At 44.1% G+C, this 121,184-nt stretch overlaps 8 protein-coding genes across 13 annotated transcripts; 4 read left to right on the top strand and 4 right to left on the bottom strand.

Moving 5' to 3' along the window:
• The first annotated feature begins 9,715 nt into the window (after positions 1 to 9,715).
• Positions 9,716 to 12,426, top strand: LOC115142503 (rho-related GTP-binding protein RhoU-like). Of its 4 annotated transcripts, none has more exons than XM_029682023.2 (4): positions 9,716 to 10,299; positions 10,595 to 10,653; positions 10,788 to 10,817; positions 11,429 to 12,426. In XM_029682023.2, the coding sequence occupies exons 1-4, from the start codon at positions 10,038 to 10,040 to the stop codon at positions 11,924 to 11,926; spliced, it is 849 nt and encodes a 282-aa protein (XP_029537883.1). In that variant the 5' UTR covers positions 9,716 to 10,037; the 3' UTR covers positions 11,927 to 12,426. The 4 variants fall into 4 exon arrangements, with proteins under 4 accessions (XP_029537883.1, XP_029537884.1, XP_029537886.1 ...); XM_029682024.2 differs by having other exon boundaries at positions 9,717 to 10,290; XM_029682026.2 differs by lacking the exon at positions 10,788 to 10,817 and having other exon boundaries at positions 9,718 to 10,290.
• A 10,666-nt stretch (positions 12,427 to 23,092) lies between these two features.
• On the bottom strand, positions 23,093 to 27,098 carry LOC115142502 (centriole, cilia and spindle-associated protein-like). The gene is made up of 4 exons (XM_029682022.2): positions 26,943 to 27,098; positions 26,148 to 26,554; positions 24,862 to 25,217; positions 23,093 to 24,413 (listed from the first exon to the last, which is right to left on the bottom strand). The coding sequence occupies exons 2-4, from the start codon at positions 26,509 to 26,511 to the stop codon at positions 24,234 to 24,236; spliced, it is 900 nt and encodes a 299-aa protein (XP_029537882.1). The 5' UTR covers positions 26,512 to 26,554; positions 26,943 to 27,098; the 3' UTR covers positions 23,093 to 24,233.
• An 834-nt stretch (positions 27,099 to 27,932) lies between these two features.
• LOC115142495 (actin, alpha skeletal muscle 2-like) lies at positions 27,933 to 32,064 on the bottom strand. The gene is made up of 7 exons (XM_029682010.2): positions 31,956 to 32,064; positions 30,129 to 30,268; positions 29,496 to 29,820; positions 29,221 to 29,382; positions 28,897 to 29,088; positions 28,615 to 28,796; positions 27,933 to 28,469 (listed from the first exon to the last, which is right to left on the bottom strand). The coding sequence occupies exons 2-7, from the start codon at positions 30,255 to 30,257 to the stop codon at positions 28,326 to 28,328; spliced, it is 1,134 nt and encodes a 377-aa protein (XP_029537870.1). The 5' UTR covers positions 30,258 to 30,268; positions 31,956 to 32,064; the 3' UTR covers positions 27,933 to 28,325.
• A 2,232-nt stretch (positions 32,065 to 34,296) lies between these two features.
• LOC115142512 (nuclear pore complex protein Nup133-like) lies at positions 34,297 to 50,562 on the bottom strand. The gene is given in 27 exon segments (XM_029682034.2): positions 34,297 to 34,559; positions 34,817 to 34,905; positions 35,147 to 35,211; positions 35,305 to 35,385; positions 35,912 to 36,030; positions 36,208 to 36,343; positions 36,535 to 36,693; positions 37,210 to 37,343; positions 37,570 to 37,827; positions 38,015 to 38,114; positions 41,899 to 42,021; positions 42,226 to 42,450; positions 43,847 to 43,941; positions 44,078 to 44,201; positions 44,203 to 44,248; positions 44,716 to 44,807; positions 44,996 to 45,153; positions 45,504 to 45,651; positions 45,924 to 46,071; positions 46,196 to 46,266; positions 46,894 to 47,049; positions 47,148 to 47,318; positions 49,153 to 49,284; positions 49,572 to 49,676; positions 49,914 to 50,017; positions 50,135 to 50,250; positions 50,341 to 50,562. Coding segments are annotated over 27 exon segments (3,420 nt in total). The 5' UTR covers positions 50,469 to 50,562; the 3' UTR covers positions 34,297 to 34,422.
• A 183-nt stretch (positions 50,563 to 50,745) lies between these two features.
• On the top strand, positions 50,746 to 54,646 carry LOC115142486 (TAF5-like RNA polymerase II p300/CBP-associated factor-associated factor 65 kDa subunit 5L). 2 transcript variants are annotated; one of them, XM_029681993.2, is made up of 5 exons: positions 50,746 to 50,977; positions 51,495 to 51,636; positions 51,873 to 51,977; positions 52,154 to 52,935; positions 53,108 to 54,646. In XM_029681993.2, the coding sequence occupies exons 2-5, from the start codon at positions 51,498 to 51,500 to the stop codon at positions 53,903 to 53,905; spliced, it is 1,824 nt and encodes a 607-aa protein (XP_029537853.1). In that variant the 5' UTR covers positions 50,746 to 50,977; positions 51,495 to 51,497; the 3' UTR covers positions 53,906 to 54,646. The 2 variants fall into 2 exon arrangements, with proteins under 2 accessions (XP_029537853.1, XP_029537851.1); XM_029681991.2 differs by lacking the exon at positions 50,746 to 50,977 and having other exon boundaries at positions 50,985 to 51,636.
• Positions 54,647 to 55,143: 497 nt separating this feature from the next.
• Positions 55,144 to 65,459, top strand: LOC115142485 (calpain-9-like). Its single transcript, XM_029681989.2, has 19 exons — positions 55,144 to 55,501; positions 56,531 to 56,600; positions 56,867 to 56,985; positions 58,882 to 59,015; positions 59,284 to 59,452; positions 59,737 to 59,906; positions 60,020 to 60,097; positions 60,244 to 60,404; positions 60,705 to 60,862; positions 61,037 to 61,245; positions 61,436 to 61,472; positions 61,554 to 61,634; positions 62,360 to 62,417; positions 62,655 to 62,719; positions 64,027 to 64,095; positions 64,259 to 64,337; positions 64,564 to 64,680; positions 64,847 to 64,905; positions 65,046 to 65,459. The coding sequence occupies exons 1-19, from the start codon at positions 55,331 to 55,333 to the stop codon at positions 65,070 to 65,072; spliced, it is 2,031 nt and encodes a 676-aa protein (XP_029537849.1). The 5' UTR covers positions 55,144 to 55,330; the 3' UTR covers positions 65,073 to 65,459.
• A 1,976-nt stretch (positions 65,460 to 67,435) lies between these two features.
• Positions 67,436 to 86,252, top strand: LOC115142489 (protein LTV1 homolog). Of its 2 annotated transcripts, none has more exons than XM_029681998.2 (11): positions 67,436 to 67,631; positions 68,074 to 68,205; positions 79,603 to 79,800; positions 80,369 to 80,456; positions 81,774 to 81,906; positions 82,141 to 82,351; positions 84,295 to 84,422; positions 84,574 to 84,719; positions 84,920 to 84,972; positions 85,213 to 85,413; positions 85,713 to 86,252. In XM_029681998.2, the coding sequence occupies exons 1-11, from the start codon at positions 67,629 to 67,631 to the stop codon at positions 85,824 to 85,826; spliced, it is 1,407 nt and encodes a 468-aa protein (XP_029537858.1). In that variant the 5' UTR covers positions 67,436 to 67,628; the 3' UTR covers positions 85,827 to 86,252. The 2 variants fall into 2 exon arrangements, with proteins under 2 accessions (XP_029537858.1, XP_029537857.1); XM_029681997.2 differs by having other exon boundaries at positions 67,437 to 67,631; positions 80,366 to 80,456.
• Positions 86,226 to 94,940, bottom strand: LOC115142492 (interferon gamma receptor 1). The gene is made up of 7 exons (XM_029682005.2): positions 94,698 to 94,940; positions 91,654 to 91,771; positions 89,992 to 90,173; positions 88,199 to 88,350; positions 87,856 to 88,015; positions 87,505 to 87,647; positions 86,226 to 87,248 (listed from the first exon to the last, which is right to left on the bottom strand). Exons 1-7 carry the CDS (start codon positions 94,762 to 94,764, stop codon positions 86,826 to 86,828), a joined length of 1,245 nt encoding a protein of 414 aa, XP_029537865.2. The 5' UTR covers positions 94,765 to 94,940; the 3' UTR covers positions 86,226 to 86,825.
• Between the last annotated feature and the right edge of the window lie 26,244 nt (positions 94,941 to 121,184).

The raw sequence follows: 121,184 nt of genomic DNA, 5'->3' as shown, positions 1-121,184 counted from the left end.
TATGGGACTGTCTCAGCAACCTGTCCTGGAATGACTCACTTTCCACAACATTAGAGATTGAAAAATATAGCACATAATAACAAAACAGAATGGCCAATTTATTTATTCCAGTTTAAACCAGATTTCAGTTATAACTATATATCAGTATTTCACAGTAATGTATTGTACAGATCTGCCTACACTTGGTGTTTAAGCTTATTTATACATGTAGATGGGGTAGTTAACTTGTATATTTTTATGTTAGGAAAGAAAACAACATTTATGTTTTTCAAACATTTTCAGGGAGAGCTCTGAAAAAGCCAAAATATGTGGCGTGCCATGCGTAGTGTATTTGTCAAACCCTGACTCAGTTGATTGTGCAGCATAACTCCACCCTCTTCAAACATTTTGGCATTTCTAGTTGTGGGAAAATCGAATACTTTGAATTAAGGATTGAGTAATGAAAACATTCTCTGGCAAGGGTGTGTGGTGAAGTAAAGTAGAAAAAAAACATTTGTATGGGCACAGTTTTTCATTCGCTTTTCCTTTTTCATTCTGTGGAGTGAAGAAAATGTGTGTGTGTGTGCGTGCACGTGTGTGTATGTGAGTGTGTGCGAGAGAGAGAGGAGAGAGACATCCGCGTGGCCGCCCTGAGGGCACTTTGTTATTGTGTGCTGAAGGAATAAGTTTGCTCTCCCTCTCCCTCTCTGTGCGCTCAGCTGTATGGTAATTCCGCAGCACCTGCTCTCCCCTTAATATACAGTGAGTGAGCTTCCTTGGGCGCGCGGCGCTATCCGCACACAACTACAATGTACCCAACATTTAGAAGAACGAGCCCCCTCCTGAACAAAACTCAAACAGTAGGTCAAATATATAGTTGGGTTTTCCCTCTTTGCTCGCATATGCAATGAATACTCTATTTTTGTGTCCACGATGTGTTTATTTATTGAACCAAACTTAGGGCAGACTATTATTCAAGTAGGCCTACTTTTGTGTAACGGGAAGCAGAGTGGGGGTGGGGTATAGGGGTCTCTCTTAATTAGGTCGTTCATTATACGTGTGATTTTCTTTTGGATAATAGCCATGGCCTGAGGTCCATAGTTACCATACACAGATACATTGCGTCACTGCTAAGATATGCAAGTCGGGGTGGTTTAAATTCCCTTTTATCGAACAGACAGAGTTGTTGTTGTTGTTGTACCTGTTTTCTATCCCTATTGACAACACAAACAGCCTATAGACAGAACGAATACATCGGTGTTGTTTGTGATGTTTGTGATGTGACAGCTGTGCTGTGATTACGCAAATCATTCACATTTATTTCACAGTAGAAAGGGCGTTGTTTTTGCATTAAAGCCTCTGAATAACTTTTATAGTAGAGTTCATTCAGTTTGGGTTCGTCTTTTCTTCTCGGTGGCAATGACCCAGAAACAGCATGATGCGTCTAACCATTGCCCAACATTTTTCCATATGGAACACTTTGGGCAAATAAACTGCGCAGTAGTTATACATGAGAAACTGCTTTCTCCATTGCACAAAACCCACCCCTATAGGCACCCATAAGAACTTCCCTCTGCATACATATTCTTATTCGTGTGCTGCCAACCCACTCAGACTTGAGTTTGGCAAAATGCCCCCTTCTCTACGTTCCTACCTTCATTCCTTTCCAAAAATGATGGCTACGGGGGTGACTGTTTAACTAAAGTGCTACTGTAGGGGGCTGTTGTAGTTTAACTCCTGCCCACCAGTAGCTGCTGCTAACAAAAAGGGTGACTCGAGGTCTGACTATTCATCCATTCTCTGCGCTTCCATTTTCATTGATTCTGAATGCACGGGTAGCCCTTGGGGATTCTCCGTGAAGGGCCACGACACGCCTTCAGACGCCGCCAGACCCTTACAAGCCATCTGCCACTACCCAAACGTCGTTTTTTCCTCCTCCCCCTCCCTCCCTCCTCCCTAGCTTCCCTCAAGCGCACGGGTCTATATGCCACTGTCCACTGGCTGGCTCTGTCTACATTGAACTGGAAGCATGTTAAAGAACCTGTAACGGTATGGCTATGCTGGGCCATATGGCGAGGGGAAGCCAGAAGTTTTCGTCCCCGAAGAGTAGACACCACATGGTAGCTCATGGGAACGTAAACACGGCGCGCATCACACGATATCGATCATATGAAGTGGTGTGGAGAAGATGATTAGCTTGAATGGGGGGTTGGTAACTGTTACCAAGTGATCAATCGACATACTATTGATTCTTTCTGAGCATTCAGACTGTTGGCACGATTCACCTACTTATTGGTTCGACCAAAATCGTTAATTTTTTCCCCCAAACTCTCATCCAGGCTATAGCTTCTGTCTCATTAAATATAAACGTTGTGTGGTCATTTTTCGGCACAAAGAAGATTGGCGACTGAAGGGCAACTTTATATTTGTCTTATCAGGGCTGATATAGGCCTAATACCAGCAACTCATCTTCTCTGGTCGGGGTTCTCTCCATTTCCATAATTTCTGACCCGCCTGTTTACCTGCTGAAATCCTTGGACTCTGCAGGAGCAGCGCGGCCTTTGTGTCCAGATCAGATTACTATGGCCAGCTGCTTGAAGGGGGCACAGGCCAATCCATGGGTGCCCCCTAGTCGTGCTGCTGTCACATTTGCATATGTTGTGGCTGAGGACGTGCTGGGCTCTCTTTGGGGAAGAGTGCCGCGATAATTACGCGGTGGCCCCTGAAGACGCGCCCGCGCGTGTGTGTGGCGCGAGTGGGATGTGTGGGAGTGTGTGGGACAGAGGAGGGAGGGGGAGAGGGACAGAGGAGGGAGGGGGGAGGAGGAGAACGCGTCGAAGTTTTTCAAGGAGCAGTGGCCTGTCGCGTGCCAATGTTTATAAAAACACATCTGCCACGTTCCCCACGGGTAACGCCCATGCGTTGGCGCATCAGAGCATATGCGGTCCCTATGAATAAATCGATAATTCAACATCTGATCATTTGTATGACATATTTCCACATACAACAAATACTCATGGTGATATGTGATATAATCAGTGAATAATCAATGCAGATATAGTGAGGTGAAGTACATGGAGTAGAAAGAGGTTTTTGATACCCCCAACTCTTTAGTGTTGATAACTCCAACCATGACATGGAAATAGGGGCTGATTAATTATTGTATCATTCTAGTTTAGTTCTAATAGGAACTACCCCAGGCATGATCTTTATTGCTTATGAAAAACGATGTGGAAAGTATGGCGGTAGTTTTGTAAAGACGATCATTTGTAGTACCTCCGAGATTTTTTCAGTCTTTCTCATTTCTGAACCGGTGCAATCTGGATGAAATTGTCTGCCACAATCTATGAATAGAGAGACCTTGTGAATGGGAAAGTGACACCTCTCTCTCTCTCCCTCTCTCTCTCTCTCTCTCTCTCTCTCTCTCTCTCTCTATTTCTCCCGTCACTCTATATCTCTCTCCACGACATCTGCCCAGCCATGAACAGATGTAGGCACCTGCGTTGTCGGCCCACACATGTCCCTTTCAACCTCTCTGGGACTCGGACCAATCACAATGGGATAGACCAAGGGTGTGGTAACCAAATACTCCCTATCCCCTCAGGACACACGCTCTGTTAGAGGCATTGTCACAAGCAATATCATGTGGCCAGGCAATGCAATCTGTTCTAAGACTGTTCATTTGAGAGATGGGGTTTGTAGCTATGTAATAAAGGGGCTATATAAAGTCTCTTGTTGTTGTTGGAAGTTGAAGTAGTAACACCAAGGCGTTTTGATTTTCTCATGCTTTAGAGACTTGACTAGAAAAGCATAGAGAAGCAATGGAGCTGTATTCAGCCTAGCTTATCACGCTGATCTCCTAAGTGGCCGTTTGGGTAATTCTGGAGTGGCCAAGCCAGGAGCAGCAGCAGGCAGGTGTTAGTTGTGGTTCAGTAGAGGAGGCTGATGGGAACAACAAGGAACAGGGCGGGAGCAGGTTAAAGACAGAGGAGGGTTTTGTTCTATGAGGATGAGTGGGAAAAGTAGCCTGAAAGCCCACTGGCAGCCCTAGATAATAGCGATAATAGCCCTGTCCCTATCCCTCAGCTGCTACTGGACAGAGGATCCAAACACACCTGTTGTCTTGTCTTCCCCATTGTGTGTGGATAGCTAGCTAGCGTTAGCACTACACCTCAGGAATTCTCCAGCCCCTTCCCTGCTGCACCATGACCATTAGCCTCTGTCCCAAGAGGGAGGAGGGGAGCTTGGGTGGAAGGTGGAGGGGGGTGAGGGTAAGCTAGGCTACGTGGTGTGGAAACCAGCAGGGGGGTTATAGAAGGGTGTATGGTGAGGGGGCCGGTTTAGAAGCAGTGTCCTCTTCATAAGGGGTTCCCTCCAGGGTCTGTCCAGAGACCCCTGTCCTAAATCACTGCCCCTAGGGGGAAGGCCCTCCTTTGTGACGAGATGGGCCTGCAAGCTGGGATGCCAGCTGCCACCTCTGTAGCGTCACAGTCTCCACTATGACAATGCTTCTCTCTCTGGTCACACTGGCCAGGCCAGCAGAGCCCATTAAATAAAGGACTTGTAGGGACTCCTAGAAGGGCTGCAGGGCCACAACATGTTTTTTGGGCTAAATGTTAATGATGACAAACTACCATGTGGGATATGGTGTATGACATAATAACCTCTAGTGATATCGATTCTCTCTCTGTGGTGAATAAAATGGAGTGTCTGTAAAGACAGACGAGTCATGATTTGGATGTTATTACATCATGAGATAATCATTAAAACAATGCTATAACGTGGTTTCTGGAAGCTGTACTGAATAATAGGGCTGTATTGACTGTTGTCTTGTTTCTTTCATTGAATTGAATGGAGTTAAATGATAAAGGAAAACATTTAAGTTTGTAAAGTAACCATTACAACACATGAGAAAAGCACAGAACATTGCATCCACTAAATTATAAAATGACATTGAGTGTACCATATGTCTTCCTCACTGCAATATTAGAGGTTATATAACCTAAAAGTGAATGTAATATAAAGTACAGCAGATCTCCAATCATGCTCATATAAGCATTTAGGCATTTGTGTATGATATTCCCATCCATAGCTCAGGGAGTTTGTCCCCCCCATTGTATGGAGCTCTAATGGTGATTCTAATGATGCCTTGTCCATCTTTGATAAAAACCAGCACGCCCCTCATTAAAGACCCAGGGATGGTTCTCATGGCCCTCTCCCCCATCCCCAGAGCTGGGTGGACAGCAGGCGCGGGAGTTGAGACAACACCGTGGCACACGCCTGTTGACCGAGCCACAAAGCAAAAGCGTGTGACACTCACCGCCCCAACCCTCTCCCCAACCCCCGCCCTGGCCCCATTGTCCCCCAGGGTCCCCCAGCACAGGCACAGACAACCAACCCCCCACCTTACCCTCTATCTTAAACCCATACCCCCTCTTCCTTTAGAATCAATTTTACCAATCAGCTGATCCCTAGCTCTCACACCAGCAGGAATTTTAAGACACACCCTCCACCCATTTTAGTAGCCCACCCCACCAGACCCCACCCTACCCGTCCGACCCTGGGAACATCAGCTGCTAAGGTGGAAATCCATCATTGTGTGTAAGAAGGTGCCCCCTCTGCACATTGCACAGTCATTACCATACACCATACAGGGAGGAGGAGGGGTGGGGCTTTAATTCACTGATTCGCATGCAGACAGTATTTCTTGGGAGGGTGGGGCCGGGGCTGGGATAGCTGGCTGAGGATGGAGATGGGGCAGGTTGGTTTGATGGGGATGGAGATGGTGCTGGTGGGGGGGTACAGAGGGTTTTACGGCTGCCGGGGTCAGGCCTGTCCTGGGAAAGTTGGATTTTCCATTTAAATCAGCACATGTTGTGGCCTTCTGGTGGCTGCGTGAACGCCTCACGCTGACAGATGGCCGCGGCCCATAACTATAGAGTCCGAGCACCCGGTCCCCGAGGGATACAGAGAGAGATGGAGCGAAAAGGAGAGAGGGAGAGAATGCGTCGTTCAGCTGATCCCATCAAAAAGAGAGTGAGAGGGTAGAGCACGAGGGAGGGATAAAGATAGGGAATGAAGGCAGGAAGGAGGGAGGGAGGGTGTGGGGGGAAGAGCCCCAGAGCCCCTTAATCCCAATCGCTAAAATTGAGTAAATATATTTGCCAGCTCTGCAAACCTTAAAAGGGCGCCTGGCGCTCCCTAAAGGTTCTGATTAGGTGTCTAGTCTATCAGCTTGTGGGTCTTTGGGAAGATTGTTTGTCCAAGGGTGGAATAGTGGCTTTGAATGATGATGGTGTTCACAGAGGATATGTTTATAGTACCATCTAGTAGAAGTGGGGTGCTGGCTGGTCGTCAGTCCTCATTGTGTGATGCTACCTTTTGTCTTTTCACCATGACTCTTCGTTAATCCTATTAATGAAACAAAGTCATCGCCTGGTTAAAGATCCCACGTCTCTGATTTGCATATTTTAGGAATCTTCTTTGAATAAAAAGTTTAAATATCAGGGGCACTGGTAGACAATGAATCCCTGAGATGCCCATCACCATATACATATATTGTCACACCCTGACCATAGTTTGCTTTGTATGTTTCTATGTTTTGTTTGGTCAGGGTGTGATCTGAGTGGGCATTCTATGTTGTGTGTCTAGTTTGTCTGTTTCTGTGTTTGGCCTGATATGGTTCTCAATCAGAGGCAGGTGTTAGTCATTGTCTCTGATTGGGAACCATATTTAGGTAGCCTGTTTGGTGTTGGGTTTTGTGGGTGATTGTTTCCTGTGTTAGTGTTAGTGCCATACAGGACTGGTTTCGGGTTTTCACATTTATTATTTTGAAGTTTGTTCATGTATAGTTTTTCTTATAAAAAAAACCATGAACTTCAACCACGCTGCGTATTGGTCCGCCTCTCCTTCGACACAAGAAAACCGTAACAGAATCACCCACCACAACAGGACCAAGCGGCATGGTGACAGCGAAGTATGGACTATACTACTTGGGAGGAAATAGACAGGTGGGCGGTCGACCCAGGGAGAGTGCCGGAGCCCGCCTGGGATTCGCTGGAGCAGTGCGAGGAGGGTTATAGGAGAATGGAGTTGGAGAGACGAGCACGGCGACGCGGACGGAAGCCCGAGAGTCAGCCCCAAAAATGTCTTGGGGGGGAGGCACACAGGGAGTATGGCGAAGCCAGGTAGGAGACCTGCGCCAACTTCCTATGCTTACCTGGGGGCTAGAGAGACCGGGCAGGCACAGTGTTATGCTTTGGAGCGCACGGTGTCCCCAGTGCGGGTGCATAGCCCGGTGCGGTACATTCCAGCTCCGCGTATCGGCCGGGCTAGAGTGGGCATTGAGCCAAGTGCCATGAAGCCGGCTCTACGCATCTGGTCTCCAGTGCGTCTCCTTGGGCCGGCTTACATGGCACCAGCCTTGCGCATGGTGTCCCCGGTTCGCCTGCATAGCCCAGTGCGGGCTATTCCACCTCGCCGCACTGGCAGGGCGACCGGGAGCATTCAACCAGGTAAGGTTGGGCAGGCTCGGTGCTCAAGAGCTCCAGTGCGCCTGCACGGTCCGGTCTATCCAGTACCACCTCCACGCACCAGCCCTCCGGTGGCAGCTCCCCACACCAGGCTTCCTGTGCGTGTCCTCGGCCTAGTACCACCAGTGCCAGCACCACGCACAAGGCTTACAGTGCGCTTTGCCTGTCCAGCGCTGCCGGAGCCTTCCTCCTCTCCAGCGCTGCTAGAGTCTCCCGCCTGTCCAGCGCTGCCAGAGTCTTCCTACTCTACAGCGCTGCCGGAGTCTCCCGCCTGTCCAGCGCTGCCAGAGCTGCCAGTCTGCAAGGAGCTGCCAGTCTACAAGGAGCTGCCAGAGCTGCCAGTCTGCATGGAGCTGCCAGAGCTGCCAGTCTGCATGGAGCTGCCAGAGCCGCCAGTCTGCATGGAGCAGCCAGAGCAGCCAGTTTGCATGGAGCAGCCAGAGCCGCCAGTCTGCATGCAGCACGCAGAGCCGCCAGTCTGCATGGAGCAGCCAGAGCCGCCAGTCTGCATGGAGCAGCCAGAGCCGCCAGTCTGCATGGAGCCGCCAGTCTGCATGGAGCAGCCAGAGCCGCCAGTCTGCATGGAGCAGCCAGAGCCGCCAGTCTGCATGGAGCAGCCAGAGCCGCCAGTCAGCATGGAGCAGCCAGAACCGCCAGTCAGCATGGAGCAGCCAGAGCCGCCAGTCTGCATGGATCTGCCAGACCTGCCATTCAGCCAGGATCTGCCAGAGCCGCCATTCAGCCAGGATCTGCCAGAGCAGCCAGTCAGCCAGGTTCTGCCAGAACCGCCATTCAGCCAGGATCTGCCAGAGCAGCCAGTCAGCCAGGATCTGCCAGAGTCGTCAGCCAGTACGGAGCTGCCCCTCTGTCCCGAGCTGCCCCTCTGTCCCGAGCTGCCCCTCTGTCCCGAGCTGCCCCTCTGTCCTGAGCTGCCCCTCAGTTCTGTGGGGTCATTTAGAAGGGTCGCCGTGGTTAGGAGGCCACGGAAGCGGACAATGTGGCGGACTAAGACTATGGTGAAGTGGGGGCCACGTCCAGCACCAGAGCTGCCACCGCGGACAGATGCCCACCCAGACCCTCCCCAATAGGTTCAGGTTTTGCGGCCGGAGTCCGCACCTTGGGGGGGGGGGGTGTACTGTCACACCCTGACCATAGTTTGCTTTGTATGTTTCTATGTTTTGTTTGGTCAGGGTGTGATCTGAGTGGGCATTCTATGTTGTGTGTCTAGTTTGTCTGTTTCTGTGCTTGGCCTGATATGGTTCTCAATCAGAGGCAGGTGTTAGTCACTGTCTCTGATTGGGAACCATATTTAGGTAGCCTGTTTGGTGTTGGGTTTTGTGGGTGATTGTTTCCTGTGTTTGTGCCATACAGGACTGGTTTCAGGTTTTCACATTTATTGTTTTGTAGTTTGTTCATGTATAGTTTTTCTTATAAAAAAAAAACATGAACTTTAACCACGCTGCGTATTGGTCCGCCTCTCCTTCGACACAAGAAAACCGTAACATATATTGTGGAAATGAATAACAAGGGCTTCCTCTACAACTATAATATAATAGATTGAGAATGGATGTTCTATCTACTATAGTTCTTACGTTACAGGATTTTGTAAAGCAGTATATCATTCCCTGTACTCCCACTTGGTCTCACTCCTCACTGTACACCCTGTTTCACTGTTGCTCTGTGCATACTCTCACTCCCACTCACTTCTGCTGCATGCAGTTTTCTGTTAATTAAGAAATATGTTCAACTTTGAATAGCATATAAATAGTCTAGTGATAGAAATCCAATGTTTCTATCAATTCTACAGCTAATACTCCAGTCATGATTTCACATCCCTGCCATTCTGCTAGGCCCAAGGTCTACCAAGAGGCACTATGTTGTAGTATGCCTGTGTCAGGGTTAAAACTGATGTGGGAGTCCTCATTTACTCCATGTAAGGATAATGCAACTTTGTTAGACTGGGCTACAAATTCTTCTTATGTTGTTGCTAAAATTGAACGAAAAAATAAAACCAATTAATATTCAGTGTACCCTATCCTTAAAAAATAGATGACCAATGTAGGTCTACACGTTTGTTTTAGATATTCACCATATTTACTTGTGTAAATGACAAAGTGGATCACATTATTTACTACAGGGGATCAGAGTTTCAAAGGATCTTAATTTGTTTCACTTTGAAAGCCCTGGGACACGCACCGCACCTCATGTGGCGCGCAGTAATCCTCTTACAACCATTAACACACCAGATGCAGATGATGCCAATCAATAGACCATGCGGCGTGGAGAAATTTAACGGCAGTCTTGCGTTTACAGTATGCTTCACGAGTTCAGTTGTAGTTTACCTGGATTATTATTTATCTACATTTCTATGACTTACTGACAGAAACGGACAGTCAGGTGCGTGCTGGTTCTATCAACTTTGGGAAGGGAACCAACATATGGGATATCAAGGTGCAGAGACCCAGACGGCTCTGGTATTATTGAAGCGTTATTCCCCGTGGATTAGGCCAGTTATTCGACGGCAAAATGCTTCCTCAAGATATAAGAGTGCAGAAACCCCGTCGGATCTTGGATTCCGCTCCACCGGTACCACCACGGCGTGGCAAGAACAGAGACGTTCCTCTTTCAACGCGTGGGCGGTCGGGCTCCGTACCTGAGCGCAAGGTGAACTGCGTCCTCGTCGGAGATGGAGCGGTGGGGAAAACAAGTCTTATCGTCAGCTACACCACAAATGGTTATCCGACAGAATACATTCCAACAGCTTTCGACAACTTTGCAGGTCATTTATGTGAGAAATCAGAAAAATCACGTTGAGTTATTGTTAATTTGACTGCTTTTGTCACAGGTTTTACTCATGAATTGATTTATCCACATGTTGCATTTTATACATGTTTTCTTGTTTTTGTTTGTTGCTTTTGTGTGTTCTTTTAGATCTCTCTGAATCAATAACAGGTTACTATTTGATAAACTTTGATTGTGCAAAGTAAACGTCACCGATGCATAGTGCTATGACAGGTAGACATTGAACAAATTCTAAATGCTGTCACCATCAATAACAAATCTGTGTACCATCTTCTTCTCAGCTATGGTTGTGGTGGACGGAAAACCTGTGAGACTGCAACTCTGTGATATGGCTGGCCAGGTGAGTCAAAGTTGTTTTTGAATCCAACACTAAATGAGTGTTAGTAACCTATAGACACATTAACAAGGATATTCTATTGTAGTGGTAGAGCTAACACATTATTCTTTCTTCACATGCTCTGCTCAAAATGAGAGAAATGGGGGATGGAGGATGACACTATTAATGTAAGCCGTTCTCTATCAGTGGTCAGTAGTTTGTTTAGGTTCCACAGCTTCACTTATCCCAACATAGGTTGCCTCCACATTCTACCTGTGTCTTGGTATCCCCCTATAGGGATTCCCCTGCACTCCCTCCCCTCTCTGATCCTGTGTCAGTAGTTATCACCCCCTGGCAGAATATCTCTCATAGTCGTTGCCTCCCCCTTGATCCTCAGACTTATATCGCCCCCTGTAGGAGGTTCCTGTCCATGCCCCCAGAATCGATACCTTCTTTTGTCCCCTCTGGCTATCTGTGCTTTTGGACGACTCTCACAGACTCTCACAGACTTTGCTCTTCCTGACTCATGCCCAATTCCAAATCAACTCTTCCCCTACTCCTTACTAGGCACCTTTGTAGATCTGAAAGGATTGGATATGTGTAATAATCAAAATGCCCTGAACTCAGAGAGGGAAATGGAAGTATTAGTGGACCATATTGCTAACCATACAGTAGTTTTTTTCAGAATCAGATCTACATGGTATGCTGTAAGGTCAGGGCTAAGAATCAATTTGGGATTGGGTATTTCTGACCCTTCCACTTCCTCAACTTGAGACTTTTCCCTTCCTGTCTCCTATAGGACGAGCTGGACCGGATCCGCCCTCTATGCTACCACAATGCCGATGTCTTCCTGCTCTGCTACAGTGTGGTGCGCCCCTCCTCCTTCCGCAACGCCACCGACCGCTGGGCGCCCGAGATTCGCCATCACTGCCCCGGGGCACCCATGGTCCTGGTGGGGACCCAGCTGGACCTGAGGGAAGACGTCCAGGTGCTGGTCCAGCTGGCCAGGAATCAGGAGAGGCCTGTGAGCACCGAGGAGGCCCAGCAGCTGGCAAAGGATATCGGGGCCGTGTCCTTCGTAGAGTGCTCGGGTCTGACCCAGAAGAATCTGAAGGAGGTGTTTGACCAGGCCATCTTGACCAGCATCCAGCCAGTGGAGAACGTTCAGCAGCTCCAGCAGAGGCAGAGCCTGAGGAAGAAGACCCCGGATAAGATCAAGAGTCTCTCTGAGACTTGGTGGAAGAAGCTGAGCTGTGTTGTTGTGGCAGGAGAGTGTGTGGGAGGAGAGTTTGATTGAACCCCCAAGCAGCTGGATTTGACATTTTTCTAAGCTTGTGTTTAGTCTTTAGTTTTTTTCACTCCATATATAATATCACTCAGGAAAACAGACCTGGATCAATAATATGTTAGAAAATGTAAATGTATTATCCAAAGACTCACAGAATTATTTCATATCTAAATAGGAGAAGCACTAGAAAGAATGATCATTGCTGGCAAGATAATGAATGAAATGCAGAGTTTCAGCATTTGTGATACTTTGTTAACTACGGGTAGGACAAGATTTTGTGTTCCAAGGCCATGACGAGGGCACAACAAGTCTGAATTGATTTGAATGAGCAAATCCAGTAGCTGGGGAGACTACTAATGAAATGACTGACTTCACAATGATCTCTGTGTCATTCTGTGTAACCCCCATCAAGTGTCAAAGGTCACCATTGGAGAATGTTGTGGAGGATTACGAGAAACCAGCCAATAGCAACTGTAACGCCAAACCATAAACTTACTTTGTGTCCGCCATTTTGACAAAGTCTCTCAATGTTATTTATTAACCTATATCAGATCATGTATAGTGGGGCAAAAAAGTATTTAGTCAGCCACCAATTGTGCAAGTTCTCCCACTTAAAAAGATGAGAGAGGCCTGTAATTTTCATCATAGGTACACTTAAACTATGACAGACAAAATGAGAAAAAGAATCCAGAAAATCACATTGTAGGATTTTTAATGAATTTATTTGCAAATTATGGTGCAAAATAAGTATTTGGTCACCTACAAACAACAAGATTTCTGGCTCTCACAGACCTGTAACTTCTTCTTTAAGAGGCACCTGTTTAAACTTGTTATCAGTATAAAAGACACCTGTCCACAACCTCAAACAGTCACACTCCAAACTCCACTATGGCCAAGACCAAAGAGCTGTCAAAGGACACCAGAAACAAAATTGTAGACCTGCACCAGGCTGGGAAGACTGAATCTGCAATAGGTAAGCAGCTTGGTTTGAAGAAATCAACTGTGGGAGCAATTATTAGGAAATGGAAGACATACAAGACTACTGATAATCTCACTCGATCTGGGGCTCCACGCAAGATCTCACCCCGTGGGGTCAAAATGATCACAAGAACGGTGAGCAAAAATCCCAGAACCACACGGGGGGACCTAGTGAATGACCTGCAGAGAGCAGGGACCAAAGTAACAAAGCCTACCATCAGTATCACACTACGCCGCCAGGGACTCAAATCCTGCAGTGCCAGACGTGTCCCCCTGCTTAAGCCAGTACATGTCCAGGCCCGTCTGAAGTTTGCTAGAGAGCATTTGGATGATCCAGAAGAAGATTGGGAGAATGTCATATGGTCAGATGAAACCAAAATATAACTTTTTGGTAAAAACTCAACTCGTCGTGTTTGGAGGACAAAGAATGCTGAGTTGCATCCAAAGAACACCATACCTACTGTGAAGCATGGGAGTGGAAACATCATGCTTTGGGGCTGTTTTTCTGCAAAGGGACCAGGACGACTGATACATGTAAAGGAAAGAATGAATGGGGCCATGTATCGTGAGATTGAGTGAAAACCTCCTTCCATCAGCAAGGGCATTGAAGATGAAACGTAGCTGGGTCTTTCAGCATGACAATGATCCCAAACACACTTCCCGGGCAACGAAGGAGTAGCTTCGTAAGAAGCATTTCAAGGTCCTGGAGTGGCCTAGCCAGTCTCCAGATCTCAACCCCATAGAAAATCTTTGGAGGGAGTTGAAAGTCCGTGTTGCCCGGCAACAGCCCCAAAACATCACTGCTCTAGAGGAGATCTGCATGGAGGAATGGGCCAAAATACCAGCAACAGTGTGTGAAAACCTTGTGAAGACTTACAGAAAACATTTGACCTCTGTCATTGCCAACAAAGGGTATATAACAAAGTATTGAGATAAACTTTTGTTATTGACCAAATACTTATTTTCCACCATCATTTGCAAATCAATTCATTAAAAATCCTACAATGTGATTTTCTGGATTTTTTTCCCTCATTATGTCTGTCATAGTTGAAGTGTACCTATGATGAAAATTACAGGCCTCTCTCATATTTTTAAGTGGGAGAACTTGCACAATTGGTGGCTGACTAAATACTTTTTTGCCCCACTGTACAATGATCGCTCTTTCAAGTTCAAGTAGTTCCTGTATCAGTTGTTGACATTGCAGGACATCCCAACCAAACACAGCTAAAGGATACTGTAGTTTCCCAGTCAGATTGACTATAATCTGACTCTAATCTGCAGATCAATTGGTATGGCTTTCCTCCCTGATCCCTAGTCAGGTCTGTCGTGGTGATGAATCGTAGTGGTTCTCCGGTGGAGGCCGTACGCAGCTTTCTAATAGAACGAGACAGGACCACCTGGATTGGATTAGCTGGGCATATGGTGGCTGACCCAGTCCCCTGAGTGCCATCATACCTTCACCCTGCTCTGATGTCAACCAAGACCGTCTGCCTAGGAAGACTAAGCAAGACTCAGACCCTGTCCCCCTGCTGCTGGAGATTTACCATAAAGAGAACAGAGATCACTGGGGAACGGGGTTCATATCACTAGAGATGCATTCCAATGTTAATTGGCAAATACTATCTGCAAGTGGAGATATTTCTGAAGCACGCTGAAATAATTTAAAGGATTTCAAATAAAGTATGATAATGATAGAAAACATGAAAACTTTTACTGATTATTGACATAAAGTTAATGATAAGAACACTGATTTTGTCCGGCCCTAGTGATTGCTATCTTGTTTTTTTGTTATAAATTAAATGCTTATTTCTATTGTTTTACATAGTTAATGCCTCCAATATTCTGTAGTACTCTTGATGTTTTATTATTGTACTGTCCCTATTGACTTACTGGGGGAGGAGAGGACAGGTGCATGAACTCACTTAATCCTGTCACCAAGATTTGAACAGCTTGAGAAAGTTGACATGCTGGTGTGGTTAACTTGTGAGGCATTTGGCAGGGACAGCTGGCAGCTTCAAATTCCTATTCACTCATCCATTATTTGTCTATTCCAACGTGTACTCTGTTCCAAATATATCAAATATTCTTTGTTTTCAAAGTTATAAGAAAATCGTATATGTCCATAATGTAAAACCTGTTCAATTTTGAGGGAGTTTGTGGAGAGAACCCTGCCATCTTCTGTTGTCGTGACCGACATTCGCTGCCACTAGATGTCCCTAAAGCATTACAAATGCTGAGCTGCAGTTCATGCTCCACAAGCTGCCTAAGGTCAGCGCATCTCTATCACCTCACATATCTTATCAGTGGCAGAGATCTCTTTATTCTGTTTACAGGTCTGAGTTTAGAGAATACATTACATAGTGTCTCAGATCTTCATACTATCCGAATTTCAAGACATCATTCAGTTGCCTAATCCGTATAATATAGATATTTACTGCACTGTACTGTAGGTCGACACACCTATTCCTCAACTATGTAGCACAACTACATAGTGGCTCCAAACAGCAGACTTTATAGTATTCTAGATGTACTATTGAGTGCCTCTGCCTAGAAGCAACAGGTGGTTTTTAGAGGACCTGGCTGCTCTGGCACAGGGGGATATTTTCATCCCCCCTCTTAGCTGTGCTCGTCAACTTGGCATATTAGCTCTGACTAGCATTAAAGACCTAAGTCAAAGACCACAGCTCTGGCCCTGTTCTGACCTCCTGTGGCTCAGCGGCTCCACTCAAAGCAACCACTGCATTTATGGACAGACACAACTCACTGTTGTTGACGCAGCAATTCTCTCTCTTTACCCAGCTTCGACCATTCAAGCTATTTCATACTGCTGCACCACTCCCACTCCCCCATGCACACCCCTTTTCCCAAGACACGTTTTTCAAACACTGTCAATTAGGGAGGGGTCCTTCTCTGCTGGCAAAGGAATACGTGGGGGGGCTATATTTAACGCCCAAATCCCCCTCCCTTTCAGTCCCAGGCGGCTGGTGCTGTTCCTGAAGGCACCTATTTTGGCCCTATTGCTTTTTGAAATGCCAGGTGGCTTTAAATAGAGCGGGAAGATGTCTGGAGGGTGGAATTCTCAAGTAGAATGTGCTTGGCTTTGATTGAATGACTCACTGTATGCAGTTGCTTGTCACTATTACTTTGTAATTCATGTATTACTGTGTTAACGGGGATTTGATTGACTTCGGACACTCACACGCACATACAGGAAAAGATAGCCACATTCATAAAGATTTAAGGAAGTGTTTGTCTCTTTTAAACAATCAGAAGAGAACCATCACACTCTCCCAAAACCTGCAAATTCAATTTGTTTGTCTCTTTTAAACACCCATGTGCGAGCACACACATACACACCCTGTCGCTCTCCATCAGCTGCCGGAGGTGGGTATGTGACAGGTTGGTATTTATAGCCAGTGCTAAACCCTTTGTCAGGAGATCTGCATACTAAGAGGCCCTTTGTCTGAACCTGATGATGTATTATGTACCGGAATTCACTCATCATACATAACATCTGAAATGTCCTGTCTAGTCTGTCATTGTGTCAGGCTGACGACTTAATACAACAGCCTTGTAAGCGCTGTGGTGGTCACCTCACTGGGATCATACAGTACTCCGTATCTTACACTGGGACACATGGGTCATAGAGGACGATAACGTCAGAAGTATTCTAGAGGGAGAATATGATCTGGTATGTGATTCTAACGTTTCACTGAACCTTTCCATTACCATAGAGTGCAGATGACCTTACCGAACAAGAAGTCATTTAACTAAAAGAGAAAAGTGACATAAAGGAGTGTCTCCGAATATCACAATACCTCACTAACAAATCAATATGGTAGCAAATTTGAGTACTTGTTTTGACTAAAACAAGTAGTTATATATTTCTCACATTGATGGAGGTTGGTGGGACTATCCATAGATTATCCATAGCAGCAAGATACTATCCATAGATTATCCATAGCAGCAGGATACTATCCATATATTAATCATAGCAGCAGGATACTATCCATAGATTATCCATAGCAGCAGGATACTATCCATAGATTATCCATAGCAGCAGGATACTATCCATATATTAATCATAGCAGCAGGATACTATCCATATATTAATCATAGCAGCAGGATACTATCCATAGATTATCCATAGTAGCAGGATACTATCCATAGATTATCCATAGCAGCAGGATACTATCCATAGATTATCCATAGCAGCAGGATACTATCCATAGATTATCCATAGCAGCAGGATACTATCCATATATTATCCACAGTAGCAGGATACTATCCATAGATTACTGTACTCTACTCTTAACCCTGGTGCCAATGCAGGACAGTGACATCAGACAGACCTCAGAGCAGCAGTGTAGAAAGGGCTTTAGGTTGAAATATCCTAAATTGGGAGTGCAATCTAATTAAAACCAATCATGTATAATATCACTGGTATTAATTGATCAAATGGTGTCCTTATGGGTCATAGGGGTCATGCAAAAACAGAGTGTTGTTGTTTATTAAAATGCCCATATAAACATAAACAAAAGCATACAACTCAACTATGCAAATATGATTTTAATTCACAGTAATGTTTCAAAGTGGATGAAAATATATATCATTGTGCATGTTTTCAAATACAAATACAGTGAAAAAAAAATGTAAACATCTGTTGAAATAAAACACAAACATGGTTATATGTACTATGGTATGATACACATATCACTTTTGGTCAAATAATATCTTATGCAAATCAAATCCACACATAAAAATAACTCAAATCTTTGTTCAGAGAGCGCAAACAATTAATGTCCTATATAAAACAATCATTTTAGTTTTGAATCAGTGTGTTCCAAACCCCTGAAACAGTACATCACATTTAATCACATTGTAGTTACAGTAAGTCTATAGACAAATCATTAGTGTCTTATTCCTTCCTGAGAGATGGTTCTTGGAATGAACATTTTCATAAAGGAATGTTGTAGAGGACAATGAATACACAAACACTAGTCAAACCTGTCTATGATATAAGCAGCCACTTCAGTTTTCATGACATGGTCATAACCTGACATTAAATCCTATAACTTCTTATAAATAATGCAATGTTCAAGTAAAGAATGACTCGGTTGTTTTGCCAATCCATGATGACATAGGAGGGAAGTGTCACATGACCAGCAATGGATCTTTGACCACTCTGAATAAAGATGACCGTAAGATAATGCCAGTCCAATCTTCTTAACAGTGAGCTCTCTCTGCCCATACAACCACAACCAATCACACACACTAAAGACTCCCCTCTGGCAGACACAAGGGAAGTCTCATCAGATTGCACACGCATTAGTCAATTAAAGCCACACCCATTTCCCCACTCCAAAAAACTGCTGGGGTCCTACAATGTTCCCCATGAGACGGTCTGGAAACGTCATTCCAACGTTCTCTCAAGGAACCATTCCTAAGCTAAGATAGAGGTGAAAGTGAATGATTTGGTGAAAGTGAAATGTAAACGTATACATTATGAGTAAAAACATTCTGAGTGAATAGCACTATGAATAAGCATTGTAAAAAATAGGAAAAGTATGTAAACTGAGCATTATTCACAACCCACAACAACCAAGATTTCAAATACAACACTTAATTTCTGTCAAAATAGCCCTCCATTTAAATTACAGATACAGAACTTGGTACTGACGTCACAATTCAGTATGAATAACCATCAAATAAGTCAACCTACGAAACCCTGTCAAAGACAATGGTGATGGTGAGTGACATACTCTAAAAAGCGTATTTGGTAATGTAGGGCATTTCTTTACCACGTTACATTGCAATTTCATTCTGTCCACTACAATAATGATAAGAACTTTAATGTAAATATTAATAAAAACAATCCTCTGGAATGCATTTTAGATTTAAATTTGCAACATAATACAATAAAGCTAATGCAGGATATTAGCCCGCTAGCAGTTTCTTTCTCTGCAGCTCTATGCCACAACCCCTTGGCTATGGCTTTTAGTCATTTGAAAATACTGTAATATCTAAAACAATAATTGTTTGGTCCTTTCATCTAACTCAGGGGTTTTCAACCTTGCTCCCTGGTGGCGCAGCGGTCTAAGGCACTGCATCTCAGTGCAAGAGATCCCTGGTTTGAATCCAGGCTATATCACATCTGGCCATTGATGGGAGTCCCATAGGGCGGTGCACAATTGGCATAGCGTCGTCTGGGTTTGGCGGGGTAGGCCGTCATTGTAAATAAATAAGAATTTGTTCTTAACTAACTCTCAGATGATTTTAGTTGGAGCGAGCGGTCGCATCTGCACTCGGTCCGCAGGTAGTATTTTACATTTCATTATAGTACAACGGTTTGATTTGTCTAATCTTAGCAATGTTTCTTCTTAGCTAGCTACATAGTCGTCTTTGTATCATAGATAATTGCGTAATTATCGTATTTCGTCGTCCTAACGCAGTCTACACCGCCCTGCAGCTAGCTAGCTAGCTAACGTCTACCGTTAGCTAGTCCACCGTCTACCGATTAGCAGCACAACTTACACTCAACTGAACGACTTAATTAGTGTAGTGTTAGCTAGCTACATAGTTGTCTTTGCTGTCTTCGTATCCAAGATAATTGTGTAGTTTAGAGTGTGTAGTTTTAGAGTGATTATCTTAATTTACCGAGGTTAGCTAGCCAGCTATTCGTCGTCCTTAACGTAACAGAACTTCCGCACTCAACAATCCGGTCGCATTTCGCTTCGCTCCACAGGTAGTATCACATTTTTCATTTCATTACAGTACAGTACAACGGCTTGATTTGTTTGATCGTAGCTAGCTACATAGCTAGCTACATAGCCGTCTTTGTATCAAAGATAACTGTGTAGTCTTGAGCGATTTCCTAGGTTAGCTAGCCAGCTATTGTCGTTCTTTTAACGCAACGTAACGTAAATCAACACTGCTAGCTAGCCAGCTAGCCCCGAATAGCAGCACAGTAGCACAGTAGAAACCATTACACTCAACGGAACGACTTGATTAGTGTAGTGTCAACAACGCAGACACTGCCAGCTAGCCTACATAGTCAACAACGCAGCCTCTGCCAGCTAGCCTACTTCAGCAGTACTGTATCATTTTAATCATTTTAGTCAATAAGATTCTTGCTACGTAAGCTTAACTTTCTGAACACTCGAGACGTGTAGTCCACTTGTCATTCCAATCTCCTTTGCATTAGCGTAGCCTCTTGTGTAGCCTGTCAACTATGTGTCTGTCTATCCCTGTTCTCTCCTCTCTGCACAGACCATACAAACGCTCCACACCGCGTGGCCGCGGCCACCCTAATCTGGTGGTCCCAGCGCGCACGACCCACGTGGAGTTCCAGGTCTCCGGTAGCCTCTGGAACTGCCGATCTGCGGCCAACAAGGCAGAGTTCATCTCAGCCTATGCCTCCCTCCAGTCCCTCGACTTCTTGGCACTGACGGAAACATGGGTCACCACAGACAACACTGCTACTCCTACTGCTCTCTCTTCGTCTGCCCACGTGTTCTCGCACACCCCGAGAGCTTCTGGTCAGCGGGGTGGTGGCACCGGGATCCTCATCTCTCCCAAGTGGTCATTCTCTCTTTCTCCCCTTACCCATCTGTCTATCGCCTCCTTTGAATTCCATGCTGTCACAGTTACCAGCCCTTTCAAGCTTAACATCCTTATCATTTATCGCCCTCCAGGTTCCCTCGGAGAGTTCATCAATGAGCTTGATGCCTTGATAAGCTCCTTTCCTGAGGACGGCTCACCTCTCACAGTTCTGGGCGACTTTAACCTCCCCACGTCTACCTTTGACTCATTCCTCTCTGCCTCCTTCTTTCCACTCCTCTCCTCTTTTGACCTCACCCTCTCACCTTCCCCCTACTCACAAGGCAGGAAATACGCTCGACCTCATCTTTACTAGATGCTGTTCTTCCACTAACCTCATTGCAACTCCCCTCCAAGTCTCCGACCACTACCTTGTATCCTTCTCCCTCTCGCTCTCATCCAACACTTCCCACACTGCCCCTACTCGGATGGTATCGCGCCGTCCCAACCTTCGCTCTCTCTCCCCCGCTACTCTCTCCTCTTCCATCCTATCATCTCTTCCCTCTGCTCAAACCTTCTCCAACCTATCTCCTGATTCTGCCTCCTCAACCCTCCTCTCCTCCCTTTCTGCATCCTTTGACTCTCTATGTCCCCTATCCTCCAGGCCGGCTCGGTCCTCCCCTCCCGCTCCGTGGCTCAACGACTCATTGCGAGCTCACAGAACAGGGCTCCGGGCAGCCGAGCGGAAATGGAGGAAAACTCGCCTCCCTGCGGACCTGACATCCTTTCACTCCCTCCTCTCTACATTTTCCTCTTCTCTCTCTGCTGCTAAAGCCACTTTCTACCACTCTAAATTCCAAGCATCTGCCTCTAACCCTAGGAAGCTCTTTGCAACCTTCTCCTCCCTCCTGAATCCTCCTCCCCCTCCCCCCTCCTCCCTCTCTGCAGATGACTTTGTCAACCATTTTGAAAAGAAGGTCGACGACATCCGATCCTCGTTTGCTATGTCAAACGACACCGCTGGTTCTGCTCACACTGCCCTACCCTGTGCTCTGACCTCTTTCTCCCCCTCTCTCCAGATGAAATCTCGCGTCTTGTGACGGCCGGCCGCCCAACAACCTGCCCGCTTGACCCTATCCCCTCCTCTCTTCTCCAGACCATTTCCGGAGACCTTCTCCCTTACCTCACCTCGCTCATCAACTCATCCCTGACCGCTGGCTACGTCCCTTCCGTCTTCAAGAGAGCGAGAGTTGCACCCCTTCTGAAAAAACCTACACTCGATCCCTCCGATGTCAACAACTACAGACCAGTATCCCTTCTTTCTTTTCTCTCCAAAACTCTTGAACGTGCCGTCCTTGGCCAGCTCTCCCGCTATCTCTCTCAGAATGACCTTCTTGATCCAAATCAGTCAGGTTTCAAGACTAGTCATTCAACTGAGACTGCTCTTCTCTGTATCACGGAGGCGCTCCGCACTGCTAAAGCTAACTCTCTCTCCTCTGCTCTCATCCTTCTAGACCTATCGGCTGCCTTCGATACTGTGAACCATCAGATCCTCCTCTCCACCCTCTCCGAGTTGGGCATCTCCGGCGCGGCCCACGCTTGGATTGCGTCCTACCTGACAGGTCGCTCCTACCAGGTGGCGTGGCGAGAATCCGTCTCCACACCACGTGCTCTCACCACTGGTGTCCCCCAGGGCTCTGTTCTAGGCCCTCTCCTATTCTCGCTATACACCAAGTCACTTGGCTCTGTCATAACCTCACATGGTCTCTCCTATCATTGCTATGCAGACGACACACAATTAATCTTCTCCTTTCCCCCTTCTGATGATCAGGTGGCGAATCGCATCTCTGCATGTCTGGCAGACATATCAGTGTGGATGACGGATCACCACCTCAAGCTGAACCTCGGCAAGACGGAGCTGCTCTTCCTCCCGGGGAAGGACTGCCCGTTCCATGATCTTGCCATCACGGTTGACAACTCCATTGTGTCCTCCTCCCAGAGCGCTAAGAACCTTGGCGTGATCCTGGACAACACCCTGTCGTTCTCAACTAACATCAAGGCGGTGGCCCGTTCCTGTAGGTTCATGCTCTACAACATCCGCAGAGTACGACCCTGCCTCACACAGGAAGCGGCGCAGGTCCTAATCCAGGCACTCGTCATCTCCCGTCTGGATTACTGCAACTCGCTGTTGGCTGGGCTCCCTGCCTGTGCCATTAAACCCCTACAACTCATCCAGAACGCCGCAGCCCGTCTGGTGTTCAACCTTCCCAAGTTCTCCCACGTCACCCCGCTCCTCCGCTCTCTCCACTGGCTTCCAGTTGAAGCTCGCATCCGCTACAAGACCATGGTGCTTGCCTACGGAGCTGTGAGGGGAACGGCACCTCAGTACCTCCAGGCTCTGATCAGGCCCTACACCCAAACAAGGGCACTGCGTTCATCCACCTCTGGCCTGCTCGCCTCCCTACCACTGAGGAAGTACAGTTCCCGCTCAGCCCAGTCAAAACTGTTCGCTGCTCTGGCCCCCCAATGGTGGAACAAACTCCCTCACGACGCCAGGACAGCGGAGTCAATCACCACCTTCCGGAGACACCTGAAACCCCACCTCTTTAAGGAATACCTAGGATAGGATAAAGTAATCCCTCTCACCCCCCTTAAAAGATTTAGATGCACTACTGTTCCACTGGATGTCATAAGGTGAATGCACCAATTTGTAAGTCGCTCTGGATAAGAGCGTCTGCTAAATGACTTAAATGTAAATGTAAATGTAACTGACTTGCCTAGTTAAATAAAAAATGTCAATTCTTCCCCAGGAACCCCGGCCGTAAACCGGCGACCCCCATCATACGCTTGCTTTTTCCTCCGCATGTCTTGTCTTATCATCAGGTGAATGGCAAGGAGAATTCATCAACATTTTTAAATTAATAGATTTGGTAGATAGTTTTTCATTATATTGACCTCCCCCATTATAATTGGAAGGGGAAGTGTAACCTATTAGCTAGAAAGGTAACTCCAAATGTTTGGGGGATGAATGTGTTCACAAAAATGAATATGCAAGACAAGACAGTTTACCAGCGGGTGCTTTGTCAAAGCCTACAGTATGTCAGATACTCCAGTGAGTGTAATTAGCTCCAATGAGTGTAATTAGCTTCAATGAGTGTAATTAGCTCCAATGAGTGTAACTAGCTCTAATGAGTGTAACTTGCTCAATATTAGGAATAGAGAAATAAAGTTGCAAATAAAAACATTCTCCTATTTTCTACTGTAGCTTTTAGTATATATATTATTGCGGACCCCCTGCAGTACTCCCGGTTGAATACCCCTGAACTAACTTTTGGATTTTATGCAGCTGCCTTTGTGATATAGCCTGAAATGACATAAGCAACACAGAATGTAAAAAATGCCACCAAACTAAAGCGAAGTGTAAAGACCATCATCATGCTTGGAATGTCTAATAATACAGTATAAATCATACTCTGTAGTCAGCAGCATAAACATGTACAAACCAGTCCAATTTCTAGAAGCATAACTACATATCTTGCAATATTCTACTATGATTGTGTCATCCCTTGTGGAAGAAAAGTGGCATATCGCCAAATCAGCGATCAACTTAACAAATCAACCATACATTATGATTAGGGACCTGAGTTCTTCCTAGTCAGGTTACGTGGCCTCAGGGCCCTAATTGGTATCTAAACCAATCCAATAATTTTGTTCTGTTAACCAATCCTCAATAAGGAAACATGGTGTTAAAAATAGAATGGTCGACGGGTGGTGGTGGAATACCCATGATCCTTGTGCTCTACCTCAACCGGGCAGAGAAGCAGCGCATGTACTCGGTCATCCAACGGTCATCCACCACGGCCAACTCCGACCGCCGTATCTTCTCCAGGTCGGCGGACCGTGCCCTCCTGCGGTCCACGTTCCAACAGCGTTTATCCGACTCCCGTCTGGTCTGGACGCATGCGTCGGATGTGCGACTCTGTGGAGAGCGAGAGGTGCCCGGGAGGTTAGGGCAATGAGATAGGATAGGGGTTCCGCGCTCACTTCCGAAATACATACCACTCTTCTTTTATAGATAGTTTCTGGGGGGAGTGTTGGATGATGAGATACGTTTCTCTGGTATCCTTTCCATGAAGATGTGCCAAAAGACTCAAAATGCCCTCCTATCTATTATCCCTGAAATAACTCAATCTTATTTGCAGAATAGATGTTTGACGCACAGTAAGCATGCATTACATAAGCAACACAGCTTTCATCCAGTATTCCTATAATGTTAGCCTGTTTTGATCATTATAGTCTTAGTCTGGCCTAAGAAACCAACTGCAAGTCTGGTACTGAAATAACATCAAATGGAATGAATATCAAACATTTTCCTAACCTCACATATGCCCAGCCTCTCTCACACACACAGTCACACACACTCCTACCTCATTTGTAGACCTCCTAGCAGATGACGCGTGTCTCTCTGCCCAGTCGAGCTGGGACGAAGGTTGTCTGTTCTCCTTCTCTGTGGTGATGGCTGGGGGCTGGCTCTTTGCTCTGGAGGGCTTCCTGACAGGCGCAGGCTTGATGTCGTCACAGGAACAGTCCCTTTGACATGGTTCTGAGTGAGGGACGCGGTGGCGACGTTTAGGCTCAGTCTTCATCGGCTCCTCGTCTGATGACACCTTGTCTGCTGGTCCCTCATCTGTTGGCGTTTCAGCCACTGGACCATGTTGTACTACTGACCCGTTAACTGTCCCCTCATCTGGTTCGTTTAGGCCCCCGTTCTCTATTACAGACTCTTTGAATGGGCAGAAAGTGATGTAGTTTTATTATACACTATACTGAGAAAAAAAGAAGAAACCCACACACTGCTCTTGATAGTATCACTGCTTAGTATCACTGCTCTTTAATAAGCTTAACGTATTGGCCTCACGGCCTTCATCTAAGCTTTTATCAAAAGCGCTGACAAAATTCAAAAGGCACTCGCACATCTGAGCTATCTTTTTTGCAGGTGCATGGTAACAGTTGAATAAAATGAGAAAAAGAAGAAACCCATACACTGCTCTTGATAGTATCACTGCTCTTTTGTCAAAAGCTCTGACGAAGGCCGTGAGGCCAATACGTAAAGCTTAATAAAGAGCAGTGATACTATCAAGAACAGTGTGCGGGTTTCTTATTTTTTCTCATTTTATTCAACTGTTACCTGCAAAAAAAGATATCTCAGATGTGCGAGTGCCTTTTGAATTTTGAATTATACACAATACCAAACATTAGGAACACCTTCCTAATATTGAGTTGCACCCCTTTTGCCCTCAGAACAGCCTCAAATCATCGGGGCATGGACTTTACAAGGTGTCGAAAGCGTTCACAGGGATGCTGGCCCGTTCAAAGGCACTTAAATCTTTTGTCTTGCCCTTTCACCCTCTGAATGGCACACACACAATCCATGGCTCAATTATCTCAAAACTTAAAATCCTTCTTTAACCTGTCTTCATCTACACTGATTGAAGTGGATTGAACAAGTGACATCAATAAGGGATCCTACTGTAGCTTTCACCTCATCTGGTCAGTATGTCATGGAAAGAGCAGTTGTTCTGAACACTCAGTGTATAGACCTAACAAATTAAGACCTTTTAACTTTATGTTTGTTGCTCAAAAGCATAGTCTTATTACAATAGGATCAACATGCAGGTGTATAAAATTATTTGCAGTGGTAGAAGATAGATACCTGTGGGTGGTAGTGCATCCAAGAGGGTAAACTCCTTGGCCTCCAATTCTGGTTCCCCATTCACAGAAGGAGGCTTCGGTTTCGGGCTCTCCCTTGATTCTGACTTCACTGGTGGTGTCTGAAGTTTGATGTCTACAGGCGCGACTTTATTCCTCACCTTGGGGGTGGACCGCCCACTGGCGCTGGAGTCTGACCAGGTCGAGGTATCCCACCCCTCCCAGAACCACAGAGGTTTGTGAGCGTGCTCCATCACCCGCCTAGTCAACCTGTACTTCACTGAGTCCTCGTAGCACTTGGAAAACGTCTCCCATTTCGGCTCTTTGAATTTCTTCATGTACTCCGTACGGATTTTCTTCGTCACCATGATTCCTGTTATTGCTTAGGTACAATTTTGATTAGCTCACAAACTATGGAGGAGAGGAGAAAAGAGAAGTGTTATTACATACATAGCCCTACAATGCAACAGTAACTTGTTGTTGTTTCCACGACAAAAATCACTTTATCTGCTGTTTCTGTTGCCCAAATGTGGAGCAGCAGAGCCTGCTGTTTGATTGAGGCAGACATTGCTGACGCCAATACGGCCGTCTTTATCACAACACTGTGCACGGGTCTATCGCTACAGAAATGTTATTGTTAGTCCACATACCAAAAGTAATTTATTACATGTAAATACTTAAAGGCAATAGGGTGACGAAAACATGCACATCTGGTGGCGTCGACGTTTTCTTCTACTTGCGCACTATAGTGGTTGTAAACACGACCAGAACAGGTTATTACCGGTGCACATAAGCTTACCCCTCACCCGGACTTCATTATGGAGAATTACAGAACAACATCATTTTCACTTCAAGTATTCCTCCATTATAACAGTCTGTTGTTGCGCATATCTTGGCATTGAATCGTCGTCAGAATATAGCCCTCTCAACCCTGGCGTTAAAGATATTTCTCCATTAAAAGCTATAGGAAGTGCAATGCGCATGCCCAGAACTGCATGGTACTGGCGCGCGTCTCTTCCTAGGATGTATTTTATTCTACAGCGTGTGCAATTTTTTTTGTTGATAAACGAGTACACATGGTAATGCGAATTCTGTGTGTGTGTGGGGGGGGGGGGGGCCTCAATGGTATTATTTTCAGTTGTGAATTATCAAATGATTAGCTTGCTCATTTGATTTAAAATCAAGATCCGTATTGGTATTGTAGTCAAATGGACTTTAATTGGAGACAAAGATCTGCTGTGAGCAAGGGTTTGCTGTGACTACCTCCTTGGTGAAAGAATGCTATGTCATTTTTTAGTATGAATCTAACACAGAAAATACATTAATTCCCTCTCAGTTCAATAAAATATAGGCAAATGTTTGTTAAATAAATAGTTATGGAGAACAATTCGTATTTTTGGCACATTGATAATATTTTTGTAAAATAGAGTTAATATCACAAAGGAGGTCTGCTCAATGATTTATAGCCTTATATCCATGACATTGTTTGTCTTGTCAGGGACATTTAGAACAATTTACTTCAACACTTGTTGGCCTACTTGAGCTCATTGTTTGTCCTTCCAGTTCCAGGTAGTCATATTGGCCCTTGTTCTTCATAACATTGAAAGGCATCCAAATTGAAAGTGTCTCAATGTTTAGGCTATTCATGTTGCTTTGTGCCAAAAATGAATTAATCTTTACCCTAATGGGTTTTTAATAGTTGCGCATCATAAAACGCACACCAAGGCCTATTTTAAGTGTTGATTGTGTTGTAATGCACCTAAAAAAAAATAATAATAACAGAAACACGTTTGAAAATAGATGTTTTTTTATTTCCTATGTGGATCTCTTGATGGTTAGTAGTTGATAATGTTTGGCTGAGTACAGATGGCACGTACTTCTGAGCCATTATCGGGTAACCAGAGAAAACAACGTTGTGGTCACCCTCTGTCCCTCTTGCTTGTCACCAAAACAGACTGTGCTCACCAAAAAATACCAAATGATGGACGATCAATAAATAACATTTATGTACATTTTACATTCACATGTTGGTATTTTTCCTCACACGTCGTGATATTGACGTCATTCTCTCCGTTTGCTGAGCTTTCGCTGTTACAATGTAACAGTTGTATAAAGTTGTCCCTTGATCGCAAGTCGGTGTGCCGTTGTTGCTTGGATCCTGAGTGAGATGTTGACAATGCATTTAGAAGCACTTGCGATGGACAATGCTGGGACCTGCCTCGTCGTATTCCTGCTTGGTGATCCACATTGCCTGGAAAGTGGACAGGGAAGCCAGGATGGAGCCACCGATCCAGACGGAGTATTTACGCTCAGGTGGGGCAATGATCTATGCCAAGTGAGAAAGGGAGTATTAGATACTGAGTACCATAGGTAGCACAGGTAACACAATGACAATGAAACAATTATGCAGACCTATGGCATCTCTTTTCACTATTTTACTGTGCGTAAAAGTATTGTTTATTTGTAATTACCTTGATCTTCATGGTGCTGGGGGCCAGGGCAGTGATCTCCTTCTGCATGCGGTCAGCAATACCAGGGTACATCGTGGTACCGCCGGAAAGCACATTGTTGGCGTACAGGTCCTTACGGATGTCAATGTCGCACTTCATGATGCTGTTGTAGGCAGTCTCATGAATACCAGCGGACTCCATACCTGTGCAGGTATACAAAGATCAATATTAATATTCAACCACTCTTTAGGCCGAAGATTTTATGTTGGATTATATTATAGGCCTATAACGGTAAATACCCACCAATGAAGGAAGGCTGGAAGAGGGTCTCTGGGCAACGGAAACGCTCGTTACCGATGGTGATGACCTGACCGTCGGGAAGCTCGTAGCTCTTCTCCAGGGAGGAGGAGGAGGCGGCGGTGGCCATTTCGTTCTCGAAGTCCAGGGCGACATAGCACAGCTTCTCCTTGATGTCACGCACGATCTCACGCTCGGCTGAAATGAGATATTTCCGTTAATGCGTAAAAGTATATCCCCGTGCGTCTGCGCTTTTGTGCGTAAAACGTTATAATACTTGAAATTGATCAAACAAGCATTTCTATGCAAAAACACAAAGTTCATGCTCACCGGTTGTGACAAAAGAGTAGCCACGCTCGGTCAGGATCTTCATGAGGTAGTCAGTCAGATCGCGACCAGCCAGATCCAGACGCATGATGGCGTGGGGGAGAGCGTAACCCTCATAGATGGGGACGTTGTGGGTCACACCATCACCGGAGTCCAACACAATACCTAAACACAGAAAACACCACAATTCAGTAAAGCAGACAACCCAACCATCAACAACTTGAAATACAAATAACGAGTTGTGTGCGAAAAAAGCCGCGAGCGGGGAAAGTTCTTACCGGTGGTACGACCAGAAGCGTACAGGGACAGGACAGCCTGGATGGCCACATACATGGCGGGAACGTTGAAGGTCTCGAACATGATCTGTGTCATCTTCTCTCTGTTGGCCTTGGGGTTCAGGGGGGCCTCAGTGAGCAGGGTGGGGTGCTCCTCGGGGGCAACGCGCAGCTCGTTGTAGAAGGTGTGGTGCCAGATCTTCTCCATGTCGTCCCAGTTAGTGATGATACCATGCTCGATGGGGTACTTCAGGGTCAGGATACCCCTCTTGCTCTGAGCTTCATCTCCTACGTAGGAGTCCTTCTGACCCATACCCACCATCACACCCTGGAAGAGACAGAACAAGCCCGTTGAGACACCGGCAAGGACATGGCGCACACGCCTAACAACTACACATTATCATCTAACGGTACACATTGGACACTAAAACGGCACATCGCACCTAACACATTACACGTTAGCACTAGTAAACTATACCTAAATGCATTATTTTACTTTAATTCGTATATATTTGCCAATATGCTTTTTACGCATATTTTTGCACTTTGGATATCATAGTTGGCTATATCATGAGACAAGGTATGGTGCCTTAATTCACTTTACTAGCCATACCTAGTAGTGGTGCTTTTACGTACCTGGTGACGAGGGCGACCGACAATGGAGGGGAAGACAGCCCTGGGGGCGTCGTCGCCGGCGAAGCCAGCCTTGACCAGGCCGGAGCCATTGTCGCACACAAGAGCGGTAGTCTCGTCGTCGTCACACATCTTGGTGGGTTCTGAGACAATGTGCAAAAGGAACACACATTTATCATACAGTATACTGTAAGTAGCCTACTTACTGCAAGATCTCTCACTGACATTACGCACCTACATTCTATGCGTGAAAACAACATTCTGTGCGTAAAAACGATACTTTCGGATGTATTGATAATGCATCATGTATGCTCACTTAAGATTATCCACGCGTAACAAATGATCAAACAGAATGAATCACATTACACTGAGAGTTGACCAAGAATGCATATTAGGTTGCCTGCATCAGTGCTTCCCACAATGTATGTTCTTAACCATTAGATCACAGGTGTCAAACTCATTCTACAAAGGGCCGAGTGTCTGCGGGGTTTCAAACCTCCCTTGTACTTGATTGATGAATCAAGGTAACTAATTAGTAAAGAACTCCCTTCACCTGGTTATCTAGGTCTTAATTGAAAGGAAAAAACAAAACCTGCAGACACTAGGCCCTCCTACTTTAGATGCACTTCGTGAGCCTGGGATGCTCACAGGGATATTGGTATCCACAGTACTGCATCAATTATACATTTTTCACTAAATTATTATTGTATTCACAAAAATGTTGTATTCTCCAAGAATGTTGTTTGGAACATAAATGCAATATTTAAGCTTCCTACTGCAGAATTATTTCACTACCCCATGGCCATGCACTGCAGACGTCATAGTTAACCTGCTTGTATGCTATTTTATCGCACTCTAAAGTAAGAGTTGTGTTCACGAGTACGACAAAAAAATAACGTTTTAGTGTTCTAATTACGTTGGTAACTAGTTTATAATAGCAATAAGGCACCTCGGGGGTGTGTGGTATATAGCCAATATACCACATCTAAGGGCTGTGTCCGTATACCACACCCACACCCTTCATGCCTTATTGCTTAAATATGACACCGTAGTCTGACACGCAGGTCTCGGGAATTTTACCAAAGTGATCATGATAACGTTAGGCTACACATTGACATTGACAAACATTTTAAAAATCGTTCCATGGAGTCATTTTACATTACATATACGTTTTATATTAATAAGGATTTCAGGTAATGCACATCAACTGGTTAAATAGATCGACAATCAATACACATATTGGGTAACCTATCATATAGGGTAGGTATAAGCATGTAATGCAGTCCTTCCAGGAACTTTTGATTCAATGCAAAGTTGTGGATCTCTTTCTCTTCTTGCTCTCACCTGCTGACGTAACAGGTTTTCCAATATTCAGTAGACATATTCAATATTTTGTCTTACATGATCTTAATAAAGCAAATTAACTACCAATATATATATATATTTTTTTTTATCTCAAAGACCAATGATAATTTATCAATTAAATCAACATAATTTTTTACAAAGAGCATTAGCCCATATTATGCAGGTAGACTAATGTACCAAATCAAATGAATTTTAATCCAATATCTTCTATTATTATAATAATCATTTGACAGTCAGGTGAAATCTGTTTAGTTTACGATAGTAGGCTAAAAGTTAAACAGAGCCGGTGATTGGCTGCCAAGTTTCACTGACTGTCACAATACTGTGTAGATTATCTTTCATTTGTTTAATTCCTTATTCAGAGTCCACGATGTAATGTCCCAGAGAGAGGAAAAAAATACACTCCTCGTATTGACCTCCTGGTGCAGCAGCGTGGTGTAATATTCCACGGACCCGTTCACTTACCTGGTTTTCTTTTAGAAGAAGCTCAGTTGCAGAACTTTATCACTTCTGGTTCCAGCTAAGGACTGATAGCAACCGCCGTCAACCTTATATACCCGACGCCATCCACCTTTTTTCGTCTCCTGACAACCATTAGGAATGTCCATCTATTCCACAGGAATTCTCCCGACCCCTTCATCCATATTTGGTTCTTGGGACGGGTGCGCACTGGACACTCCCGTAGACGAGCGCTAAAGAGCTCAGGGTCGCACTTCGTAATGCGCAGGACGGTCCATATATGGAGAGGTAGTCCCGAATCCAAACTGTAGCGCTCGGCCCGTGTATGGAGAGCCGAGGGGTGTAATCCGTCGGACTCCTGCATGGCATTTTGAACACAGGCGCGCTTCGACGCAGGACTACACACGTCCATATCCTTCGTTCTATGACAGCATGCAATGCCAAATCATTCAATGATACAAGGATATTGATTGTGGCTTTATTTTTTTCTTTGTAAATGACTTGCTTTCCGAGCGCACCTCGTCAAGGTAGCCCATGTTCTATTCATGTTATTTGATTGGTTTATGTTGATTCCTTTACAGCTAGAGCAGGTGCGAATTTATAAGGGTTGTTTAATTGAACACTACAAATTATTATACAGTGAATATCAGTGTATTTTACCCGGTTCTTTGTCAGATGAATGTTATTTTAATTGATAAGAACATTTTTTGGGGCGGAAATTGTCTCTCAAATGGTGTTTCAAATATGTGTATGTGTAGCTGTTAGTCTAGTACTATTTTTGAACAAAAAGTTTGAAAACACATTGAAAATTTGAAATAAAAATCTCTCAAACTTTTCACAAGGGTACTGATTTAACATGGACTTTATTCTGCAGAATCAACAACAGCAAATAGAGAGGGGGGGTTGTGTCAAGTTTGAAATGGGGGCGTTTGTGGTAGCTGGTCACTTGTAACTTCCGCATTTACTACAGTGGCCATGGTCTAGTTTCTCTGAACAGGGTGTAGCTCTGAAGGGGGGGGGGGGGGGGGGTAGGGGTAGGTGAAAGCAGATAGGACCCTAGCCATGCACAGTCGAACAGCTGCAGCCAGCCACCAAGGCATGGACAATTCCTTTTTGTAGCCCCAGCGTTTATAAAAAGCATCTTTATAAACTGATATGTTTGTCCAACTGCTAACTCATCACTGCCAAAGTATCCAACTAAATATACTTGTGGAAAGGTATTTTAGTTCAAGAAAATGAAATGTTTAAAATTGCATTATCCAACTTCCATTGGTCCCTATAATTTTAGCTTTGATAGGCATGTTATTGATGGGATAGCCTACTTTGTATACCAATATTACAGTGTTTACATTTGTCATTTAACGGACGCTCTTATCCAGAGCGACTTACAGTAGTGAGTGCAAACATTATCATACTGGTCTCCCGTGGGAATCAAACCCACAACCCTGGTATTGCAAGCGCCATGCGGGACCAATACTCAGGCTCGTAAATGTAATCTCCACACCAACCATACACAACACCACCATCCATGGAGGCGTTCTACAAGCCAGACAGGAAGTCCTGTAATAAAATATTCCAAACCTAGAGCTCCCACACAAACAATCTGTCAAAGATCAGTGAAAGTTTCAACTTAGTGTCAGCATCCATGACAACTACTCAAAATAGTCAATCAAGACTATTGATTAGGTTTGAAAGAGTATGCTTAGAAGCTTATCAAAAGCACACTTTCTCAGAGGGAGTTCTTTCAATCCCCCCATATAGGGCTACTGAACCTTCAATCCCCCTCCCCATAACAGCAGTGGTGGTAATTTATTGTGTACGTCCCTAATTTAACCTCTATTTTCTATTTTTAGAACAAGACACAGAGGCCATCTGCTTCTGCCATCAGTGAAAGTGGATCAGTTGCAGACTCCTCGAAGGGTTGGAGGGAGACACTTGAGTCAGGCCCCGCTATTTAAACAAGAACCCAATACAGTTGGCAATGTAGGCTACGAGCACCCAATGGCTTGCTGCAGAAATCCAATAGCCTATTATGGCATGTTAGTCAATGAGTGTGGTTGTTGTGGAGTTGGATGTTGTGTTCATTTTGAGCGGCTAGTACACGAAGTGTGTACTGTTTCATCTCTGGTCCTAGCCTAACGGCTCCAGTTGAATCCATGACATTTACTCTCCTGACTTTTACTCAAGCAATTATCACAGGAGATATAGGTGTATTGGAGATTCAGGATGTGTATCTACATATGTTGCTTTTTCCCAGGTTATTGAGGTAAGGAAATAAAACAATATATTTTGTTTTTCAAAAACTTAAAAGGAGTCTCGTGAATGCCAAAATCAAAAGAATAGAACATTTACAGAAATATGACTTTTATTTAGAAAATGCAACACGTTATCTTTTTGTCAAACAAACAGTAAAAATGGAAAGGAACAAACCAAGTGCAACCTGGGAGACAGTTGTGAAAGGGGTCAGGGGTCATCAGATCTGTGCTTGCAGGTAATGTTCATAGTTGGCCCGCATTACAAACTCAAAAGTGGGCTTTGATTTCAAAGCCTCCATCTCGTCCAGTTGAAGAAGGTCTTTGAAGTCAGGAAGATAGGTCTGTAGAGGAACACCTGGAAAACAACAAGAGAAGATATTCAGAATAGGTTGGAATGGTCATAAAGAGGTACATAAAACAGAGCAGTGAGACTCGATACCCTTTTCAATATTTTGTCATTAATATCAAAAAGATATTACAACAATTCAACAATCTCCTAAATATCTCTTAAGTAACTATTGAAATGTGTTGTTAACAAACAAATTAACTGATGAGAATACAGTGAAATCCTTTGGTCAGACACCGAGACAAAATGGCTACTGCAGTGCTTACCTTCTTGTATGAGCTTGAGGAGGATCTTGACAAAGATGCTGTCCTTGGCTGCCTCCAGAGGGTCATCGTTCCCATCAGCAGACGACCATCTGTGAGAAACACAGCGTGAAGGAAGCTCAATGCAAACTTACAGTAATAATAATAATACTTATAAATTCATTGCATTTACTATATAAAGCTCATTGACAGCGTAAATAAATAACACAAATGTAAGAAGTGTCAAACAGCATATTTACACCTACCAAATCCTTTCAAATTTGGAATTAGGAAATTAGCAAGAAAGGGAGTAAGAGTGAGATAGAAGGATTAGGGCCATTGAGCGGTACTTACTCGTCTTTCTTGAGGGCCTTGCAGAAGATCTCACACTTGAGTCCCTCAATGTCCACAGCATCCTCCTGCATCAAGAATATGGCCCATATCAGTGAACCCTGACAGACCTGATTAATCAACCCTGAGTTAATGATTCATGCTAGCGGTAGTAGGACTACCTCGTCTATGTACTCCAGTAGATCCAGAGCCTTCTTGAAGTCATACTCATTGGCTCGTCGGTTGTCATCACAAATATACAGCTGGTGAGAAAAGAGAAAAATGAGGTCAGTCCATTGGTATTTGTGGGAGCTGCTTTTTGGGGTTCAGTTGGTGACAGGAGGATAGATGTGTGTGTTGTATTGTCATCGTGTATCTGTGTGGTGGCAGGTATGTGGATTTATGTAGTTACTGGTTGTGCGACTGTGCGTGTATAGTCTACTTAAGCTATAAGGCATGAGGGGGTGTGGTATATGGCCAATATACCACGGCTAACGGCTGTTCATATGCATGACAACGCGGAGTGCCTGGATACAATCCTTAGGTGTGGCATATTGGTCATATATCAAACCCCGGAGGTGCCTTATTGCTATTATAAACTGTTTAACAATGTAATTAGAGCAGTAAAAATACATTTTGTCATACCCCTGGTATACGGTCTGATATACCATGGCTGTCAGCCAATCAGCATTCAGGGCTCAAATCACCCAGTTTATAATGGTGCATTGATAACGTTGTCTGTGTTGGGTTATGTGGTAATGTGAGGGGTCCACTGATGTGTGTTCTTACATTAATAAGGTTGTGAGCGCTGAGCAGGGGCATGGTGTCAGGGTTCTGTTGTTTCTCCTCCAGCAGCTGTTTGGGCAGAGTCTCCTGGTGCAGCAGGAACCGCTCCTGCTCTACCATGTCTGTAGGATGACAAAGAAAACACTGTTGATATCCCTGCAGAACTCACCAATTAGACACCCCACAGTGAACAGAGGTTTCCTTGCTTCTTTTGCATCAAACAGTGTCTGTTGTCTTAGGGCTAAATACGAACACAGTTGAAGCAGAATTAAGCAGCATTATCTCAAGTAGCCCCTTACCGTCTACATGTTTCTTCATCGCAGCCTCAGGCATGTCTGATGCCAGGGCAGTCAGTTTACTGAGAGCCAACAGAGTCTTCTTCTTCACAAAGTAACGTGTCTCCATGTTGGCCTGGCCATACAGGGTTTCGTGGGCCTGGGAAGAGAAAGAGATGGTAAAATAAATATTACAAATGCAACACTGTTTATATTAACATGGGAAACTACACTATATCTACTGTATGTCTTTTCATATGAAGCAGCATGTTCACAAGTTAGCTACTAAGGTCAACTGATATATATGTGTGAGTGAGTGAGTGAGTGAGTGAGTGAGTGTGTTCCACTTACACTGCTGAAGTCATGGACGTGGATGTGGTGCAGCCAGCTGAGGTGTTCGTGGGACTGCAGGAAGCTGGCCAGCTGCTGGTGCTGGGCGATGGGCTGGGAGAGCAGCTTGCCCCGCTTTCCCTTCTCCATGTACCAGCGGAACAGGAAGTCCGCAAAGTTCTACAGGAAGTGACATGGAAATTAAATGAAACACACAGCATCTTTGGAATCCTAGTCTAGTCATAGCTTGAGAAATAACATTTTTATCTCATAACGGGTATCAATGTATGATTTACGTGCGCTGTCTGAGTAACGGCAGGTAGGCTAGCGGTTAAGAGCGTTAGGCCAGTAACCAAAAGATTGTTGGTGCGAAACCCCGAGCCGACTATGTGAAAATCTATCGATGTGAATTTGAGCAAGGCACTTAACCCTAATTGCTTCTGTAAGTCACTCTGATAAGAGTGTCTGCTAAATAAATTAAAATGTAACATGCACATCTCCCTTGTTAGTGCCAGATTTGATAAAACACCAGTGATAAAATTTGGTCGTGTTCAGTACAGCACACAGTAGCAAAACATTTTGCAAACAACAACAAAAATCTGCGTTCTTATTGGACCAGTTCAAGTAGTACCTCCCCATTTCAAAATGTCTCCACCTAATGAACACCACCCTGGTTTTAGAGAATTAGTGTCTGACCTGGTCGGCGAACTTGGCCATGTAGTGCTGCAGTCTATTCTGGTTGTCAGTCTGCTCACACATCTGGACCAGAATGTCAAAGTCACAATATTTCTCTGCCAGTGCCGCCACCCACTGGTACTGACCCAGCTCCACTAGAACATAAGGAAAAGTTAACACCCTTAATATTATTTAAGTGTACATAATACCTTTATAATGGATGCAATAAGCAGTCAGACTTATAATTTATGAAAAATATCAGCTACATTTAGCTATAAATGTGTAATTCCACTTATTTTGTATTCCAAAATGGCTTGACCCGGTAACCAAATACTCAAGCCAAAATGGCCGCCTGGTATTTTGCGTTCAATCTCCACTCACACAGTGGTGCGAGCAGTTCAGAGCGGCGCTGCGTGTACTCCATCTCCAGGGTGTTGTAGTGGTCCTGCTGGCCCGGACGGCCCGGTCTCAGTGAGGTCAGCTGGGCAACGTAGCCTCCCAGGAGCACATCCAGCAGTGCTGTCAGCTGCTCGTTCAGGCCATTGCGCATCTCCGAGTCGGCGTGAGGGTACACGTCACGCAGGATCACCTCGTGCTGGCGGGCGATGATGGTGCGCACCCCGCCCAGACCGCTAGAGGCTGTGGGGAGAGAAAGATACAGGTTTAGGGATTAAGGGCGCATCTCAATTGACTTACATTTGGGAGACTCTAAATTCTTCTCCTTCATCGCAGTGAAAGGGATCTAGCATATCACTTTCACCTATCGTGTCTTTTCAGATCAGTTGACATTAACAAAAGGAGACAAGGCGTTCAACAGCGAATGTACCGGTCCATGGGATGTATTCTGGCTCAGCAGTGGTGCTCTCCGAGGCTCTGTACAGTGAGGCCTTGGTGTCTCTGTACTGACCAGCAGCCTGCAGCATGTCCTGGAATACAACACACAAACGTACACAAATTACTGACTGTGCCATTACAAGAAATACCACCTCACAAGCAACATGACATACAGTTGAAGTCAGAAGTTTACATACACTTAGGTTGGAGTCTTTAAATCTTGTTTTTCAACCACTTCACAAATTTCTTGTTAACAAACTATAGTTTTGGCAAGTCAGTTAGGACATTACTTTGTGCATGACACAAGTCAATTTACCAACAATTGTTTACAGACAGGTTATTTCACTTTTTTAAAAACTCACTGTATCACAATTCCAGTGGGTCAGATGTTTACATACACTAAGTTGACTGTACCTTTAAACAGCTTGGAAAATTCCATAAAACTATGTCATGGCTTTAGAAGCTTCTGATAGGCTAATTGACATAATTTGAGTCAACTGGAGGTGTACCTGTGGATGTATTTCAAGGCCTACCTTCGAACTCAATAGCTCTTTGCTTGACATCATGGGAAAAATTAAAATCAAAAGATATCAGCCAAGACCTCAGAAAAAAATTGTAGACCTCCACAAGTCTGGTTCATCCTTGGGAGCAATTTCCAAATGCTTGAAGGTACCACGTTCATCTGTACAAAGAATAGTACACAAGTATAAACACCACCAAACCACGCAGCCGTCATACCGCTCAGGAAGGAGACACGTTCTGTCTCCTAGAGATGAACGTACTTTTGTGCGAAAAGTGCAAATCAATCCCAGAACAACAGCAAAGAACCTTGTGAAGATGCTGGAGGAAACCGGTACAAAAGTATCTATATCCATAGTAAAACGAGTCCTATATCGACATAACCTGACGGGCCGCTCAGCAAGGAAGAAGCCACTGCTCCAAAACCGCCATAAAAAAGCTAGACTACGGTTTGCAACTGCACATAGGGACAAAGATCGTACTTTTTGGAGAAATGTACTCTGGTCTGATGAAATAAAAATAAAACTGTTCGGCCATAATGACCATCGTTATGTTTGGAGGAAATAGGGGGAGGCTTGCAAAGCTGAAGAACACCATCCCAACCGTGAAGCATGGGGGTGGCAGCATCATGTTGTGTAGGTACTTTGCTGCAGGAGAGACTGGTGCACTTCACAAAATAGATGGCATCATGAGGCAGCATGAGGGAGGAAATTATGTGGATAGATTGAAGCAACATCTCAAGACATCCGTCAGGAAGTTAAAGCTTGGTCGCAAATGGGTCTTCCAAATGGACAATGACCCCAAGCATACTTCCAAAATTGTGGAAAAATGGCTTAAGGACAACAAAGTCAAGGTATTGGAGTGGCCATCACAAAGCCCTGACCTCAATCCTATAGAAACATTTGTGGGCAGAACTGAAAAGGCGTGTGCGAGCAAGGAGGCCTACAAACCTGACTCATTTACACCAGCTCTGTCAGGAGGAATGGGCCAAAATGCACCCAACTTATTGTGGGAAGCTTGTGGAAGGCTACCCTAAATGTTTGACCCAAGTTAAACAATTTAAAGGCAATGCTACCAAATACTAATTGAGTGTATGTAAACTTCTGACCCACTGGGAATGGGATGAAAGAAATAAAAGCTGAAATAAATCATTCACTCTACTATTATTCTGACATTTCACATTCTTAAAATAAACTGGTGATCCTAACTGAACTAAGACAGGGATTTTTTACTTGGAATAAATATCAGAAATTGTGAAGAACTGAGTTTAAATGCAGTTGGCTAAGGTGTATGTAACCTTCCGACTTCAACTGTACGGATATGAACAAAAATATAAAACGCAAAAGGCAACAATTTTAATGATTTTACTGAGTTTCAGTTCATATAAGGAAATCAGTCAATTGAAATAAATTCATTAGGCCCTAATCTATGGATTTCACATGACTGGGCATCGGCCCACCCACTTGGGAGCTAGGCCCAGCACAAGGTGCACCTGTGTAATGATCATGCTGTTTAATCAGCTTTTTGATATGCCACACCTGTAAAGTGGATGGATTATCTGGGCAAAGAAGAAATGCTCACTAATAGGAAAGGTAAACAAATTAGAGAGAAATACATTTTTTCTGCGTATGGAACACTTCTGGGATCTTTTATTTCAGCTCATGGACCAACACTTTAAACCTTGCACTTATATTGTTGCTCAGAATATATATACAGTGCATTCGGAAAGTATTCAGACCCCTTGACCTTTTCCACATTTTGTTAGGTTACGGCCTTATTCAAAAATGTATTAAATACATTATTGTTCCTCATTAAATCTACAAACAATACCCCATAATGACAAAGCGAAAACATATTAAGACATTTTTGCAAATTTATGAAAAATAAAATACCTTTTTTTACATAAGTACTCAGACCCTTTGCTATGAGTCTCGAAATTGAGCTCAGGTGCACCCTGTTTCCATTGATCATCCTTGAGATGTTTCTAAAACTTGATTAGAGTCCACCTGTGGTAAATTCAATTGATAGGACATGATTTGGAAAGGCACACACCTGTCTATATGAAAGGTCCCACAGTTGACAGTGCATGTCAGAGCAAAAACCCAGCCATGAGGTCAAAGGAATTGTCCGTAGCTCTCCGAGACAGGAGGCATAGATCGAGGCATAGATCTGGGGAAGAGTACCAAAAAAATGCCTGCCGCATTGAATATCCCCAAGAACCCAGTGACCTCAATCATTCTTAAATGGAGGAAGTTTGGAACCATCAAGACTCTTCCTAGAGCTGGCCTCTCAGCCACACTGAGCAATCGACATTGGTCAGGGAGGTGACCAAGAACCCGATGGTCACTCTGACAGAGCTCCAGAGTTCCTCTGTGGAGATGGGAGAACCTTACAGAAGGACAACCATCTCTGTAGCACTCCTCCAATCAGGCCTTTATGGTAGAGTGGTGAGACGGAAGCCATTCCTCAATAAAAATGCTCATGACAGTACACTTGGAGTTTGCCAAAAGGCACCTAAAGGACTCTCAGGCCATGAAAACAAGATTCTCTGGTCTGATGAAACCAAGAAACCAAGAACACTTTGGCCTGAATGCCAAACATCACATCTGGAGGAAACCTGGCACCATCCCTACGGTGAAGCATGGTGGTGGCAGCATCATGCTGTGGGGCTGTTTTCTGCGGCAGGGACTGGGAGACTAGTCAGGATCGAAGGAAAGATGAACAGAGCAAAGTACGAGAGATCCTTGATGAAAACCTGCTCCAGAGCACTAAGGACATCAGACTGGGGCGAAGGTGCACCTTCCAACAGGATAATGACCCTATGCACACAGCCAAGACAATGCAGGTGTGGCTTCGGGACAAGTCTCTGAATGTCCTTGAGAGGCCCAGCCAGAGCCTGGACTTGAACCCGATCCACCATCTCTGGAGAGACCTGAAAATAGCTATGCAGTGACGCTCCCCGTCCAACCTGATAGAGCTTGAGAGGATCTGCAGAGAAGAATAGGAGAAACTCCTCAAATACATGTGTGCCAAGCTTGTAGCGTCATACCAAGAAGACTCAAGGCTGTAATCGCTGCCAAAGGTGCTTCAACAAAGTACTGAGTAAAGGGTCTGAATACTTATGTAAATGTGATATTTTTTTGCATATATTTGCAAAAATGTCTAAAAACCTGTTTTTGCTTTGTCATTATGGGGTAGTGTGTGTAGATTGTCAAGGGGTCTGAATACTTTACCAATTCACTGTAGATACACAGTATATATAAGCACACCATATGATCAAAAGGCAACTATACACATGCATGGGAGATACATGACAAACAATACGGATACAGAGAGCCCGCACTGACTGTTGTGTACCTTGATGATGGTATTGACACTGATCACCACTTCAGCCCACTTCACAGAGTCCACAGGGTTCTCCTTCAGAGTCCTCTCCTCCTCTTCCAGTAGACACTCAAAGACTGAGGAGATCTGAGACACCTACACACACCTCTTAATAACCTCACCTCAGGCATAAGACAGAAGCTTCCCACAATCCCAAAGCTAATGCTTTGACAGAAAACATGATTTTATGATTAAATTGGAATCTCAAATCATCTAAATTGTGTGAAGACCCCAACTATTATCTCTGTCATTGTCACCAGACCCCAGCCCTGCTGGGGATATAATCTCTGTCATTGTCACCTCTCTGAAGAAGACGTCTGCGGCCGTGAGGCTGGTGGACACGGTTGCATTGCTCTTCCTCAAGGCAATGAGGATGGCGCGATTGACCAGCTCGCCGTGCTTGGCGTGGTGGTTCTTCAGCGTCATGGCCGCCTGTAGCTTCTCGGCGTGTTCACACAGCAACAGGCGCGTCGCCATGGGAGACGAACGCACCGTGGTCTGGCCCAACCGGTCCAGGAGACCCACCTGTGGGGGAAGGGAGGTGTGCCAGTATGAGAACAAGTTCTCATTTACAACTGTGACCTGGCCAAGATAAAGCAGAGCAGTGTGACAGAAACAACAGAGTTACACATAAATATACGTACAGTCAATAACACAATAGAAAAATCTATGTACAGTGTGTGCAAATGGAGTAAGGAGGTAAGGCAATAAATAGGCCAATAGTAGCGAAGTAATTACAATTTAGCAAATGAACACTGCAGATGATGATGTGCAAGTAGAAATACTGGTGTGCAAAAGAGCAGAAAAGTAAATAAAAACAATATGGGGATGAGGTAGGTAGTTGGATGGGCTATTTACAGATGGGCTGTGTACAGCTGCAGCGATCTGTAAGGTGATCAGATAGCTGATGTTTAAAGTTAGTGAGGGAGATATCGCTGAAGTTGGAGACGTATTTTTGCAATTCGTTCCAGTCATTGGCAGCAGAGAACTGTAAGGAAAGGCAGCCAAAGGAAGTGTTGGCTTTGGGGATGACCAGTGAGATACCTGCTGGAGTGCGTGCTACGGGTGGGTGTTGTTATGGTGATCAGTGAGCTGAGATAAGGCGGAGCTTTACCTAGCAAACACTTATAGATGACCTGGAACCAGTGGGTTTGGCAACGAATATGTAGCGAGGGCCACGAGAGCATACAGGTCGCAGTGGTGGGTGGTATATGGGGCTTTGGTGACAAAACGGATGGCACTGTGATAGACTGCATCCAGTTTGCTGAGTAGAGTGTTGGAGGCCATTTTGTAAATAGCCCCGACATCGGGGACCGGTAGGATTGTCAGTTTTACTAGGGTATGTTTGGCAGCATGAGTGAAGGAGGCTGTTGCAAAATAGGAAGCCAATTCTAGATATCATTTTGGATTAGAGATGCTTAATAGGAGTCTGGAAAGAGAGTTTACAGTCTAGCCAGATGCCTAGGTATTTGTAGTTGTCCACATATTCTAAGTCAGAACGGTCCAGAGTAGTGATGCTAGTCAGGAAGGCGGGTGCAAGCAGCGATCGGTTGAAGAACATGCATTTAGTTTTACTAGCGTTAAAGAGCAGTTGGAGGCCACGGAAGGAGTGTTGTATGGCATTGAAGCTCGTTTGGAAATCGGGGTGTGGAGTAACGAGGTATGGTTGTTGAACTCAGTCATGACATATCGATCTTTATTCAGAAATCTGTGAGAAGCTCTGTAGTGAAGTCCGATCCCACGGTGACCCATATGATTAGAATTATTCCGGATTGAAATGTATTTCTATGCAGGTGGCCACAGGATTAGAATTATTCCGGATTAAACGGGATTAAAATGTATTTCTATGCAGGTGGCCCACAGGATTAGAATTATTCCGGATTAAACGGGACTGAAATATATTTCGATGCAGGTGGCCCACCTGTAGCAGGAAGTCCATGAAGCAGCCGTGGGCCTTCATCTTGTCCTCTAGCTGGTGGAGGATGATGAGGGAGGTCAGGGGGAAGCCAGCACTCTCTGGACACAACAACACAAAAACAAGGTCACTTCTATGTGGAACAATATATTCAATCATTTTGATAGAAAATAACTACAGGTTTCCATGTCTTCGCCTGTCTACATTTCTCTCCCTCTTTTTCTGTTTCCCTCCCACCGTCAGGGACAGACTCGGCCCAGCGGGGGTCTGAGGCTGGGTAGTCGTCCACCAGGTCCAGGTTGATCCGGGTCACCACCAGGTCCAGCTCCCCGCCCACCTCCCTGTCTCCGTCCCCCTCCGGGGGGGAACAGCTCATCTGTCATGTTCTGGGCCCCCACCAGGTCATTCCTAATAAACACAACAGTTACGTTCTACTCACAACATTGTAAGGTAAACTCAATAGTAACAATGTTTATTGCTTAGATCATTTAACCAGGTTATTCCTGAAAACACAAAATAATTTCACATAATTACTTAGTGGTACTCATTTAAAAAGTGTACACACCCCATTCACTCAATGTCTACATGTACTCTCTCTCACAGTCACTCCCTCCCTCTTTCTGTAAAAAACTCAGAGCTCTGCGTCCTCATTTGGCAGTAACAGCTGCTCGAGCTTACCAACAACTGGGCAGATGCAATCACAGAGAGCAAGTAATTACACAGACCTAAATCCACATCGTCCTCAACGCGGGGACATTTTTTCAGGGGAGGAACAAACAAATTCCCTTGTTTTTCGAAGGAGGTCTGTGTCACTGTCAAAAAACTAAAACTTCAGCAATTGGGGCCAACGTCACACAATCTTTCTGCAGACTTACCGGCAGAACTGCAGGAATGCTGCTTTTAGGAGTTTGGTTTTGTCCTCTTGCGCTACAGGCTCCATCCTAGTCGGAGTCTCCATAGCAGTTGCCTTGAAACCAAAAAGTGTGAACAATGTGAACTCATCAATTATGTAAAAATAATGAAAATGAACAAATAAAAAACATTGCTAGTCCACCAATTGAATGCCATCTAATTATTCATACAAGTCAAATGACCCAATTGGCGACCCAGTTCCATATCAGAGACCTAGCCCTGCTTTATTTAATCTGACTCTACCTCAGGGCCGGCCCCAGCCAAGGAGAAGCAGAGGGAGTCCTCCATGGTCTCAGGCAGCATGGAGGCACTCTCCCTGGCCACCACGGCCACCAGACCACTGTTCTGGGAGAAGAACACCGGCAGGTTGGCACAGCAGCCCCCACCACGCAGACGGTCACCTGGAGAGATGAAGGAGGACGGTGAGAATAGAAACATGGGAGACGAGTCAAGTCAAATTGACCATTCATGAAAATGGATAATGATCTAAAAAGACAAAAAGGTTGTTGATATTAGTATGATAACTAGGTATTACTGAGAGCTGTTGTTGTAGTAGCCATCTACACCATTCACTCATCAATACCATTCCGTTTAAAACATTGGGTGCATGTCAACAGTCTCTAAAGGCTTCCTCTTCTTGTCAAATGTTTTTTTTAATTAAGAAAATGAGATGAGGAAAAAGGGCCAATTTTAAACTATTGAGAGGCACCCAATGTCCTCTAACCTTGAGCCCATTATCCATGTCTCTTACCAGGTGTGTTGAAGGGGATCTTCTCCTCAGGTAGACCTCTGCCGGTACCGGTGGAGCAGGCAAACACCAGCTCCTCGCTGTACAGGAAGGCAGCAGGGCTGGAGGCCAGTGGTAACAACAGCCTCATGGCCTGGAGGGCATCCTCACTCTGAGGGGAATAACACAACATATCAACCATTAGACAAATAAACATCCACATTTAAACTGAAGGAAGACCAATATGGTTGATATTTTCATGTCTGAAAAATAGCATTCTATTTTGTCGAAATTCATGAAAATGTAGAAAACCATGAAGCCTTGAGCGAGTCTACTTAGGGAACGAACCTATTGCCACTTTCAAACTCATACAATAAAAAATGTAAAAAGCATTCATAAACCATAATACACTAATTCAGTGACCAGGGTTAAGTGAAAACTAACCTGGAAAGGGGGGTTGTACTTGGTGACCTCCACAGAGAGCTCCTCAGAGATGTTGTTGCCGTTGTCCACCAGGGTGACCAGGCAGAAGTAGGCCAGGCAGGGGGAGTCTGAGAGGTGCCAGGCTGCTGCCAAAACTACCAGGCCATCCCTGGAACACAAAATTATAGTCAGAAGTATGTAGAATCATAGTCGCAGTCACCAGCTGACTATTACGTCAAATCATGTAGTGAGATAAATACACATCCAGAAACCTAGATGAGAGCTCGACTTACTGGCTCAGCTGCATGTCCATGTAGGTAACATTCACTCCCTCCTTGATTTCCTCATAGTTGCTCTCTGACCCCTGATTGATGGCGAGAAAAAACACACAAAAAAAACAGGTCATGCCTTCAGGACAATCATCCAATCTACTGGTTAACTACCAAAATAAAGGAAACACCAGCGTAAGTGTCTTAATAGGGTGTTGGGCCGCCACTAGCCACCTGAAAAGCGTTGATGCACCGTGGCATAGATTCTCCAAGTGTCTGGAACTCTATTCGAGGGATGTAATACAATTTTTCCACAATAAATTGCATAATTTGGTGTTTTGTTGATGGTGGTGGAAAACACCGTCTCAGGCGTCGCTCCAGGATCTTACATAAGTGTTCAATTGGTTTGAGATCTGGTGACAGACACACACACACACACGCGCTTTAAACCCCCTATGCTCCTTTGATACCACTCTTTCAAAGTCACTGAGATCTCTTCTAGCCATGGTAGCCATAATGGCTAAGCATGATGATATGTTAATTTATTAATTAAGTCAGGAAGCACATGCTTTGTGTCCCTCATTTACTCAAGTGTTTCCTTTATTTTGGCAGATACCTGTCCAACCAAGGGGACAGTTCACCTCAAAGTAACGCGCCATGATTTAACGCAACCTGACAAAGTAACGCAACACAACATTCATGTAAAGTGTTGTTCTGCTTACCCAGATGGCGTCGGCGACACTCTCCGTCAGAGCACGGCTGGAGTCCCAGCTGAGGACCTGGTGCTCTGTGACCTCATCCACCTCCCATTTACTGAGCCCACAGGAGGTCAGAGTATACAGGCAGCCCGTCTCTCCCACCCAGAGAACACTGTGGAGCTATAGAGGGAGAAGAGGGTATGTGAGCTGTTATCATCATATGACCTATTAATGACTATATTTGGGGGATTCATAGGACTCCACTAGAAGAAACGTGCATTGTTGTTGGTAAGCGGGGCGAGCATGCCAAAGAGGCTGGAGACACGGCGTCCGATGCTGGAAAGCATCCCCTGGGCCTGCTGTAGCGCCCTCTGTAGTGGCTTTCCGGAGGGGTCCGCCCCGAGACGCATCAACTGGCCCTTGTAGGATGACACGATGAAACTACCCCCCTGAGGGAAGAGGGATGGTGGGATGAGGGAGGAGAGGAAAGGGGCTGAAATCAACAGCACATAATGTTTAATCCGATAAATATGCTCAACGTGTATCTGTGCGCTACCATTTTACACAGAATGTGTTGGCAATTCTCAATCAACTAATAATGAGAACCTGCTCTATACATCCTTTATCTGTGATTGCGGAGTAGTTGCTGTATTCAAGTGCATTGGAGATGTTGTACCCACTGTGGCTATTAAAACCTACCCTAACCAGACACCGTGGATGGATGGCGGCATTCGCGCAAAACTGAAAGCGCGATCCACCGCATTTAACCATGGAAAGAGGTCTGGGAATATGACTGAATACAAACCGTGTAGTTATTCCCTCCGCAAGGCAATCAAACAAGCGAAATGCCAGTACAGGGACATGGTGGGGTCGCAACGGACACGAGAAGTATGTGGCAGGGTCTACAGGAAATCACGGATGACAAAAAGAAAACCAGCCACCGACGTCACGCTTCCAGACAAACTAAACACCTTTTTTGCCCGCTTTGAGGATAACACAGTGCCACCGTTGCTTCCCGCTAACAATGACTGCTGCCCTCCCCCCTCTCCTTCTCTGTGGCAGATGTGAGTAAAACATTTAAACATGTTAACCCTCGCAAGGCTGCTGGCCCAGACGGCATCCCTAGCCACGTCCTCAGAGCATGCGCAGACCAGCTGGCTGGTGTGTTTACAGACATAGTCAATCGCTCCATATCCCAGTCTGTTGTCCCCACATGCTTCAAGATGGCTTCCATTGTTCCTGTACCCAAGAAGGCAAAGATAACTGAACTAAATGACTATCGCCCCGTAGCACACACTTCTGTCATCATGATGTGCTTTGACAGACAGGGATCATATCACCTCCACCTTACCTGTCACCCTAGACCCACTTCAGTTTGCATACCGACCCAATGGGTCCACAGACGACGCAATCGCCATCACATCACAGACAAACTGAAATGGTCCACCCACATAGACAGTGTGGTGAAGAAGGCACAACAGCGCCTCTTCAACCTCAGGAGAATGAAGAAATTTGGCTTGTCACCCAAAACCCTGACAAACTTCTTTGATGCAAATTGAGAGCATCCTGTATCACAGCCTGGTACGGCAATTGCACCACCCTCAACCGCAAGGCTCTCCAGAGGGTAGTGAGGTCTGCACAACGCATCACTGTGGGAAAACTACCTGCCCTCCATGACACCTTCAGCACCCGATGTCACAGGAAGGCCAAAAAGATCATCAAGGACATCAACCACCCGAGCCACTGCCTGTTCACACTGCTATCATCCAGAAGGCGAGGTCAGTACAGGTGCATCGAAACTGGGGCCGAGAGACTGATAAACAGCTTCTATCTCAAGGCCATCAGATCGCTAAACAGCAATCACTAACTCAGAGAGGCTGCTGCCTACATTGAGATCCAATCACTGGCCACTTCAATAAATGTATCACTCGTCACTTTATTCAATGCCACTCTAAATATTGCTACTTATAAGGTTTACATATATCTTACATTACTCATATCACATGAATATACTGTATTTTATACCATCTATTGCACCTTGCCTATGCCGCTCGACCATCACTCATCCATATACTTATATGTACATATTCTCATTCACCCCTTTAGATTTGTGTTTATTAGGTTGTTGTTGGGGAATTGTTAGATTACTTGTTAGATATTACTGCACTGTCGGAACTAGAAGCACAAGCATTTCGCTACACTTGCATTAACATCTACTAACCATGTGTATATGACCAATAAATGTGATTTGAAGAACAATGCATCCACAACATACCAACTTACCCTAACAGCCACAACAAAGTTGCAGAGGTTTTCGCCCATGTCGACCACAGTCTCAGCGTAATTCCCCTCGTGGGCCAAACTGGGCCAGAACCGGGCTGTTCCCTCCGGAGCCACCGCCATGACAGAGATAGACTGAGCATTCAAGACAAAGTCCCACAACAGTAAACAACCATGACTGATGGTGAGTTGATTGGAATTTCAGTTAATTTGTTCCTGATTATTAGCCTGGGTGCCAGCTTATTCAGTCAGGAATGCCTTGTCAAGACAACAACAAGTAGGCTAAAGCAGAAAGAGACTGGCACTCAGGCTATCTGCTCAACAGCTAACAGTTAAGTCATTAGGCAGACATGTGTGATGAGTTCCCACCTTTGGAGGTTGAATAGTTTAGTTTCCTGATTAGTGATATGGTCATTGATTACCTGAACAGTGGCAGTCTCCAGAGGGCTGGGAGATGAAATCGAGATGAGGTCAGCATAGTAGACAAACTCACTAGTGGGCAGCTGGAGGCCCTTACATACTGACAACTAGGAAACACAACAGAGAAGGTTCACACATTGGCACTGCATGTTTTTTTTGTTATTATAGGACACACTGTATCAATGTGTTGCATATCTCATCATTATCAACCAGGGTTGTGTATCCAGTTTTGAAACGGAGTGACACTAAGTGGTAGGGTTCTACCTGGACTTGCCCAATAAGGAGGGCTCATTTTGTGTTCCGTTTCAAAGCGCTTTGCTACGGTGTGACCCACTGAACTGTACCTTTGCAACAGCAGTCTGGCAGATCTTCCAGATGATCAGTCTCTCTCCACACACCATCCAGGCCCAGCCACTCTCATCCACCTTCACAGAGATCTGGTCATCAGCTGAGGGACACAAAACCCGTGGGAGAGTAGAGCATTGATCGGGATGACCTGTACAATGCATTCTACAGCATGTATAACTCGCAGAGAGATAATGACAGGAAAGAGTCAATGACCCACCATCAGCCATAGTCAAAGCCTCAATGACTTTGACAGGTAGAGAAGAGCCAAACGTCTGGACATCGAAGTGGAGTGCTTCTGAAGTTGAGTAGCTCTGCACACGCGTGGGAGTTGATCTGGAAATGAGAGGGCCAGCAGTTGTTTAAAAACACTCCACGATTGACTGTAGCTGAAGAGACACTGTTGACAATGGCATGGACACTCACCTCGCTGCTAACGACGTCCTACGTGGGGAAAAGAGAAGCCCTGTAGGTGTACCGGCGAGACTCTTTCTACCGGTGACCCTTGAGGACTGCCTTCGGCCTGAACAAGAGGTGGGACGAGGGCTAAACATCGTAGCTATGCCCCAAAATGCTCAATATTAATTCAACTTCAGACAGCTCTTCTTATTTTGCGCGCATAATATGAAACTTCAGGCGCATTAAATATACGTCATGAAATACTAAATCAAATTCGCAGTACATAGTTGGTCCACTAGATCGTGCCATTGAATACATTTGTTTGGCCACTAATTGTTACGAATAACCCGTTCAAATAAAATCAGCATTACAAAATTACTGATTGTGAATTTATTGACTTTTGCAATTAGCTAGTTGTAGTGTTTTGGGTGTCAGTAAACAGAACACAAATTAGATTTTTTGCCATCACATCCAGGCAAGATAAGTCAATCGATCGATGACTGCAAGATGAGAGCGAGCTGCTATTTGATGAAAGGGGTAGACATACGTGATGGGGTTGCTACGATAGGCAACGGGATATTTGTGATAAAAAACAATCACATTGCATAAATATAATCTCCTTAATAGCTGTAATTGACAACGAAGAATATCAGCACGATATGCAGTGAGTGGCCAAGTTGTTGTTGATAAGATGTTTTTCGCTAAACCGGCTTAAAGTTCAGAAAGGGCCGTGTGGCCCTTCTGTCGACTAGCTAGCTTAGCCAACGTTAGCTGCTGGCTAGCTTGCTAATGACAGGACTGCAATACTCTTTGCTTAAGCTGTTTGGTGCATCATTTTACCAGTGCATTTGTTGCTCACTTGTACGCACGTCATTCATGATTCTCCCAAGTTTGCATGGTGACCCTTGCTAGCAGTTCTATTGAATGGTTGTTGTGTTGGAAAGTGTTAGCTAGCTAGCCATATAGCACATTTTTCTCTTCAACACCACTGAAGTGAGTTACTCATGGGTCTGTAATTCCATCAAGTTATTAATAGAGCTATCTAATTTCTAGCAGTGTTTGTAAGGAGTTAACTCATTTATGGAAATTCAATGCAGTAAGTTACATCAGATAAACAACGTCTTAATGCAGGTAAACATTTGCTTTTGCCCATGGTGTTATACTATTTAATATTTTCCGAGGTTATGAAGCGGGTACGCACGGAGCAGATCCAGTACACTGTAGCTCAGTACCTGAAGCGGAGGCAGTATGTGGACACTGAAAGTTCCCTGAAGGGGACTAAACTGTCCCAGTCCGCAGAGGAGATGGCTGCCAACCTCACAGGTGAGTCTTTGAAGTGGCAGCTGGCCGGTATCTTCTGCAAAGATCTATGACCAAATCAAGTTAAACTAGTATCACAGATGTAATGGGGGAATGATGCCAACTATTTTTGCAGACATGATTAAGCAAATCTCACTTATTGAGAAGCTCAAGCATTATCTTTTAGTTTAGGATGAGTAGTACAAGGTGATTACTCATGGACATATACCTAATCTTATTGTCTCTCTTTCTTTGAGCAGTGCAGACAGAGTCGGGGTGTGCAAACATTGTCTCTGCTGCGCCTTGCCAAGCTGACCCTCAACAGTACGAGACCCAATTTTCCAGACTTCGCAATTTTCTTTCAGGTACTTCACAATTGCATAGAGACTCATGATATGTACGCTGCTATGCAACATTGGGCTATGTTCCAGTGTCCGTACTAACTTACCACTTAGTATTAAGCAATGTATTGTAAATGCTATGCTAGTTATTGTTGGCATAGGATCGTGGCCCTACTCTTTGTTTATTTTCTCTGGTCCAGAAGCGGTGTTGCCATGGGGCCAGGAGGTGAGCTGCGTCCTGTACCCACTCTTCGTTTACCTCCACCTGGACATGGTACGCTGCAGCCTGAAGGGGGCGGTGGATGGCTTCTACAGCCGCTTCCACAGCCTCTTCCTGGGGGACGCCGAGCAGCGCTCCACCGTGGAGCAGCTTCGCCATGTCCTCACCCAGCAGGATGTCACCGCCAACCCCAAGCTCCTGGCCTTACTCGACCACAAGTACGTGGTGAACCTGACGGAGCCGGCCTACAGTTACTTGTTACGCTACCTGCAGAGCGAAGACAACAATACCCTCTGCAGGGCCCTCAGCACCCACATCCAGGTAGAGGTCACCTCCTCACCACGCACCGACTACCAGCTGTACGGGACGACAGGTGCGGGAGCTACCGGGGCCACCACCACGGCCCCCAACTCTACCTCCTCGTGGTCGGGTGCGGATGGCCCTGAGCGAGGAGAGGCGGCAGGGGTGGAGGTCCCCACAGGGATCCCGCAGAGCGAGGTGGCCCTGGAGGCACTGCAGGACTGCATTAAGAAGGTGCGTGAGGGGCCGCCGTCACTCACCACCGTGTGCTTCTATGCCTTCCAGCACACAGAGCAGCTACTGAACACGGCAGAGGTGTCTGCTGACAGCAAGCTGCTGGCCGCCGGGTTCGACAGCTCGGCCGTCAAGCTATGGAGTCTTAGGGCCAGGAAACTGAAGGCCAGGCCACACCGGACTGACGTGTCACACATCCGCCTAGCATGTGACGTGCTGGAAGAGGAGGTGAGAGGATTTTCTTTGGTTACGATTTTTACAGAAATAGTCAGTTGTTAGATAAATGGCATGGCGGTTGTTAGTATCTCTGCTGCCAAATATGGGAAACTTTTACATATCTAGGCAGTACAATGGTGTGTCCTCTAAAAATGTCAATTTACTCTTTTCCCCCTGTATTCAGGCAGATGAAGAGGACGGCTCAGGCAGCGAGATCAAGACCCTGCGTGGCCACAGCGGTCCGGTGTTCCGCACAGCCTTCCTGACAGACAGCTCTGGCCTGCTGTCCTGCTCGGAGGACACGTCCATTCGCTACTGGGACCTGGGCAGCTTCACCAACACGGCTCTCTACCAGGGTCACGCCTACCCTGTCTGGGACGTGGACGTCAGCCCCTGCAGCCTCTACTTTGCCAGCGGCTCCCACGACCGCACCGCCCGCCTCTGGACTTTCTCCAGGACCTACCCTCTGAGGCTCTACGCCGGCCACCTAGCGGACGTGGACTGCGTCAAGTTCCACCCCAACTCAAACTACCTGGCCACAGGCTCAACGGATAAAACCGTCCGCCTCTGGAGTACCCAGCAGGGGGCGTCAGTGCGCCTGTTCACAGGCCACCGCGGCCCTGTGTTGTCCGTAGCCTTCGCGCCCAATGGGAAGTACCTGGCATCGGCGGGCGAGGACCAACGGGTGAAGCTGTGGGACCTGGCCTCAGGGGCTCTGGTCAAGGACCTGAGGGGCCACACGGACAGTGTCACCAGCCTGTCGTTCAGCCCCGACAGCAGCCTGGTGGCCTCCTCTTCCATGGACAACTCAGTCAGGGTGTGGGACATCCGAAACTCCCACAGCACAACACACGCGGATGGCTCGTCCAGCGAGCTGGTGGGGCTCTACACAGGCAACACCAGCAATGTGCTCAACGTCCAGTTCATGGCCTGTAACTTGCTCCTGGTGACGGGAACAGCGCAGGAGAAACATGGACAGTAGCCATTTTGTTTTGTTTGGTCTGTCTGTTTAGTTTTGTTCAAAACTAAAAAAACATGGTCACCATGGAGACATACATGTTTTCTTCCCTAAGCCAATCACAGAGAGGCTTAATTTCAGGCCAAAAGGTCACTTGCTAAAATTGCCCACTCAAGGTTGTTTTTGACAAGATCTCTGAGTAGAATAAGAGCTGTTAATCTGAACATACTGCAAAAAATGACTTGGTTTTATTTTGATGCTTATATCCACAATGCCAAAATGAGAAGTTACATGGAAGAGGGTAGGGAAAGACTTTTGATTTATGGCAATTTCACTGAGAACTACCTGATGGGTCCTACTAGTGAGACCTCAACTTTTCAGGCTCAAATGTTTCCAATAAATTTACATCAAAGTAGAATGTTAGCTTGGCATGATTACGGATGAGGATTGCATTTTGGGTCTAGTGCCTTGGTCAACACCTGTTTTATTCGGTCACGCACAAAATTCACATTGATCTTAAAAATGGGTCTCTGGCTATTCGATTACTTGAGTTGTTTAAAATCTGCATCTCCCCAGAATTTGTCCTCATGTTAAACATCATCACCGCTAATTGAGAATGTTGGTATGCTATAAAATGCTGAACTGTGATCAATATGAGAGTAGTCACAGGGAAAGAATGACAGCTGTACTTTGTTTCTTACCATTCTGTTAGTGGCATTATTTGTAATATGCTGAGAAGTGTAAATATATTTTTGTAATCTCTGACTGGCTGTACCTGGTTTTTCTTTTCCAAGAGAGATGGCACCCTGTTGCGTGTTTTTCTTTTGTAGGTGAAAATTTAAGAGAAAGATTTTGACTTGGGAGTGTTTATTGTTTCATATCTATAATGGTAAAGATAAAACAAATGGATAATCTTGTCAGTTGACATACATTTTCTGTTCATATCAGCCTTTTATCTGTAAATGGCCTTTTAATGTCATAGGATCAACTATTTCTCCACAAATTGATCCTGATCTTTAAGATCTAAAACTTGATCTTGTGCTGTTCCACTTCAAATATACATAACATGTTAGCAGTGACTTAAAATCTGTCACTACCTAAAACCAGACATTCTAGAACACATTCTATAGTGAACTCTCATATCAGAGAGCGAGCAGTAACAGCCAGTTGGGCAGGGAAAGTGGGCGAGGTCAGGTGTGTTGCCATGGGAGTGGATAAACCAGTTTATGTCTGGAGGGTGTGTACCTATCTACCCACCTGCTTGACAAGCTTGTCACTCTGTCCAAACCACATACACATCAAAGAAACAGGACTGGCAAAACACCAACGCCCCTCTCTCTCTCTCTCCCAGTCTCTGTCACTGCTCACAAACAAGGGACATCTCTCCCACACACACACACCGTCCTTCTCCATCTCTCCCTAGTTTCCCCTTTAGTCTGAGCCCTCAAGATGCCCGCCAAGTCGATCAGCACCCAAGCGGATGGGAAGACGTTTGAGCAGCTGAGGCAGGAGTGTCTACAGAAGAAGAAACTGTTTGAGGACCCAGACTTCCCTGCCTGCGACTCATCCCTCTACTACAGCCAGAGTGTGCCCATCAACTTTGAATGGAAGAGGCCTGGGGTATGTAAGCTATAGTACAAATGGTCTACTACGAGGGCGCTAAATGTGACAAATACAGTAATTAGTGGTAATTACAGTGTAATTAGAATATTTGTAGTTGATCGTTGAGAAGGAATGGCCTGGGTGGGGTCTCTGTCGTAGGTAGATTGCTAATTTGATCTGAAGGCAAGACACTATACAATGTTAAAGTATAGAAGACTATAATCCTTATATTTACCTTGTTCACATTATATCAAACCTCATGACCTGGCCAGTTCTGTCTGTTGATGACAAGCTTTTATCCAACCATCCCTTTAAAACCAGTACTGTAAGGAAGGAATGTATTAGCCGATACTTTTATTTGGCTAATATCAAATTCCCTTTCTGCAGTGTTCATGTCTTGAAACTTGGAACTTTAAAATGTCCTATGTACACAAATGAAGCTAGAGATGCTGTACATGCCTGTCTCACGTGTAGGGCACAGTCTTCTGGAATGTAGCCTTGAAGCATGCATTGAATGTTTTCTCTCTGTTGACTTTGCTGGGAGTGGTGGTTATGTGCTCGGAGAGGTTAGCTAATCTTAGGAGTTTACGCTAGCCAGTTTTCACTCATTGTTTATCCACAACAACTTTCATACTGTGCATTTCAATACATACCGCTGACCACACACCGCCAATGAGAGTGAGTGCCTTGCCAAGGTTGATACAGCAGTGTGTAACGAATAAGATCTGTGATCAACCATTAACACTAGCATACCTCAAACCTCCAAGAAAACCATCTCTCCCTGTAACATTAGATACTAAAATGGGAAAGATCCAACTAAGATCCTATTTATGATCCTTACACATTTTTCTCTCGGGTGACCCTTGTGAATGAATACCTGTACCGCCTCTCTGTGTTTCTGCGTTCCAGTGACTGGGGACTGATTAAGACGCCAGGAATGTGAACACACCTACCCGAGGCGGCAGAGTCACTCCTAACCCCATCTCCGTTTAAACCTGTTTCTCCACTGTCACTAAGCCTCTTACACCTGCTCCTATTCTTTTACAGGAACTTTGCGAGAATCCCGAATTCATAGTCGGTGGGGCTGACAGGACAGACATATGTCAAGGAGCACTAGGTTTGTATACATAATGCTTCTTATATGATACAAATCATATATCATACATCCATATCCAAACACTAGAAATAACAATGAGATATTTGTCTGGGGACCACAAGAAAGCAGATTGCGGGCCTGAAAAGGCCCCCGGGCATTGAATTTAAAACTTAGACTCCAGCATCACATATGACAGCTAAGATGGGGGGTTATGTCCATGGCTTTCAGTGTGTAGGTCCTGACTCACTAAATCTCTCTCTCTGTCTGTCACTGTCTGTGTCACCCAGGGGACTGCTGGCTCCTGGCAGCCATTGCCTCTCTGACCCTCCATAAGGAGACCCTGGCCAGAGTGGTGCCCAACGACCAGGGCTTTGACCGCAGCTACGCTGGCATCTTCCACTTCCAGGTAGAATCGCCCACAAAAAAATCGCCCACTATCAACTTTTATTGACAGAACATTGCATTTTATCTATATGACAATATTACATTATTCACAGAATTAATATTCACAGAGTCTTAAATGTTACTTTTTCTTGCCCCTGTAACAATTATGTAAACCATTTGGAATTATCTGGATTTCTGAATTAATTTGACATACAATTTGACCTGATCTTCATCTAAGTCACAACAACAGACAAACACAGTGTGCTTATACTAATAACACACAAATTATTGTGTTTTTCTTGTCTATATTGAATACATCATTTAAGCATTCACAGTGTAGGTTGGAAAAAGTATGTGAACCCCTAGGCTAATGACTTCTCCAGAAGCTAATTGGAGTCAGGCGTCAACTAACCCTAGAGTCGAATCAATGAGGCGAGATTGGAGATATTGATTAGAGCTGCCCTGCCCAATAAAAAACTCTTAGAATTTGAGTTGGCTATTCACAAGAAGCGTTTCCGGATGTGAAACATGCCACGAACAAAAGAGATCTCAGAAGACCTAAGATTAAGAAATGTTGCCATGCATGAAGCTGGAAAGGGTTACAAACGTATTTCTAAAAGTCAGTTCACAGTAAGACAAATTGTCTATAAATGGAGAAATTTCATCACTGTTGCTACTCTCCCTAGGAGTGGCCGTCCTGCAAAGATGACTGCAAGAGCACAGCACAGAATGCTCAATGAGGTTAAGAAGAATCCTAGAGTGTCAGCTAAAGACTTACAGAAATCTCTGGAAGATGCTAACATCTCTGTTGACGAGTCTACGATACGTAAAACACTAAACAAGAATGGTGTTCATGGGAGGACATCATGGAAAAAGCCACTGCTGTCCAAAAAAACATTGCTGCACGTCTGAAGTTCGCAAAAGAGCACCTGGATGTTCCACAGCGCTACTGGCAAAATATTCTGTGGACAGATGAAAGTAAAGTTGTGTTGTTTGGAAGGAATACACAACACTATGTGTGGAGAAAAAAAAGCACAGCACACCATCAAAACCTCATCCCAACTGTAAACTATGGTGGAGGGAGCATCATGGTTTGGGGCTGCATCAGGGCCTGGACAGCTTGCTATCATCAACAGAAAAAGGACATTTTTTATCAAGATATTTTGTAGGAGAATGTAAGGCTGTCTGCCAATTAAAGCTCAACAGAAGTTAGGTGATGCAACAGGACAACAACCCAAATGACAGAAGTAAATCAACACCAGATTGGCTTGAACAAAAGAAAATACGCCTTCTGGTGTGGCCCAGTCAGTCATGACCTCAACCCGTTTGAGATGCTGTGGCATGACCTTGAGCGCGGTTCACACTAGACATCCCAAGAATAGTGTGGAACTGAAACAGTTTTGTCAAGGGGAATGGCCCAAAATTCCCCCTGACCGTTGTCTGATCCGCAACTACAGAAAACATTTGTTTGAGGTTATTGCTGCCAAAGGAGGGTCAACCTGTTATTAAATCCAAGGGTTCACATATTTTTTCCAACCTGCACTGTGAATATTTACACGGTGTGTTCAATGGACATGAACAATGAATTGTTTGTGTGTTATTAGTTTAAGCAGGCTGTTTGTCTATTGTTGTGACTTAGAGGAAGATCAGATAAAATGTTATGACCAGTATCTGCAGAAATCCAGGTAATTCCAAAGGGTTCACATCCTTTTTCCTCCCACTGTACATAGTACTTACTGTATTGACATCAGTGATTACACAATTCTTTAGTTAAAGTCATCCGTAATTATAAACTGGGTGGTTCGAGCCCTGAACTCTCCGTTGCGTCGTGCCTGGATACAGCCCTTAGCCGTGGTATATTGGCCTTATACCTCACCGCCTCGGGCCTTATTGCTTAAGTATAGTCTGTCTCCTCCAGTTCTGGCAGCACAACAGATGGCTGGACGTGGTGGTGGATGACCGACTGCCTGCTGTGAGGAACCGCCTGGTGCTGCTCCACTCTGCCTCCAACAACGAGTTTTGGAGCGCACTGCTGGAGAAGGCCTATGCCAAGTATGTGTAACTTGTAAACTTTGAAAAGTACAGGTATAACATTTATGCAAACTCAAATAGGTGTTTTGTACAACTATTGTCACTTATCGTCACGTTTGCTTGATAGTGTGTAGTTCATGTAAAACATGAGTATTGGATGATTGTAACCAATTTTTCACCAAATGCATGCAGACACTCCGCAAAGCTTGGATTCATTTTCAGATGCCTGCTATTTGACGGCAATTCTATCCCTAGTTAACCCATTCCATCCCATTCCTTGTCCTGTCAGGTTGAACGGGAGCTATGAGTCCCTGAAGGGAGGCTCTACCCTGGAGGCCATGGAGGACTTCACCGGTGGCGTGGGGGAGACGTACGAGACCAAAAGTGCTCCAACCGACCTGTTCAACATCATGAAGAAGGCCTACGACAGAGGCTCAATGATGGGCTGCTCTATCGACGTAAGGGCCTCCAGACCAGTTTCAATGAAAGACCATTATACATGTGGTCCTTAGACACCAGGTCCCGTATTTCCAAAGCTTCTCAGAATAGGAGTGCTGGTCAGATATAGGATCAGCTTTTGTTTTTTAGATTACAATGAATAAGATAATATAGACAGGATGAACCTGATCCTAGATCTGCACTCCTACTACTATGAGACACTTTGTGAATATGGGTCCAGGTTTGAGAGACATAGTCCTGGTCTTCTGTGGCTGATACAATTTCTGTTTTTTCTTCTCTCCAGATCACCAGCTCTGCTGAGTCAGAGGCCCAGACAGCTTCAGGACTGGTGAAGGGACACGCCTACTCCATCACAGGCCTTGAGGAGGTTAACTACAGAGGGAAAAAGGTCAAGCTGATCCGGATCAGGAACCCTTGGGGACAGGTGGAATGGAACGGTGCCTGGAGTGATGAGTGAGTCCAGTTAATTTCCATTAGGTGTTGCTGAGATGAGTAGGAATAAAAACCAGCATACACTATGCATTATAGGAGAGTGGTTATTCTGTCATCTGTTCTCTCTCTTACAGGTCCAGGGAGTGGAATGTGATCGACAGTTCTGAGAAGAAACGCATTCTTCAGAACTCCATGGATGATGGTGAATTCTGGTTAGTAACAACAGCGATTGTAATAGTTTTACATCTGGCACTACATCAAAGTTTCCCGCATGTTCAACAGCAATAGGTTTTCCAGTGGCTTGGGGACCACTCGTGTATACAATACTTTTCTGAATCAAAATGGTTGCTTATTTCAGGATGGAGTTTGAGGACTTCAAGGCCAACTACGACAAGATAGAGATCTGCAACCTGACGCCGGACTCTCTGACGGACGAAACCAAGCGGAAGTGGGAGGTGAACATGTTCGAGGGCAACTGGATCCGTGGCTCCACCGCAGGCGGCTGCAGGAACTTCATAGGTGAGAGGACAAGGTTGCAGACCGAAATGTAATAAATAGACTTGACTTGATTCCCTATTCTACATGAGAGATGAATATGTATGTTCTACACTGTACATTTCTATCTGAGCTTTGTAATGTGACAGTCAGCTTGGTTCATACAAGTTTGATGACCCAGATAAAAAGAATTCCAATTGTATCTTTATGATGAATCCACTGTGCCAGAAGTGACCAACACTGATTCTGGAATGCCAGATAGTGTATGTAGGCTTTTGTTCCAGCCCAGCAACAATACAACCATTTAAACCTGTTTTCCCCCAGATACATTTTGGACCAACCCTCAGTTCAAGCTGACCCTGCTGCATGCTGACGATAATAATGATAAGTGCAGCGTGGTCATCGCTCTGATGCAGAAGAACCGCCGTGCGCTGAGGAAAGAGGGACTGGACCTGCAAACCATCGGCTTTGCTCTTTATGAGGTTAGAGAGACAACAGGCAAAGAGACCATATGCACAAACAATAGGAATACATTGCCTTTGAATTTCCTAGTACATGCTACCTATAGTTACTGTTATTGTGGTTCATCACAAAGTTCCCCATTAGAATTTGAAGGGTCTCTAAAAACATGTCCCTCCCTCTCTCTTCTCCCTCAGGCCCCTGCAGATGAGGACCATCTGGGGAAAGACTTCTTCCGCTACAATGGGTCCAAGGCTCGCAGTAAGACCTACATCAACGTGAGGGAGATCTCCGAGCGCTTCACCTTGCCCCCAGGGAACTACCTGCTGGTGCCCACCACCTTCCAGCCCCATGACGAGGCCGACTTCATCATACGCATCTTCTCTGAGAAAGCAGCTGGAACCATGTATGATATTTACGTTTGGGAGTATTGTCTGTGAATCAGTATTAGTTTCAAGCAGATAGGTTGAATGAAAGCCCTTGATGGCTGTAGCCAATCCACACTAAGATTTGTTTGACTTTTATTCAATGTAAGATTTGCTGGACAAGTTAATGTATGTGATAGAAAGCTAATCACAGGATGTTGTCATCAACAGGGAGATGGGAAACACAGTAGATGCTGATTTGCCCGATGTAAGTACTCTGCTATTGAATACCACAAAACTGCAATGCTCTTTACTTCCCGTTGATGATGTATTGTGATGTATCTCTCAGCCCCCAATGCCCAGTCTACCAGAGGAGGAGACGGATGAGGAGAAGGGACTGAGGAGAATGTTTGAAAAGATTGCTGGTTCGGTAAGAAAGTAAAAATATTATAAGAAATGAGGAGAGCTGTTTCTGCTAAACTGGCAATGTCACTGATTCAGATACTGTGAGCATGTCGAAGGAAAACAGTAATGTCGTACCCCCTAGTCATAAGACTGTTAAATGGCTAACAACTACTGCTCTCCCTCTTATAATATCCCACTCCCACAGACGATCCACACACTCTACCCACTCTGACACACACACACCTTCACTGTCACTCTTACTCACACGCGCACACACTCGCATACAGCCTTACTCACACACTCATTATTGACGCCACACACCCCCTCACACCTACGCTGCTGCTAAAATGATTAGTGATTAGATTTATTACTACCATTTACGCTGTGATTAATTGATGATTGATTTCCATTAGTATCTAGCTATTTCTGCTACTGGTCACTGTTACTCCTCTATACATGTATATATTACCACAATGTATTTATATATTCCTGCTACCAGTCACTTTTCAGCCCTGTTTACATGTATATCCTACTACCAGTCACTTTTTATGTATAAACCCACCTCAACCACTCCAGTACCCCTACATTGAATAAGGTACTGGCACTGACCTGAAAGAGCTCTCAATGTAAGAATTTCACTGTACTGGTTTACACCTGTTGTGTCCTGTGGCGAATAAACTTTGAAACGTGCGCGCCACTCATTGGTCATAGCCAGAATATCATATTTTGTCTATTGTGTCTTCTCCTTAGGACCAGGCCATCTCTGCCACGGAGCTTCAGCAGGTGTTGAATGGAGTACTTAGCAGGAGTAAGCAGCCCTCCTCTAAAGTCACATCCATTGTGTGTTATTACAACCCCGGCGTTAGCATAAAGAGCAATTCAGTGAATGTCATTTGAATATGTCCACACGCACATAGGTTGACTCTTGACTCTTTAAAGGTTTAAAAAAAAAAACTTGCACACTCTGGGTCTGTGATTACAGATTTTATAATATTATCGTGATTATTTTAAGGATTTGTTATGATGTTCCTCTCTCTTTCTTCAGGGAGAGAGATCAAGTTTGACGGTCTGAGTCTCAACACCTGCCACAGCATCATCAACCTGATGGATGTATCCTCTACCTGTCCTAAACGCCTATAATGAGGCTTTGGAAAATGCATTATTGTGATCAAAATTGGAGTCATGCTTTTACAATATACACTATATATACAAAAATATGTGGACACTCCTTCAAATTAGGAGATTTGGCTATTTCAGCCACACAGTTGCTGACAGGTGTATAAAATCAAGCACACAGTCATGCAATCTCCATAGACAAACATTGGAAGTAGAATGGCCTTACTGAAGAGCTCCGTGACTTTCACTGTCATAGGATGCCACCTTTCCAGCAAGTCAGTTCGTCAAATTTCTGCCCTGCTACAGCTGCCTTGGTCAACTGTAAGTGCTGTTATTGTGAAGTGGAAACGTCTAGGAGCAACAACGGCTCAGCCGTGAAGTGGTAGGTCACAAAGCTCACAGAACGGGATTGCCGAGTGCTGAAGCGTGTAAAAATGGTCTGTCCTCGGTTGCAACACTCACTACCGAGTTCCAAACTGCCTCTGGAAGCAACGTCAGCACAATGACTGTTCATCAGGAGTTTCATTAAAATAATTTCCATGGTCGAGCAGCCGCACACAGGCCAAAGATCACCATGCGCAATGCCAAACATCGGCTGGATTGATGTCAAGCTCGCCGCCACTGGACCGTGGGGCAGTGGAAAGGCATTTTCTAGAAAGATGAATCATGCTTCACCATCTGGAAAGTCTGATGGATGAATGTGGTTTGGCGGATGCCACCTGACGGAATGCATAGTGCCAACTGTCAGGTTTGGTGGAAGAGGAATAATGGGGCTGTTTTTCGTGGTTTGGGCTAGGCCTCTTAGTTCCAGTGAAGGGAAATCTTAATGCTACAGTCTACAATTACATTTTAGACAATTTTGTGTTTCCAACTTTGTGGCAACAGTTTGGGAAGGACCTTTGCTGTTTCAGCATGACAATGCCCCTGTGCACAAAGCGAGGTCCATACAGAAATGTTTTGTCGAGATCGGTGTGGAAGAACTTGACTGGCTTGCACAGAACCCTGACCTCAACCCCATCGAACACCTTTGGGAAGAATTGGAACGCCGACTGTGAGCCAGGCCTTATCACCCAACATCAGTGCCCGTCCTCACTAATGCTCTTGTAGCTGAAAGTAAGCAAGTCCCCGCAGCAATGTTCCAACATCGAGTGGAAAGCCTTCCCAGAAGAGTGGAGGCTGTTATAGCAGCAAAGTGGGGACCAACTCAATATTAATGCCCATGATTTTGGAATGAGATGTTTGACGAGCATGTCCACATACTTTTGGTCATGTAGGCTACTTCCCTTGACAGATCAATCCAGGTTGACAATTCAGGGCAGCTTGAGTTCCAGGAGTTCAAGGTCTTCTGGGAAAAGATGAAGAAATGGATTGTAAGTACAGCATGACTACATTTTGCTGTCAGTTACAATATCATATACATTGTTATACAATAGCCTATACATTGTTATACAATAGCCTATGACGGCAATTTAATATTGAACATGTGTGTGGATTGGAGGTAGGTGATAACGATGTCTATGGTGTTGGTTGCAGATGCTCTTCATTTCTTATGACACAGACCGGTCAGGGAAGATGTCCTCCTATGAGCTCCGCATAGCTCTCAAAGCAGCAGGTGAGAGACTACTGCGTGGTACATAGGGTTAGAACAAAATGCCTGCATAGAAGGTCATATCTCAATGGTAGAATGCTAGTGTTGAATCCTGCCTTTGATCTTGAAGGTCTCTTTCTCTGTGAGTAGTCCCACGCTCTCTCAAGAAGACATTTCAGGGGGCCAGAAAGACGAAGGCAAAGGTGTGAATCAGAGCCTAACTAGTAACATTCTGTCTCCACCATCCAAGGCATGCATCTGAACACCAAGCTCCTCCAGCTGCTTGGCTTGAGGTTTGCTGATGAGAACTACGATATTGACTTTGATGACTACCTCACCTGCATCATCCGCCTGGAAAATATGTTCAGTGAGTACCAAGGGACTGTCCCACCTTATGGGATGTAACTGGTCAAATAACTTGTATTTTTGTGGAACAAGTAAACACTCAGAGATGTTTAATGCTTTGGAGTTGTTGGACATACCCAATAATATGTTGGTTGTTGACAAAAATATATACATTTGTCCTCCCCCAGGGGTGTTCCAAGCATTGGACAAAGGCCAGACAGGCCAGGTCAACATGAACATACTGCAGGTATAATAAAAATGTGTATAATATGAACATTACATTTTGTATAATAAGTGTATATGTTTCCACTGTAAAGTCCATCCGGTGTGATGTGCCCACCAAGACATGATTTGCTTTTGATTATGAAATGACTTTTGTCTTTTCAGTTCCTCCTTCTTTCCATGAATGTCTGAAGAGGATCCAGCAGAAGAACAAAGTTAAATGACAGGCTTGGGATGCAATATGTGTTGCTTGCAAATACACTAATCTCGAGTCGTTCCTGCTGGGAACATATGCATATGCTATGTAGTAATAGCTATGTTTTAATGTTGTATGCCTTTGTCTGTTTTGAATTCACTCTTTTGTTTTAAAACTAAACCAACATGATTGTGCCACAGTTTGGATCTTATGCCCATTGTATTTGACATTCAGGAGAATGTGTTAAATTCTGTTTACAGAGATGCTCCAAAAATAAACAATGCACTGATCAAGTTTTAAAAGTTGCATCATGTTGACACCCTGTATCAGTTGATTTCTCAGTTTGGGATGAAACAAAATTTAAATATATTATGAAAATGTAATATCTGCTGTTTGTGTCTGATCTTTAGATTTCTCCGTAAATATTCAAATGTAGAATACTGTATCTCAGCATGTGTAAGAGGGAATTAAACAAATTGCCCTACTTAAATAACCAAATATTTTGGTCGATCTCCAATGAGTCGATATTGATTTTGGGCTTTGATATCAAACGCTGCAAGATTCTTCACTTCTTGGTGTTGAGGATTGTCGATACCACGCTGTCTCGAGAAAACAATGTGATTTAATGTAGCTAGAAGGAGCTGTGTCACAAAGCAGCCTCAAATATTTTCAGTCAGACATTCACGCTTGCCAGAGTTGAAATATCTAGCCAACATTTAGAATTGAATAACATTGCTTGTGAACTTCAGAGATGTAGCGATTTCACAATGTGGCTTTGATTAAAGGCAAGTACAAACGTATACTAACAGTAGTCATCGCTCCTTCTCTAGAGTCTACACGTTATGGGTGATGCGAAATAAAGTCATCTCATTGGATTCTTTGGCGAGCTCTCATTGGCTATTGCTCATCTCACGCTACAAAAACTTTGTATATTTTGTGCCAATAAATAAAACGGGCTGTATCACAACCGGCGGTGATTGAGAGTCCCATAGGGCGGCGTACAATTGGCCCAGCTTCGTCCGTGTTTGGCAGGTGTAGGCCGTCAACGTAAATAAGTTGTTCTTAACTGGCTTGCATCGATTCCTGTTGTTCATTAACGATTGGTTTGGTCGTCTAGGCTATACAAACGGAAGATGGGGAACACATGTATTAGGGAAAGGGGGATACCTAGCCAGTTGAACAACTGAATGCATTCCACTGAAATGTGTCTTCCGCATTTAGCCTTAATCAACATCCACGTCATCGGCGCCCGGGGAACAGTGGGTTAACTGCCTTGCTTTATTATTCAAGAACGTGTCAATCAATACCTGACCCTCAGAACCTACCTTCCATTAATCCTGTTGACTCATCTGTAGGAAAGATTTGTTTCTCATTTGGTCCATTCAACAACAGAGCGATTTGAACCTTGTTTCAGCTGTATGTTGTATCTATCCATACCTTATGGATAGCATATCCTACCCGCACAAAAGGTAACCGCCTTATTGGAACGGTTTTATTGATAATATCTGTCGGGGAAAAAATGTGGATGTTGCCACACACATACCTACTTGTTAACTAAATTAAGGAAGTTTCCTTTAAAATTATTAATAAATATTATCCTGCCAACCACTATATGAACAAGTTTAAGAAAAATTAAAATTGTGCCTTTTTTAATGACCACCCAGAAACCGTGTTGCATTTGGCATTGTATTCATGTAAGGAAACTGTGGCAAGACATCAGTATATTTATAATTGAACGCATTTATGAAGATTTTACACTATTGTTGAGAGATGTACTGCTTGGATTCTTTACCTACGATAGAAATAAGTTTAAACAATTTTATGTAATTAATTTCATTCTTTTGGCCACATTTCATATTCACAAATGTACATTTCTAAACAAAACATTTTCTTACCTTACAAAAAGAAATTGAACTATATTTTAAGACAATTAAATACTCTAACAAAAAAAGCTGAATTATAAATGTATGTCTGTCCCTTAAGGTCCTTGTGTAATGTGATATTGTACCCCCTAGCCCAATTGTCCTTTGTATATTATTTATATATACTTGTGTTCCCCATGTACTTTCTGTATTGATTTGTTAATAAAAATAAGAATAATATATTTATACAAAATTACTGCCTTGCGTACAACGACACATTTTTACCTTGTCAGCTCGGGGATTCGATCCAGCAACTTTTCGGTTACTGGCCCAACGCTCCTTCCTACCCGCCAGGCTACTTACATTCCACTTGCTTGGTTTTCAATGAACAATTATTTCATACAGAGAATACATACTTTGGCAACATAATATATGAATACAAATTCAAGAATGTATAGCAATCTGATGTAGTGTATGAAGTGAACAAACTACACCCCTTTAGTCCTGTGAAATGGTTTGTTCCAAAAATGGTAGAAGCAGCGTGTGAGGAAAGAGTCGGCGTGGATAAACAACATTGACAATTTTTTCTATTTAAATCACCGTAAATTACACTTTTAGCGCGAAATAAACTGTAACAAACGTTTTTGTAAAAATAATTTTGAAGTGTGTTCACAGCGGTCCAATTGAACTATGGTAAGCACACTTTCAGCTGCCAATGTTGTTTTAGCTTTGCTAGCTTAGCATGCTATATATATATATGTCGACGGATAAGTAGCTAACTTACTAACGTTAACGTTACATACATAATACCAACTGTTATGATTGTCAATGACTATTAAACCAAATGTGTTAGTTAATATTCTTTCAAATATAGGTGAGATTGATAGCTTTAGCAATAGCCAACCAACTAGCTTGTGTGTTGGTGTTTGTTGTTAGCTAACTAGCTAGTCCATCAACAACAATTTACATTTCAAAACAGTTCTTTGTGTACTGCCTGATCCTCATATACAAAGGGCTTGTGATGAACAGTGACCACTCAACACAGGTCACTGACATATTGCTGCATCTGAGCCTGATACAGTTGACCTTAAGACTATGTAACAAGTTACATTATCTACATGCCTTTCTTTTCTAGCCTAATAAAAGGAAGAAGGCATTTATTGACAAGAAGAAAGCGGTGACCTTCCACCTGGTCCACAGAAGTCAGAGGGACCCCCTCGCTGCTGACGAGAAAGCACCGCAGCATGTCCTCTTACCCGCACAAAAGGTAACGTGTACAGTGGTTCCCAAGCTTTTCCGGTTACTGAGTATGGTTACACGCACAAAATAATGAGATTGTGGATAGTCAGATTAATATACATTTGATTAAAACGTATACATGTTTTCCAAGAAGAACAATTCCCCTAATCCGTTTACATGGACACGTCTGAAAAGCCTACCTGTTGGCGCTCTGATAAATGACGAAAATCGCTAATCAAAATAAACGTTCTACCACAGTGAACATGTTATTTTCGGGAAGCATATTTAATTCTGATTTCGAACATGTAAAGTTTGTATGTGAAAACTACTTGTAAGACGCATATGTTAAGTTGTACCATACTCACTTCATTCGTGTTAAAGGAGGCTCGCCAGCGCAGATCAAATACACCGCTGGAATGCCGATTAAGGTGTTTACATGCCCAAATAATTTGAAAGATTGCTCAGAAAAGCAAGTGTTTTAATCGGCATATGTTTACATCGATTATGACCATATGCCAATTAAGATAAACAGAGTAAGGTGTTTACATGAGTATTGCATAGAAAACGTACTCACTGTACCATCAACTGAATTTTGCTCTGCCCTGAGTACTGCTGAAGTACCCACTCGTGTGCATTTTACCAGTAGGACCTATGGTCTCATGAGTCTTGAGTATCGTGCTTCAACATCTGCATTGCTTGCTGTTTGGGATTTTAGGCTGGGTTTCTGTATAGCACTTTGACATCTGCTGATGTAGGACAGGCTTTATAAATACATTTGATTGAGAGTCTTGTCAAGTACCCCCTGTGGATAGACCAAGTACATTTACATTTAAGTCATTTAGCAGACGCTCTTATCCAGAGCGACTTACAAATTGGTGCGTTCACCTTAAGACATCCAGTGGAACAGCCACTTTACAATAGTGCATCTAAATCTTTTAAGGGGGGTGAGAAGGATTACTTTATCCTATCCTAGGTATTCCTGAAAGAGGTGGGGTTTCAGGTGTCTCCGGAAGGTGGTGATTGACTCCGCTGTCCTGGCGTCGTGAGGGAGTTTGTTCCACCATTGGGGGGCCAGAGCAGCGAACAGTTTTGACTGGGCTGCGCAGGAACTGTACTTCCTCAGTGGTAGGGAGGCGAGCAGGCCAGAGGTGGATGAACGCAGTGCCCTTGTTTGGGTGTAGGGCCTGATCAGAGCCTGGAGGTACTGAGGTGCCGTTCCCCTCACAGCTCCGTAGGCAAGCACCATGGTCTTGTAGCGGATGCGAGCTTTAACTGGAAGCCAGTGGAGAGAGCGGAGGAGCGGGGTGACGTGAGAGAACTTGGGAAGGTTGAACACCAGACGGGCTGCGGCGTTCTGGATGAGTTGTAGGGGTTTAATGGCACAGGCAGGGAGCCCAGCCAACAGCGAGTTGCAGTAATCCAGACGGGAGATGACAAGTGCCTGGATTAGGACCTGTGCTGCTTCCTGTGTGAGGCAGGGTCGTACTCTGCAGATGTTGTAGAAGTACCCCCAGGGGTTCTAGTACCCCTTATTGGGAACCACTGTGTTAGTAAAGTCTGGTACATGTACTAAGGTATTTAGTGTTGCAATGGAAGAAATGGTCACAGTTTTCATCTAAAGACATCCATTGGTTACTATATTTAGGCTACTTATCATAGTAGAAGAGTTAATCTTCAAGTCAAAAACATATTTGTTGAAGATATTCATTGAAGATATTCATTGACCAAGGACAACCAAGATATTTGGTGTGTGTAATCCTGCTTTATGTGCACAATTGTATGTTTTGTGTCAGTCTGTAACTGTTACGCCCCTGAAAACAGGGGAGAAATAATCACGAGAGTGATACGGTGTTGTATTCTCAAGTCAACATTTAGTTCAATCATTTCACAAAAGTAACACATTACATAACAGAAAACCCATTATACAAATAACACAGCAAAATATCTTATTAACAACACGCACGTTCATTCACAATCGACATAAAATGGCAGCTACTCTCAGTACGATGCTATCCTTCACTTCAACCGAGCAGGGCTAATATTACTCTCTTCAAACTTAACTCTAACTTCCTCAAGACGTTACTAAAACACACCTTAAACACTCTTGACATGTTCGCTAGTTATAACATTTAAATTACTATTTTTATCATCAATAAAATACCTGAAAACAGGGGAGAAATAATCACGAGAGTGATACGGTGTTGTATTCTCAAGTCAACATTTAGTTCAATGAGAAAAAGACCGCGAATTTCCCCAGGAATATGGGTGGAGAACAGAGCAATCGATCTCCGGCTCATAGATTAAAAGCATTTCGTAGATCACAGATTAACACTTTTAGGCACCACAAAATAAAGTAATCAATATAACGTTTACACATTACTCTCACAATTCGTACCCTTTGACAGATTTGAACTTTAACACAATTATATGAATGTTATCAATCTCTATCAACTAATACTGAATGCATATTTTAACCTTAGATGTTTTAAGATCCTCACATACTATGAACTTACTCATACTTTTCAATGTATAACAGGCTATGAATATGTCCTTTAACCTGTCACACTCTCCCCGACAAAATAAATGTTGTCCCAACATTACCAACATTGTCTTCTTCAACAGTTCGTATGCACTGGACCTAGAAAATCCTCTTCTGTAAGGTAGTACTTGAGCAGAAGTCACGGGTCACAGTTCAAATATAACTAACAAGTTATATTCACAGTCCATATCTGTTGACCAGCTATATAACATAAGCAGTATTTTCTCATACTATTGATCAACAGTCCATCAATTTTAATGATCTATATGCATAGTCTGTAAATTGTCTCTTTTGACAGTCTGTGAAATCTGACAGTAGTCCATGGTCAAACATGTCAACTCTGTAGCCTCATGTTTGCTGAAGCCCATACATGTAAGGTGGCTGAAAGTAACATTGCTGTAGTGATGGCAGCCATGGAACCAGTCCTGGTGCAGAGTAGACAGGGAACAACTGTGGCTGTGGCTGTATACTGTAGCAGGAAGGGATACCAAGCTGATCATAGGTGATACGTCTTGGAGGGTGTCTCTCTCTTTGTGGCAGCTGGTAGGCTGGTTCCTCAGGTTCAGCAGCATCAGTATATGAAGGAAAGGCAATTGGTGGACGATTATCAGGCAAATTTTCAGCAGGCAAGTTAATCTCCTCAGCAGGTAGGTCTTTAACTGTTGTCTCCTCCAGCCGCTTTTCAACAAGAGGCTGTGCTGGTAGTGTATAAGGGACTGGCACTGCAACTGTCTGTTTCACTGTTGGGGGTCTGTGTTCCCACTCTCTCGCTGGTTCAGCATTCCTCTCCTCAGGTACTGTAGGAGATGTGGGAACCTGTCGCGGATCATGATGAAGGTCATATTCATCCCCACTGTCTTCATCAGAATCTAGAGTCTGTGATGCAGGCTGGTGTCTCCTCGTTTTCTGACTTTTGTCCACTTTGGTCATTTCTGGTTGTGTCTCAAAAGGTAAGTGGTCACAGGACATGAGCAGATTTCTGTGCAGGACCCTGGAGCGTCCCCTACCCTTTTCTGGTCTCAATTCATAAATCGGCAGGTCTGAACCCATTTGTCTCACCACTGTGTGAATTGTATCTTCCCAATAGTTACGGAGTTTTCCTGGTCCTCCTCTTGGTGTCAGGTTTTTAATCAGAACTCGCTCGCCAGGCTGTAGCACTGAACTCCTAACTTTAGTGTCATAGTACTTCTTACTTCTTTCAGCGGCTTTCTGAGCATTTTCATTTGCAATGGCGTATGCTTCTTCCATCCCTCGTTTCCAGTTCTCCACGTATTCTCGCTGGTTACTGGAACCTGCCTCTGTGCACAATCCAAAGAGCATATCAACTGGAAGCCTGGGTGATCTCCCAAACAGAAGATAAAATGGTGAATAGCCAGTCACTTCGCAACGGGTGCAGTTATAGGCATAAACCAGTTTGTTCAGAGACTCCTTCCAATTTGACTTTTGTGTCTCAGTTAGTGTCTTTAACATTTGCAACAATGTTCTGTTCATGCGTTCCGCTTGACCGTTTCCCATCGGGTGATAGGGTGTTGTTCTGGACCCCGCCATGCCAGCGCAGATCAAATACACCGCTGGAATGCCGATTAAGGTGTTTACATGCCCAAATAATTTGAAAGATTGCTCAGAAAAGCAAGTGTTTTAATCGGCATATGTTTACATCGATTATGACCATATGCCAATTAAGATAAACAGAGTAAGGTGTTTACATGAGTATTGCATAGAAAACGTACTCACTGTACCATCAACTGAATTTTGCTCTGCCCTGAGTACTGCTGAAGTACCCACTCGTGTGCATTTTACCAGTAGGACCTATGGTCTCATGAGTCTTGAGTATCGTGCTTCAACATCTGCATTGCTTGCTGTTTGGGATTTTAGGCTGGGTTTCTGTATAGCACTTTGACATCTGCTGATGTAGGACAGGCTTTATAAATACATTTGATTGAGAGTCTTGTCAAGTACCCCTGTGGATAGACCAAGTACATTTACATTTAAGTCATTTAGCAGACGCTCTTATCCAGAGCGACTTACAAATTGGTGCGTTCACCTTAAGACATCCAGTGGAACAGCCACTTTACAATAGTGCATCTAAATCTTTTAAGGGGGGGTGAGAAGGATTACTTTATCCTATCCTAGGTATTCCTGAAAGAGGTGGGGTTTCAGGTGTCTCCGGAAGGTGGTGATTGACTCCGCTGTCCTGGCGTCGTGAGGGAGTTTGTTCCACCATTGGGGGCCAGAGCAGCGAACAGTTTTGACTGGGCTGCGCAGGAACTGTACTTCCTCAGTGGTAGGGAGGCGAGCAGGCCAGAGGTGGATGAACGCAGTGCCCTTGTTTGGGTGTAGGGCCTGATCAGAGCCTGGAGGTACTGAGGTGCCGTTCCCTCACAGCTCCGTAGGCAAGCACCATGGTCTTGTAGCGGATGCGAGCTTTAACTGGAAGCCAGTGGAGAGAGCGGAGGAGCGGGGTGACGTGAGAGAACTTGGGAAGGTTGAACACCAGACGGGCTGCGGCGTTCTGGATGAGTTGTAGGGGTTTAATGGCACAGGCAGGGAGCCCAGCCAACAGCGAGTTGCAGTAATCCAGACGGGAGATGACAAGTGCCTGGATTAGGACCTGTGCTGCTTCCTGTGTGAGGCAGGGTCGTACTCTGCAGATGTTGTAGAAGTACCCCCAGGGGTTCTAGTACCCCTTATTGGGAACCACTGTGTTAGTAAAGTCTGGTACATGTACTAAGGTATTTAGTGTTGCAATGGAAGAAATGGTCACAGTTTTCATCTAAAGACATCCATTGGTTACTATATTTAGGCTACTTATCATAGTAGAAGAGTTAATCTTCAAGTCAAAAACATATTTGTTGAAGATATTCATTGAAGATATTCATTGACCAAGGACAACCAAGATATTTGGTGTGTGTAATCCTGCTTTATGTGCACAATTGTATGTTTTGTGTCAGTCTGTAACTGTTACGCCCCTGAAAACAGGGGAGAAATAATCACGAGAGTGATACGGTGTTGTATTCTCAAGTCAACATTTAGTTCAATCATTTCACAAAAGTAACACATTACATAACAGAAAACCCATTATACAAATAACACAGCAAAATATCTTATTAACAACACGCACGTTCATTCACAATCGACATAAAATGGCAGCTACTCTCAGTACGATGCTATCCTTCACTTCAACCGAGCAGGGCTAATATTACTCTCTTCAAACTTAACTCTAACTTCCTCAAGACGTTACTAAAACACACCTTAAACACTCTTGACATGTTCGCTAGTTATAACATTTAAATTACTATTTTTATCATCAATAAAATACCTGAAAACAGGGGAGAAATAATCACGAGAGTGATACGGTGTTGTATTCTCAAGTCAACATTTAGTTCAATGAGAAAAAGACCGCGAATTTCCCCAGGAATATGGGTGGAGAACAGAGCAATCGATCTCCGGCTCATAGATTAAAAGCATTTCGTAGATCACAGATTAACACTTTTAGGCACCACAAAATAAAGTAATCAATATAACGTTTACACATTACTCTCACAATTCGTACCCTTTGACAGATTTGAACTTTAACACAATTATATGAATGTTATCAATCTCTATCAACTAATACTGAATGCATATTTTAACCTTAGATGTTTTAAGATCCTCACATACTATGAACTTACTCATACTTTTCAATGTATAACAGGCTATGAATATGTCCTTTAACCTGTCACACTCTCCCCGACAAAATAAATGTTGTCCCAACATTACCAACATTGTCTTCTTCAACAGTTCGTATGCACTGGACCTAGAAAATCCTCTTCTGTAAGGTAGTACTTGAGCAGAAGTCACGGGTCACAGTTCAAATATAACTAACAAGTTATATTCACAGTCCATATCTGTTGACCAGCTATATAACATAAGCAGTATTTTTCTCATACTATTGATCAACAGTCCATCAATTTTAATGATCTATATGCATAGTCTGTAAATTGTCTCTTTTGACAGTCTGTGAAATCTGACAGTAGTCCATGGTCAAACATGTCAACTCTGTAGCCTCATGTTTGCTGAAGCCCATACATGTAAGGTGGCTGAAAGTAACATTGCTGTAGTGATGGCAGCCATGGAACCAGTCCTGGTGCAGAGTAGACAGGGAACAACTGTGGCTGTGGCTGTATACTGTAGCAGGAAGGGATACCAAGCTGATCATAGGTGATACGTCTTGGAGGGTGTCTCTCTCTTTGTGGCAGCTGGTAGGCTGGTTCCTCAGGTTCAGCAGCATCAGTATATGAAGGAAAGGCACTTGGTGGACGATTATCAGGCAAATTTTCAGCAGGCAAGTTAATCTCCTCAGCAGGTAGGTCTTTAACTGTTGTCTCCTCCAGCCGCTTTTCAACAAGAGGCTGTGCTGGTAGTGTATAAGGGACTGGCACTGCAACTGTCTGTTTCACTGTTGGGGGTCTGTGTTCCCACTCTCTCGCTGGTTCAGCATTCCTCTCCTCAGGTACTGTAGGAGATGTGGGAACCTGTCGCGGATCATGATGAAGGTCATATTCATCCCCACTGTCTTCATCAGAATCTAGAGTCTGTGATGCAGGCTGGTGTCTCCTCGTTTTCTGACTTTTGTCCACTTTGGTCATTTCTGGTTGTGTCTCAAAAGGTAAGTGGTCACAGGACATGAGCAGATTTCTGTGCAGGACCCTGGAGCGTCCCTACCCTTTTCTGGTCTCAATTCATAAATCGGCAGGTCTGAACCCATTTGTCTCACCACTGTGTGAATTGTATCTTCCCAATAGTTACGGAGTTTTCCTGGTCCTCCTCTTGGTGTCAGGTTTTTAATCAGAACTCGCTCGCCAGGCTGTAGCACTGAACTCCTAACTTTAGTGTCATAGTACTTCTTACTTCTTTCAGCGGCTTTCTGAGCATTTTCATTTGCAATGGCGTATGCTTCTTCCATCCCTCGTTTCCAGTTCTCCACGTATTCTCGCTGGTTACTGGAACCTGCCTCTGTGCACAATCCAAAGAGCATATCAACTGGAAGCCTGGGTGATCTCCCAAACAGAAGATAAAATGGTGAATAGCCAGTCACTTCGCAACGGGTGCAGTTATAGGCATAAACCAGTTTGTTCAGAGACTCCTTCCAATTTGACTTTTGTGTCTCAGTTAGTGTCTTTAACATTTGCAACAATGTTCTGTTCATGCGTTCCGCTTGACCGTTTCCCATCGGGTGATAGGGTGTTGTTCTGGACCCCGCCATGCCACTGAGTTTCTTTAACTGATGGAACAACTGATTTTCAAATTCTCCCCCTTGGTCATGGTGGATGCGGGACGGAACCCAAACTTCAGGGCAAAATCATTGAAGATGAGATTTGCAGCAGTTTTACCTGACTTTGATGTGGTGGCGTAGGCTTGAGTGAAACGTGTAAAATGATCAACAATCACGAGGATGTACTCATATCCTCCTTTGCATCTGTCGAGATGAAGGAAGTCTATACATACCAGTTCAAATGGCTGTGTTGTCACAATGTTTGTCAGAGGAGCTCTTGTTGCATGGGCTGGCCTTTTCTGCTTGACACAGCTACAAGTTTTAGTCACATAGTGCTCGATGTCAGATTGCATATATGGCCAGAAGAAGCGGTCACGTACTAGTGATACAGTGCGGTCAGTACCTTGGTGTCCCATGTTATTGTGCAACTCTTCCATCACTTTACCTTTGTACTGCTCTGGTAGAACTAACTGCTTGCGGGCTGTAGTGATTCTGTACAAAATGCCATACTCTCTGAGACGCTGCAAAACTTTTCGCACATCATTCACATGGCTGTTGAATGTTTTACTGAAAACTAGCGTGTCGTCCAGATAAGGAATGCAGATGTTATCCCGGAGCCCTTCCAAACACTCCTCCATACACCGCTGAAAAGCTGCAGGAGCGTTCATGAGGCCGAATGGCATACGTATCCACTCATAGAGCCCCCACGGTGTCACAAATGCTGTCAGTGGTCTGCTTTCTTCAGAGATGAACCCCTGGTGATACGCTTTCCCCTGATCTAAGAGGGAGAACCAGGAATTACCACCTAAACTGTCCATGATGTCTTGGACCCGAGGGATGGGCTGGCGGTCGGGATGTGTCTTTCTGTTCAGGTCTCTGTAATCTATACACAACCGGAGGGTCCCGTCCTTCTTACGAACGCACACGACAGGTGAAGAATATGAAGAGTTTGACTTCCTAACCCAGCCCTGGACTATGAGGTCATAAATGTAACCCTTCATCTCCTGATACAGTGGCCTGGGCACTGACATGTATGTGCGCTTTACTGGTTCAGAGTCCTTTAGAGAAATAGTCATTTTCAATCGTTCAATGCAGCCAATGTCATTGTCTGCTCTGGAGAAGGAGTGACACTCTTCTCTAAGCATTTTCCTAACAACCTCTCTCTGTTCTTCGGTTAGGTGAGTTAAACCTACTGGTGGATCCCACTGTTCAGTATCAGTACATGGGGTTCGAACGCTGGTGTGATTCACTGTGGCTGAGGTGACAGTTTTTTCATAGACTTGGGCAGGTAACACAGTCATAATGGTTTGTACTGTACCGATTATTGTGCGTCCTAGCAGGGCAATGTCGTGGTCAGTGGGGTTAGAGACATCAAGCAGGATAACTGGAAAACCACCTTTACTGACTCTGACTAGTGTGTCAAAGAACTCAAGATCATCTGGCCACTGCGGGTTCAGGTCTGGCTGGAAAAGCATTGTCATGTCATCTTTGAAAGGCTGGGAAGCTACACGGCACTCAATCTGAATGCTACTGTGTTTTGGTACAGCAACCTTCTCTTTCTTGGTTTTCACTGCGTATTCATCTGTCTGTTCTGCGCTAACAGCCTGTATAAAAGCCCTCACCTTGTTTCTTTTGAGGCTTGGGAAAGCTGTTTTTACTGTACTGTATAGTTTAGTCTTTTCGGTCATTGTCAGGATGTGCTCGATAACATTGAAACCTATGATGGGATGAGATAGGTGACAGCCTTTCATTACCAGCACTGGGATGATCAGTTCCTTTGTTTGGTCAGTTTCAGAGGCTAGACGAAAAGTTGTTTCAATCCATCCCAGGTACGGCATTTCAGTCCCATTTGCTGCAGTCAACCTTAGATCATCAGGTGAGTCCAAGATTTCTGAAACATCTCTCAGCCTTGCGTTTGGGAGAGATTCCTCTTTCCATCGTTCATCAATGACCGATACCTGAGAGCCTGTGTCCCATAAAGCTTGGAGGTGGTGGCGATTCAGGTGACACTCAATAAGGCACTGTCTGCCGACTAGCGAGGTGACCTTACGGGGGTGGCAACCTTGAGCTAGGGATGGTAAGGAGTGGGCATTTTTCTCTGTGCAGGAAAACCTTTCACTGGTAGAGTCAATTTTCAGGTGAGTGCATTTTTTCTTATGTTTCTCACATTTCTGGGACTTTTTGGTAGCTACGGTTAACACTCGTCCCTCAGCGGTAACCCGTTTCCGTTTAAAGGGGCCTCCCTTGATGGTCTGGCTCCCGGATTTTACATCCAGCTTGAAAATGTTCTCCACTCCCACATCGGAAGCAGTGTGTGCAGCGTGCATCTGTTCTGGCCTGCTGGCAGACAAAACACCTCCTTGGAGCTTGAGCAGAGTGGTTGGTATACCGGTTAGGTGCATATTGATGCTGTGCAGGGTCAAGTGCTTGGGACCGACTGTAGTTGCTGTAATACTGCTGCTGGGAAACAGGTGGCTGGGGGTCCCTATCTGGCCTCCTAACTGGGGGTGGGGCATAGGCACAAGGCTGTGACTGAAACATAGGCTGCTGTAATGTCTCCTTAATCTGAGCAATCTCTGCACTGAGACCTTTTAGAGAAGCTACACCTGTCTTAAGTTCAGCTAACTCTGTTAACAGTTCTGCGGGTATTGTAGCTTTGGCTTCCTTCACAGGACACTTTGCAGATGGCATATCCTCTAACTGGACTACACTTACAGTTGTAGCAGGCTGTGGGGCATTAAAACGCTTTTTGTTTCGTCTTTCTCTCTCATTAGCACAAGCAATGTTAAGCTTCTCTAGCAAAACCTCATCTGATGTTTCGCTCTCTAGCAGGAGAGGCTGCATGTCTATCCTGATACTGTCACTCTGGAGACCCGTAAGGACTGTGTGAAAACACATGCTCTGGACTAGAGCAGGGTCATACTTAAGCCCTGATTCTGACTCCTGGGATGCAAACATGCAAACCCATTATAAAAATAACACAGCAAAATATCTTATTAACAACACGCACGTTCATTCACAATCGACATAAAATGGCAGCTACTCTCAGTACGATGCTATCCTTCACTTCAACCGAGCAGGGCTAATATTACTCTCTTCAAACTTAACTCTAACTTCCTCAAGACGTTACTAAAACACACCTTAAACACTCTTGACATGTTCGCTAGTTATAACATTTAAATTACTATTTTTATCATCAATAAAATACCTGAAAACAGGGGAGAAATAATCACGAGAGTGATACGGTGTTGTATTCTCAAGTCAACATTTAGTTCAATGAGAAAAAGACCGCGAATTTCCCCAGGAATATGGGTGGAGAACAGAGCAATCGATCTCCGGCTCATAGATTAAAAGCATTTCGTAGATCACAGATTAACACTTTTAGGCACCACAAAATAAAGTAATCAATATAACGTTTACACATTACTCTCACAATTCGTACCCTTTGACAGATTTGAACTTTAACACAATTATATGAATGTTATCAATCTCTATCAACTAATACTGAATGCATATTTTAACCTTAGATGTTTTAAGATCCTCACATACTATGAACTTACTCATACTTTTCAATGTATAACAGGCTATGAATATGTCCTTTAACCTGTCACATAACCACTGTCTGTGTTCAGGTGGAGGTGGAGAAGCGGCAAGAGGAGCAGAGGGAGTTTGGGGTGTTTTTCGACGATGACTACAACTATCTGCAGCACCTGAGAGAAACGGCTCGGCCTGTAGAGTGGGCTTCATCTGGCAAATCACAGAGAGGCAAACGTACCCATGAACTCCAGGATGGGGATGACGAGGAAGATGAGGAGGAAAAGGTTACTCCTGTAAGTTTAGCAGGAGGTCCAGTGGTTGTTGCTGAGTGGAACGGTTGTGAAAATGTTTGGGCTATATATTGGACCAAACTGCTTATGGTGTAAATGTAAATACAAGGCAAAATTATCTGGTCCTTTGTTAACACTGTAGATAGCTGGATTAGTTTTTAAAGGCTGGAATTTGGGAGATCAAATTTCCCCAGTTGTGACATGTCAACACATGACAGTGGCTTTCACGATGGGGTGGCAGGTAGCCTTGTGGTTAGAGCATTGGGCCATTAACATAAAGTTTGCTGGATCAAATCCCAGAGTTGACAAGGTAAAAATCTGTTGTTCTGCCCTTGAACAAGGCAGTTAACTCGCTGTCATTGTAAATAAGAATTAAAAACAAAAATCATATTGTATAGGTTGTGGTAGGAGTGACTGTAGGATGGGGTGTGGGGGCAACATTAGCTATCATGACTACATTTCTATGAATAACCACTTTGCATTTTATAGTCACAGTGCGTAGGGTAGGCAGTTTTATTTTAGGTAATTGTGATAAATGAAAGTATTAAACATTCTTTTTTAACTTCAGCAGACCGTCTCCTTCAACTTGCCCTCCTCTGTGTTTGCGTCAGAGTTTGAGGAGGAGGTGGGAATGTTGAACAAAGCTGCCCCCATCTCAGGTAAGAGGCCTCTGCCAGTAACAAAACCAAACTCCAGAAAGATGCCATTTTGGGTTATTTGTTTTATGGCCAGGTCATTATTCTAAATCAGTGAATTCTTCAAGTTAACTATTGTCCCTCATGGCAAGCTTCAATGCCATACAACTCTCCTTCCGTGGCCTCCAATTGATCTTAAATACAAGTAAAACTAAATGCATGCTCTTCAACCGATCGCTACCTGCACCTGCCCGCCTGTCCAACATCACTACTCTGGACGGCTCTGACTTAGAATACGTGGACAACTACAAATACTTAGGTGTCTGGCTAGACTGTAAACTCTCCTTCCAGACCCATATCAAACATCTCCAATCCAAAGTTAAATCTAGAATTGGCTTCCTATTTCGCAACAAAGCATCCTTCATTCATGCTGCCAAACATACCCTTGTAAAACTGACCATCCTACCAATCCTCGACTTCGGCGATGTCATTTTCAAAATAGCCTCCAATACCCTACTCAACAAATTGGATGCAGTCTATCACAGTGCAATCCGTTTTGTCACCAAAGCCCCATATACTACCCACCATTGCGACCTGTACGCTCTCGTTGGCTGGCCCTCGCTTCATACTCGTCGCCAAACCCACTGGCTCCATGTCATATACAAGACCCTGCTAGGTAAAGTCCCCCCTTATCTCAGCTCGCTGGTCACCATAGCATCTCCCACCTGTAGCACACGCTCCAGCAGGTATATCTCTCTAGTCACCCCCAAAACCAATTCTTTCTTTGGCCGCCTCTCCTTCCAGTTCTCTGCTGCCAATGACTGGAACGAACTACAAAAATCTCTGAAACTGGAAACACTTATCTCCCTCACTAGCTTTAAGCACCAACTGTCAGAGCAGCTCACAGATTACTGCACCTATACATAGCCCACCTGTAATTTAGCCCAAACAACTACCTCTTTCCCTACTGTATTTATTTTATTTATTTATTTATTTAGCTCCTTTGCACCCCATTATTTTTATTTCTACTTTGCACATTCTTCCACTGCAAATCTATCATTCCAGTATTTTACTTGCTATATTGTATTTACTTTGCCACCATGGCCTTTTTTTGCCTTTACCTCCCTTATCTCACCTCATTTGCTCACATCGTATATAGACTTGTTTATACTGTATTATTGACTGTATGTTTGTTTTACTCCATGTGTAACTCTGTGTCGTTGTATGTGTCGAACTGCTTTGCTTTATCTTGGCCAGGTCGCAATTGTAAATGAGAACTTCTTCTCAACTTGCCTACCTGGTGAAATAAAAAATAAATAAATAAAATGTTTTGTCTCAAAGGACCCAGGCTGGACATGGACCCAGACATCGTAGCTGCTCTCGATGAGGACTTTGACTTTGACGACCCAGACAACATGCTGGATGACGATTTCATTTTGAAGGCCAACGATGTCAATGGAGCTGTTGGCGTGGGGTAAGAATATATACTTTATATCAGTTTAATTTGTTTTTACCAACCCTTAGTCCCATTAATTTGAGCTATACCAATCAAGTTACAATTGTTGAGAAAGAGGATTGCTTTTTGTGGTTTCAGTTTCTTACTGAGAGCTGGTTGATATCTGCTAATTGAAGTCGTGTCCCAATAAGGCTGTGCTCTCCGAATTCTCTTTGTGCTGTTGGAAACCTCTCTCTGTCTCGCTCATTGCAGTGACGATGATGAAGAGTGGGAGGATACAGAGGAAGAAGAGAGCGACTCTGAGGGGGACGTTGCCTCTGGTGATGAGGATGGCGAGGGGCGCCCCAGGGAGTTCATGTTCATGGACGAGGAGACGAAAACTCGCTTCACAGAATACTCCATGACCTCGTCAGTCATGAGGAGGAACGAACAGCTCACGCTGCTGGACGACCGCTTTGAGAAGGTCAGTGAGCCCTGGACATCCTTTTTGGGTTTGGACCTGGGTTGCATTTTGTGACCTTTGGTAAAGATAAACTGTGAGTGACTGGCTGTTCTAACAGCATAAACACTCTGGTAGGGCTGTGGAGGTCACAATTAAGTCAGTTGTTGATTGTCAAGCAAATAACTGTTGGTCTCACGGTAATTGACATAAACACATTTAGTCTCTCCTGGCTTCCACATTTTAAGAAGTCTAATACACGTTTGGGTTTTATGTTTTGATTTTTAATACATTGTACGGCTGCATGATGAGACTAATGATGATTTTAAATAAGTTGCTTGAAAATGCATGAGCTCTGCTTAGTTTTTTTCCGCAACCTGTACACACCTGTACATAGCCTCTCATTGACAATTCGACAAGCACTTGATAATGCCTCGGATTTCACGGCGGCATCCCCTTTGTGGCCGTAATGCACCCTAAAAAAATCCATGCCTTTTGCGGCCCGGAGTGCTGCGTTGTGCCCTTCTCCCTGAGTGCGCTGCGCAATCTGAAGCGTCTCTCACTCACACGGCTCTCCGTCACGTGACCGGGTCTTGTTCACAGGCTACAAGTTAAGACCGGCGCAACTGCTGGCGTCCTTATCCAATTCCGAGGTGCATATTGAAGATCTTGGAAGAGCTGTCCACATTTACTTTTTGTCAGCCAAAAAGATGAGTAGGCCTAAAGAACAGCAAAAGCAATAGCCTATGTCTATCTACTATCCCCCATAGTACAAAAGTCTATCTATTTTGTGCGAGAAATAAATATTCCAAACATAGTCTGGGACAGTTGTGGGATGCAATGGATCCCAAATTAATACAACCACTAGCATCAACAAAAACTTTTTTATGCAATGTGAAGCAACAGATCAGAACATTTAGCTTAAAATGTTGATAAACTATTCAGCTATTTCTTCACATTATAAGCGCAAATGTTCCATTAGCAAAAAACACCATCAAGTGACCGCAAATAGGATTATGTATGTAGTGCTTTTATTATTAAGGTGCATTTGTATGGTGTAAATTATCTTTCCCAAACTTATGTTTGCTTATGTATGCCAGTTAGGCTTTACACCCCTTGTAAAGCAGATTAATGTGCCTAATTTTAAGAAGTTATTTGGCCACTTTAGTTGCGATACAAACTTTATTACAACATATAGGCCGATGGGCTAGGCTACATGAGGTGTGTGACTATGATTCGAACAAGTCACACAAAAAAAGATTCACAAGTGATAGGCTAATATTGTCAGCCATCAGACTATTCTTAATTTAATCTTGTCTTTACATATGCTAAATAACATATGTGTGAATTTGTATTTAGATTTGACCATTATCATGTGTCAACACGGGCAGCGGGAAAAATACATGTCATCTATGCACTTAAATAGCGAATGGGGGACGCTTTTCCCCGTGGTTTATTTTCATGCCAGCCAGGTAGGCTATACTCCTGTTGTAAAGAGAAGCAATGTGCTTAATATTAGGAATGTTGAGAAATAAATGTAGTAGGGCTAGCCTAAAGAAAGCTGATGGGATCCTCTTTTTAATAGAGGCCATCACTCTGTTTTTCTATGTTGCGCAACATGAGCTCATGGGCTCTCATGAAGTGTTTTGATTACATTTTCGAATACATTTGCATTGATGTCAGAGTGATTAGAGGGAAAATTAGGTGCTGAGTACCAGGCAGTTTGGTAGGCTACTAATGACCAGCAGCTTCAGCTTGGAGAAGCCTAATTACCGTGACTAAACAGTCATGTGGAATTTGACTGGCTTCATGACTTGTGACCACCGGTGTGGCGGTAATACTGTCACCCGCAGCAGCCCTACACTCAGGTGCTGATTTCAACTAATGATATTGATTTAATTCAAACAATTATTTCAATTAATATCATTGTATCGTTTTCCAAACTTGTTTCTGTCTGTCTCCCATAGTTTTTCGAGCAGTTTGACGAGGATGAGATTGGGGCCCTGGACAACGCTGAGCTGGAAGGGCATATCGAGCCAGACAGTGCTCGCCTGGAGGAGGTCATCAAAGACTACTTCAAGCAGAAGGAGTTAGAGTGAGTGTGTGTGTAACTCTATAGCCATAGCAATACTCTTAGATAAAGACCGAAGTAGACGTCCTCATTGGACACAATGGATTATAAGTCTTTGTGTATGTGTGTTTAACTATAGATAATGACAGTAATCGAATCAACTGTATTCTTTCAGCTACCAGAGGCCTGACGCCCTGGGTCCTAAAGAGCTGCCAGTGGTGAGGGAGGAGGAGGAGGAAGATGAGGACGAAGAGGAACAGGAGATGGAGACCATTGTCCTGACGGCACCAGCAGAGAAGTGGGACTGTGAAACCATTATCAGTAAGTGAGTCTACTAACCGTGTTGCTATTACCTCTGTCTGTTCAGTAACTAACACTTTAAGATTACCATTGTAGTACATGCCTGATGACATAATTCTGTTCTGATGACATACGAATTGGCTAGATGTTTGTTACCATAATTACTACATTTTCTTTTTTTATGAATATTTGAAATCCTTTGTTTTTCTTTACTATCCAAGGTACCTATTCGAATTTGTATAACCATCCAAAAATCATCAAAGATCCACCAAAGGTAAGAAATGTTTTTCTCTGTCGGTTGTTTGAGCGAAGATAACAGAAAGAAATACATTGTCACGTATTAAGTTGCATGTCTAACGTTCAACATTTTGAGAGGCTTTTAGCTCGTCTTCCTACCCAACATTAGCTACTAAGTTGTGAATTCAAGGCATCAGCTCAGGGCCATTGTTGCTGTTGATATGAGATGCTACACAGTACAGACCGATAGTGGTGTATTTCTGTGTTCTCTAATCAGGCCAAGCCCATCCGAGTATCCACCAGGACAGGCATTCCTCTGGACGTCCTTCCCGGGAGGGGCCTGACAGCCAAGCAGGCTGAGCGCATGGAGCGTATCAACGACTCAGACCTGCCCCGCGTCGCCACACAGCACCGGCCTCGCGAGGAGAGCAAGGAGGAGCGGAAAGCCAGGAAACGGGCCATCAAAGAGGAGCGCAAGGTAGGTTACTATACTCACGACTAATGTCTGGCCCTCCCTACTGGGTGTTCATGTGGAGAATTCATTTATTATTTGGTGGGTAACAAAATTGTTGAAAAAGCTCCTGGAACAATGGTCATAGTGTGCTCCATTTAAATATCACTATCTCTCTATCTCTCTCTCTCTATATATATATATCACATTCTATAATTATTTTTTTTGTAAGTGTCATCTATGAATACGGTTCAAGTATTTAGATATCTTGTAGAAAGCTTTTTGTCCTTCACCATTGACACCATATTGCTTGAATGTTTCTACAGGAGCGAAGAACAGAAAAGAAGGCCAACAAAGAGGCGTTCAAACAGGAAAAGGTCTATCAAGAGAAACAAATGTTGAACCTGCGTTCCAACGTCCAGGGTCTAAAGCTGTCTTAGCTGCCCAGATGGAAGATGAATTGGGACTGACTTTGTGCTCATCCTCTTAACTGGTTTACTGATAAACAACAACCCTGCAACTGCCATTTTGCAGAGGACCCCAACACAAGAGGACTATGGGCCGTGTGACATTCTTTGCGAAGAGTTCAGAGATTGATGTAGCCTGGTCACAGATCTGTTTGTGCTCTCCCCAACCCCTATGGTCGTCACAGTAAGAGTCTACAAGACTGCACAAACAGATCTAGGACCAGGGTAATTCAGATGTTGTTGTTTTTATAGATCAACTGTTCTGAAGGTAGCATGTCAATCATCAGAGTGCAGTTCACAAAACATTCTACCGTATACAATAAAGCTAAAGATTCTTCCTGGGGGGTTTTTGTCGAGAAGAATTACAGAAAATAAAAGTCTGTGGATATCTTTAGTAAATACTGAGTGTTTGATTTGGAGTAGTGTGTCATTCATTTGGTTATTCAATTATATTTCAATGCCCAACAAGCCAAAAGTTTTTTACAGCCTGAGTAAAGTTTACTGATGATTAGTTCAGCCCACAGATTTAGACTGGCGATAGATTTCCAGAAATCTCACAGGGACCATAAAAAAAGAAATACAACAACAGAAAATAACAATATTCAAAGTGTTAATCGTTATCTAAAATTATAAGAAACGTCACGATGAGAGAAACCCCAACACTACATAGAGACCTAAGATGACAACATAGCATGGCAGCAGCAAAACATGGCACAAACATTATTGGGCACAGACAACAGCACAAAGGGCAAGAAGGTTAAGACAATACATCGCACTAAGCAGCCACAACTGTCAGTAAGCGTGTCCATGATTGAGTCTTTGAATGAAGAGCTACACCACTGAAGACGTGATTGAAAATCAGTGAGGCACGACAGTGTATCAGTGTACCTAGGTAAACCAGTTCTGTGAAGTCATTGTCTTTCACCTATACAGTGAAAGGTGTGATTTACAGAGGCCTGAGTTCAGAGGTGCTCAGGTGGAGCCATAGCGCACCACTACATCTCCTGCACTCATCTCCACTTCCAGTAGAGGAATGTGTTGTCTGTCATAGCCAGAGGCTGGGGAATCCATGTCCTCCACCTCCAATGTCCTTGAGTCTGATTCCTCTGAGTCATCTCCACACAGCAGCACAGAGCATGGCTGTGTCACCTTCAGAAGCTCAGACCGTAATTGGCTTCTTCTGTCAAATAAGTCCTCTCCCACCTGCCCAGAACTAATGGGGTATTGAAGGTAAGATGAAAATCCAACGCCAGTGGTCGGTTCCTCCTCCTCTTCGGAAGTTTCCAACATGCTCTGGGATGTGGTGGTAGCTTGTTCTATGCCACTGATGGGTGCTATGATCTCGCATTGCAGTTGCATTATATTCTTGTCATGTGGGATTGATAGGATTGAAGCCTGTGAAACAATAATACATAGCCAAATTGAGATTAGTCAGCTCGGGGTGTATGGTTACTCTTTTGGACCAGAAAAGAAACCGATAACATATACTGTTCTAGCAACAAGCAAAAGCATCGGATAGGATGATCTTGTCCCAGAGGGGAAAATAGTATACGACACACAGTACTGCTGTATACATAATATACACTATATTTTACACATTCTACATAATGCATACATTGCACGTTACCCACCATACACATTATGCGCTTACCAAAGTCTTTGGAAAATTGGACAAGTTTCTTTTCCTCATACTTCTCTTGCAGAGCCTTATTGTCACAAAGACTACAAAGGCCACAATGCCAATGATGATCAATGGCAAAAGCATGAGCAAAGATGATTTCAGTGAAATTGTTTCTGCAGATAGATAAACATATCAGTCACTGAATCACTTAACTAGCACACCATGTCATTGTGAGAACTTTCCATAGCCATTATTCATTTTGACTATAATAATTCATCAAAACTGCAATAATTCATACAAACAAAATGCTAGAATTAAATAGCACCTACTTGGACCAGACATAACAAACAAATGTAATGTCAACAAAGGTAGTGTACTTACTGTCTTCATCGCCACAGATGGGTCCTATTCTGCTGAACATCACTTTGCGGCTCATTGCATTCCCCTCCAGACTAACACAGTACTGCTCCTTGTTCTCTCGGACCGTGAAGTGATGGCGACAGACTTTGTCTTTTATCTGACACTTAAAAGGGCCTTCAGTCTGCAGACAGAAGAAAGAATATGAAACCAGTAAATCAGCTAATGCCAACACCATCGTTAAGTATCCATTAGTCATCATTACTTATGCACTGAGCAAAGTAATTAAATGGATATAACCAGTGTGTACCCTCTGTATGTATACTGTAGATTGTAACCAATTAAGGGACATTTTTATCATACTTACATTTTCATAGGTTACATGGTAAAGGAAGTGTTTGTCATCTTCACGTATGCGAGACTCTTTCAGTTCTGTGTACAGGTGGTAAGGGTTGTCGAAGCTAACTGTGACCTCCATATCTTTCATTGACACTTTTACAGCAGGGAAATCCAACTTGCCTGAGATAAAATGAAAAGGGTATTTGAGTAGAGTTAGAGAAAAAGCCTGCAGTAATGACTATACTGACCTGGAGGAGGACTACCTCAATATACTGACCTGGAGGAGGACTACCTCAACATACTGACCTGGAGGAGAACTACCTCAATATACTGACCTGGAGGAGGACTCCCTCAATATACTGACCTGGAGGAGGACTACCTCAACATACTGACCTGGAGGAGGACTCCCTCAATATACTGACCTGGAGGAGGACTCCCTCAATATACTGACCTGGAGGAGGACTACCCCAACATACTGACCTGGAGGATGACTACCTCAATATACTGACTTGGAGGAGGACTCCCTCAATATACTGACCTGGAGGAGGACTACCTCAATATACTGACCTGGAGGAGGACTACCTCAACATACTGACCTGGAGGAGGACTACCTCAATATACTGACCTGGAGGAGGACTACCTCAATATACTGACCTGGAGGAGGACTACCTCAATATACTGACCTAGAGGAGGACTACCTCAATATACTGACCTGGAGGAGGACTACCTCAATATACTGACCTGGAGGAGGACTACCTCAATATACTGACCTGGAGGAGGACTGCCTCAATATACTGACCTGGAGGAGGACTACCTCAATATACTGACCTGGAGGAGGACTACCTCAATATACTGACCTGGAGGAGGACTACCTCAATATACTGACCTGGAGGAGGACTCCCTCAATATACTGACCTGGAGGAGGACTACCTCAACATACTGACCTGGAGGAGGACTCCCTCAATATACTGACCTGGAGGAGGACTACCTCAACATACTGACCTGGAGGATGACTACCTCAATATACTGACTTGGAGGAGGACTCCCTCAATATACTGACCTGGAGGAGGACTACCTCAATATACTGACCTGGAGGAGGACTACCTCAACATACTGACCTGGAGGAGGACTACCTCAATATACTGACCTGGAGGAGGACTACCTCAATATACTGACCTGGAGGAGGACTCCCTCAATATACTGACCTGGAGGAGGACTCCCTCAATATACTGACCTGGAGGAGGACTACCTCAATATACTGACCTGGAGGAGGACTACCTCAATATACTGACCTGGAGGAGGACTACCTCAACATACTGACCTGGAGGAGGACTACCTCAATATACTGACCTGGAGGAGGACTCCCTCAATATACTGACCTGGAGGAGGACTACCTCAATATACTGACCTGGAGGAGGACTACAAGTACTTCGATTTTGTCATATTTACACAGTACCAGTCAAACGTTTGGACACGCCTACTCATGAAAGAGTTTTTCTTTATTTGTACAATTTTCTACATTGTAGAATAATAGTGAAGATATCAAAACTATGAAATAACACCAAAAAAGTGTTAAACAAATCAAAATATATTTTATATTTGAGATTCTTCAAAGTAGCCACCCTTTGCCTTGATGACAGTTTGCACACTCTTGAAGGAGTAGGTGTTTCAAAACTTTTGACTGATACTGTACCTCTCTGTTGCTTGGATGGATGTCATTTTTTATGTCCCAAAAAAATCACATTTCTTACAAGGAGGAAAAATATTGGTATGTTTTCAATGCTCACTTTGAAAACCCACTTTTGAAAACATTGTACTTACACTTGATGGCAGCTGCAAGGTCTCCTCTAAATGTGAATATCGAGGACTTCAGAGATGCCGATTCCTCCGTTTCATCACTGGCCGTTATAGTCACAAAGTAGCGATCCAATTCTTTAGCATTCCATATGAAGTGGGAGAGGTCATAATGATGCTGTTTAGTGTAATCCAGTGGAAAACTAAGGCTACAAAAAAACAGGGAGCATTAGATACATTTAACAGAAAGACGGCACTCAACCAACAAACAGAGTTAGAAACTGTTAATAGATCATGTGTCATAGTTGAATAAGCAGATACCTCTGTAAGGATATCGTTTCAAGTAACAGGCTAATCCCTGTGGTTAAGGTATCTGATGCTATTCTTTTCAATCTAATTATATACACTGAACAAAAATATAAACGTAACATGCAACAATTTCAAAGATTTTACTGCGTCACAGTTCATATAAGGAAATCACTGGAATTGACTGAGTTACAGTTCATATAATACATTATTTAGGCTCTAATCTATAGATGTCACATGACTGGGAATAGAGATATGGTCACAGATACCTTTAAAAAAAAAATAGGGGCGTGGATCAGAAAACCAGTCAGTATCTGGTGTGACTACCATTTGCTTCATGTAGCTCGTCACATCTCCTTTGTACAGAATTGATCAGGCTGTTTATTGTGGCCTGTTGAATGTTGTCCCACTCCTCTTCAATGGATGTGCGGAGTTGCTGGATATTGGCAGGAACTGGAACATGCTGTCATACACGTCGATCCAGAGCACCCCAAAAAATGCTCAATGGGTGACATGTCTGGTGAGTATGCATGCCATGGAAGAACTGGCACATTTTCAGCTTCCAGGAATTGTGTACAGCTCCTTGTGACATGTGGCCCGTGCATTATCATGCTGAAACATGAGGTGATTGTGTTGTGTGACAAAACTACACATTCTAGAGTGGCCTTTTATTGTCCACAGCACAAGGTGCACCTGTGTAATGATCATCCTGTTTAATCTGCTTCTTTATATGATACAACTGTCAGGAGATATGCTCACTAACAGCGACGTTAACAAATATGTGCACAGAATTTGAGAGAAATAAGATTTCTTTAGTGTGTATTGAACATTTCTGGGATCTTTTATTTCAGCTCATGAAACATGGGACCAACACTTTACAGGTTGTGTTTATATTTTTGTTCAGTATAGTTAGACAAACTCATATTTCATCAACAATTAAAGCATGATTTTACAAACATGAATAAACATTTAGGGCCGGTTTCCCAGACACAGACTAAGCCTAGTCCTGGACTAAACTATATTTGAATCTCCATTGTAACATGCTTCTTAGTTCATGACTAGGTTTAATCTGTGTCCGGGACACTGTCCCTCATTGTTCTTTCATAGTGTATATCAGAGGAACTTATTGTGAGGAGCTATAGGAGGACGGGCTCATTGTAATAGCTGGAATGGAGTTCTGGAACGGAGTCAAACATGTTCTTTATGTGTGTTTTTGTACCATTCCATTCAAGCCATTACAATGTTCCCATCTTCCTATAGTTCCTCCCACCAGCCTCCTACCATGGTGTATATGTCATATGTAAGCCATTATGAAGTCATACAAAACCAAGTCAGCAGTAGCCTGTAGTAGCTACTACTCATTAGAATACCAGCAGAGCTCACTTGAGATCACTATTTATTTTCAATTTGAAGAGAGGTTGACGAAGCAGTTCACTGTAGTTCCAATAAACAGTTGTCTGAAAGTTGTTGCAGCTCACTGACACATTTTCTGGAGGTGGAACTGTCCAGGAAAAGAAGACATTACATTTAGTTAGTAGGCTTATGCAGGCAAGGTGAAGAACCTGCCATGCAGGTAGTCTCAGTGTTAACATCTTGAGGCTTTGCTCATGAGGGTTAGTACCAAGGGAACCTTCACCAGAGTACATTGACTCGACTGGTTGTTCATGGCAACAGCTTTGGAGCAAAGGCGAAACAGTTCCACCTGTCTTGGTAAAGTTATGTATTCAATCATAGGTATAATTTCAAATGTGATCTAAACTTTGAAGATTGAGTGTATGCAGTATGTGCTTGTTGATGCCCCTGAGTTGATGCAACCTGTTTCCTCCGTAACCACCCCCATGGATAAGCTAAATAAGGCAATCCCCCATTGGTGTCATCTAGACTACAGAACAAATCATTATTTTTCTTATTGAAAATATAAATACAGTTGCACAATGAGCACTTGTCTCTCAAATACATCATTACAGTTGATGGTTAACGAGCTAGCACATTTTAGCATAGACATGACAGTCAAAACACCTCAAAACATCCCTTATGAAAATAAATTGCAGTCAGAGTGTACTATAACTGCAGTACACTGTGGTATAATTAAGCAATATGGCTTGAGGAGGTGTGGTATATGGTCAATATACCACAGCTAAGGGCTGTTCTTATGCACGACGCCAAGCAGAGTTCCTGAACACAGCCCTTAGACGTGGTATATTGGCCATACGTCACAAACTCCCAAGGTGCCTTATTGCTATTATAAACTGGTTACCAATGTAATTAAAGCAGTAAAAATACATGTTTTGTAATACCTGTGGTATGTGTTCTGATATACCATGGCTGTCAGCCAATCAGCATTCAGGGCTCAGCCAAACAGCATTCAGGGCTCGAACCACCCAGTTAATAATTGCAGTTAGAGTGCAGTATAAATGCAGTATGATGCAAACACTACTTCCAAAATAACCGTTTTTTTTACTGCAGTAATTTTCCAGTGCAATTGCAGTACACTGCAATTAATCTGCAACTACTGGGTCCAAAATACCACAGTTGACTGCAGTTACTGCACTTTTCCTGCAGTTTCAGAACTGCAATCTTTTTTCTAAGGGATGGTATCAATAACAAGACAAAATGAGCCACCTACGATTCCCCATATGGCAGCTTCTTGTAATTGTTGCTAACTATCTGGCTATCAAGTATCACAACAACACACAGATTTCTGCCCCAATCAATCGCATCATGAAAATGATGCACTTCCACCGATGGGGGAGAAAGCGCTTTGATATGATTTAGTTTGTTTTCAATAAACATTTGAAGGATGAATATAGTTTATGTTGTCAACAATCTAAGCCAAGCCTGTCTGTTTTGCCCCATAGTTGTTCAAGCGTCGGTTTTGTTGCTAAATAACCAACCCCTCTATACACACTAAATCAAATGAAACAATTTGTTTATCAAAGTGTGATTAAGCAACACTAGCTTCCTCATGTCAGCACCTTGGGCAATTTCTGTTAGACAGCTATATGTTCAACCAAACGACACATCACAACTCTCATCTCAACCAGAGATCTCCATTCACTTTTTTTATTTGTATTTATTTGACCATTAGTTTACCAGGTAAGTTGACTGAGAACACATTCTCATTTACAGAAACGACCTGGGGAATAGTTACAGGGGGATGAATGAGCCAATTGTAATGTATAAGACACTGCTTTTGTCCTCCTTGAAAATGCCAGGTGAATATTGGCAGCAATGGGGAAGCAAATAAGAGTGTTACTTTGTCCAGGTGAGTTGGGCTACATTGTTGCCCGTCTGTATTCATTCAAAATTCCTTCTCATAAACTATTAAACCAATTTTGCAACACTGCCTTACCCACAATCAATTTCAGAAAGCACCTAAGCATTGTCCTGTTCATGCTTATCACAGTAAAGTACTAATGTTTGTTTCATGAGCCTACTTGAAAAGAACAGAAAGGTCTGCACATTGAATTACCACTTTTATTGACAACGTTTCTTCGTCAGGTCAAGAGTGTTTAACAGTCTAAGCAAGCACTCAAGAAGATAACCAGTCCAGGGATTTGCCACACACCACACCCGTGTTAAACCACCCGTGTTAAACCAAGCGGCTTCTAAACAGCTTCTACCCCCAAGACAAAAAACTCCTGAAGGAGTTCTTCGAAGGGATACCCAGACCATTTGCATTACCGGTACCCCCCTGTATATAGTCTCGCTATTGTTATTTTACTGCTTCTCTTTAATTACTTGTTACTTTTATCTCTTATTCTCATCCATATTTTTGTTTAACCGCATTGTTGGTTGGGGGCTCTGTTGTATTCGGCGCATGTGACTAATACAATTTGATTTGGTTTATTATGATACCACGGAATCTGATGTTAACATTTCATTATAGTTTAGGTAAGCTAATGTAAGATTATAGTTTAGGTAAGCTAATGTAAGATCAAAGTACATTTATCTAACAGCTATGTCCTAAGCAAATTGTTGCCTACCTACTGTATGTTAGAATTCAATACAAGACTCATCAACCTGTGGTTTTATTAGTTAGAATTGAGGAGCGGATGAGCCATAATGGGGAGTTGCCTGTAGAGTCGGTTTATGTTAAGGGCAGGTTCAAACACATGCAGACTTCTCAGAATTACTGCCCATTTGTATTTTTCTAACATCATTTGGGGACATTTCGAGGTTAGGATACTGGCAAAAGATGATGTGAGCTGATTTAGTACATAGTGTGTCGAATTATTACAAGTGGGCAAAACACCATGACTTTAAAAGATAACCTACAGACAAAATTGTTATTACAGTATTATTACATAGCTAAGCCTATTACCGCAAATCATCCCTTCCTATTTGTAATCAGAATAATAACCCACACTATTCTTCAATCAAAGCAATGTAGTTTTCAAAGTTTTCATTCAGGTTAACCAACTTACCCAGTGTGGAAACCGCTGTGACCAAAACCATCAGGAATGTCAGTGAAACACAAAAAGCCAACATCATGCGTTTTCAAATACAAATCCACGAAATTTAAGGAAGCGAAATAACAATGAGATACTTATTCTTAGATTATTTATTTTTAATTTTTAAACAGCAATCTACCTTTAACCTAAATTATAAGACATAACCGCAAAGCTAAAGTGTGTTATCAGACTAGTGTCGGTCGTTGAAGGAACTGGACGCAGTTTCTCCGGCAGGAAATGACACAGGGTGTATTACTTCACCGTTTCTTCGAATTGACACACCTCCGTTTCCTCATTTCATTCTAATAATTAATTCTAAAGACTTCTGAGGAATATGTGCCTACTCTAGGGGAAAATCCTAGCAATTATTAGGCAGTTAACTAAACTAAATATCTCCTAAAAGGACTATATGTCCGTCCCATCTGAGTTGAGTACAAGAAACATGAGGAGGTCACACCTTGGCGCACCCGATTAGCCACGTGTGGGATATCATATTCACCATATGAATGGAGTGATTGGTAATATTTTCTACCTTTTAATGGGGTGATTGGTGGCTAATCAGATGCTTGGCATCAACCCAATCTCTCTCCAGTCGCAGGACATCAAAGGACAGGTAAAAACATGTCAGCCTACCTTGATCAATGCCACCTCCTACTGCTGATTTGTGGTCAAACTTAACATAACAACAAATAATTGACACAAGCAATTCACAATGAATGTTGTTCATTGCACCCCTGTGAAAGTGACATCAAATGCCCACCTTGGAAAACTTTTGAAACTGCTAGGATTGTTGTACAGGCTATAGTGATGACATTGTAGCACATGGTCCATTTTATAAATTTAACTAGGCAAGTCAGTTAAGAACAAATTCTTATTTACAATGACAGCCTACCGGGGAACAGTGGGTTAACTGCCTTGTTCAGGGATAGAAAGACAGATCTTTACCTTGTCAGCTCAGGGATTCAATTCAGCAACCTTTCGGTTACTGGCCCAACGCTCTAACCATTAGGCTACCTGCCGTCCCAATAAGAGCTTCATGTACTTTTTAGGCCTTTGTCTGTCAAGGAAAAATGATACATAGCTGGATTTCTGGTACCGAGGTAAAGACAGTTTCAGATTGGTTGAATATTCTAATATTCAACGGATATTCAGGGTTGTCAGGGATATTCAGCAAGTTGGATGCAGTCTATCACAGTGCAATCTGTTTTGTCACCAAAGCCCCATATACTACCCACCACTGCGACCTGTATGCTCTCGTTGGCTGGCCCTCGCTTCATATTCGTCACCAAACCCCACTGGCTCCAGGTCATCTATTTTATTTTTATTTTATTTCACCTTTATTTAACCAGGTAGGCTAGTTGAGAACAAGTTCTCATTTGCAACTGCGACCTGGCCAAGATAAAGCATAGCAGTGTGAACAGACAACACAGAGTTACACATGGAGTAAACAATTAACAAGTCAATAACACAGTAGAAAAAAAAGGGGGGAGTCTATATACAATGTGTGCAAAAGGCATGAGGTAGGCGAATAATTACAATTTTGCAGATTAACACTGGAGTGATAAATGATCAGATGGTCATGTACAGGTAGAGATATTGGTGTGCAAAAGAGCAGAAAAGTAAATAAATAAAACAGTATGGGGATGAGGTAGGTGAAAATGGGTGGGCTATTTACCAATAGACTATGTACAGCTGCAGCGATCGGTTAGCTGCTCAGATAGCTGATGTTTGAAGTTGGTGAGGGAGATAAAAGTCTCCAACTTCAGCGATTTTTGCAATTCGTTCCAGTCACAGGCAGCAGAGTACTGGAACGAAAGGCGGCCGAATGAGGTGTTGGCTTTAGGGATGATCAGTGAGATACACCTGCTGGAGCGCGTGCTACGGATGGGTGTTGCCATCGTGACCAGTGAACTGAGATAAGGCGGAGCTTTACCTAGCATGGACTTGTAGATGACCTGGAGCCAGTGGGTCTGGCGACGAATATGTAGCGAGGGCCAGCCGACTAGAGCATACAAGTCGCAGTGGTGGGTGGTATAAGGTGCTTTAGTGACAAAATCAAATCAAATCTTATTTGTCACATACACATGGTTAGCAGATGTTAATGCGAGTGTAGCGAAATGCTTGTGCTTCTAGTTCCGACAATGCAGTGATAACCAACAAGTAATCTAACTAACAATTCCAAAACTACTGTCTTATACACAGTGTAAGGGGATAAAGAATATGTACATAAGGATATATGAATGAGTGATGGTACAGAGCAGCATACAGTAGATGGTATCGAGTACAGTATATACATATGAGATGAGTATGTAGACAAAGTAAACAAAGTGGCATAGTTAAAGTGGCTAGTGATACATGTATTACATAAGGATGCAGTCGATGATGTAGAGTACAGTATATACGTATGCATATGAGATGAATAATGTAGGGTAAGTAACATTATATAAGGTAGCATTGTTTAAAGTGGCTAGTGATATATTTACATCATTTCCCATCAATTCCCATTATTAAAGTGGCTGGAGTTGGGTCAGTGTCAATGACAGTGTGTTGGCAGCAGCCACTCAATGTTAGTGGTGGCTGTTTAACAGTCTGATGGCCTTGAGATAGAAGCTGTTTTTCAGTCTCTCGGTCCCAGCTTTGATGCACCTGTACTGACCTCGCCTTCTGGATGATAGCGGGGTGAACAGGCAGTGGTTTGGGTGGTTGATGTCCTTGATGATCTTTATGGCCTTCCTGTAACATCGGGTGGTGTAGGTGTCCTGGAGGGCAGGTAGTTTGCCCCCGGTGATGCGTTGTGCAGACCACACTACCCTCTGGAGAGCCTTACGGTTGAGGGCGGAGCAGTTGCCGTACCAGGCGGTGATACAGCCCGCCAGGATGCTCTCGATTGTGCATCTGTAGAAGTTTGTGAGTGCTTTTGGTGACAAGCCGAATTTCTTCAGCCTCCTGAGGTTGAAGAGGCGCTGCTGCGCCATCTTCACGACGCTGTCAGTGTGAGTGGACCAATTCAGTTTGTCTGTGATGTGTATGCCGAGGAACTTAAAACTTGCTACCCTCTCCACTACTGTTCCATCGATGTGGATAGGGGGGAGTTCCCTCTGCTGTTTCCTGAAGTCCACAATCATCTCCTTAGTTTTGTTGACGTTGAGTGTGAGGTTATTTTCCTGACACCACACTCCGAGGGCCCTCACCTCCTCCCTGTAGGCCGTCTCGTCGTTGTTGGTAATCAAGCCTACCACTGTTGTGTCGTCCGCAAACTTGATGATTGAGTTGGAGGCGTGCGTGGCCACGCAGTCGTGGGTGAACAGGGAGTACAGGAGAGGGCTCAGAACGCACCCTTGTGGGGCCCCCGTGTCGAGGATCAGCGGGGAGGAGATGTTGTTGCCTACCCTCACCACCTGGGGCGGCCCGTCAGGAAGTTCAGTACCCAGTTGCACAGGGCGGGGTCGAGACCCAGGGTCTCGAGCTTGATGACGAGCTTGGAGGGTACTATGGTGTTGAATGCCGAGCTGTAGTCGATGAACAGCATTCTCACATAGGTATTCCTCTTGTCCAGGTGGGTTAGGGCAGTGTGCAGTGTGGTTGAGATTGCATCGTCTGTGGACCTATTTGGGCGGTAAGCAAATTGGAGTGGGTCTAGGGTGTCAGGTAGGGTGGAGGTGATATGGTCCTTGACTAGTCTCTCAAAGCACTTCATGATGACGGAAGTGAGTGCTACGGGGCGGTAGTCGTTTAGCTCAGTTACCTTAGCTTTCTTGGGAACAGGAACAATGGTGGCCCTCTTGAAGCATGTGGGAACAGCAGACTGGTATAGGGATTGATTGAATATGTCCGTAAACACACCGGCCAGCTGGTCTGCGCATGCTCTGAGGGCGCGGCTGGGGATGCCGTCTGGGCCTGCAGCCTTGCGAGGGTTAACACGTTTAAATGTCTTACTCACCTCGGCTGCAGTGAAGGAGAGACCGCATGTTTTCGTTGCAGGCCATGTCAGTGGCACTGTATTGTCCTCAAAGCGGGCAAAAAAGTGATTTAGTCTGCCTGGGAGCAAGACATCCTGGTCCTTGACTGGGCTGGGTTTCTTCTTGTAGTCCGTGATTGACTGTAGACCCTGCCACATGCCTCTTGTGTCTGAGCCGTTGAATTGAGATTCTACTTTGTCTCTGTACTGACGCTTAGCTTGTTTAATAGCCTTGCGGAGGGAATAGCTGTACTGTTTGTATTCGGTCATGTTGCCAGACACCTTGCCCTGATTAAAAGCAGTGGTTCGCGCTTTCAGTTTCATGCGAATGCTGCCATCAATCCACGGTTTCTGGTTAGGGAATGTTTTTATCGTTGCTATGGGAACGACATCTTCAACACACGTTCTAATGAACTCGCACACCGAATCAGCGTATTCGTCAATATTTTTATCTGACGCAATACGAAACATGTCCCAGTCCACGTGATGGAAGCAGTCTTGGAGTGTGGAGTCAGCTTGGTCTGACCAGCGTTGGACAGACCTCAGCGTGGGAGCCTCTTGTTTAAGTTTCTGCCTGTAGGCAGGGAACAACAAAATGGAGTCGTGGTCAGCTTTTCCGAAAGGGGGGCGGGGCAGGGCCTTATATGCGTCGCGGAAGTTAGAGTAACAATGATCCAATGTTTTTCCACCCCTGGTTGCGCAATCGATATGCTGATAAAATTTAGGGAGTCTTGTTTTCAGATTAGCTTTGTTAAAATCCCCAGCTACAATGAATGCAGCCTCCGGATAAATGGTTTCCAGTTTGCAAAGAGTTAAATAAAGTTCGTTCAGAGCCATCGATGTGTCTGCTTGGGGGGGGATATATACGGCTGTGATTATAATCGAAGAGAATTCTCTTGGAAGATAATGCGGTCTACATTTGATTGTGAGGAATTCTAAATCAGGTGAACAGAAGGATTTGAGTTCCTGTATGTTTCCTTCATCACACCATGTCTCGTTAGTCATGAGGCATACGCCCCCGCCACTCTTCTTACCAGAAAGATGTTTGTTTCTGTCGGCGCGATGCGTAGAGAAACCCGTTGGCTGCACCGCATCGGATAGCGTCTTCCCAGTAAGCCATGTTTCCGTGAAGCAGAGAACGTTGCAGTCTCTGATGTCCCTCTGGAATGCTACCCTTGCTCGGATTTCATCAACCTTGTTGTCAAGAGACTGGACATTGGCAAGAAGAATGCTGGGGAGTGGTGCGCGATGTGCCCTTGTCCGGAGTCTAAACAGAAGACCGCTACGTTTCCCTCTTTTTCGGAGTCGTTTTCTTGGGTCGCTGCATGCGATCCATTCCGTTGTCCTGTTTGTAAGGCAGAACACAGGATCCGCGTCGCGGAAAACATATTATTGGTCGTACTGATGGTGAGTTGACGCTGATCTTATATTCAGTAGTTCTTCTCGACTGTATGTAATGAAACCTAAGATGACCTGGGGTACTAATGTAAGAAATAACACGTAAAAAAACAAAAAACTGCATAGTTTCCTAGGAACGCGAAGCGAGGCGGCCATCTCTGTCGGCGCCGGATGGCACTGTGATAGACTGCAACCAGTTTGCTGAGTAGAGTGTTGGAAGCCATTTTGTAGATGACATCGCCAAAGTCGAGGATCGGTAGGATAGTCAGTTTTACTAGGGTAAGCTTGGCGGCGTGAGTGAAGGAGGCTTTGTTGCGGAATAGAAAGCCGACTCTTGATTTGATTTTCGATTGGAGATGTTTGATATGAGTCTGGAAGGAGAGTTTGCAGTCTAGCCAGACACCTAGGTACTTATAGATGTCCACATATTCAAGGTTGGAACCCTCCAGGGTGGTGATGCTAGTCGGGCATGCGGGTGCAGGCAGCGATCGGTTGAAAAGCATGCATTTGGTTTTACTAGCGTTTAAGAGCAGTTGGAGGCCACGGAAGGAGTGTGTTATGGCATTGAAGCTCGTTTGGAGGTTAGATAGCACAGTGTCCAATGACGGGCCGAAAGTATATAGAATGGTGTCGTCTGCGTAGAGGTGGATCAGGGAATCGCCCGCAGCAAGAGCAACATCATTGATATATACAGAGAAAAGAGTCGGCCCGAGAATTGAACCCTGTGGCACCCCCATAGAGACTGCCAGAGGACCGGACAGCATGCCCTCCGATTTGACACACTGAACTCTGTCTGCAAAGTAATTGGTGAACCAGGCAAGGCAGTCATCCGAAAAACCGAGGCTACTGAGTCTGCCGATAAGAATATGGTGATTGACAGAGTCGAAGGCCTTGGCAAGGTCGATGAAGACGGCTGCACAGTACTGTCTTTTCTCGATGGCGGTTATGATATCGTTTAGTACCTTGAGTGTGGCTGAGGTGCACCCGTGACCGGCTCGGAAACCAGATTGCACAGCGGAGAAGGTACGGTGGGATTCGAGATGGTCAGTGACCTGTTTGTTGACTTGGCTTTCGAAGACCTTAGATAGGCAGGGCAGGATGGATATAGGTCTGTAACAGTTTGGGTCCAGGGTGTCTCCCCCTTTGAAGAGGTGGATGACTGCGGCAGCTTTCCAATCCTTGGGGATCTCGGACGATATGAAAGAGAGGTTGAACAGGCTGGTAATAGGGGTTGCGACAATGGCGGCGGATAGTTTCAGAAATAGAGGGTCCAGATTGTCAAGCCCAGCTGATTTGTACGGGTCCAGGTTTTGGAGCTCTTTCAGAACATCTGCTATCTGGATTTGGGTAAAGGAGAACCTGGAGAGGCTTGGGCGAGGAGCTGCGGGGGGGGGGGGCGGAGCTGTTGGCCGAGGTTGGAGAAGCCAGGCGGAAGGCATGGCCAGTCGTTGAGAAATGCTTATTGAAGTTTTCGATAATCATGGATTTATCGGTGGTGACCGTGTTACCTAGCCTCAGTGCAGTGGGCAGCTGGGAGGAGGTGCTCTTGTTCTCCATGGACTTCACAGTGTCCCAGAACTTTTTGGAGTTGGAGCTACAGGATGCAAACTTCTGCCTGAAGAAGCTGGCCTTAGCTTTCCTGACTGACTGCGTGTATTTGGTTCCTGACTTTGCTAGGTAAAGCCCCACCTTATCTCAGCTCACTGGTCACCATAGCAGCACCCACCCGTAGCACGCGCTCCAGCAGGTATATTCCACTGGTCACCTCCAAAAGCCAATTCCTCCTTTAGCCGCCTTTCCTTCCAGTTCTCTGCTGCCAATGACTGGAATGAATTGCAAAAATAACGGAAGCTGGAGACCCATATCTCCCTTACTAACTTTAAGCACCAGCTGTCAGAGCAGCTCACAGATCACTGCACCTGTACATAGCCCATCCGTAAATAGCCCATCCAACTACCTCATCCCCATACTGTTATTTTTAATTTTTTGCTCCTTTGCACCCCAGTATCTCTACTTGCACATTCATCTCTACACATCTATCACTCCAGTGTGTAATTGCCAAATTGTAATTATTTCACCACTATGGCCTATTTATTGCCTTACCTCCCTTATCTTACCTCATTTGCACACACTGTATATAGACCTTTTCTCTATTGTGTTATAGACTGTATGTTTGTTTATTCCATGTGTAACTCTGTGTTGTTGTTTGTGTCTCACTGCTTTGCTTTATCTTGGCCAGGTCGCAGTTGTAAATGAGAACTTGTTCTCAACTAGCCTACCTGGTTAAATAAAGGTGAAATAAAAAAATAAAAATAGTTTTCCTTATGTCCACCAACAGCAGTTAGGGACCATCAACATAGTGACAAATCAACATTTTCACATTTCCATATCTCTTTAACCATTACTCCTAAAACTTTCAAAACTGGTTGTAGCTAACCTGATGGAATAGACACACATTGTACACACTTTTGTTTTGTCGATTTGCATCGCACACTATTTTCAAATATTTATTTAAATTTTTAAATTTCAATAGCTCTTCGGTGATATTCCCTACTGACTCCAAACAAGGTTCAGATTGTACACTCAGTGGGCCTACACATCACACACCATTTAGTTTGTCCATTTTAATCTCACACGTTTTTACATTAATTTTTCAAAATTGAACATTTAAATCGCTCCTTGGTCATGTGACCTACTGACTTCAAACAAGGTTCAGAATGTCCACTGACTACCCTTACATAGTCAGTGGACTATAGTTATTCCATTGTACTGGATTTAATTCATATTAGCATTTTACATACATTCATTAGTATAATAATTTTTTATGACATACTGTGGAAAAACTTGGCTGCTGGCTGTCACTTTCAGACATGCGCAGAGCAGACTGAAGGGGAAAGGGTAGCTCTTGACTTGAACCACAGGGGTTCTCTGTAAAGAGAGAGTAATCCAAAAGGCACAGACACACCCCTTGACCTTCAATTGGCACCCTTGACCTGTATGTATTCTCTCCTGATTGGTCTCCGTGGTGCTTAGTCAATGGGAACTTGTAGGTCACATGACCAAGGAGCTATTGAAATTCGAATGTAAAAAATGTTTGTACTTTGTTTACGCTCCCTAATTAATTCAAGTAGGAATTAAAAACCGTCTATAGAAATTGCAAGTTATGACAACGCTACATGCACAATGCCCATCAATGCAATGAAAAACAGTTGCTAATTACCATAATAACACTTCTCCACGCCAAAACAATGTATTTCCAATCGCAAACAATAATGTACAATGAACTACCACGATTTATCAGTACAAGGGCGCTTGGACGCAGGTACCAAGCTGTCTTCCCACAAGAGTTCCTTACTACGCTGCGTATGATAACAGAGAAATGTGTATTCCATAACAACGAGTTGTTTATTGAAACACTATAGCTACATTGTTACTCCACCATTGGTCAAGGTCTGCCCACCCTCATCAATGTAATGCAAAGCACCTCTTCTACTATATAAAACAACATGAAAAACAATCCGATTATATTATAAACCAAACATTTCCAATCCAATCACAGAGATCAAGCAGTAGACTTGGCAGCAACGCCAATAAAGAAAATCACGTATACGCCTATTTCTGACATTTGCCACGCATTTTCCGACTTCAACTGTAGCTGTTAGAGGCTCGGGATATCTATTAAAAATGCTCTGCATATCATCCATTTTTCTTCTTCAGATCGGGCGATTTCAGTCTGTAGAAACTGGCGTGCAACAGTAAATTTACAGTTGAAGTCGGAAGTGTACATACACTTAGGTTGGAGTTATTAAAACTCGTTTTTCAAGCACTCCACAAATTCCTTGTTAACAAATGATAGTTTTGGCAAGTCGGTTAGGACATCTACTTTGTGCATGACACATACACTCAGTTGACTGTGCCTTTAAACAGCTTGGAAAATTCCATAAAATTATGTCATGGCTTTAGGAGCTTCTGATAGGCTAATTGACATGATTATAGTCAATTGGAGGTGTACCTGTGGATGTATTTCAAGGCCTACCTTCAAACTCAGTGCCTCTTAGCTTGACATCATGGGAAAATCAAAAGAAATCAGCCAAGACCTCACAAAAAATGTGTAGACCTCCACAAGTTACCACTTTCATCTGTACAAACCTTAGCACGCAAGTATAAAAACCATGGGATTACACAGCCACTCAGGAAGGAGACGCGTTCTGTCTCGTAGAGATGGGCGTACTTTGGTGCGGAAAGTGCAAATCAATCCCAGAACAACAGCAAAGGACCTTGTGAAGATGCTGTCGGAAACAGGTACAAAAGTATCTATATCCACAGTAAAAAGAGTCCTATGTCGCCATAACCTGAAAGGCTACTGAGCAAGGAAGAAGCCACTGCTCCAAAACCACTATAAAAAAGCCAGACTACTGTTTGCAACTGCACATGGGGACAAAGATTGTACTTTTTGGAGAAATGTCCTGTGGTCTGATGAAACAAAAATAGAACTGTTTGGCCATAATGACCATCTTTAAGTTTGGAGGAAAAGGGGGGATGCTTGCAAGCCGAAGAACACCATCCCAACTGTGAAGCACAGGGGTGGCAGCATCATGTTGTGGGGGTGCTTTCTGCTGGAGGGACTGGTGCACTTCACTTTGACATTTCACATTCTAAAAATAAAGTGGTGATCCTAACTGACCTAAGACAGGGAATTTTTACTAGGATTAAATGTCAGGAATTGTGAAAAACTGAGTTTAAATGTATTTGGCTAAGGTGTATGTAAACTTCTGACTTCAACTGTATTCAACTTCCACAAAATCTCCTGAGATTAAGTCAAGCAGTGTTTTCACCTTTTCCACATCCATATAAGGGTTTAATTCTCTGGGTGCAAGGCACACAGGGCCTCAACAAGTTGGCTGTTTCGTTCATTGACATTTCTGGATGCTGACATTTCTCAGAGTACAGCATCCAGAGTGCTAAAAAACACTGTCTTTTACACTCCCTCTCATTATCCTCTTCTTGCTGGCCCATTGTTGTTTCGGCCACATATTCTTTCAGATTACTACTCACTACTTCTTGCCGTTTGCTTGGAGCGGGGGTGTCCGTGTGCTTGTATTTCCTTACAGGAATATTCCAGCCACTCTCTGCCTTTGAACCACGCGCTACAAAATGCCAGTTTTCTCCCACAGTACAGGCGGGTTGGGTATCTTGGCGGCTGCAGGCCCCTCCTCGGGTTGGGTACCTCCTATGTCACCAGGCTGCCAGACGGTTGTGCAGGTGCCTTTGCTGCTGGGCTCGATGGCCTTGGCCTAGGTGATTAGCGTCGGCTCAGCAGCCTCGGCCTCTGTGGCAGGCTACTCCCCCTCCCCGCCGCTTGATCCGATGCTGCCGGTGTGCCCTGGAAAAGCCACTTTCTAATATCCATCATGCTATCAGCTACCTAGCTAACTGTTAACATTAGCTAAATTCCATCCAGCTGTGCGGTTAAACTTTTTTTGGTAGTAAGTAACTTTGAAAGTAATGATTCAACCGGTAGAATGTGTATGACATACGTATGATGCATGCAAGGGAGTTGCATGAATGAAGCATACACAACAAATCAGTTGGGCATGACGGAGGGGGCAGATTGTGGGACACAATAGGGATACAAAACTGAGGGGGCGCAATATTCCAACTAAGGGGGCACTGCCACCTTTTGCACCCTCGTGACGCCGGGCCTGGATGCTCATGCATTTATTTTCTCCTTCAATATAAAAGGGACTTGACATGGTCAATCAGTGAGATTGTATTTCTATTGCTGAACCCTGCTCTCCTGGGGGATATTTATTGTTTTAAGTCCCTGTATGACGTAATGCTGAGTTTCACTAGAACTGTAGTAAACTGGCCAAAATCTCAGCCTGTGTTCATGTTGGGCCATTTGAGGTGTAGCCCCTTTTTAGGTCCTTTTAGTGACTGTGTTTAAATATATAGTTCCTAGTTGGCACACTTTGCATATGAACAAGCATGACATGCAAAAATAGGTTGAATTTACATTTACAGCAATAATCAGTGATCCTTTATATGGCATCTTGTTGAGAACAATTGTATAATTTATTTCAGTTAAATCTGTGGTATGATTTTACACTGGATGACAAGGTACTGTGGGTGTTATTATGGCAAAGCTATGACGAAGCATGCTTAGTGCTGCACCATCAACACCGTGTGACTTCATGACAACCAAAAACTAAGGCTCTTATGAGATTACAGCTGCAGTCTTTTATAGAAGCAGACATAGAAAAAAAGAGCTGAGCAAAAAAATGACAACATTCTCTCTGTATATGGAGTCTTGGGAAATGTCCTCGATAACACTTGGGTCTGTGTGTAGAGTGTATCCAAATCCACACAGGTTAATGTGCTTTCCATAAGCGCTTTGTCACATATGTACCTGATTGCATGTTATGTAGCCTATGATGACAATACACATAACATACTGTGTTATGAAATAGACCCTGCTTTCACATGCCCTGTGGGAGTTTCTCACAACAGCCAGCCATGATGGAAATGCTTGTTAATTATCACATATAAATCCATACAATTCTGCTTCTTTTATCACCTGTCCTTCCACTCCGTTCCACCTACCCTGTCGTTCAGTGAGTCACGCTCACATTAATGAGTAACCTTGCCTGAGACCTGAACCTGCCATTAATGCCTAGCCTTAAAGCTCACCGGCCTAACACAGTCTTGTTTTGCCCATGAGACCCAGCTTCGGACCCAGTCGGTCACACCAAGTCCATGGCGTGAAAGATATTCTATCATATTGGCCTGTAATCCAGCTGTAGTGTTAACTAGGATGCCAGGATTACCTTAGAATGGGTTAATATGTCTGAACTATGCCTCCCTCTATGCTCTATTTTCTCTTTATTGCAGGGCACCAGGCAGACTTTTTAATGGCACCCTATTGCCTATATAGTGCATTACTTTTGACCAGGGCCCTAGTTGTGCACTAGACAGACTGATCGGCCCACTCTGGACGCCACGTGAGCTGTAATTACAGTCCCCTGCATGCCTCCCAAATCCCCCCTGGCTCGGACAAATCCCAATCTCTCTCCTGTTTGACATCCACAGGCCGATTGGAGACAGATGTTGGGCCTGACAGCTGGACCCACTGCAGTTGGTGGACATCATACATGGCTCAATCTGGACACAGGGATAATGGATGGAGATGGATGCAGATAATAACTGAATAGCTGAACAGTGGGCAGCCATCTTTAATTAAGAGAAAGGGATATAATTATCTCAGTTTCTGCTGCACAGCTTTAGAGTATGGAGATAAATCCATGGAGAGCAGGGCCGCAAAATAAGAGTTCAGGCACACTGAAATCCCCTGTTCAAATCATTCCCAATATAATCCAAACTGTAATTTTCCGTCTCTGGGTTAAATAAGGGGGCAGAAAATTTGAGGAAGATTGCTCTGTTTGTAAGAGCCCCCCTTTTCCAAGAAGAGGACACTCATCCTCAGACAGAGACAGACAAGTCAGACAACACACAATTTAGTATCAAAAGGCTGATGGGGGAAAAAATAAATACATGATTTTAGAATTATGGGCACTGCAAGCAAATCTCCAGTAAAAGGTGTTGCGTAATGTCTCAAACATGTGGGTCTTTGGTTTCACAGTTAAAGAGCATCCCAGAGCAAGTGAAGATGAACGCAAGGGGCTTATTTTTTTCCTTTTTTAAAAATTTCACCTTTATTTAACCAGTTCTCATTTACAACTGCGACCTGACCAAGATAAAGCAAAGCAGTGCGCCAAAAACAACACAGAGTTACACATGGGATAAACAAACGTACTGTCAATAACACAATATAAAATCTGTATACAGTGTGTGCAAATGAAGTAAGGAGGTAAGGCAATAAATAGGCCATAGTGGCAAAGTAATTACAATTTATCAATTAACACTGGAGTGATAGATGTGCAGATGAGGATGTGCAAGTAGAAATACTGGTGTGCAAAAGAGCAGAAAAAAACAAATATGGGATAAGGTAGGTAGTTGGTTGAAGGGCTATTTACAGATGGGCTATGTACAGCTGCAGCGATCGGTAAGCTGCTCTGACAGCTGATGCTTAAAGTTAGTGAGGGAGATATAAGTCTCCAACTTCAGTGATTTTTGCAATTCGTCCCAGTCATTGGCAGCAGAGAAGTGAAAGGAAAGGCGGCCAAAGGAGGTGTTTATCACAGGACAAGGTGAGACCCAAATGCAGACACAGAAGGCAGATGGTTGGAGTCTTACAATGTTTATTAATCCAAAGGGGTAGGCACGGGAATGGTAGTGAACAGGCAAAAAGGTCAAAACCAGATCAGAGTCCAGGAGGTACAGAGTGGCAGACAGGCTCGTGGTCAAGGCAGGCAGAATGGTCAGGCAGGCGGGTACAAAGTCCAGAAACAGGCAAGGGTCAAAACCAGGAGGACTAGAAAAAAGAGAATGCAAAAAGCAGGAGAACAGGAAAACCGCTGGTTGACTTGGAATCATACAAGACGAACTGGCACAGAGAGTCAGGAAACACCAGGATAAATACACCGGGGAACATAAGCGACACCTGGAGGGGGTGGAGACAATCACAAGGACAGGTGAAACAGATCAAGACGTGACAGTGTTGGCTTTGGGGATGACCAGTGAAATATACCTGCTGGAGCGCGTGCTGTGGGTGGTTGTTGCTATGGTGACCAGTGAGCTGAGATAAGGCGGAGCTTTGCCAAGCAAAGACTTATAGATGACCTGGAGCCAGTGGGTTTGGCCAGTTGTGGGTAGTAACGGCTTTGGTGACAAAACGGATGGCACTGTGATAGACTGCATTCAATTTGCTGAGTAGAGTGTTAGAGGCTATTTTGTAAATGACATCGCCGAAGTCAAGGATCGGTAGGATAGTCAGTTTTACGAGGGTATGTTTGGCAGCATGAGTGAAGGAGGCTTTGTTGTGAAATAGAAAGCTGATTCTAGATTTATTTTTGGATTGGAGATGCTTAATATGAGTCTGGAAGGAGAGTTTACAGTCTATCTGGACACCTCTAGTTGACCTATAGTTGTCCACATATTCTAAATCAGAACCGTCCAGAGTAGTGATGCTAGTTGGGCGGGTGGTTGCGGGCAGCGATCGGTTGAAGAGCATGCATTTCTTTTTACTTGTATTTAAGAGCAATTGGAGGCCACTGAAGGAGTGTTGTATGGCATTGAAGCTCTTTTGGAGGTTTGTTAACACGGTGTCCAAAGAAGGGCCAGATGTATACAGAATGGTGTCGTCTGCGTAGAGGTGGATCAAAGAATCGCCAGCAGCAAGAGCGACATCATTGATATATACAGAGAAAAGAGTCGGGCCGAGAATTGAACCCTGTTGCACCCCCATAGAGACTGCCAGAGGTCCGGACAACAGGCCCTCTGATTTGACACACTGAACTCTATCTGAGAAGTAGTTAGTGAACCAAGCGAGGCAGTCATTTGAGAAACCAAGGCTGTTGAGTCTGCCGATAAGAACACATTGATTGACAGAGTCGAAAGCCTTGGACAGGTCGATGAAGACGGCTGCACAGTACCGTCTTTTATCGATGGTGGTTATGATATCGTTTAGGACCTTGAGCCTGGCTGAGGTGCACCCGTGACCAGCTTGGAAACCGGATTGCATAGCGGAGAAGGTACGGTGGGATTCTAAATGGTTGGTGATCTGTTTGTTCACTGGGCTTTTGAAGACTTTATAAAGGCAGGGCAGGATGGATATAGGTCTGTAACAGTTTGGGTCTAGACTTTGAAGAGGGGGATGACCGGGGCTGTTTTCCAGTCTTTAGGAATCTCAGAAGATACGAAAGAGAGGTTGAACAGACTTGTAACAGGGATTGCAACAATGGCGGCGGATAATTTTAGGAAGAGAGGGTCCAGATTCTCTAGCCCAGCTGATTTGTAGGGATCCAGATTTTGCAGCTTTATCAGAACATCAGCTGTCTTGATTTGGTGGCGGGGGCGCTTGGGCCAGTTGCTGCAGGGGGTGCAGAGCTGTTGGCCAGGTTTGGGGTAGCCAGGTGGAAAGCATGGCCAGCCGTAGGGAAATGCTTATTGAAATTCTTGATTATAGTGGATTTATCGGTGGTCACTGTGTTTTCTGGCCTCATTGTAGTGGGGAGCTGGGAGGAGGTGCTCTTATTCTCCATGGACTTTACAGTGTCCCAAAACCTTTTGGAATTAGTGCTGCAGGATGCAAATTTCTGTTTGAAAAAGCTAGTCTTCACTTTCCTAACCGACTATGTATATTGGTTCCAGACTTCCCTGAAAAGTTGTGCATCGCGGGGACTATTCGATGCTAGTGCAGTACGCCACAGGATGTTTTTGTGCTGGTCAAGGGCAGTCAAGTCTGGAGTGAACCAAGGGCTATATCTGTTCTTTGTTCTACATTTTTTGAAAGGGGCATGCTTATTTAAGATGTTGAGGAAAGCTTTTTTAAAGAACAACCAGGCATCCACTACTGACGGGATGAGGTTAATATTCTTCCAGGATACCCGGGCCAAGTCGATTAGGAAGGCCAGCTCGCAGAAGTATTTTAGGGTGCGTTAGACAGTGATAATTGATAATTTGTGTGAGATTGAGGGCATCTAGCTTAGATTGTAGGACGGCCGGGGCGTCAAGCATATCCCAGTTTAGGTCACCTAACAGTAGGAACTCTGACAATAGATGGGGGGCAATCAATTCAATCAATTCACATATGACTTATTTCTGGTGAGATGGATTTTTAAAAGCAGAAGCTCTAACTGTTTGGGCATAGATCTGGATAGTATGACATAACTCTGCAGGCTATCCCTACAGTAGATTGCAACTCTGTCCCCTTTAGCAGTTCTATCTTGATGGAAAATGTTGTAATTGGGGATGGAGATTTCAGAATTTTTGGTGGCCTTCCTAAACCAGGATTCAGACACGGCTAGGACATCAGGGTTGCTGGAGTATGCTAAAGTGGTGAATAAAGCAAACTTAGGGAGGAGGCTTCTGATGTTAACATGCATGAACCCACGGCTTTTATGGTTACAGAAGTCAACAAATGTGAGCGCCTGGGGTCATACAGGGCCTGGGTTAACCTCTACATCACCAGAGGAACAGAGGAGGAGTAGGATAAGGGTACGGATAAAGGCTATAAGAACTGGTCGTCTGGTACGTTGGGAACAGAGAATAAAAGGAGCCGATTTCTAGGCATGGTAAGATAGATTCAGAGCGTAATGTACAGACAAGGGTATGGTAGGGTGTGAGTACATTGGACGTAAACCTAGGCATTAAGTGACGATGAGAGAGGTTGCATCTCTGGAGGCGCCAGTTAAGCTAGGTGCGGTCTCCGCATGTGTGGGGTGTGGGACGAAGGAGCTATCTGAGGCATGTTGAGCGGGACTCCGCAGTAAAATAAAACAATGAGAGCTACCCTAAACAACAGTATGCAAGGCATATTGCCATTAGAGAGAGGCACAAAGCAATCACAGGTGTTGATTGGGAGAGCAACGGGTAAGACAACAACGGGTAAGAGAACAACGGGTAAACAGCTAAGACAACAACAACGGGTAAATGGCGATGAATGGGCAGAGAGGGTCAGTTAGCTACACACAAGGCCCGAGTTCGAGGCTGGGGCCGACAGATAAACAAAATGAAGTACCGTGTTAATGAACAGTCCAGCAGGAATCAGCTGTGTAGCCGAGTGATCATAGGGTCCAATTAGCAGCAATAGATGAAACAGGGAGCCGTTCGGTACTCGTGCTGGGCGAGCGGGAGACACGGCGTTCAGAAAAGCTAGTGGGCTGGGGCTAGCAGAGGCTGGTTGAGAGCACATCGGCCAAATCACGTCAGCAGACCAGCTGCTGTGTCGACAAAGGGTCCAGGCCTTATGGCAAGAGAGGGATTGTAGTTGGTGTACTTCATTTGCTAGCCGAAAGATTAGGCTAGCTTGAGGCTAACTGGTGCTTGCTTCTGGACAAGGGCGTTAGCCAAAATAGCCACTTGGTAGAAGCTAGCTAGCTGCGATGATCCGGTGTAATGGTCCAGAGTTTTCAGCAGGAATCCGGTGATGTCGTGGAATAAAGCAGTCTGATATGCTCAGGGCTGATATCGCGCTGTGCAGACTGGCAGGTATTATCCAAGCTATCCGGGCTAAAGCATCTGGTGTCTGAGCTAAAGGTAAAGACCGCTGGCAGTGGCTAACAATACATGTCAGGATTTGGTCAAATAAAGCATACATTACAATGGTGTTATAGATATATTTTTTTGTCTCAAATGCTTTTATACAGTTGAAGTCGGAAGTTTATATACACCTTAGCCAAATACATTTAAACTCAGTTTCTCCGTTTTTTCACATTTAATCCTAGTAAAAATTCCCTGTCTTAGTTCAATTAGGATCACCAGTTTATTTTAAGAATGTGAAATGTCAGAATAATAGTAGAGTGAATGATTTATTTCAGCTTTTATTTATTTCATCACATTCCCAGTGGGTCAGAAGTTTACATACACTCAATTAGTATTTGGTAGCATTGCCTTTAAATTGTTTAACTTTGATTAAATGTTTTGGGTAGCCTTCCACAAGCTTCCCACAATAAGTTGGGTGATTTTTGGCCCATTCCTCCTGACAGAGCTGGTGTAAATGAGTCAGGTTTGTAGGCCTCCATGCTTGCACATGCTTTTTCAGTTCTACCCACAAATCTTCTATAGGATTGAGGTCAGGGCTTTGTGATGGCCACTCCATTAATTTGACTTTGTTGTCCTTAAGCCATTTTGACACAACTTTGGAAGTATGCTTGGGGTCATTGTCCATTTGGAAGACCCATTTGCGACCAAGATTTAACTTCCTGACTGATGTCTTGAGATGTTGCTTCAATATATCCACATAATTTTTCTCCCTCATGATGCCATCTATTTTGTGAAGTGCACCAGTCCCTCCTGCAGCAAAGCACCCCCACAACATGATGCTTCACGGTTGGGATGGTGTTCTTCAGCTTGCAAGCCTCCCCCTTTTTCCTCCAAACATAACGATGGTCATTATGGCCAAACAGTTCTATTTTTGTTTCATCAGACCAGAGGACATTTCTCCAAAAGGTATGATCTTTGTCCCCATGTGCAGTTTCAAACCGTAGTCTGGCATTTTTTATGGTGGTTTTGGAGCAGTGGCTTTCAGGTTATGTCGATATAGGACTCGTTTTACTGTGGATAAGGATACTTTTGTACCTGTTTCCTCCAGCACCTTCACAAGGTCCTTCTGGGATTGATTTGCACTTTTCACACCAAAGTATGTTCATCTCTAGAAGACAGAACGCGTCTCCTTCCTGAGCGGTATGATGGCTGCGTGGTCCCATGGTGTTTATACTTGCGTACTATTGTTTGTACTGAGGTCTTGGCTGATTTCTTTTGATTTTCCCATGATGTCAAGCAAAGAGGCACTGAGTTTGAAGATAGGCCTTGAAATACATCCACATGTACACCTCCAATTGACTCAGAGGATGTAACAAGAAATTTGTGGAGTGGTTGAGAAACAAGTTTTAATGACTTCAATATAAGTGTATGTAAACTTCCGACTTCAACTGTGTAACTAGTTGAAACATTTCACTGGCAAATAGTGACATGGCTTTGTGTGACAAGACATTCTATATGTAAATGGTTTTACACACAGAGCAGTAGAGACAGCAACAGGTTGACAACGTTTGGAGGTAAACGGTCGTATAAAAGAGATATGATTATTGTTGAAACTTGAATATAATGTTATCACATTGTGTTTTCTGATGACACACAGTAAAAAAAAAATCACACAAATTGAGGTCACACAGACAGTACACAGAGACCTATAGTTCCATGCCAAATGTTTCATCCAATACATTTCTTGATGACGCTAGTTGATGGTTGACAGTTGATGGTGTCCAACCTAAATGACAGGTCAGCTTTTAACACCATTAATACCCTTTATAAGGGATTAATTCCTGTAAACCTTATGTTTCCTTGTCCTAAATCCTGACCTTTACTCTCTGTCCCACTGTTCTAATGCATCACTTCATTACTGGACATGTTGTGTTTGGCTGCTGTCTGTGGGATATTTGGCACTCCGTCACAACCTCAATCTCTTATCTGTCAGTGTGACCTCTTTAGCTCTGTCCGTCCTATGCCTGAAACCAAAGAGCAAACGGACCTGTTTGAGTCAGGATTTTAGGTTCCTATCAAGGGTGTGTGTGCGTCAAATCAAATCAAAATCTAATTGTATTTGTCACATGCGCCGGATACAACAGGTGTAGCCCTTACAGTGAAATGTTTACTTACAAGCCCTTAACAACAATTAAGAAAATAGAAATAAAATAAAATAGAAATATAACAAATAATTAAGTAGCAACAATAAAATAACAGTAGCGAGGCTATATACAGGGGGTTCCAGTACAGAGTCAATGTGCGGGGACACCGGTTAGTCGAGGTCATTGAGGTAATATGTTCATGTAGATAGAGGTAAAGTGACTATGCATGGTTAATAAACAGAGAGTAGCAGCAGTGTAAAAATGGTGGTGGGTGGGGACAATGCAAATAGTCCGGGTAGCCATCTGATTAACTGTTCAAGAGTCTTACGGCTTGGGGGTAGAAGCTGTTAAGAAGCTTTTTTGACCTAGACTTGACGCTTCGGTACTTCTTGCCGTGCGGTAACAGAGAGAACAATCTATGACTAGGGTGGCTGGAGTCTTTTGCATTTTTTTAGGCCTTCCTCTGACACCGCCTGGTATAGAGGTCCTGGATGGCAGGAAACTTGGCCCCAGTGATATACTGGGCCGTACGCACTACTCTCTGTAGTGCTTTGCAGTCGGAGGCCGTGCAGTTGCAACCAGTCAGGATGCTCACGCTGGTGCAGCTGTAGAACATTTTGAGGATCTCAGGACCCATGCCAAATCTTTTCAGTCTCCTAAGGGGGAATAGCCGTTGTCGTGCCTTCTTCACGCCTGTCTTGGTGTATTTGGACAATGATAGTTTGTTGGTGATGTAGACACCAAGGAACTTGAAGCACTCAACCTGCTCCACTACAGCCCCGTCAATGAGAATGGGGGCGTGCTCGGTCCTCCTTTTCCTGTAGTCCACAATCATCTCCTTTGTCTTGATCACGTTGAGGGAGAGGTTGTTATCCTGGCACCACACTGCCAAGTCACTGATCTCCTCCCTGTAGGATCTCATCGTTGTCAGTGATCAGTGATCACTGTTGTGTCGTCGGCAAACTTAATGATGGTGTTGGAGTCATGCTTGGACATGCAGTCATGGGTGAATAGGGAGTGCAGGAGGAGACTGAGCACTCACCCCTGAGGGGCCCCTGTGTTGAGGATCAGTGTGGCAGATGTGTTGTTACATACCCTTACCACCTGGGGGCGGCCCATCAGGAAGTCCAGGATCCAGTTGCAGAGGGAGGTGTTTAGCCCAAGGGTACTTAGCTTAGTGATGAGCTTTGAGGGAAATATGGTGTTGAACGCTGAGCTGTAGTCAATGAATAGCATTCTCATATAGGTGTTCCTTTTGTCCGGGTGGGAAAGGGAAGTGTGGAGTGCAATAGAGATTGCATCATCTGTGGATCTGTTGGGGCAGTATGCAAATTGGAGTAGGTCTAGGGTTTCTGGGATAATGGTGTTGATGTGAGCCAACAAACAACACATTTCACTGCACCTATCTGGTGTATGTGAAAATAAAACAAAACAACACCAAACTCAATGGTCCAGCAGCAGCTGTGTAATCTATATTTCATCTTACCGTCTGTATTGTAAGATATTCAATTATCCTGCCCAAGTAATTTCCATGTGGCTACTAGTCTAGACTCTCGATACAGCTACCATCATCACACCGATGTTGACTGACAAATGGGGACAACCATTGTCCCCTCCCTCCCTGCCTCTATTCAATAAAGCCAAAACTAGCTACCTCAAATCCCCCCAGAGGAGATTGCCCTTGGACTTTTAGCTCCACAGTCATTGGGCGGTTCCCTGGCCTGGATCCTGTTCTGCCCTGCTTATAGCACACGATATGTCTCACCACTCCCCTGCCCCCCCCCCCCCCCCCCCCCCTTACCCCTGGCTGCACTGCTTTCGGGCACCAAGGGACACACAGCTGGATCGCTACCGACCAAATCGCCCTCTGTTTCGCGCGCTCGCTTAGTATTCGGACGTGTTTGTCTTGAGTTCAGCTACTCAGTTTGGCCCTTGTTTGCCTACCACGACACCACGGCAGCATGAGAACGCTACTGGACAGCAGCTGGATGAAGTTTGGGCCAGCCGGCAGAGGGTCCATGGATTGGGTGACTGGGTCACCTTCTCCCCCATGGTGGAGAGACAGTTACAGGTAAGGGATCATCAGCTTGTTGTTACTGAGTGAGTCTGATTCAGTGGTTGTCTTTACATATAGACTGCTGTGAGACCCAGAGAGTTTTGGTAGGCAACCCGAGTCCTGGAGAGCTGCAGCAGATTTTGAGTTTACTTTTTTAGCTTGACACCTAGGAGTAGGTAGGTGGCATAGTGGTTTAACAATCTAACGAGCAGACTGAAAATCATTCTGAAAAATACTTTTTTAGGTGGATTGTTTTTATTTTATATTATCTTTTATTTTTCCTCACTGGAGGATCGCTGTCCAAGGTACTTCAGCCAGACTCCACATACTTTGGGCTATACAGACTTTTGCAGGTTACACACTTGCTGTTGTTAGTTGAGTGCCTTAAAATAGTCTTGGATGTCATGTCTATCGTGAGTGCTTGTGAGTGCAGTTCATGTCAGGGCAATGGCAAAGAAAAGCTTTCAGCAGAGTGGAGTGATGTTGATCGGTCTTTAGTCAGTCATCCAGATGAGGATCAGCGTTATCTGAGCACTGAAACCGATTGGTCTGGTGAATTTGGGACACTGATTGTGTCAACAGGGGAATATAACACTCAGGCAATATCAAAATGACTTAAATGTAAATGTAAAAGGCATAAAAGCTCTATTGAGCCTCTGTAGGATATCTTGATTTCACAACCATGTATGTTCAGGTTTGAGAAGATGGAAAAGGATCAACACTGATCCAGTGGAACACATTACTGATTTTCTGATTTCAATTCTTCAAAATAGTCCTGAATTTATTCAGTATTTTATGGGAATCTTTTTTCTGTCCTTTCAATTTACGTGATTTATGATTTATTAACCCTTTCCCCTTCAAAACCACCAGGGCTACAACTGGAATGATCTGAACCTCAACCAGGAAGGGAGGTCAGAGCTGCTCCTCTACGTGGTCCTCCCCGTCACCTCCCTCCTCATGCTGGGCCTCCTGGTGGTACTCCTGGCCTACTGGAGGTGCTCCTCTCCAAAGCTCAGCCTGGCCCAAATCATCACCCTGGACCTCCAGGACCCCGAGAGCAGCGAAGAGTTCCTCTCCTCGCTCACCAGCCACGGCGAACGCCGCACCAGCACCAGCTCTGACATGTCGGACAGTGTGTTCGTCATGGTCTACCTGCCGCCGCCCTACGAGGAGACGCTGACCAAGATCACGCGTGCCGCCAGTCTGACCAGCCGGAAAGAGTCCATGAAGATAGAGGACCTGGAGGCCCGCCTGTGTCCGGAGATCAAGTCCAGTGGACGCTACGTGTGACTGGGGAACACTGGGAGTGTCTCTCAAATGGCACCCTATTCCCTATATAGCTCACATAGGGCTCTGGTTAGAAGTAGTGCACTATGTAGGTAGTAGGGTATATGGTATAATTTCGGACTAGAACTAAGAGATTGCTTTTGAAGGAACTCCATATAGCAAGCTCTTTAGAATAAGGGGATTTAAATGGATTATGTAAAAACATCAGACCTGAGATCATCTTTTGTGGGTACCAGCTTTCTACACAGAGGAGTGTGCAATTGCATTAAAAGCTGGAAGCTGGAAATTGTATTGATTGGCTGTACAGGATACAGTACATCTAGATTCTCTAGAGAGGACATATGCGGACTATGTACAAACCGTAGGTTACAGTAGGCAAATAAAACTCCTTCAACAATACAAAACATAATATGCAATTCATTTGCGTGGTTTTTATCTCCTAAATGAAACACATGATCTCCCATTTTTACTTCCACACATTGTATGAGCCACACCATGCTTACAACACTCCTGTATCTGTGTTGTTTCAGCTTGGTCCCTATTTGGAGACTGAAGAATGTCAATGTGCAAAGTGCAAGAAGGTTACAGAAGTCTCATATGTAATACTGTATGTCATTTGAATTTGATTTGAATTGTATTTATATGTAAGAAGGTACAAAGACCTAGCCTGGGCACCATGTCTTTGACAGGGGTGACAAGGAGTGGAATGTTAGCAAGACTGGTACCCAGGCTTACAAAGACCTTCTCCAGGTTAATAATTCCCTTCATTCCTTGGAATCACATCATGAATGTACTCCTAAAAACCTCAGACCTGATACGTTTGATAGACTACATAACAGATATGCATTCTAATTTACAAGTAATATCTTTGTACAAAGTGTTATATTGTTTTTAAATAAAGAATACGAAAAATATCTTAGCATGGTTATGATTGAGGGAGTTCCGTCATCATCACTTACACACCGAGGTTGCGAAGCTATAATCCCATGCTGCCCCACTATGGTACTACTTGGTCATATCATGTAGACTACTGAATGTAGAGGTGAGCTCTCCTTTCCAAACACCTGCCTTACATTACAGCTGTGGTCTTGCTGCGTTTCTGAGCAAGATTGTCAAGAAGTGTTAGAAATGTCCAGGGGTCCAACTAGATTTTTTTCCACTTTCGGCCAAACAATCCTCAGAAGCAGCTACAACATTTCATATTCTACTCTTTGTACCATTTATTCTTGTAAATGATCCGCTCCAGATAACTAGACTATTCATGGAAGTGTTTTTATTTAAAGCGTATTTATACACCAAATGTTAATTGCTGTTAATTAACCAATTCATTTGAAAAGTCCTCTAAATGATCACAAAAGCCCCAAATTCTAAACATACTGTATTTTCAGCAAAGTAAATGTGTTTATCTAATCAAAAACCATATGTTAAAAACACAGATTTTCAGGCTACAAAATAAAACAATCAAATGGATGGTTATTGGTTACATTGAGAATCAGGCTCCTCTATATGGATTTAAAGAAATATATCAGAAATAAAAGTCATATAAAAGATATGTCTTTAGAATAAAAAGTCATGCAAAATACATAAAATAAACTATGTTTATATTTCAAATAAAATATTACAGAGAACACGCTATAAATACACATCCTGTATCCCAAAATGGGAAATAAGACATGCTATTAGACAGGCCACACATGTTGTCTGTTTGGGATCTGAGGTAGGCTTTGTTGTTATATCTACCTCCGTGTAAATGTGTGTGCGTCCATACGTTTGGTTTGTGTGGATGTGATTTCTAGTATCCGCGCCTGCGACAATCCTCCATCCACAAATCTTTCTCTGTTTTTTTTCCTACGGAAAAACAAACCCCAGAACCAGCCGCAACCCTTCTTCTTCTCCTTCTTCTTCTTTTTATTATTTTCCTCCTCCATCATTGTCATCCATCCCTTCATCCAGAAGGGTTCGGGTTCCTGTGAACAAAGAGAGTTGGTGAGTCGAAACTACAGGCACCTTAATTGGGGAGGACGGGCTCATAGTAATGGCTGGAATGGCACCAACGGAATGGTATCGAACACATCAAACACACGGTTTCCATGTGTTTGATGCCATTCCAGTTACTCCAACCCAGATGTTATTATTAGCCCACCTCTCCTCAGAAGCCTCCTGTGGTGGGAAAGAAACCTCAGGAAGCCATCACCATATGCAACCGTTCAATGCTGAAGCTGCAGCTCAGTACAGGAAAGACAACATTCAAGTTGACCGATATTATCAATGAGACAACACAGAAAACAGTGTAGCTGACCTTCTCAAGTGGGGTGAGGAGTTTCTTCATTCTGTCAGCGCTGGCTTTCTCAATGCAAAGCTCCAGCTTGGTCTTGTCTAGGGGACATGGAAATGTGACACGATAGGACATTTGAACGGAAGTGAAGAGTTCAAGTTGTTCTTATCCAACTGGTTAGCTGACTGTTACATGTAGCTGTTTCCTCTACATCGGATTTTGTCGTGAAATTGTGAATGAAAGAACATTGTGGAATACAAGTCATTTACAAGAGACGAGGCCTGATTCTGAATGTACCACACCAACAGTAACAGTGTTCTACCTGTATCATCCGGAGTGCTAGTCTCTCTCTTGACCGGGATGTTGATGCAGTATGGCCGGTCATCACTCTTCTTGGTGTCCTTGGCGAAGGTCAAGGTAGACCTCAGGTGAGCCATAACCTCTCGGACCATGATATCGCAGACCAGCAGAGACCGTATGTCTGGGTATAGCTGGGCTTTAACCATTGGCCACTCATGGAAAGTCCTGAAGTACTTGCTCTTGATAGAGAGTGAGACGTCTTCTAAGAATTTGGCCATGATGTCCGGCTCATCGTTGAGCTTCCTCAGAGTGCGTAAGAACAGTCTTTAGTTCTGGTATTTCAATGCCTCTTTCTGAACCTGGATATGTATGTGCTCAACCATATCATTGCAAAGTGGGACGTCTTCCCATGAACCGTATTGCTGCTTGATTGTACATGAATCTGGGAAGACAGAGTCAAATGCTTTCCTGACAAGAATAACAGGAACAATATCAAGGTTTGTCACCTTTGGTTTGTTCCTCTCTGTCTCCATCTGAGCCTGGTCTTGCACAGGCTTTCCCACAGTCCTTTGTGGTTACATCAGAAACATCAGTCTGTGGGAACTGCTTCAAAAAGGCAGCCTGACTGATGTCGAGAGCAAGAGGATTATCAGGCATTGTGCTGCTTGATGTTACAACCTCTTCATCGTCGTCCCCAACAAAGTATTTGGGGTTGATCCAGACTACATCTCTGTTGGAGGAACGAGGCAGAGAAACACGACGGATGTATTCCAACTTGATGCGGTCATTCAGGGGGAAAGCCTTCTGGAACAGTGCCAGTTTCCCGACCCGGGACCCGTAGTGATTGTAGATGGTCTTCCTAAGGTCCTCGGGTAGGTCTACTGCAAAGAGCTTGCTCTCCATAGCCTCTTCGCAGCTTCTAGCTATTGGACACCGTGGG

This window comes from Oncorhynchus nerka, linkage group LG15, assembly GCF_034236695.1.
Source record: "Oncorhynchus nerka isolate Pitt River linkage group LG15, Oner_Uvic_2.0, whole genome shotgun sequence".
NCBI classification, from domain to species: Eukaryota; Metazoa; Chordata; class Actinopteri; order Salmoniformes; family Salmonidae; genus Oncorhynchus; species Oncorhynchus nerka.
Note: the sequence above shows the minus strand (reverse complement) of the source record. Positions and strands in the feature narration are given on the sequence as shown.

What these genes read in the sequence shown, in the direction of transcription:
- LOC115142495 (XM_029682010.2), bottom strand. Translation starts at nt 30,257, where the DNA reads ATGTGTGACGACGACGAGACTACCGCTCTTGTGTGCGACAATGGCTCC. An exon ending in CGCTTCTGGTCGTACCACCG is followed by an intron (nt 29,383 to 29,495) that starts GTAAGAACTTTC and finishes TTCTGTGTTTAG; the next exon opens with GTATTGTGTTGGACTCCGGT. An exon ending in CTTCCAGCCTTCCTTCATTG is followed by an intron (nt 28,797 to 28,896) that starts GTGGGTATTTAC and finishes ATACCTGCACAG; the next exon opens with GTATGGAGTCCGCTGGTATT.
- LOC115142486 (XM_029681991.2), top strand. Translation starts at nt 51,465, where the DNA reads ATGGTGTTATACTATTTAATATTTTCCGAGGTTATGAAGCGGGTACGC. An exon ending in GATGGCTGCCAACCTCACAG is followed by an intron (nt 51,637 to 51,872) that starts GTGAGTCTTTGA and finishes TTCTTTGAGCAG; the next exon opens with TGCAGACAGAGTCGGGGTGT. An exon ending in ACTTCGCAATTTTCTTTCAG is followed by an intron (nt 51,978 to 52,153) that starts GTACTTCACAAT and finishes TCTCTGGTCCAG; the next exon opens with AAGCGGTGTTGCCATGGGGC.
- LOC115142489 (XM_029681997.2), top strand. An exon ending in TCCTCTTACCCGCACAAAAG is followed by an intron (nt 68,206 to 79,602) that starts GTAACGTGTACA and finishes GTCTGTGTTCAG; the next exon opens with GTGGAGGTGGAGAAGCGGCA. An exon ending in TCATCAAAGATCCACCAAAG is followed by an intron (nt 84,973 to 85,212) that starts GTAAGAAATGTT and finishes TTCTCTAATCAG; the next exon opens with GCCAAGCCCATCCGAGTATC.
- LOC115142502 (XM_029682022.2), bottom strand. Translation starts at nt 26,511, where the DNA reads ATGGTGACGAAGAAAATCCGTACGGAGTACATGAAGAAATTCAAAGAG. An exon ending in GGATGCACTACCACCCACAG is followed by an intron (nt 25,218 to 26,147) that starts GTATCTATCTTC and finishes GCCCATTCAAAG; the next exon opens with AGTCTGTAATAGAGAACGGG. An exon ending in CTAGGAGGTCTACAAATGAG is followed by an intron (nt 24,414 to 24,861) that starts GTAGGAGTGTGT and finishes CGCTCTCCACAG; the next exon opens with AGTCGCACATCCGACGCATG.
- LOC115142503 (XM_029682023.2), top strand. Translation starts at nt 10,038, where the DNA reads ATGCTTCCTCAAGATATAAGAGTGCAGAAACCCCGTCGGATCTTGGAT. An exon ending in CAACTTTGCAGGTCATTTAT is followed by an intron (nt 10,300 to 10,594) that starts GTGAGAAATCAG and finishes TCTTCTTCTCAG; the next exon opens with CTATGGTTGTGGTGGACGGA. An exon ending in TCTGTGATATGGCTGGCCAG is followed by an intron (nt 10,654 to 10,787) that starts GTGAGTCAAAGT and finishes TCAAAATGAGAG; the next exon opens with AAATGGGGGATGGAGGATGA.
- LOC115142485 (XM_029681989.2), top strand. Translation starts at nt 55,331, where the DNA reads ATGCCCGCCAAGTCGATCAGCACCCAAGCGGATGGGAAGACGTTTGAG. An exon ending in AACGGTGCCTGGAGTGATGA is followed by an intron (nt 59,907 to 60,019) that starts GTGAGTCCAGTT and finishes TCTCTCTTACAG; the next exon opens with GTCCAGGGAGTGGAATGTGA. An exon ending in CCGCCTGGAAAATATGTTCA is followed by an intron (nt 64,681 to 64,846) that starts GTGAGTACCAAG and finishes GTCCTCCCCCAG; the next exon opens with GGGTGTTCCAAGCATTGGAC.
- LOC115142492 (XM_029682005.2), bottom strand. Translation starts at nt 94,764, where the DNA reads ATGATGTTGGCTTTTTGTGTTTCACTGACATTCCTGATGGTTTTGGTC. An exon ending in CACAGCGGTTTCCACACTGG is followed by an intron (nt 91,772 to 94,697) that starts GTAAGTTGGTTA and finishes TTTCCTGGACAG; the next exon opens with TTCCACCTCCAGAAAATGTG. An exon ending in AAAATAAATAGTGATCTCAA is followed by an intron (nt 90,174 to 91,653) that starts GTGAGCTCTGCT and finishes GTTTTTTTGTAG; the next exon opens with CCTTAGTTTTCCACTGGATT.